At 41.5% G+C, this 138,463-nt stretch overlaps 2 protein-coding genes across 3 annotated transcripts; both read right to left on the bottom strand.

The window, feature by feature from the left end:
- Positions 1-72,062: 72,062 nt before the first annotated feature.
- CLIC5 (chloride intracellular channel 5) lies at positions 72,063-114,312 on the bottom strand. 2 transcript variants are annotated; one of them, XM_053460005.1, is made up of 6 exons: positions 113,767-114,312; positions 87,248-87,357; positions 85,441-85,566; positions 83,312-83,418; positions 73,726-73,907; positions 72,063-73,399 (listed from the first exon to the last, which is right to left on the bottom strand). In XM_053460005.1, exons 1-6 carry the CDS (start codon positions 114,199-114,201, stop codon positions 73,232-73,234), a joined length of 1,128 nt encoding a protein of 375 aa, XP_053315980.1. In that variant the 5' UTR covers positions 114,202-114,312; the 3' UTR covers positions 72,063-73,231. The 2 variants fall into 2 exon arrangements, with proteins under 2 accessions (XP_053315980.1, XP_053315981.1); XM_053460006.1 differs by lacking the exon at positions 113,767-114,312 and adding an exon at positions 100,980-101,430.
- Positions 114,313-121,288: 6,976 nt separating this feature from the next.
- LOC128483141 (aminopeptidase NAALADL1-like) lies at positions 121,289-133,816 on the bottom strand. The gene is made up of 19 exons (XM_053459203.1): positions 133,588-133,816; positions 130,462-130,634; positions 130,169-130,290; positions 129,426-129,545; positions 128,663-128,852; positions 128,417-128,510; positions 128,184-128,285; positions 127,049-127,134; positions 126,680-126,799; positions 126,173-126,258; positions 125,243-125,306; positions 124,558-124,625; positions 124,350-124,441; positions 123,700-123,790; positions 123,283-123,364; positions 123,013-123,186; positions 122,696-122,783; positions 122,244-122,336; positions 121,289-121,558 (listed from the first exon to the last, which is right to left on the bottom strand). The coding sequence occupies exons 1-19, from the start codon at positions 133,782-133,784 to the stop codon at positions 121,375-121,377; spliced, it is 2,226 nt and encodes a 741-aa protein (XP_053315178.1). The 5' UTR covers positions 133,785-133,816; the 3' UTR covers positions 121,289-121,374.
- Positions 133,817-138,463: the final 4,647 nt, after the last annotated feature.

Genomic DNA, 138,463 nt, shown 5'->3' with positions numbered 1-138,463 from the left:
TCATAGCTTTTATTAAATATGAAAAAATAGTGTACATGAATTAATATTTACTAGTAAAACTTTTTTTCCTATAGGGTAGTCTTATATTCAGGCTTTTTGTTTTTTCCTAAATTAATATTTTGATTTTGGGGGGTCGTCTTATAATCACAAGTTTGTGTTATCAGCGAGCAAATACGGTACTTATCCTACTTGTATAGTCTATAAACATTTTTCATTTTAGGAATAAAAACTACTATACGAAAAAAAAAGAAACCGCAAAAAGAAAAAGGATCCATGTATCACTAAACTTAAGCCGGTCCCAGATCCCCCTGCCTTCTTTTTTAGTTTTTTTTTTTTTGTCTATATCTCTACTAAAACCCACCTATGTTGAGCTAGAGTATTGCTCCTTCTCTACATTATTTGCTCAAGAATAATCTGCAAGTAAAATATGATCAATTGTTTTAATTGCATTAAGGACAGGCTGAGGCTTCATCATGGTAAATGGTGTGTGAGCTTAAGTATGTTAGAGTATGTGACTGTGTTTGACCATGTGTGTGAGTGTGTCGGGGTATGTTAGTGTGTGTGTGAGTGTGTCGGGGTATGTTAGTGTGTGTCAGGGTATGTTAGTGTGTGTGAGTGTGTCGGGGTATGTTAGTGTGTGTGAGTATCTGGGCATGTTAGTGTGTGTGAGTGTGTCGGGGTATGTTAGTGTGTGTGAGTATCTGGGCATGTTAGTGTGTGCGAGTATCTGGGTGTGTTAGTGTGTGTGAGTATCTGGGCATGTTAGTGTGTGCGAGTATCTGGGTGTGTTAGTGTGTGTGAGTATCTGGGTATGTCAGTTTATGTGTTAGTATAAATGTCTGTGTTGGAGTAAGTTTGTGTGAGTGTCTGGCTGTGTGTTGAGTATCTGGTTGTGCTAGCGTGAGTGTCTGGATTAGTGTGTTAGTATGCGTTTCTGTGTGTTAGTGTGAGTGCCTGGGTGTGTACGTTAGGGTTAATGTCCGGTTGTGTGTATTTTAGAGTGAGGGTCTGGATATGTTAGTGTGTGTGTATATGTTAATGTGTGTGTTATTGTCATTGCTCCTACAGATATCAGGCTCCGAATTTGCCCCTGCTACCACCCTCTCGGTAAAGTTAGCCTTCCTTACATTACATCTAAACCTCTGACACTCTAGTTTTAGATTATGACCTCAACAGTTGAGTATGAAGTTGCTCATCACTTTTGGTCCAGGTATGACTCCTAAATGCTGTCTTCAAGGAACATGCCTGATGTAAGCATCAATTGTTGCAGATGTAAGTCTAGGTTACCGTTCTCAGGACTCCTATAACTGGGTCACCTTTGTTTCCCGAAACACTGAGTACAATATGTCTCTATGTGTTTCATCATCGTGTGTTTTTATCGTATGTCTTGTTGACTCAGAGAAAGAGAATTTATTTTGTGGAAAATCGCATTTCTCAACTCTGTGGTTACCTACAGACAAAGATTCTTCCGGACTTCACAAATACCCAAGCTCCAGAAATGTTAATTATCTCCATAGATTTTTAGTGTCTAATACCAATAATCCGTCTTTCCACTTAATCCATTAATCGTATTCTCTAGATTGTTAGTCAAATAAACATTAAGAAATCCATCCTTAAATAAAATGCTTACCCGTCAGGTATTTATTTTGATGCTCAGTAATACTAATTATTACTTCTTACACCTGTACAATGAATGGTGTTTTGCGTCCTCTGTCTTTCAATGGATTTCTTAGTTTAACTCTTTATGGACAGATGTTTTTCTTTTATGATAGCATCTCCTCTATGTCTGTGTTCCACCACATATTTTATTTTCTGAACAGCTTTCTGAAAATGTTCAGCTTTCTCTGCAAACCGTAGCATCTGACGGCAGATGAGAACCAACCGGTCCATGTAGTCGGGTTTTTCTGATGTAATATGCCAATTGTCTGAGACCGATGTACGTCTTGAACCACAAATGTGTTGTAAAGGTCACTTGGACCTATTTTATCTTTGCCAATGGCAATTTTTTTTTAACTTAACACAAAGACAGTTTTCACGGTTTTACTCAGTAAAAATGGTACATAATGTATTAAAATAATAAACAAACAAACTAAATTCCTCTTTAAATTTGTCAAGCGCTGCGTAAACTGTTGGCGCTATATAAATAAAAGATAATAATAATAATTATAATAATAATCTTGATTTTTCAAACACATGCCTAGGATTTTCATATATCTGCGGCATTTACAAATAACAGTAGACATCAGGGGCAGATTAACATCTAACCGGCTCGTTGTTCAGCCTCCCGCTGTTGATCGTCCTAGAGGGCGATTTACCTCCCTGTTTTGTACCAGGCGGACTGCCGCCCCCCCTAGGCCTGCTGCCCTAGGCCTATGTCCCTGATGAACATAACATATGTAAACATTTATTTTATACCGCCCTGTATGACAGATACTAACTAACTCATGCTGCTTTACGGGAACTAACATTTACTTTGCATGTCAGTCCTTTTAGTTTTGCATGTGGCCCCTAGGTCCTAGGGAATAAAGCATAACAGACACATATACATATGTAGGTATATACTATATAATTATTCTCGTATTGTATTGGAGAGGGCCCCGCAAGATAATGTTGCCCCCAGGGCCCATCTGATCTCAATCTACTACTATAGGACTGTAGCTTTAACAATACCAACTCATTCCAACACCGCCTACAAATATATATATTTCTGAAAACCAGACCACCTAGAATATTTCGTGTTCTACCACTTTTCATGCCACCATTTCCCCATCATCTATACAAATGTGACATATTTTTTCTTATTTTTTAAGCATCTGATTAGGATTGGACATTTTTTTTTATATTTTTGGTTAGGGCACAAAAGGGTATTCCCAATTATTTTAAATTTATCAGTCTACTGGAAGTTACATAAGGCATTTGGAGACTTTTGCTATATTTATTATTATCGTTATTATTATTATTATTATTTGTGATGCACTTGGCGTCTTGTGCGTCACTAATGAAAGAGAGTTCAGCATGCCCTCTTTCTGATACTTTCTATTCTGTTCACGATCTGTTCAGCGGTCTCTCCGATCACATCCATGGAACTAACGGGGACCTTCTACGTTAACCATCGTGATTGTGGCAAGTATGAGTAAACTTGTCGCTCGTCTCAAAGAGTAGAAGAAGAGGAACAATGTCCCTTTAATAGTTAGCTGTAGTTTAAGATGTTTCCATCACTTTGTGTAAAGTGAATCTATTTTATTAACATTCCGCTCTCCGACATAACACATTAGTCACCTAAAAGAATTATAGAGGCTCTTTGAGTGCGGCCCACACACCGGGGCCCTCTGCTACATTAGGTTCCTTGTAAACAAATGATGGTCTTCGCTAAAGTTTACTTGAGAGGAGCGCTCCACCCGACCGGCACCTTTGTAGCGATGCGGTTACACATCATTGTCTATATGAGCATTCTTATCTAACCAGACAAACACCAACGTTTCCACCCAACCACTTTAATTCCTGCTTCCTTATTTATCAAACCGATTGAGGTGTAAGGATCCCAGAGTACGAGAGGTTTCCAACAGTGTGGCCTTCTTCTTATAGAATCTCAGGAATAAAATGGGGTCTCCAAGGGAATTTACCCCCCACAAACGATTCATACCAAGGGGAAATGTCATGGCACAAAATGGTGGTCTTTGTCATTGTTGGCACTGAATGGCGCCATTTAATGGACCTCAATATATATAAATAAGAAATAAATCCAACTATAGTAAAGAATGCTAAGTAATGGTGTGAAGCGTTACATGCATTGAAGCAAAATGTTATCTGAACCGATAAAACTAAGTCCAGAAGTAGCCTTCTTTATACATGCATTGGTCCAGATATTATATGATTTATTTTTACTTATATTGATTTTTGTATGTTTTCTTTTTCTTCTTTGGCCTCTGCAGTTTGTTACTAATGGATTGTACAGATTTTTTTTTAATCTGTTTTGTTAATCTCTTATATTTTAATGTTTACCTTTGAATTTGTTTGTTTTTTTGAGGATTATTTCTTATAATTCTTTTCCTTTTTTAATTTTTTTTTTTATTGGGGGTACTGTCACATTAATTTCCCAGATTATTCGTCCCAGTGCGAAATGCGCTGAGGTGAAGACGCGTGGTTACCATAGATGAAGCTATGAATATTTATTTTTCCTGGCTTTGCTTAAGCTAATTAACTACTAACTTCTCTATGTAACAAGTCACCCGGCTACTTAATTTTGACTACCCAGGTGCGAATCGCATAATAACTCTTGCATTTTAGTAAATAAAGGGGAGTTCATGTAAACAGGGGTGTGTGACCTGTGCGGCCGCACAGGGCGCCATGGCAACAAGGGGTGCCTGCCCGGGACTTTATTTAAATCCTCCATGTTAAATAAAGTTTTTTTTTTAACCCGATGCTTTAATTTAAGTCCCGGGCAGGGGCGCCGAGCGGTTGCTCGCGAAGTTTTCAGCAACCGCTTGGCACCGCAATATAATGTCATATTCCGGTGCTCAGCTCAGCTCTATATGCGATAACAGCACCGTTCATCCTTGCAGAATGCTGGATTTCTACAACAATTCTATTGCTAATTACAGTCCATTAAGTTAAAAACAAGTTTTATTTATCTGCGATATATATATATATATAGTCATACAGCCACGTATCCTGGCCTAGGATGGTGAGTCCCGGGGGCAGCAGTCCTCATGCTGCAAAACCATGGTGTTGAAGGCCCTCTTGGTCCTCAGTAGGTGGGCTACGGGCGAGACCTCTGATCTCTCCAACCGGCCCCTTTACACTATGTAGGTTGTGCTAGCTCAGGCTGCAGGTGCTTCACGCCTTTAAGGCACAGAGCCCCAGGAAGTGACATCATATCCCAGCGCGCCATAGCTGGGGGTGCTGCCCTGGGTCTGGCCTAGAGCTGGGTCAAAAGTAAGCAGATCCCTGCGTACATATTCACACACATAGACACGCTGATCCCCCAAACCCTTCTTCTACTCTTCTCTCAGTTTATCACTGATACTAAAACGGAATAAAGACTCCCTCGTTCTGTTAATCAGTTAATCAGATGTATTCTGGAGACAGCAAAGTATGCGCCGTTGCGATGAACATGGAGACGGTTGACCCCATCTGTCCTCGTAATTACAGATTGACCGTAAACATTTTAATGCTCCCAGTCGTACAGATCTTCCTCTGACTCACTTTGGATCTCTCTCACAAGAGTTATTTTTGGCTCCTTATTAAAATACTGCATGTTTGTGTTTTTTTTGAGTGTGTGTGTTGTTCTTTTTCCCAGATACATTGCAACACACTACAGACCTTAACATCTGCGTGTTTATTATTGTGTTTTGTAACATCACGAAGAGGCACAGCCATTACTTAAGAAAAAAATATATATATATCCACCAACCGTCGAACCCGACGCACTTGGGAAAGCCGACGTCTATTTATTAAAACCAATATAGACATTAAAAAAGATTCCAAACGTCAAATGTTTCGTGTAGCCACATTAGTCCCAAGCGTTGAGGTTGAGGGCATCATTTCTGAAAGCCCTTGGACCCTTGATGCTCGAGTATATCCATTCTGAAGGTGCGTAGATCCTTTAACGAACCTTCGCTTACGTCCGATAAAAATGTCAAATATTTATATAAAATATGGCCACATATTTAAGAATTCCCGTTGACCGATGCCATCTTCTGGGTGTCTTCACCACATGTCAGTTCCCAGTAGCTTCAAGTTGCCATTGGGATCATTGGGCACATCAGAATTTCTCCCTGAATTCTCTCTCTGAATTTCTCTGGCCAACGCAAATCAATGAATACCAAATATTACATGGAGACAGAAAGGAAGAATATTCAAGAAGCGCCAACCTCATCACCATTGGTGTAAACTGATCAGGGCTGGAACATCTAGCCAACGTTTAAATGTTTCTCACATTGTTTTCACTGCCTTGATTGTGACCAAAGAAAATTCTTCCAGTGTCTATTAACATTCCCAAGAATTTTCATCTAATATATTTCTAATAAACAAGAAAGGAGGCTGACTACTGACACCAGACGTCTCCTCCAATAGTCATTTTTGGATATAATGTTTCACTGAATCGACGATTGTTATTGCAGCTGAGAATATTGCGCTCGATGGCTGATTTCACGGAGAACATCAGACGTCGGTGTGCCCTATCAACCGGTATCTGCAGCACAAACGCCGAATACATTGCTCCGCGTATGGAAACCTGAGAAAATCAAAACAGCATGATGGCTTCACCACAAAGTGTGGAAAATGATGCCCATGCACGCTTCTTTTCCATTATGATGCATAGAACATATTAACTTAATGACAGCGATAGGTTCCGTAGCTTTTTGCCTTTCCGACCATGATGCACTAGCAGAGTCAAAATAAAGACTGTGGTGAGTCTTACAAAGACATGGGACTCATCCAACGGCGCCCGCATTGATGCATAATAAACACTTAAGCGGAGGAACAGGCAACGATGAAAATTTGGCATGTAATAAAATAAAAAACCAAAGTCCTCCGAGAATATTTTGCCTGAAGCGAGTCCATTTTGTCAGCGGTGGAGACGGTCTTTATGGAAATCACGAGCGTTGGGATTGGCCCTTTGGAGCCAAATAGTAGTAGTTGTAGAAGAGGGAAATGGAGATATATTTCATCTGCCGATACAGACAAAAAGGCTAATAATAACAGATATTTTTTCCCGGTCTTTAATAAAGACAGATAGAATGTCTTATGTTGGAGAAGTTTTGGGCTTGTGGTTTTCTTCAGTGGGGAGCTCGGCACGAGTCATGTCACCAACATGATAGAAGCAATTTGGAGTGAGTCAGATCTGACTTTGGTGAAGATGTTTTATATTAAAGTCTTCGGGACAGGGATCAGTTAACTCAGCAGTGATCTCTTTTACCCAGAGGCCTGTTATAATAATTGACCCCACAGGTAACATTTCCACTTCTGGATGTCTTTAGATTAGTAGAATTAATGGAGCCATTGTTCGGTACATGGTTGACCTGTAGGATGGAACCCACTCAACGGATTTTTGATTTTATGCATACCTCATGGCAGCCTCAGAAGAATCCCATACACCAAGGAGGCAAACCAAGTGGCATATTATTGCCAAGGCCAGCAGTTTCATGGTGGAAGCAGCTCTTTTGCTCTACATGGTGTTCAGTCTACATGGCGTGCCACTGTTCCATGGGCTTCATCTACACATCTACATATGACGTCATATGCCGGCCCTCAGCGTGAAGCGCCGGCACCCGAGACAAACGCCTCACGCTCCCAACACTGCACTCTGGGCAGCGCTGAGGCAGGCGGCGGCAGTGACGGCGGCCGCAGCAGCGGGGAGCAGAGGCATCCTGGATTTCTGTCAGTCAGGGGGCCCAAGAGTTGCCGAGCGGTCGTTTTCAGCAAGCGCTCGGCACCCCTTGGGCCCCCCTGACTGGCAGAACTCCAGGGCCCGGTCGCAGTAGCGACCCCTGCGACCCCGGTAGTTCCGCCACTGCCGAAAGGCGGTTCCATGACGAGAAAGAAAGAATAAATAAATACATAAATAAAAATAAATAAAATAAATAATAAAAAAAAAATAGGCACCCCCTAGATGGTGTCCTCTACCTGCTAACCTATGGAGGCTTCACTCAGACTCTGCACATATCAGACTATACTAACTACCATAATGTAACCAAACTCTTCCTCACCGTGTATTGAGTCACGCATGTGTTATAAGAAAGCAGCGGGATGCCCATTACTACTGGGTTGTTCTTCACCTCATAAAACGTCTATAAACAATAAACAGCACCACAGAGAGATACCACGGCGGCCATTCCTGTCGTATACGCATTTTCCCACCTAGTAAATTTACGTGTTCAACGCTCTGTATTTCAACAAAACCCCCCACCCACCCCCGGGCTGCCGTCCGAGTTCTAATCTCCTTTAATCGTAAATATATAATAATAAAAAAACGTTATTATGTTTATTTAACCTCTTATAGAGAAAAAGAGGAACAAGAATTCTAAGAGAGAGAAAAAAGTCTGAAACAGACCTTAAAAAAATGTTCTCCTTGAAAATGTGTTTATAAAAATTAGCCGATATCAACAAAGTTACATTTCTGTATTCTGAATCGGAGTGAATGCAGTGTTTGTAAAATAGATATACGGGCAGCGTCTGTTTAAATGATCATGAAATGGTTATGATTGAAGAGAGTATTTCCGGGTGATACTTCTTGTTTGGACAGAGATGTCGGTGCAGTAGATGGCACTGCTTGTCCATGGAGTTTGGTGGCTGGTTAATCGGAATACACGCGGAAAGGATAGAGAAGTGTAACGTTTGGCCCCAGGAGAGATCTTATGTTTTTATGTAGCCTGCTTGTTTCCTATCATGTTTCTGAAAGGGTCACTTCAGCCATCATATGTACTTTAATGCTTTGTGGTGCCTTTAAATCTTTGTGGCGTCCCCCGTTTCAGATGCATGGAAGGATTCTGCGGGATGCCCCCATATGAATTTGCCCCTCGTCTCCATGCCAGTTGTTGGGCTTCTTCTTGATATATTCACCAGTAGTCACCTTGGAGAAGGGTCCTAAAGAGACTTCCCCTGTGCGCATGACCAGAACACACTTTAATTAACTTCCATACGAGAGCTTTCCAGCCACTGGTTGGCCGCAGCTTTAGTGAACATGCGGTGAATTACTTATAAAAAAACCTTTCATTTACGTTCTTTGTTGAGGAGGCTACCTGGGGCACTGGAATGGCTTTAACATCGGTTTTATAGTATTTACTGTTACCAGCTCCTGCAGGAGACGGTGACTCAGGCCAAACTCACAATGTACGACTACACGCTTGCCGTTCCTCCTGGCAGCTCTCCTTCTGCATGCGCTCAGGTGTTCTGGGTTCCTTTGTGGATGAGCCCCTGATTGCAGATTTTACACAGATTGGTGCTGAGCTGATTGCCTGTTGTGGACAAATTTTGGAGTGCAGACACATTTGAGATAAAGGACTTTGTTTTGGAGAGTGTGGATAGAGATGTGCTTATAGGAGACTTTAATGGAACTTTGTTGCAAGAGCTTTAAGGAGAACAATAATTAATGTTACTTATACATCTGCTGTTTCTAAAAGCATTATTGGGGCTTTTAGGGCTGTAGAACCCTGCAATACCCTCATACCCAGCAAACATTCTAAGAACCGAGAAAAAGGGACATCAGGGGATAAAATAGGGACGGAGATATCGCCAAAGAGGAGGTATCGCTCTTAAAGAGGAATACTTAAGATGTATGGAGACAGATGATCTAGAACGTTGAGTTAAGGGTGATGGTATAAGCATGGAGATGGAATCTTGTACAATGCTTAGCCTTGGTGCCATTCTAATAGGGTTGTCTGGAAAGCTACATCATGCATGGATGACCTACGCTTCTCATAATGTCATCTCATCATGTAATATACATCAATGTTATGTCAATCAGCTCCAAGCTGTACAGAGAGAGCAGGCAGTGTGACTGATATGAAGAATTAACAGAGTGTAATTAGAAGCTGCTCATGTATATTTCAAGAAACAGTCCTTCTAACGTTAATGAGGTTGAGGGGGACATAAAAAAAATAACTGTGGATAGAAAAATTTACCTTAAATCTGTTTTATTTTCATTGGGGCTTATGCTCAAATTGTCCCCAAATCGTCCCCAAGAACTTTATCCAAGTTGATTCAGCACCATCACTCCAGTTGCCGTTAGACTTCCACAAGAGTGACTTCATCAATCCCAAGCGCCCAAGTGATTTCCATCTATGACATCATTCAATTCTTCTTCTTCTTACATATGATGCGTGTTCGAGAACCATTGCAACCTAATGGCTATAATACCAGTCAACCGGAGAGTTTTTATTTAACTTAAATGCTTGGGTTCCCAGAAAGAAGATCTTGATAATTGACCACAGAACATATAAATATTTACTAGCTGCAGAGACGACATACATGAAAAGTCGCCTGTTTATTTGTCAGCACAGACAATGGGAAGACTCCTGAGTCTTCTTTACAAGTCATTGAAAACATCATTAGAAGACAGATATATAAACTTACAAGTTAGACGAGGAATGTGCTGACCTCAGACTAAATCTTAATTGTTCCTGGAATCTGTAACATTCACAAGTGAAACAAAGCTCCCCGGAGCGAGTATACTGCAGATCCTATTACTTTTCATACTCATACCTCCCAAGTGTCCCTGTTTAGGCCGGCAGGTCCTACTTTGGGAACTTTCCTCCCCTGACGTCCCTCTTTTCTGTAGAATTTCAGAATGTTTGCTGGGTAAGAAGGTATCACAGTGTTACGGATAGAAACAGCAGGGAAACTGGTTTATTAAATTAAATGTTTTGCAGAAAATGTATTATTCTTATTATTTTATATACAATAGCCATCAATTGGTTGCAGGAAAACATCAAAGATCTTGGTAAAGCCCTAAACACGAGCCAAAAGACAACAATAAAATCAAAGTCCCCAGTTTAATTTTTTCCCCAACTTGCCAATTGAAACGCTATATTAATTACCGTATTTGCTCGATTATAAGACGAGGTTTTTTTCAGAGCAAATGCTCTGAAAAATACCCCTCGTCTTATAATCGAGGTCGTCTTCTAATCAGACTTCGATTAGGTTGCCTGGCTGCCCACCGGTGCTTTGGTCGCGAGCAGTGTCTCTTCTTCTAGCAGAACAGGAAGCTAGTAGAGTGTCACATAACTCTGCCCCCCCTCCTTCCTCTGGGGGCGGGGCCAGAGAAGTTGCTCGCACAGCCGGGCCCCTGCAGAAGTCTGCGAGTGGGAGATCTGCAGTTCAGGTAAGGGGGTGGGGGGTTTGAGCGTGTGTGTGTATGTGTGATTAATGGAATGAATGAGTATTTAAATGTTTGTGAATGAGTGTGTGTGTGATGGATGTGTAAGGTGGGTGGTGGTGGTAGCATGGCATAGGGAGGCTGTACCCACACTCCTATCATCCCCAGGTTCCAGCATGTACTGGCTGCCTTGGCTTGATAGGAGTGTGATTGCTGTTAGCAGTTATATATATATATATATATATATATATATATACCTCCAGAAATGCCTTTTAACCCCCTATATGCCACTCTGCCCCATGATATGCCTTTTAACCCCCTATATGCCACTCTGGCATATAGAGGGTTAAAAGGCACATCATGGGGCAGAGTGGCAAATAGGGGGTATAAGGCATTTCTGGGGGCAGAGTGGCAACCCTGGGGGCAGATGTGCATAACTGGGGGGGGCAGGTTGGCAAATAAAAGGAAATAAAAAAATATATATTTTTCTCAATCATAGCTTTTATTAGATATGAAAATTTTTTTACATGCATTAATATTTACTGGTAAAACTTTTTTTCCTATAGGGTCGTCTTATATTCAGGCTTTTTTGTTTTTTCCTAAATTAATATTTAGATTTTGGGGGGTCGTCTTATAATCTTATAATAATTTGCTCGTATTATAATCGAGCAAATACGGTAATATTATTATTGCTGGTTATTTGACCTAAGTTAATAAATATTTTTTTATTTTCATATGAAGTCCTGCGAGTTCTCCTATTTTCTTTATGGATATATATATATATATATATATATATATCCATAATATATATATATTTATATACAAATAACATTTATATATAAATATATAAATAACATTTAGCATTTTTTGGCCGTAGATGAATACTACAACAATTTGATTTTATACGTGCATTAAACGTGAGTGCCTAGTTATTATAATTTTTTTATTTATTTAGCACCAACATATTCCATAGTGCTGTACAACGAGATATCCAAAATCATATAAGATGTGTAGGCCGTACTCTTATAGTTACAGAGGATCCTCTCTTTCATGGATCTTTTGACACTTTGAAAGACCAATAAAAACAATATTTCTAGATAAAATCTAGAATAATTAAACCTCAGCGCTCATTCTTCAGGGAAAGCCTCCATGTGACGTCTCATTTATTTATATTTCATAACTAGATCCTCACACTTGTGACAGAAACCACCATTTCTTGTTTAAATAAATTCATGGAATTCTCTGGTACTTTTTAGAAATTTGCAGAAGCCCACGTGGTTAGAATGTAACAAGACGGACAGCATTATCCCCGGTTTATTTGAGAAATGTCAATTCAGGAGACTAATGCCGAGGACCAGGCTAAGCATGAAAAGTAAATACTTAGGCCCACGGCAAATAATTCTGGAATGTGCAGAAAATAAATAAAAAAGAACGTTACATTAAATATACGTTATTAATATATATTAATAAATGTGTGAAGCAAAACAGCAAGGCGTGTCTATGATTATTGAAGGGTGTAAAATGCATGATTATGTGTGCTATATAAATATATACCCCGCTGTTGGGTAATAATAGCCCATCGTGACTATAGCAGTTGCAGCTGTGACGGGGCCCGTGCTTCTAGAGGGCCCGGGCGACCCCTGCGACCCCTTGTTCCTGTCTTATCGTACCGGTTTAAAATTGTTTAGAAAGGTCCATTCAGACCTGGACCGCTCAGAAGGACTTGGTACTACTGGGGTACCTCGGGGACCAGTATTGGGACCTGTGCTTTTTAATACTTTTATTAGTAATATTACAGAAGGTCTTAACGGTAAGTTATGTCTTTTTGAAGATCTGCAAGAGGGTAGACATTCCGGGTGGAACAAGTCAAATGGCGAATGACTTGGAAGAATGGTGGAGAGTGTGGCAGCTGCAGTTTAGTATTAATAAATGTAAAATAATGCACTTGGGACATAAAAATCCCAAGGCAGAATGTAGCATTGGTGGCGCTGTGCTGTCAGTGACAACGGAAGAGAAGGATTTACGAGTAATTACTTAAAGGTAAGCGGACAATCCAATGAAGCATCTCAAAAAGTGTCACAGGATGCTGGGGTGTATGGCCGGTGGCATAAATAGCAGGAAGACGGAGGAGGTTCTGCCGCTTTACAGATCTCTGGTCAGACCTCACCTAGAGTATGGGGGACAGTTCTGGAGACCCCCATCTCCAGAAAGATATTGACACATTGGAGAGAGTTCAGAGGTGAGCTACAAAAATGATAAGTGGTTTGCAGGGCAGACACCTCAGAGGTGAGGTTAAAGGATCTTAATATGTCCGGCTTGGAGGAAAGAAGGGGGGGGGGTGCAACAGAAACATTAAAATAGTTAAGAAGATTTAACAAAGTAGAGGAGCAAAGTTCTACTTTACTCAAAGGGTAGTAGATAAAGGAAACAGTCACCCAGCATCAGTGGTAGAGGCTAATACAGTGAGGGAATTTAAACAAGCATGGGATAGACATAAAGGCAATGTTGGTCACCCAAGGGCCTAAAACAAAATATACTATGATCAAACCTTTTACCACCCAGCATGATCTGCAATTCACATCAAGACTCTACTGGATGGTGGTGTGTAGGGGTTGTAGGGGTGAGGTGGGGGACCTAATGATAGCGTTGTGTTCGAACTGATGGAGGGGCTGTTGGGAAATGTTCTGTGCAGGGGGGAGTTGGGGGCTGCAGAACATCCTTGTATGCAGGGGATTAACAGTATTAGCCACTGGGTGACGGTGATGGATAGTGTTGTGGGGGCTAAAAAAAAATAAAAGAAAGAAATAGACAGAAGAAAAAGAGAGAAGAAACAGAGAGAAGAAACCCAAAACGAGTGTGAGTGAGAGAGAAGGAAAGATAGAAGAAAGAGAAGAAAGAAAGAAAGAACAACAGAAAGAGAGGGGGAATGAAAGAAGGGAAAGAAGAAAGAGGGTAGAAGAAAGAGAAAAAGAGTGAAAAGTAATTTTAAGGATGGATAAAATACCAGTATATTTATTCTTGCATCTCATTAATGTAACTTTTTGAACTGGGTTGTGGTATTCTGTAATATTCTTCCTTTGTAATTATTAGCTGTTGTGTGCTGATAGAGGGCGCGCGCTCAGAGAACGGGAGGCATCTTCTCTCGCTGTTAGTCTGGATTAGGGTGACGCTCTGTGCAGAGCATTTTCTCCAGAAACCCATTTCAAGCCGCTTCTTGGATAGATCAAACCCTGAATGAAAACGAGCTGGAATGGGCCAGCCAGAAAGACGCTGCTGGGTTTATATTGGCTGCCGGTAAAGTGATGGATTAAGATCAAGGTCTCGTCAACTGCATTTACAGGGAAATCTCATCAACATGTAAATAACTCCTGAAATAACAACTTTTGTGTATATCAGATAAAATCTAATTCCTTTCATTTTGTCTCCCCCCAAAAAAGTCTTTATTGCGTTCCTTCTTGATTTAACACTTTGTATACCTGCACAGCATCAACGAAACGTATCATAGACCTCCCTGATGTACAATGCCTTAGTTTCATGTTTAAATTCCCTCACTGTATTAGGCTCTACCACTTCTGATGCGAGGCTGTTCCATTTATCTACTACTCTGTTTGTAAAGTAAAACTTCCTTACATCAATTCTACATGTATTTTCCCAAAACAAGATGACCCTTTTTAACGTGCCGGTGTGCAACACTATTTATTTCTCTGCTGCTCATTGTTAGGGGCTCATTCACTACACCCCAAATTAGGCACCAACATGAAAACTCTAGCGGTGACTAATGAATCCAGAAGAAACGGACAAAATGTTTGAAAACCAGACTAAGTTGGAATAGAAAAACTGTTTCTTAAAGGCACGCAGCGCTTTATATTGTACTTGGACGCCGACCACAGAGAGACCCTGGTGAATCATGCATTACTAATCATTAACTTGTCAAGTATAACGGCTATTCTGTTTCTATCCATAACAATCAGCTTTCACTGCAATGTTCCGGGGTAAAGGTTTTCCCTTTCTTCCTTAATTTGTGGTTTTGCTAATTAACCCACCGCTTAATCGCTCTGGATTTCCAAATGCCTGGTTTGAAGATCTCTGGCCTTCTGACCACCGGCTTGTCTACGGAAGGGCAATTAGTTTAACCTTTGGCTTGACCGATTATAATTCTTGTTCGTTGGCTACTCTTCCTGGCCTCTGGACTTTAGTCACCCCGGTACGTTAATAGCTCATCGTTGCATATATTATTATTATTATTATTTATTGTTTTATATAGCGCCATCAAATTCCGTAGCGCTGTACAATGGGAAAATATAAAACCCTTATTTGAGATACTTTTAAATCTCAAACAATGGCACCAGGTGATAATTCTAGAACTCCAAAAATAATTCATAATTTAATTCATTGACACTCAAAAAAACTAAAAAGGTTAACTGGCTGAAATTTTAACAAAATGAATATTTGTATATTTCTTTCCTATTCCAGAGGTCTTTGTACGAGGGCCGGGATATATGTTGTTTAAAGGACCCATAAGCGAAATCAGCATCCTATGGAATAAAGTAGGTCACAAAACTATTTTGCGATGTACGCCATGCGCTGTATTTCATAAGATTTTACGATTTACACCAGGCATCTCATGTTCCCCTCTTATTATATGTTGTTAAATATATATTTGACAAGCAACTTGATATATCGCATGTCTTGGCAGCCGTCAGTGGCGCATAATACATATATATATATATTTTTTAAATAAACATCTTTCATTCCTGTGTATTTGTACACATGCACACGCGTGCTGCTAAAATGCTTGGCAGAAAAAAATAAGAAAATGTGTGAGGTTTGCGGAAAATGACTATTTTGGTCATTTTTCGGGGGGTTTCTGGGACTAATGTTAGCATGGAGAGATCGTTATTTAGTGATGGCTGAGCGTGGGAGTTATAGAGCTACATGGGCGTCATTGTCCCGGGCTGAAACGGGTTGTCTATCCCCAGGCGGTTTATATTCTATGAAGTTAGTACAGTTTGCTTAGTCAGGTAGCTTTTTTTTATTTTTTTTCCAGTGCTTTTCTTGTGTACGGCCCATGTCAAAGCCTTTATAACAGTCAGCCACACTATCATATTTCATGGAAACCCCTATAAGAAAAGTCGCTCTACAGGCTTAAGCCCTTCTCAAATCCCTTCAAACATTTTACTGTACATACTGCATTTTTATCTTCTTTTTTTTTCCCCCCTCTTCTGGACACCGGCCAAGCATAATTCCTCTACGCTCCTTCTGGTTCTTAAGGAAAATACAATCCCTCATTTACCAATGGATCCCAGCCTTAGAATAAAGGCTTAATACCTTGACAGGCCTGGATATTATTTTGGGTCCTAAGTCTGATTTATGGCGGTAGCCAGCAAGCCAGGATGGTGAAATATTTGCTGCTGCTCAAAAAGGATCTAGAAAAATGAAGTGTGAAGTTCTGAAGAGACCAGGCAACAGTCCTCCAGTCACTAAACACTTCCAAGAATTTGGCAGGGGAACAGAGATGTGGTTTGAAACCAGGAGCCTCAAAGGAATATCGGAGGAGAACCGTACTGCGAGAAGCGACAAAATATTACTCGGGCTTTAAAGAAGCTGTTCAATCCTGCGAACCCCCACCAGAAAATGAACATGTTGCAGGATAATGAATATGGAATATGACTAAACGGTCCCAGCTGGATTAGGGCTTGACATTTAAACCAAGGTCGGAGGAACAGGTTGATCCAGCTTCGGCAAGGGGGTGAGGGGGGTTATGTTTCTTTCAACTTCTACGGAATCAACTTAAAAAAAAAAGAAAAAAAGCTCAGAAAGTCATTAATTTGTAGAACTCAATCACGGCACAGAACAGAATTTTAACTGATGATCAACTTGATGCCTAGGAACATTTTATGAGGATTCTCACATTTGAAAGGCAAACACAGATGGGTCGGTTTTCATGTAGCTGCTTGATTCCTCCAGCGTTCCAACTTTTAGGTATCTGTGAATACTTTGTAACCGTCGGCCGCTGTAAATCTGCTTTGCAGTGATGTAACTAAATTGTGTTACGGTGTAGAGAGAGAGCTTTCAGGTGTCCTTAGGTATCTCCTTCAGTTATGTCAAATTAAACAGAACCCCCCCCCCAAGAAGAGACCGGAGTAATCTTGAAAGGTTACCCTCTAATGCTGTCCCATAAGCCGGTAAAGGAATCTTATCGCAGGTCGGGACAGGAGGGATCTCACCTTTCTGCACATTGGATGACCAGCTGGTCCTTCCAACAGTCAGACCGACCAAAATAAGTTGGATTGTCTCTTCATGAAAAATTATAATGTAGGCAGAATGAAGGGAAAGCTTAAACAACAGGCGTAGATGGCTTCATCACTTATCTTTAAGGTATTACAGACGTCTCACAGAGTTCTAAGGGATATTAAAAGAATGCCTTACCATCCAACCTCTGCTCCTACAGGGCAGAAATTACATTCCAGGCACCTCCAAGCACAAAGACCTCGGATGATCCCATGTGTTCTGAAAAATAATAAAAAATAGAAAAGGCTTTTTAGGTAGGAAATTAGTAAAACCTGACAGAAAATGCATCATTCACCCATTCCTGCCGTGGATTTAGGCCGTGCGATCCCAAAGCTCAACTGCCCATCTTTAGAATACTTCAAAGAGAGCTTATTGACTTTACAGAAGACGGTTATTCTAGAACGCATCATTGACCATTGGTCTTGCACAAAGAAATGGAGGTAGGACATAATATTGTTTCGTTTCCTAAAATAAAATTACATTGATTTTATATATATATACTTTTGATTAAAAGTTTGGCTCACTTAGAAATGTTATAGAACATGAAATGGATTAGAAATCCAGCACAGACAGGGTTAATGTTGTAAATGACTATTGTTGCTGGAAAAGGCTGATTTTTTATGGAATCTCTTCATAGGCGTACAGAGGCCCTTTATCACTCCCATCACTCCTTTATCACTCCCATCATGAAAACAGCTGAGTGACCCCAAACATTTGAATGACAGTAAAGGGACTGTCCCTCTTTCAAACTCAATTAAAATTAAATGTAAATTAAAAACATAATCCTTCTTTTAAATGTTTCCCCATGTACATAGATCACTATCAATAGGCCACTAAATAAAAAATTCTTGCTAAAGCCCTTCCCTTAATTATGCCTGTTTTACAGACTACATATGGGTGGAGATTAAGGCAAACTGCTAACGATGGTTTTGGTGATTGCAAGCTGTTGGTGTAATGTGCAATGTGTGTGATGTAATAAGGTAGGAGGTCATAGTACATCGTTACTTAGGTGTTTCTGACATTTATTATAATTTTTTGATGTTTGGAAACAACCGATCTTGATACACTTGGCCAGGGCTCAGTCCATCCTTCAGCCCATCCAGTCTGGAGTCCCAATGGAAAAGTCACAAAGACTCTGGCTGCCCGATGAAGAGGAAGATGAAGAAGTATCCGGTCCGTTGAGCAGTGGCAGAGAGGCATTTTTACAACCTTATTGATTATGATGCTATATAATTAAAAAAATAATTATAATGCCACTAGCAAAATGAAAAAGGCTACAGAATGCCATCTTACCCCATGCTTATTTTAATTAGAGGAAACTGAAATAAATTCAACAATTACATCTAAAAACAATTATTGAAAATCCAATTTTGTGAATTTTTAAAACCATAATTTTCAGCCAGCAGAGTATTATTGGGAGAGAGTCTTAAAATCATAAATTATTACTTATTTTCTTTTCTGAATGTTGCAGGAAGCAGTAAAGGTCCAACAATGCCACATTTCGGAAGCACCGTGTCACCTTGCGTGCGTGTACATATTTCCCCCTCTATAACTAATACACTAACACACACACACACACTCTAACACCGTACAACTTCACATACACAGACCTCATCAATGTCAAATAAACTAAACTAGCTCTACCATTGGGGCTAATCGGGGACAGACAGATTCCACGTTCTCCGGTCCTACAGCCGCTTGTAAAAAATTAAGGGAACAATTTGGAAAACCGGTGAACATCTCATCGGATATCGCGGTTGCAAAAGAAAAAGAAAAACCAACATTATGGTTTTTAGATGCTGTGAAGTATAGAGAGAGACATACTGAGAAACAAGTTCATTTTGATTTCCTTTTATTAAAACATTGAATGCTAGAAAGTTGCAATCATCATTTGAAATCAGGACTGGAAAAAAGTTGTATTTTTGTAGTCTTGCCTCCGCAAGCAAAGAGGATTCCACAGAGATGGATCATCCTCCACGGCAGGAGTGCAGGGAAGTCCAGCTCAGAGACCGTAACATCTGCCGTCTCCAGGCTGAGGTGACATCATAGTGACCTCGCAGCCAAAAGGAATTCCCAGTCTGCACTAGACGTTATCTGGAATGTTACTTACAAATGTATAAAAATATAGAAAGTTATTTTTTGTCACATTGTTATATTGAGTGATAAGCGTGCACACAACCTGTATTTTGTAGCTTTTGGGGTGTGAAGCCGTTTGAGTCCAGCATTTGAGAAGTCAACAGGCAATGATCCAGCTGTCCATTCACCCTGTTTGCATGCAAAGACTTCCTGGTCATAATCTATTCATATCCCATGCATGTTTACATTCCCTTGTTGTATTAACCTCTATCACTTCTGCTGGAAGGTCGTTCCACTGATCTACCACCACTACCCTCTCAATAAGGAACAGGGAGAAGCCTTCTGGCTCCAACTCCACAGGTGATGTTAACCATCTCTATAAGACACCAGCACTGCAGGTCCGTCTGACTGCGAGAGACGCCTCTTATCTACAGGGCAATTCTTTGATGACTCCAGACCAAAGACTCATGTAATACACCGATGTGTTTTACTTCTACCAGTAAATCATCCTTAGCTACAGTTTCCATTAAACAATGGAGGAACATGTCCGTGAGGAAAGATGATGCCATGTAAGTTTACAACGCTGACACAATTTTGATAATGTTGGCTCTGTATGCCACCACAATGGATTTGAAATTAAACAACCGAAATGCAATCAAAGTGCAGACCTTCAGCTTTAATTTAAGAGGCTGAACAAAAAGATTGCAGAGATCACCTCTGTGTTATTTTTTACTCATAATGTTTCAAATTGTTGACTTGGCCGCCCCTAATGTTCCTGCCGTCTCTCTGATGGATTTTTTCTTTTTTTCCGGTTTCGCTTGTATTGAGAGCTTCTTTGACCCCATGTAGAGCTCACATCTACTCCAGACCTTTTTACCTGGAATATCCCACACCTGTCCATGAAACAGCTTCTGAGTCAATTGTCCGATTACTTTTGGTCCCTTGAAAAAGAGGGGGCTACAAATTAAAGATTCCTAAATCCTTTCATCCAATTTGCATGTGAATATCCTCAAATTATAGCTGATAGACTGCATTATTTAACTGTAACTTTAATTTATTTTCGTAAACAGCCCAAAATAACCAAACTTGTGCCAGTGTCCAAATACTTTCGGATCTAACTGTATGTGTGTGCATGGGGAGTGTATATGTGTGTATGAGCAGGAGTTTGTCAGGGTAGTATATGGGTGTGTGTGTGTGTATGGGCAGGTGTGTATAAGGGCATTGTATATGGACAGTGTATATGTGTATATGGGCAGGTGTTTGTAAGGGCAGTTTATTTGTATATACTGTAAGTGTACATCATGTATTTTTTTTTGGGGGGGGGGTAGGGGCCCCAGTGCATTGCTTTGCCCACGACCAACAATGCTTTGAAGAAGCCCCTGCCTTAGGAGCCGAAATTGTAGTAGTCTTCTTACAAATAAACAGGGGTAATCAGGAAGGTCCATCAGGAACTGACTGAGGATGAAAATCATCCCTGGTGCTTTAAGGCCAGCAGGCGGTAAAAGACATATGTGCTTCCGCCTGACACAAGTGACCACATCCACGCAAAAAAAGTAAGTCAGAGGCTCTTCCTGGGCAGGGAATAATCAGGAGGGGTGGAGAATTTATTAAGTCTCTCTTGGCCATTGGTTAATCGCAAAAGGGTGGGGCTATCATTATACCTCCCCCATTGCCTTATTTGGCAACAGGTGATCTATACACTTGCCTGGCCTGACCCTGTTATGTTGGCTGGCTACATTAACCATGTATTTGGATCAGCCGAGTTGTAATCCACATACATGTTAAATCACTCACTAACCTTTTAGTCATGCTTATTTAGCTTTCAGTGAAGTTTATACCTGGCTCATTGAATATGGAAAATAGGTGATGACATCACTAGTGTCTGCTCGTACAATTAGTAATTCTATAGGGCAGACCACCTCGCACTTTCACAAGAAGCGTTTGCCAAAGAATAATAAAAAGAAATTAAATCCGATGTAAAATAAACAGTCCCAGCGAATCTTCATTTAACGCTCCAAGTTCTCGTGAGGGCTATGACATACTTTCCATTTTATTCAGCTCCTCAGACTATGAATGGTAAAACTGGACCTTTCCAAAGCTGTGGTATGGAAAACTCTAGACACATATATTGCATTTTTTTTTGTGTGTGAGAATCATAATTATCTTTACTTATATTCAGAGTTGTTAATATTTGTTGTTAACACAGACGTGAACATAATGAACAAGCTGTACATGAAAAGTAGTTTTGGTGTCGCGTTCCATCTTTTATCCAGACTCAATAGTCATCGGCCAACGACATAAGTCTCTTTCTTGTGACTGATCCTACCAAACCGGGGCATCTGGCTACTATGGTATACTACTCTCTGTAAATATGGTGGACGTTCATCTCGCTCCCCTCCCCAATTGTAGGAACGAGAGAGAGGTTGTCCCCATGGTAGAAATACAAAGAAGAACCAGAAGCCGTTGTCGGAGACGGTAGGGAGACGTTGAGAGAGAGTGAGAAAGAAAAAAACCCAACGAAACTCAAAAAAAATTTTGGGTCTTTCTTCATTTTTATTTGTTTCTTGGGGTCCCTCCTCATTTTTGACATTTGCACGAATTGACAAAATTGGCAAATTCCCTTAAAAATTTAAGTATGTGTGAGTCCACATGCACAAGTTAGCATATAAAAATGTAACAATGTTTTGTGACTTTTGTTTCCCTTTAACAGCGAGAACATACGGCGTACGTCCTATGATCCACGCGCATTGCGCGTCTTCTCCCATGAATCTGTCAGCTGCACAGATTCTAATTCCACAGATTGTAACGTTGTAAAGAAGTGATTATCAAGTTCAGATGGGAAATAGATCACACAGACTAACCGGGGGGTGGCGGGATTGCAGAAAGTCCAGGCTGCCTCGGAAAAATGAAATTTAAATTTAAAAAAATGTGTTTTAATCACAGGAATAAAAAAAAAACATATCAGAAGCCAAGAAAAGGGCTTTATTTAAAGGAATCCATTGAACTTTGTCTCGTTGAGCGAGTCCTGAGATGGAAATGTAGCAGTAAATAATACGGAATGGATAACATGTGGTTCGCACGTCTAAACCGAGGTCCTGGTAACCGGAGGGTCTGTCATCTGAATCTATTTTACTAACTGTATATACCGTAGTAATATTTTATGCGGACTAATAAAGTTAATGCTACTTCACCGAGCTGCCTTTATGAGATAAACATGTTATGTCATATGTGAAATAGATATTCTGACAAACGAAAGCCACCAATGAAGGATTACATTTAAAAGCTCTGTATCCATTAAGTGGTTTCAGAAATCATAACACGGTGAGTTTCACGGATCGGCCAAGCGCGGGCGACTGTTTGGAAAGGTGCGGAATAAAATAGCTTTATGACGCCCTTTAGAAACGTAGAACCGTTAAGTATATTATACTCATTTAAAGCAAACGTTACTGTGTTGCTTTGACAATATGAAGGGTTTTTTTTATTTTTTGGGCAAATTAAAACCTGCGGCCGGTGGAAGATGACGTATCAGTCCTGCCTGGTTTCCATTGGTTGTGATCCAGTATTAAAGCGTAGCCATGGCTTAATTTTTTTTACATAGCTGTAACTTCATCAGAGTTTTAATAGCTTTGCTCTTTAACAGTTTTGTGAATCGCTAGCACACACTGGGTTTGCTCCTGAACCCTGCCCCGAGCACACTTAATGCTCATGCCTGGACACTTCACAGGGTTTGCCCCCCAACAGCACTCACTCTCCTCCTTCTTCTAGGGGGCAGGAGGGCCGAATGGGCAAGTTAAGTGGTTTATATACCTTTCAAGCTGTAGCAACATAGACCTCCGCTGCAGCTTCCATGTGCCATAAGGAAAAACATTAAAACAAAATGAATAAGATAATGTAATGTAGTAATTATAAGCTCCTTAGTATATCTTAGTAGATCAACCGGATCCTCAAGCACAGGCGTAAAGAAATAATTTTGTCAGCAAGCAGAGTATATAAAGATTTTTTTTAAAAAATAGGTTCCCTGGTATGAAGAAAGGAGACAGATAACTAACTAAGATCTTTTACATAAATGTTTCAGATAATGACTGCACAAACCTGACTTTTCATATAAGTAATACTTTTCTTTAGGTGATAATAATGTTTACTGGCTCTTTAAGGACTCTGTAACCTTTCCATTTAATTGATCCGGACCTTCTGTTTGTTTTTATAATGATTCATTTACTCCCGGGGATAGTTCTAGGATAGTAGCCTTTTTATTCCGATATTATCATTGTTTTAAATGCATAGTTTATATATATTAAGCCTATCTAATTTCTTACAGAAATGAGGTACAATGGAGAAAATGTAGTCATTTCAGCTAAATCCTCTGCCAATCCTAAATAAATAACACTCGCACACGGACATAGCTTCAACGCACCATTAGCTTAATCCCCATGTCTTCCAATGTTTTAATGTATCCAGTTTTCAAGGACACAGAATGAGTTGTCCTTCAACATTTACTCAACGATCTGAAAGTGTGATCATAAGCCAAAGGAGCGTAAAACGACCCAGCAGATAAAATAATCCCCCCCCCCCGCCGGTCTTAGGGGTGATGTCTGGAAAAATAAAGAATTTGGTAAAACAAGCTAGAAAGTGTATATATATAATAATGAATAGAACAGGATTTTAAATGATCATGAAAGTGAGGAATGGAATGATTGGCAAGGAGGGTTTTCTAGATGCAACAAGGGAACTGCTTCATCCCCGTGAGGTCTCTGGAGGAACAGCCGATCCTCACAACATCCATACCCGGACTCCATCTGGCTGGAAACATACTTACCAGGAAGCGGCATTATAAAAGTGTAACGTGTCCTAACTTGGCCTGGTCTAACTCACAGAGCTGTCACTCCAATGCGTAGGAGAATCCAGAGAGAGGTCACTTACTAAACAACCAGCATCCGGAAATCGGCTCTAAAACACAATGCTTACATTAATGATTTTATGTCGTTTGCCATTTTGTCGGGATTTACATTTTTACAGTAAAAATCTGTTCATTTTAAATATAAATGTAAATGTATTGTATATACAATATAAATATATATATATCTATATATATATATAATTGTGTGTGTATATATATATAATTGTGTGTGTGTATATATATATATATATATATATATATATATATAATTACTTTTATTCCAACATAGGTGATACACTATATCGTTCTCAATGACAAAAGGCCAGTCTTACCCCCACTCTGTAAATTAAACCCATGGATGTTCTGCTAATTTGTTCTGTATTTATCCTGGAATTTTGCTGTTGTCGAATGTAAATAGCTCCTGCGAGATTATATTAACATAAAATTAAATTAACATTATGCAAAATAGCAGATATTCACTGGCAAGAGATGACAAACACAATCAAATGTCAGGATCCCACATAAGGCTTGCTATACGCCAAAACATGATTTAAACCAGTAGTGTCAAGTTATATAAAAGCTTTAACAGGTTCACGCTATCCTTGCAGAAGTTGGCAGCGGGGAGAAACCACAGACTTTATCAGGGCAGATCTTTGTACCAACTGCCTTGGCACCTAAATCAGGGGGCACCATTGCACCAAATAGATCCTGGCTCCATGCTCAGATCGTAAAGCGGGGTCACAGCTTAGGTCTGGAGCCTATACCTATACCTATTACCTCTACCCAAACCCCTGAAATAAAGACAGACACCAATATGTGGGTAGGGCATTGGCCACAGCTTTAAACAACCAACACAAACATAAACAAAGCATAAACAACCAACACAAACATTAACCAACAACCCGTCAGCTGCAGGGACTAGCCCCACAGGCAGTTCAGACCCCAATTTACCAAGACTCCTAGTCCAATGGGTTCCATGAGCCTCCCCAAGCCCAGTTTGGGCACCTCTTCAGGTAACAGAACTTCCACGCTGGCCAACGGGGGAACTCTTCCGCTGCTGTGACTAAAAATAATGAGAAAACAAGAAAACAGCATCAACAACAAAATATACAATATATCTGGATGGAAGAAAACCTGTCCAGGGAGGATCCAAGTGTGAAAAAGGTAGAACCCTACCGGCACCCCCTTTATGAACCCTTAAAACCCTGAAACAATGTTGCCGGCACCAATCACTAAACTGCTGGCATCGTTTATCCCGGCCCAGGCCAGCAGTCATATTCCTTTCCTCATTGTTCAGGGGCCCTTTCTCATCAATAAAATTACTTTTCAATCTTGATGTGCACATAAGTGTCTTTCTGGTTTATAGTTTCTATCCCAATGGATATTTTGTCTATGGCAACAGCATAAACCCAGAATTTAAACCCCACAATTTTACTGGGGGTTTGGTTTGGCCGAGACTATTTTAGTATGAGTTTGGTGCTGAAGAGATAAAACCCCTGTCCCAAAACCAAAGGAGTAACATTTATAAGTAAATAAACAGATAAAGTAAAACACATTAGTCAGTAACAAAAGAATTCTTAAAATAGTTCGAAAAAAGATCTTCAATATTTTATGCTCTTTAACGACTTAATCTGCATTCTTATTTGTTTAAAACCAAAGATCTCAATAAGAATGTGGAACTGCTATATTTAAATAAAATTTTTATTAGTATTAGGCAATCTAGCTACCCTCATGCTAAGAGCTTGAAAGCAAAAAACTCTTGCTTTATTTTGCTGGCATTCAAACAAGGTCATTTGTTTTTGCATGAGAGCCATTCTAATAATCTGGATTTTGTTATATTATTACATACTACTTCCAGAACGTCATCACACTTTACTCTTTTTAATGTACATGTGAAGGTCTAGACCTATTTTGATTTAATACCATTTGCACTGCAATCTCTTATTCACTAAGAGGGCGCATTGTCAGCTGAGCTAGACTCGACTGGCCAGGCTTGACTCCCGTCGCATGCTCTCACATGCTAACACTGGCAAACCAACTCACTAATCAGACCAGACTCCCTAATCTGCAAGTTGTTTGTTTCCAGTGAGGACATGTGAGTTCAATGTGAACTTGCATGTCCTCATCTGTAAATTGCAAAATTCACCCCCCCTATATTAAATAAATTAATAAATAATGAATAAAAGCAATGAATGCATAATTTAAAAAGACAGGCAATTCCCCATCTTCTTCTACCACCTTATGTATAATGAGGGTAATTAAATAACCCTTGGGGGGGCATATACCCTTTGTACTTGTCCAACAAAAAAACCTGAATAATCCATCTTTGTCCAATGACATTTGCATAAAGACAGTGTTGCATCTCCCTTAGTGAACTGACCAGCCCATAGCAATAGGCTTCAGACCTTAATATCTAGGTTTCACAAGAGGTAATGGATAATTAAGGAGGTTCTTTTGGCCCGTGGTAGATCCCTTACCCTGTGCTTGGAAATGTATTTCTATGCGGAACTAAAAACCTCTAAAGAGCGACTTGCTCTCTCTGCCTTGTGTAGTCTGGCAGCTGGTCTGTCCAGAGGAGAGTGTGGCAGTGGCACGGAGGGCTGTGTCTAATCTTAGTGGGTTGCAGAATACATGTGGAGAAGCATAAGGAAGTTGGTGTATAAGAAATATAGTGAAAACAGAGGTCAAGCAGACAAAATGTGGAAGTGGTGAAGTGGACAGACAATGAGACTAGAAAAGAGTGGAAAGCCAAAGAGATAGCGTGCTTTTGGATATAGTTTAAAGTTCATCAATCAATATTTACTTAAGGAACATGGAAGAATGATGTGTATTTACTCATAGAAGTCTTAGAAGTTATAAAAGTCTTTGAAATGGGTTATATTCCTAACATCATCACCAATCCCTCTTAAGAAGTCAATGTAATCCTGATGAAGTTGCATTGGTGTTTCACTTCCACTGTATAGGAAGTACGGTAAGATTGGCTTTGTATGTACTGAACATGGGCTTTAATGGGTCAAGAAATGAGATTATTTGTTCTACTATAATTCACATTTTTTATTTCGGCTTTTCCCCATTCATATTTTGGCAATAGATGACATCATTACTTAGAAGGCTGCTTTGCTGAACTTTGAGGGAGGAAGAAATTCTCAGTGATACCAACATAGACCTCCAGAACCATCAATTTATGCAGAAAACAGTATATTCTTGCAAAAAGTGCCACCTTACTTCACAACATAATGTGAGGCTTAGTCTTAAGTGCACGTGAAATTTCACAAGTATTCACGTTCCAGTTATGTATGGATTTTAGCGCTTTGAGAGACGTTTATTCCTGAGGACAATCCACAAGTTACACATTTACAAGCAGACTGCATGTTCCTGCCAATTTATTTGGTATTTCCGGAAACAAGGACCAGCTGGAGTTAGCAGAGGAAACGTTGAGCAACGCCGACCAAAAAAACAAATAAAAAATGTTTTTCTTTAAAGGAAGGTAGTTTTACTTCAGTTTTATTGAATATCACATTAATGTGTATCTGTACACAGGCTGTGCCTCTACACGGACCATTTCGTTTTGGTTAATTGTCTATGACTAAAAAAGTTGAGCCAAGGCCCATCGGGGAATATTGAGCTTCAAGGTCAACAAACATGGCGGCGCAGCTGTTTTATCGTAACGTCCAACTAACTACACTGAGCACAAAATTCTTGAAAATAATTATTATAGCCTCAAAAATCTGTTAATAATCTACCTCTGTGTTTTGTCTTCCAGTTCTCTCAATAAAGCTACTTTATACCAACAGAGATTCACTTCCTAACTTTATCGATACAACTGAAACACGACCAAAGGGTCATAAGACCAACCCTATGCGGCCTTGTAGTATTATTGCATATATATATATATATATATATATATATATATCTTACAACATATGTATACGTTGTAATAATGTAGTAGATTCTCATAACCCCCATTTCTCAAAAAAATTTACATAGAAATCCCCAAAATTTCGGTTTTGGGATTAATAGCTGATAATGACGCATAAAGTTCTATAATTTGTAATATTTCAGATAATTCCAGTGTATCAAACGGTCATAATTCTTGTGAAAATAAAAATCTATTACGTATTATATTAAAAGTTGGGTCAATTTACGGTGAAAAAAACTGTCAGCTCATTATAATTAAACATTCTTCCTTTCTTACTAAAACATAAAAACTTAATCTCTGTCTCTGCCGCTGATTTACTGATGTTGATAAAACTAAGTTCTGTTGATGTTGAGATCACGATTTAAGGTCAGTGAAGGCAAAATATAGAGAAAATTTAGATCATCAGCCAGAAGCCGTTACAGTGGGCCGAATACAATTGAAGTGAAGGTTATTTCCAAGGTCATATTGAGAAATTCCAAGATTGTGAATCGTCGCATGAACTGGATTATCACAAAGACCCTTGGAAAGCACTCGTTTTATAGATTATGCTATTATTATTAGTAGTAGTAATAATAATAATATAATAGAAAGCAAGAATTACATTATATTTAAGAAACAGTATAAATGGCTTCCATCGCTCCGGTTTTATGCAATTAATAAATCAGTGTTCCTCAGCTACAGTCCCCTAACAGTCTCATTTACTATCTCAAGACGTGATCACAGGGGCTTTTTTTGACCGCTTCATTGGGTTTATGTGCTTCTGTGGACTAGAGTTCTCATCACCCTCAGCCAAAAGGATGATGAGGGTGATGGAAGTTGTAACCCTCAAAAGTGAGTATACCAGAAGTGCAAAAGATAACTCATAATTGTGCTTTTTTTTATATTTTTTATTTATTTTAGCATAATTATGGAATTTTGTACACAAACACATCTATCTGGATACATTTACTAAGGTGGCTTTAGGCTTTTGTCACTTTTCCATTTTGGGATATACCGTATGATATAAGGGGTTTCCCCGGTTAAAAAGGCGGCTTCACAAAAATAAGCGTCCCAATTGCCAGAATTCAAAGGGTTAATAAGGAGGGGTCATCTGAAGAGGACGTGAGATGTTGAGGGAGACTTGAGAACTCATCTCCAGACGCTATGGAGTGACTTGAAATGCCTGCCAAGGATATCTTTGGTTTTCCATCAAAAACAATATAAATAAATCAATCATTATTATTATTTTTTGCTGTAATGGCGGGGCTGTTTCTTTTAATTTAACTAAAAATCTGTTCTCTAAATGACCTTCTTAATTATCTGCAATTATTGTTTATAACACAGCTATTATATTCCTCTGACTCATAGCTTTTTTCCCCTAACCTGACTCATTATATAATTAACATTCGAACATGTTTAATATTTACCACAAAAATCTTTTCGGAGTGATTAGCGTTAACTAAAAAAAAAGTGCATTTGAGCCCCAGCTTAACTTATATTAAACCAAAAAATCTTGGCATAGGATAGAAAATACTTACTGGAAACGTAAACATTATTCATTCCGGCATTTCCCAACCGGCATGTCCTGAACTACCCCCAACAGCCCCGCGGTAACGGCGGTATCTCTTTAACAGGGGATCTCTTTAACGGACAGGTGCGTGGCACCTACACAAAACCGAGGTGACTATTGGGGAGCCCCCCGATAAATCCATTTAATGTCAGCGTCACTAAACCTAAAATCCAAGTCACTCCACCTCAACGGGTCTTTAATGCATTGAGGGTTTGAGGGATCCTCGATTTACCCTTCTGGTATGCAATGAGTTAATAAACCATGGCGTTTAATTCGTTGTTTAGCTGATTGCCTTATTTAAAGTTAATCGTCTGTGACTTGTGTCAGCCCTGCAAGACCTTGTTAACATCTTGTTAATTCTACTGTTGGCAGTTCCGGGGGCTACCTGGGGCTCTCTCTTTTCTGCGAGTGTGGCTTTAAAAGGGGGTGGGGCTACCTGTATGTGGAGGTGGGGCTAGCCGTTCATTGGCCACAGCTAGCGGCGCTTATTGGCCTGCTAGCCCCCAAGCAGCCTTAAGTAGACAGGGATTGGCTTGGCCAAAGAGGAACCTGACCCAGAATGTCTAGCAAAGCGGCAAGTTTAATGTTACAGGGCAGTCCTGCTGACATCGCGGGACACGGGGAAGTTTAAGAGGGAAATGGGAGGATAGTGGGGTGTGTCGGACATTTCCGGCGGTGACCCGCTTCTCCCCGAACCTCCCCACCGTGGGAACGACACGCCAAGTACTTTTGTGATGTCGTTGTCTTTGTTCTTCCTTTGGACGGGGTGACATGTTAATGCGAGGTTACGCCGCGACGTTCAGCTTCTGTTGCCTGACCCCGTAGACGGATGATAACACACGATCCTACGGCAAGACGTGACTTTTACTAGCATGGTGTTTACAAGCAGAGAGGGGCGCTGGGAAACCGCAGAGGTTTACGCGCTGCTGCTTACAAATCAATGTGCATGCGGAGAGATCTCTCATCGCAGTCACACTTTGTAAAAAGCAAAGATCCCAGATGCCTCCTCCCGGGGATCGAAGCCGAGATCGCAGAAAACACAGATATATTCCGGCTACCTACGCCCATCGCTGCAGGTACTATATTGGTTTGAATCGCCCATTAAGTTGGAGGGTCTTTTACTACTTTAGCAGGTTAATAAATTGTGATAACAAAGTACTTTGGGTTCTTTAAGGGGTAAAGTAAATAAATTGACTTATGGAGAAGCTGAAGCTCCAGAGCTGCTGCCTCCTCCACAGTCCTATGATTCTTGGCAGTGATTGGGTGCCTAATGGGAGAGCTTTCTGCGCACGTGCATGGGGTGTCATTAGAGACGTTTGCCTAGCCAGTGCTAGGGGCTTACTGGCCGTAGGTACATCACATGTATGGAGATGTATTTAGCTGAACACATCTCCTGCACGGCAGATAGTTTGGGGGGGGGGGCAGAATCTCCCTATGCATTTAATATCTAACCTAGTTTTTCTGATACAAAGACTCAAATCATAATCAGTCCTTGGTCTCGTCTTACATTCAGGAGCCGTATTCCTATCCCATGCATGTTTAAATCCCCTAGAGGTATTAACCTCTACCTCTTCTCCAGGGGGGCTGTTCTACTTATCTACCACCATTTCATAGGGGAAGAAGGCACAAATGTCTGAATAATAAATCTTGACATTACAAGCACTTTAGAGTAAACATATTAAAGCCTTTTATTTATTTATTTTTCATTTTATTAGACTAATGTTATTTAAATTGTAAGCAAATGTTTGGTCTGCCAGATAAAGTGGGTTTTAACAGAATAATCTAGTAATGTATTATATAATATTAATTTATTATATAACTGTATATAATGAATGTACGCAGCTTGTAACACTTTAATATTAATTTATTATATAACTGTATATAATGAATGTACGCAGCTTGTAACACTTTAATATTAATTTATTATATAACTGTATATAATGAATGTACGCAGCTTGTAACACTTTAATATTAATTTATTATATAACTGTATATATTGAATGTATACGGGTAATAATGCTTTGATATGAATTTATTATATAACTGTATATATTGAATGCACGCAGCTTGTAACACTTTAATATTAATTTATTATTTAACTGTATACATTGCATGTGTGCAGCTAGAAGCACTTTAATATTAATTTATTATATAACTGTATATATAGAATGTATGCAGCTAGTAACACTTTAATATTAAGTTATTATATAACTGTATATATTGAATGTATGCAGCTAGTAACACTTTAATATTAATTTATTATATAACTGTATATATTGAATGTATGCAGCTAGTAACACTTTAATATTAAGTTATTATATAACTGTATATATTGAATGTATGCAGCTAGTAACACTTTAATATTAATTTATTATATAACTGTATATATTGAATGTATACGGGTAATAATGCTTTGATATGAATTTATTTTATAACTGTATATATTGAATGTATACAGCTAATAATGCTTTGATATTCATTTATTATATAACTGCATGTATTGAATGTATGCAGCTAGTGATGCTGTAAGTGGTGAATCTTTTTCCCGCATACAGTCCCTGAAGGGGAGGAGCATTAACAGCAAAGGGTGGGAACAAGAGGGGATCGGCCTTCACATTAGGGGGCGGGATCAATGTTATAGGCACCAATAGGGGTGTAGAGGAAATGCCAGTGACCCTAGCCCCCCCTGCATCATATATATTTAAAGGGGCCACACATGCATTACTGTGCATATGATATCTGGAGTGTCCCTTTACAGTCCCGGAGAGCTGATTTTTGAAATCAGTTACTGTTACCAGGTCGCCTTACTGTGGTCAGTCACTGATTATTGCACGCTTCCCTGCTAAGGTCTGATGTCACCAATGGCCTACATTTACAACCCCCACCGTGTTACCCATACCCGAACATCCAGATCTGTCATCAAGGTGGAACAGAAAATGTTTTTGGATTTAGATTCCGATCACCTTGAGGGGCCCAATATATGTTTTTCAGCTTTTTAGTGGGGGGGGTTTCTGAGCAGGATTTTTTTAATGTAGTTTTTAGTGCGTTTGCTGCACTTTTTATTTTGTACCTGTGACAATAATGTAAACCAGCCCACAATCATCTTTTCTTTCTAGAATGTGTTGAGTCCAAACCAACACACGTTAGGTCATGCTCGTTATTTTAATAATTACAAGCAGCCGTCAATAGCCACATTACATCCATATCACATAAATCAGGCTGCAAATTTGGGTTAAAAAAAGTGTTTTGTGCACAGAGCACGCACCATCTAAAGGGAATGTCCCCAAAAGGTGCTGTACCTTCAGGCACACATGCTATTATACTTAAGCCAATGAACTGTGGAAACTGGTTTTTTTTTGTGGTTTTCCTTGATTTCTGTTAAAAACAAACCATAGGGAGTGGTGTGAAGAGTGTCGAAGGGCTACAACGTGGTTGAGTTTATGAAGGTAACCTCATAGTGAGATGGTAAATGAGATGCATACAAACGATGGCATGGCAGCTTTACCCAACTATGAGTCCTATCATCCATAGAATGGATCGAGATTTAGCTCTACAACAGCTGCAGAGAACGTTTATCAGTTGAGTTTTGAAGTAACAAGTCATGAGTGAAATATTATGGAAAAAGATATTATATATATACAGTATTTATATACACTCGCTGGACACTGTATTAGGTACACCTGTTCAATTGCTTGTTAACACAAATAGCTAATCAGCCAATCACATCACAGCAACTCAATGCATTTATGGATGTAGACGTGGTAAAGACAACTTGCTGAAGTTCAAACCGAGCATCAGAATGGGGAAGAAAGGGGATTTAAGTGACTTTGAACGCGGCATGGTGGTTGTTGGTGCCAGACGGACTGGTCTGAGTATTTCAGAAACTGCTGATCTACTGGGATTTTCACCCAAACCATCTCTAGGGTTTACAGAGAAAGGTCCTAAAAAGAGATAATATCCAGTGAGCGTTGGTGGTGCGACAGGAGTGGCACTTGGTGTGATAACATACCTATGTGATAACCTACGGCCATAAGGACATAAAAGTTGTCACAGTCCAGCAAACACATGCTCTCAACAAAAGGGATTTCAAACTTTGTCCAAGGTGGGCATGCCAGAATTTTAATGCTCTCGTAATCCATCTTTACATTTAGGTTGACATAAAGGTTCTTGGTAGGAATGTATATAAGGTGTGGTCGAGACCACATTGAAGAGTTTAGGGTCCTAGAACACTTACACAAAAAAGGCCCCCTCTTTTTTTTTATTTAATAAAAATAAAACCATGTAAAAAAATGATGTAAGATAAGACAGATTCCTCTACATCCCTTCATGATGTCACACCCTGTTCATATTAAGCTTTAACATCACATTAGGTCTCACCTAATCTAAAGCCTGGTTACTGCATACCGTGCTTCACTGGGACACAGGCACTGCGCATGTGCCGCCGATAAAGTGCCTGGGGTGACATTGGACCGGGCTGTTGGCAAGTGGACAAGACTCTCTCATTCATATCAGGACAACTGGCAGCCTGCGACTGAGCGCATGTAGCATGGAAGGAAATAAAGGGCAACGGAAGAAGAGCACATTCTGTGTTCTAAAGCACTCCCATTGGTGCAGATGGACACTGAGAGAGAGGTGCCCGCTCCTCACGGGGTTAATTATGTGACATACATAGCTGCTGTAGAGCGGCTCCTCTCTGCTGGTGTCCGACGGCCCCTCAGAGCCGTCAGGTTACTGCACATAAAGTGAGTGTACTGCAGGGTGGGGGCTCAGGGTCCTCTACCACTCTGGGGTCCTGGAGCGAGTGCTCCATGTACCTTTTGGGGAGTCCGAACCTGAGTGCGCCATATACGAAGACAGCACATTTCATGTTTTACGTCCAATCGACAACTAGAAATCGACCCTGAATTTCAACGCAATCCAAGTGTTAAAAAATGGGCAAAAAAATGATAATTACACTTTTTAGTAACAAAACTTTTATTTCTGCACATATTTAAAAATATTGACCATACCATGAGCATCTGACAGCTGCTTACACTATCTAAATCCAGATCACGGTTTCTTCTCCAATAAACACATTTACAACATTCAGCATAAATGTCTGTAGAGTATAACCAGCTGCCGCGGACTTTTTTTCTTGGTTACAAGTAAAACCTGCCCTTCCCCCCATCCAACTTGAAGCAGGTGTATCAGTCAAACGATTTTGAGCAAATCCAACATTATTTGCATGGTATTTCCAGAAATGTCATCAGTTCTGACAGATTTGCTAACCCTACTGTTAATTCAAAGTTCTGGAAAAAAGAGGGTGACATTCCAAGCTGAACTTCAGCTAAACTTTCTAAGTATATAAATATTTAATGTTTGTTTAATCTTTTTCCTCTCATTAACCGTAGCAGTCAGGAAATAAAGCATTAGTTATAAGCACCAGAAACTACGCAAATCGTCATAGACCGTTTAGCGCGCATGGATACTTTTTTCAAATAAAAAAAAAAATAACTGGATTTTTTTCTGACATGGGGATATTTTGTTATTATTATTTTGGTATATATTAGTATCTCTGTCTGTTAAAAGACAAGTTTATCTTTTGACACATAGCCATAATGAGTTGTGTTTCTGGAACACAGGGGCAGGGGTTCATTGGGATCCCATTAGCATAGTCATGACTCCAGGGGCGCGACCACATGGGACCAAGGCCTGTTCTTTGTGTGTGGAGGCCCCCATAATGCAGTGATCATAATCACGGGGAGACGCGTCTACCACAGACCGTTGCTTTGGCCTACCCCATGAACGCACAAAAGGAGCCGTGGTCAGCAGCAGTGGTCGAGGGAGCCGGGAAGGAGACCTTGGGTCCTTGTTACAGAAATTCCAGGCGCTTGACAATAGCTCAGAACTTCCCAGGTCATGCTACCCCGAGCTCTCCCTTATGGTGTAAAGTTGTACAGACACCCCAGCTTGTGGCGGGGTCAAAACAAAACTTAAAGGGTTCCCGCAAGCAGTCCATAAAGACACAGTAGGATGAGTTTGGGGTTGAAGAACTTAACCCACAGAGCCCTGACCTCAACCCCATTGAACACTTTAGGGATGACCTGGAATGGAATTGCAAGCTGGACCTCCTCATCCAACATCAGCGCCTGACCTCACAAATGCTCTACTGGATGAATGGGCAAAAATTCCCACAAAAACTCCCAAAAATCTTGTGTAAACTCTTCCCAGGAGAGGCTGTTTTCGCTGCAAAGAGGGGACAAACTTCATATTAATGTCCATGTATCTAGAATGTGATGTCATCAAACTCCCTGTTGGTGGTCAGGTGTCCCAATACTTTTGTCCATAGCGTACCACCGGGACTTAAGGTATCAAAAACTCCTGGCACTGAAGTGGTTAAAGGGACGTTTATGATGCTTATGATGGCTAAAGTGCTCCTTTAATGAACCATTCTTTTTATATCAATGCCAAATGACAGAATAATTTTAGATGGACAAGAACTTCTTTCACCATAGAGTCCATTGTTAGAACACAAGTTGGGAACTTTGTATGTGGTATACAGTAAATTTTGACAAATACACTGAAATAGGAAAGTTATGGAATTAAAAAGTTAAAAAAGACTTGAGCAGTGAGTAACTCCAGCACAGGACCTGGACAGGCTTCAATGAGAATACTGGACATCTGTGTATCGCTTGGAGAACATTACCTTGTACAAACACATGGTTCTTATCGGCATTATCAGACATTAATATTGGAAACATTTTACCCGCAGTCAACCTCAACTGCAAAGTATCATCATGTAACATCTAGAAACATCTGAGAACTGTTTGTTAAACATTGTTCTGTTTGCTACACGATGTGCAATCATTCACAAAGCTCGGATCCTCGGGAATCAGCGAGAGGACCAGGAGGTAGGATCCGTCATTCCAACAAGAAGGCTGAACAATAGCCTAAAACGGAATGATGGACACATTATATTTTTTTTCTAATCATTAAGCTTTAATATATATATATATATATATAAAATAATAAATAAAATATATATATATATATATATATATATATATATATATATATATAGAACATCTCTACATTATGGGTTTAGAGGGGGCTTTAGGGGTAACTGGATATTAGGAGGCTTTTTGTATAACTTACTAAATTTGATATCACTTTATTTTAAGTGATTGAATGAATTTGGTTCCACCAATCTAAAGTCCTAAACCTCCAATAATCAGTTTAATATTTATGACTGAAACATGAGCTTCCAGGAGAAAGGAAACTCTGCCCGACTTTTGTTACCACTCACAGCTATAACCGCACATGGAAATCGGTTGAATCTCCTTATTTTTAATGGCTGAACCCAATACACTGTAATTTAGCAGAAACAATTATCGATATATATTTTTGGAGATCTTCCTAAAACAAGATAGCTATGGTTAGTATGGTAAGGGTAACCCAGGTATTGTCACACTTGAAAGTGGCACCAAACCTTTATTTTTTTGACTCCCAAGAAAATGATTAAGTCAATCATGGACAATTGTTACCCTAGGGGTTTGATGGAAAAAACACCTTGTTTTTGCCTTCATCTTGATCAACGGCAAGGTGAACTTAATGGACCTTTGTCTTTTTTCAACCCAAATGACTATGTTACTATGTCTCCGACAGCCATGTCCACACAACACAATCAGATTCTCAATGTGGGGAGCTTTGAAACATGCCTCCTTTACTTAAAATATAACATTTCCCATGGTGCTCCTGATCACTGTTCCCCCAATTGGCTGCTCATTAAAATAAGAATGTTTTAAAATGTTAAATACTTATGTTTATCACCTTGTATGATTAGTGCAGAAGTCAGCAAAATTTGTGGATTTATGATAAGGGGTACATTTTCACCTAAATCATTTAGGATAACTCACTTGGGACATAAAAATACCAAGGCAGAATATAGCATTGGGGGATGCTGTTAGTGACAATGAAAGAGAGGGACTTAGGAGTAATTATTTCTGATGATTTAAAGGTAAGCAAAAAATTGTCTGAGAAGGCGTCGCGGGGTGCTGGGGTGTATGGTCGGTGGCATAAATAGCAGGAAGAGGGAGGAGGTTCTGACTCTTTACAGATCTCTGGTCAGACCTCACCTAGAGTATGGTGTACAGTTCTGGAGACCCCCATCTCCAGAAGGATATTGACATATTTAAGGGAGTTCAGAACAATGCTACAGCTATCCGGAATCTAGGAATAAAGTTATCCTGAATCTAAGATGAGATCAAGGACCGATTAAGGACCGAGTCAGGAAAAATGGGCTGAATGGGTCTGTCGTCAAAATCCATGTGCCTATGAATTTATGTTCAGGTAGGTTGACATCTGACACGCTTAATGATTTTACAGACCAGTAAAACAGTCACCAAAAATTCACCGTCTAATAATGTATGTATTTCTTAAGCTTACAAGAACACAATAAACAATAATAATAATAAAAAAAAATTCAGCCCAGCCAACGGGAAGAGTTGAAAGTGAGGTTTTCTCCAAAAAAAAAATGTTGTTTTTTTTTTATATAAAGAAAATCATTAATATGATAAATTAGCCTAAATAAATCCTCTTTCTACTGTTTCGGAGATCCACGATAACGTTATGCTTGGCTTTATCCGCCTCGCTGTTATTGTCGTTCTTCCGCATATTTATTCATATAATGCTTCTGTTTCCCCGAGCGGGGTCCAGTAACAAAGTTACAAGCAGGAGGAAACTCCTGTGGTTTGGCTGGTCCGTTCTAAGCCGTATACCCGCACATCTGGACAGGAGATCATGTGATACGCGGGGAAGCCAGGAACATATCCTGAGTACCATAATAAAAAATACATTCTAATAAATTAGAGTGGATTTAAATATTGCCTCGGCTGTTTTTTTTGGTATAAAATTCTGTTGTGACTTAAAATGTGTTGTAAGATTTGTGACCAGTAACTATACTTGCATTACATACGTTTTATTCCCCCCCCGTTTTATCTCAAGTTACGTTTTGACATTATATTGAAACATCACTCTTGTTGGATGTCAACCTTGAAAAAAATCGATTTCCATTAAATTTCTTCCCCCCCGTTGCTAGTTTCCATCCATTGTTAATCGGATTAATATCGTGAAATATGATGACGGCCGTATATATTGCTTCGTTTAATGCAGTAGATCACGGATATGGTCGGATAGCCAGCCCTAACCAGTCCTAAATACATATTAAAAACGGCAAAACATCTGCAACGTTAGGATAATTATTTCTCAAGAACCTGTATATACGATGTGTAGCCGTGGAACGTTACAGATGTTTTGGGAGGTACGATCGTCGTCCCCTTGTATCCTATTATTTAATATAATTAGATATGTAGCTTTAGTAAGTTCTTTTTTTATTAATTTGTCATTGGTTCTAGAATGCTTAGAACATATTCTAGAAAACTTGATTATTAAAAATAGATATATATGTTGCCCTGATAGACATACCTTGTGCACCTTCTCCGTTTTTGGGGGGTCACGGCGGTCGATGTCACGGCGGCACGCCCACTCCCTATTTTATTCTCCTCCTACCTTCATACAAATTTAAGGTGTTTGGGCTATCCCCGCCCACATACATGGCTAGCTCCTCCCCCTCACGTGGATAGCGCCATCCCTCTCGGAGCCACTCAACGATGAGGAAGGGCCCCTGGAGGTGAACTTTCTTTTTTTTTGTCTGATTTTCAACAATATTTAAAGGAGAATAGGAGGCAGGGCATTACCTGGAGACTCCCGGTCAAACCCGGAGTGTTCCTAGGTGAGATCCCTTTATATTCTACTTATTAGTAAGAACGGATTTATTGTTTGTTCTGTTTATTTTCTTTTATACCTAAGCATTGCTATTTCTCCCGGAGCCCCTATAATAAGAGCAAAACGACTCCGCTCCAGCGGTTTTATCTTCCAGACCCGTCCTGCACGTTGTTCCATTTCAATCTGCGGAACAACCTAGAAAATCCCAGAGATCAGTATCTCTTGTCAAGAAATAAATCAGGAAAGAAATGAAGACATCCGATTGGTAGCGGTTCCTGTCGTGCTCCGGGGAACAGAACTGTAACTTATTCACGGTGGAAATTTATTACCAAGGATTGAAGCGCTGCTGTAACCAGACCAGACTTTTGTGTATATTTTCCACCATTAGGAATATAACTCCTGGCTATGGAAATCTATCAGATTGTGACTCTGAGGGCCCATTCTATGGTGATATGTGCCTCTCACAGATATCAGCCTGATCTAACAAGAAACAAAATACTTAACCCCATGAGTACTGCATATAATACAGAAATATATACCGTATATAATATATAAGCTTCTCTGAGCAGGGCCCTCCTTACCTCTCGTTTCTGTAAATCAAATTGTTATGTTACATACTACTTGTTATGCCCTGTTTACCCATTGTACAGCGATACAGAATATGATGGCGCCATATAAAACAATAAATATTCATAATAAAAATATGAATAATAATAATGATAATATATATATATATATATGCAAACCCATTAGTCGGTAAAGAAAGGCTGTATTTAATGTGGGGCAAAAAGGGCAGCTTTCATGAACCCAGCTCTCTAGCTTCTGTCTTTCCCTCTCTCTCTGTATTCCCTCTCCTTTCTTTCATCTCTTTCATCTCTTTTTGTTTTCTATTTTCTTCTCTTTCTTCTCCTCTCACTTCTTTCTTTTTCCTCTTATCTCTCTCTTTCCTCCCTTATCCTCTGTCTTCCCCTTACAAAAAATTACTGCAGTTTTTTCTGAAGTAATACTGCTATTTTTTGGACATGAAAAAACTGCAATACTGCACTTTTACTGCAGTATTACTGCACATTTACTGCAGTTTTACTGCATTTGTACTTCACTGTACTGCAGTTTTACTGCACATTTACTGCACTTTTTTTTTTATATTGCAAACCTACAGTTGTAATTCAATGTACTGCAGCTTTATTGCATTTGTACTTCCGTACAAAAATAACTGCAGTACAACTGCAGTACAGTGAAGTACAAATGCAGTAAAACTGCAGTAAATGTGCAGTAATACTGCAGGTATAGTGCAGTATTGCAGTTTTTTCATGCCCAAAAAACTGCAGTATTACTTCAGAAAAACTGCAGTAATTTTTTCGTAAGGGTCCTTTCTCCTCTCTCTCATTCCTTCTCTCCCGTTTTATTTTTTATCTTTCCTTTCATTTCTCTCTTTGGTTCGTCTCTCTTTCGTCTATTTTTGTATTCTCCTTCTACATACAACACTCTCCAACAGACCGTCACCCTCTCACAACACTATCCAGCGGCGCTCCACACCTCCACACTATCCAAAGACCCCAACCCTAAGCCAGCGAATATTTAATGTGTTTGTGTGTTTAATGATCTTGCAGTGGACATTAAAAGCTATGTATTATTGTAAAATTAGACAGGGTGAAATACTTTGAACTAGATGTTAGGTTTTTTTGAGGGGCAATGGCAGCTGAGCTTTTACGATATATTGCTTTAAATAGGGTTGTGTTAGGGGAACTATGAAAGGAGAAGTTCTAGGGAATCATTGTAGACAATAAACTTTATACAATTATACAATATTCTCACTTATAAAGGAGGATATTGACTTGAGTATGGAAAATATAATTTAGCATTTGTATTATTCAATGATAATACCCCGTCCTGACTATAAAGCGCAGTTCCAAGCACCTGTTCGTGAAAGAAACATTATGGAACTTGTTTACACCAGAAAAAAGTCATAAAGGCAATAAGATAACATACAATACATAAAACCTCTCTCTAGAGACCTGTTCATGAGTAGGACTGTACATGGAACGCAAGTTCATCCACTGAGACTTGAGAATTTTCACCTAAAGCAGCACCTAAAAAAGTTGGGTTTTTTTACAGTAAAAAACAATAAAAGATGTGGAATTCACTACCCAAATATCAAATTTAATTGATGCCTTGAAATATTGGCTGGATTACTTGTTTTTTTTTTTATCAAAGAACAATATAGAGGGATACAACCTGTTATAATGTAATATGGTTATAGTTTATCAGGTTATCGAGAATAAGTGTTTCCCTCTATTAAAGGCACAATTCTAAATCACAAAAAAAACAATATGTGTTTTTTTGTCTTCTTCTGGATCAATATCTGCTTACTCCCGCCATGCAGCCTCCACTTTTACTGACTGCAACATTTCAATACAAAGTGAATGCCACATCATATCACATGGGTGTCCCTTTTTGGCCCATTGTTATGACCCCATACAATGGCGAGAAAAAATATTTGTTTTTTTGCCATACAAGCAAATAGAGTCAACCTCCCCGCAACAATAAGGCGAGCGGAACACTCCGGTGAGCACGTCTAATGATGAATGAGCGAAATAAACACTGAAGTCAATTCATATAACATGAACACTCATATATATACAGCAAGACAAATGACTGACTCCGTGGCAGTGACTAAAGACAACATTTTCGTTGGACGAGATCCTGAAAGTTCTAGGTGGAGACCCTCCTGCTAATCTTGGGAGAGAATCACGATGAAGGGGGGATTACAAAGGGAACTTTACAAAATAAACAATGTAGCCCTTCATTGCACAGACGCAACCATCTGGTCCACGTCAAGCCACCCCAAATTATTTATTATGATTGTCTGTGATTTGATTGTTGTAAAGTGCCAAGTGCCAGTGTAGCTCGATCCGGTGTCAGCTTCCTAAGCAATAGAGATGTTCTTTACAGTAACGAGTATAAAGTGGATTAGTCCCCCCCCCCGTGTATAAAATCTATTGTAAGTAATATAGAATGACAAACCTAACATGTCTATGGAAATCGTATTATTTGGCGGTAACGAGATGTATGGACAATGTACAATAAACTAAAAATCAATATTTTATTATTATTATTATTTTAATTAAGCTGGACCCTCTTGTCACTTTTCCGCATTGGTATTATGACCACCAGACTAATCTATTTCTAGCGAGGATGATCTCTTAAACAATTTTTGGAATTATGGGGGGCCGTACAGATAAATGTGGGCTTTGGGGAGCTTCTCAAAGACTTAAAGTTAACCTATTTTTTACTCTCAGGGTATTAACCCCTTAAGGACAATAGGGGTTATTACTCGTAGTATATTGTGGGACAATGGCTATTTTAACATTTTTCGGTGTTACTGTTTAGCTGTGATTTTCTTCTTTCTCATTTCATGCTCCCACACATATTATATATTGTTTTTTTCAGGACAAACAGGGCTTTCTTTAGATACCATTAATTTTATCATATCATCTAATTTACTATAAAAAAAATGATAAAATATGGGGATTTTTTGTTAAAAAATTACTTTTTCTCACTTTTTAAACAAAAAACTTTTACTCATCTGCAAAAACGAATGAAAAAACCTGCTAAATAGATTCTACTATTTGTCCTGAGTTTAGAAATACCCAATGTTTTTATGTTTTTTTGCTTTTTTCTGCACGTTATGGGGCAATAAGTACAGGTAGCGTTTTGCTATTTCAAAACCTTTTTTTCCAAATCTGGTAATTCTTCCCCCCATGTGCCATTTCGGGTATCTTTGAAGCCGGCCAATGCAATTTACCCCATCAAGTCATATATTTTTAAAAACTAGACACCCCAAGGTATTTCACATGCTGGTAATTTAACCCTTTCCATGCACTAATTTTACCACCAGCCTTTGTGAAACTTTATGGTAGTAAATTTTTTTGTATTTTTTTCACACACGTTGTACTTCAGGTATAAATTTATCGCTCCTGGTATATGTCCGTGTCAAACAACACCCCAATATGTGTTCAGTAACATCTCCTGAGCGCAGTGATACCCCACATGCATGTGTTTGTTGGGTTATTTGGGAGGTAAAAGGCCGCCTTTGTGAGGTGTGTATTTTTTGGCCATTCAGACATCTGATCCTACTGCCCCCATGTCCCATATTTGGGACACCTTTGAACCCGGCCAATTCAATTTACCCCATCCACTCATGCATTTTTTAATACGAGACACCCTATGGGCATTTGTAATGCCAATATTTTAACTCTTTCCATGCTGGAATTTTTGTAAAGATAAAGAATTTTAGGACTTGCTTATTATTTTTATTTTTTTTTTTGGTGACAGTGGGGATTTTTATATGTTACCATATTATTTTTATTTTTTTAAACATTTTTTAAATTTTTTTTTTTAAAATTTTTTTAAAATTTTTTTTATTTTTTTTTACTAATCACTCATTAGTGAGCTGGGCTCCATTGACCTTGCATGGTTGGATGCAGTACCTGCATTCAACCTGCAGGAGGAGCTCGAGAGTTCACAAGAGGGTCTGGATAGACCCTCTGAACTCAGATCTATTGTTAATGCCATCCTGTGAATGACGGCAACGTCATTTACAGGATGGCACTTGTGGTTGCTCTTCGGAGCAATCACAAGGCGATCGGGGGTTGGGGGCTAGTGTTGCTGATATGCCTCGATATCGAGGCATGTCAGTAACACCATTTATGCTTAGGAAGCGATTCCGATCGCTTCCTAAGCTGTTTTAGCCGGGCGCCGCCGCGATCTTTCATGATCGGTGCGGCGGCGGCCATTTTTCTTCCGGGGAGGGCTGCCGAGGGCTGCCCTCCCCGGATCCACGGTCAGCCTCACTTGGGAGGCTTCCGTGGATGCTGCAAAGCCGCCGATCGCGGCGAAAACGCCGCGATCGCGGCGATGCAGCTATTTAACGGCAGCCCGTACATGTACGGGCATTGTCGTTAACCCCTTGCACGGCAACCCCGTACATGTACGTGGATTGTCGTTAAGGGGTTAAGTTTAAAAATACGTGACTATTACATGTTAGAGAAGACTAGATGTGCGACGAGAGCTGTCAGAACCAACTTAACAGAAAAAATCAAATAACATTAATATTTTAGAGCTTCTTGATCCAAGGAGAAATCCCATTGCCTCTTGGAGTCTTGGAGGAATTTTTTCCCCTGATGGCAGAATTGGAAGTAGCTTAATTAGGGTTTTTTGCCTTCTTTTGGATCAAGAATAGGAAGGTTAGGTAGAAGGGTTGAACTTGATGGACTTTTTGCAACCTTATGAACTATGTAACATTGTCCCATCCTGATGTTATCTTCTCTTCTCCTGCCACAACCTTTACAAAGGCAGCAAGAACCAATAAACTATCACTGAAGAGGGAAAGTAACCTAACAAAAGATAAATGTAACTGTAATAATTCCGGAATAATTATTACGATCCTGAGACCATGGAGTTAAGAAGGTTTCGCCTAACATATACACATAAGATGCATCTCCAATACATACTATTGTCTAATGTTTTTATTAAGTGTGCCGAAGTTACTCGGGATATTTCAAAATGTATTTTTTTGAAGGGTCAAAGGGCCCTGACCCCCTTGTATTCCATCCTTATTTAGTGTATAGGGGGAGACATTTGAATGCTGAGTTTATGACATGCCTCCAGATAAATGTTTTATTTTTGGGGTTTTTTTCCATTTATTTCTTTGGAGCTTGCCTAATAAAAGTAACAAAACTACTATAAAGGGGATAATCACCGTTTGTAATTCACCGTTCTTTATCTGATAAACTGTCTCCCCGCAAAAACATGACTAACTTCCATGTGATGTTTGACTTGTCTGGACCTGGTTTCGGAGTTGATTGCCATCTGTTTATCCATCAAAACACCCTTTTTAGAAATAAGTGAGACAATTATCCCTGTACTAGATTTTACCTTTTTTAATTTGTCATCACCGCTTCATTTTTTATTCCAGCTCAGTCCAATAAAATAAAGTATTTGCTTTCATCTAGACGAGATGCCTTCGTTTGATGGTATATTATCCAGCTAAGCCTTCATTTACCCCTAACATAAAGTTACTAAACTACCAACGAATAAAGCAAAGGGCAAAATACATAGTCAGCGACCAAAGACTCTAAGAGGTGAAGTTCTGTTCCTCGATAGAGCACAGGGTGAGAGAACAAACTGATATCTGTATCTCAACTACGCGTAGTTAACCGGCATTGCATTTACATCTCCATCGAAGAATGTTGCTCGTTGCTCGTAGGCTGATTGGGGCTAAAATAAACCCCTTATATATCTCTCACACATCCACCCATGACAGCTTAATCCTAATCGTAAGTGAAATAACCTCAAAGCTCCCGCTGCCATCTTCTATGACCTCAAACTCAACTTGGCATGATGCTCATGTGAGAATCACAGTAGGAACAAGTCAGAAAATGGTTAAATTGGCTAGAGGACATCACTCTTAATACTTTGGGTGCCAAAGGTCAGGCCACATTTCTCCTCTTGGGGGAATGGGCCGATTTTAATAGTTTTGCTATAGTTACATATATCTTTTTCTAAAGAGCGAGTTCCTAGAGACATAGTTTAAGGTAAACTGTGTATCCGATCACGTTGTATAGTGGTAAAAGATACAACGCCTTTGAAAAAAACATAAACGTTCCCGAATATTTCCCCATAAATTAAAAGCCCCTGCCTGTGGGAAACAATAGAATGTCTCAGTCTTCATAACCCAAAGGGACTCCGCGACTCATAAAAGTCTATAGAGGAGAAGACTTCATTACATAACCCAGACTTTACTAGCATTGCCAAAAGGAATCAGCTCAGTTTGGTGGTTGAACACAAAAAATCCTCCAAAGCATGACAACGGCCCGGAACGACGAAGTGTAATGTAACAAAATCACACACAACTCACTTTAGCTTAACTACATTCCTACACACTGTACCGCATCGCCGCTCAAATAATATTTATTTCCCTTTTTTTAACCACCATTAATTACATTTTAATTTACTAAAATATGTTTTTCCCCATTTGTCTATTTATTATTATTATTATTGTTATTATTTCCCCCATTGTCTATTTATTATTATTATTATTATTATTTCCCCCATTTGTCTATTTATTATTATTATTATTATTACTCCCATTTTCTATTTATTATTATTATTATTTCCCCCATTTGTCTATTTATTATTATTATTATTATTATTATTTCTCCCATTTTCTATTTATTATTATTATTTCCCCCATTGTCTATTTATTATTATTATTATTATTTCTCCCATTTGTCTATTTATTATTATTATTATTTCCCCCATTTGTTTATTTATTATTATTATTTCCCCCATTGTCTATTTATTATTATTATTATTATTTCCCCCATTTGTCTATTTATTATTATTATTATTATTTCCCCCATTGTCTATTTATTATTATTATTATTTCCCCCATTTGTCTATTTATTATTATTTCCCCCATTGTCTATTTATTATTATTATTATTATTTCCCCCATTTGTCTATTTATTATTATTATTATTATTTCCCCCATTTGTCTATTTATTATTATGAAATTTAATCAATGATTAGAAAATGTCAATGCAAAATCTCGCGTTTATCAAGTTTTTTTTAAAATGAAATTCTTTCAAACATAAATAAGTCATTAAATAAATAAATACATTCTTTTTTAGGTATTGAAAAATGCATCCTGCCTTGAGCGACTCCATACATTAAGCCTTTTTTTTTCTCTCTATTGTTTCTTTGGCAAGGTTTGTTCCGAAGTCCCTGCTTTACATTAAAGCACATGTGGATTTAGTTTAGTGTTATCATGAAAACGAAATTACTACTTTAGAAACGTTGAGTTATTTTGGAAGTGAAAACTACAGGTCAAAGCCCACCAGAATTCCAAACCTGCTTCGGTAATGTCTTTACAGCGGATTGCGGCTGCCAAACAGACAATTGTCCTTTAGGGCTGATTTATTTCGGTCCCCTTGTACGTCTGTCGATGAGCGAACGTATGCGTTCATGGAAAATCCTTAAATGTATTTGGGCAGGATTCCACCCGCCGGATTATATCCTTGGATGGCTCTAGGATGCACCGAACGAGAAATGTCCCAGACGCTGCATCTTCAAATAGACTGTAATATAATCCAGGACAGACCTGAATGCAAGATGTTCGTATCGGTTTATCTTCCCTGTTAAACCCCATTTTGGTGAAATAATAAACAGATGATAATGGCTCTTTGTAAGACGGCCAGTAGACTTTTTCATCAAAAGTTAAATCGTATCCACCGACCGGTATCCATACAGGTTTATACAGGCTTTTGCATACCTGGGAACTTTTGAGCTCTGGCTACCCAGAGCCTACCCTTTGCGGGACGTGGCCAGTGGGTGGTCCCACTGATGTCGCGGGACCCCCCCATGGGCAGGGAGTGGGGCATGTCAGGACCCCGCTCCCACGACCCGGAAGATGTCCGACAATCAGAACCAGAGAAACACAGAGAGTTCCCAAGTAGGGTTATTTGGCTGGCGCCCGATAAACCCGAATGCTTGCCGATACTGCCACCGCAGCAGCGCATTGGGTCCTGCACACTTGCTGCATGAAAAAAATCGAACATAGCTAACCAGCAGCCACATTTATGTCATTTAGCAGCCACTAGCCTTAAAGTGCCAGGGCCGCTTATTCATACCACCTCAGGCCCTGGGATTGCAAACTTAAGGGGTATTAATAAATTCATTAACTGCCTAATGAAGGGCAAATATTTAGGCGCTATTCTATTACTATTTGCCTTTTTCTTTGGAGGGGCTACATTAAACATTAGACTTTTTAAGGAAGAAACCCCCCCACCTTACTTAAAGTTACCTTACAAATGAATTAAAATATATAATATATAATATATAATAATATATATTATATAATATATAATAAAATCCCTAATGTGAGAAATCTTTTAAAAATCTTCACAACTCTGGGTTCATAGACAACATGATTACTCCTAATATGCTGTGATGGTTCATCATCCCATAAATAGTTAATAAACGGGAGCGCAGAACTGGAGCCCCGACGCCCTACGTGGGAGAGCTTCTTCTTTAACAGGAACCGCTCTATATGTTCTCATTGAACACCGTTCCATGGGCATCCAAGGCCGCCCCAGTAACCGATGGATTCGCAGATCATAAACACTAACAGTTTGTATCAATAGGTGGCTTTACTGACAATAAGTGAGCCGTTGGCATAGCAACAAATCTTATTCTGGATGGAAATTGGCAGCCGCTTTCATAACTTATTGTGTAACGTGTTCAGAAAGGGGGATTTAATAAATTAAAACCACAGTGACTCACGACTGATGAGAGTGAATATGATTCAGTGGTTTCCCAAAACACGGATTTGGACATATTTATTATATAAGTGTCCCATGGTATATTTCCTCGTACATAATATTCTAGACGAATGCATTGGGTAAAAAAAAAAAAGTCTAATTCATTCACATTCCTTTTCCTTTGTTTTGAGGTTGACAGCAGATAAGACCCATTTCAGCCCATTTCGGGAGCCATATGCAATTCCCTCACTGTATTAACCCCTGACACTTCTGCTGGGAGGCTGTTCCGCTTATCTACCACTCTCTCAGTAAATAGTTAGTTCCATTAATATGTGGCATTAGATAAGAGCCATACGTAGACCCTAGCAAACGCGCCCCGAAAAGATTTATTCCAGACAACAAAAACAGTGATTTCTTAAAATGGAAAAAGAAATCAGAGACAGAATTAAACGCTAACTTGTATTATTAATATATTGCGACATAGGAAATTTATTGGCTCTGCGTGTGATTATTAATAGAATGTCAGCATAAATTACAGAAATGCTATCCATTAAGTGGTGGAAAATAACGTAACAGGGGTAGTTCATATTTTTATAAAAACAATGTTAAAAAGAATTTTAATTAAATGAACATTCCCCCGTCCAATAACTCGAGTCTCATACAAACTTTTGTTTTTTTTAATCCCGTGTTCTAGTAATTCTAGTATTCTCTTCTAAACCGCCCAGTCCTAGGTCTAGGCCAGTAGATGTGGTGGGGGCAGTAGTGCTTTACTAGGGGTTGATTGCCCTATTGGCCAACTGGCTTGTGCCACATGTCTTAATGGGGCGGTTGAGGAGATCAAAGATCTCCATTGAGATGGAGCCAGTAACATTTCCAAGGTCTGTGCAGACCTCCGATTACTACGGAATCAGCCGTGATGATGAACGATGTTGGCAGGGCCAACGCTCCATATCATTCTGACGAAACCATGCCCCATTTGAATGGGTGTGGAATATTAGCCCCACCCATGCTCCACCTTATCCTGCCTATGCTCCACCCATTGGGCGAGGCTAGTATTTTTCCCCCTTGGTAAAATTCCTTGCAGTCACCATGGCAAGTAATGGAATATTCCTGCCGATTGCTCCACTTTAATCAACGCTCAGATTCCATCCCTGCGCAATGCTGACCCCTGGTGGCTCCCGACTTCACTCTGTAGGTCATGTGACCCTCCCTTAAGTTCCCATCTGCCGGCAGCTTATAGAAAGGAACATATGGGTCTCTATACACACAACATCCAGCTCTATATATGTCTTTGATGGGAATTCTACTCCTCCATTTAAATTATGGGGCTAGAACTTTACATTTAAGCGTTGTTTTACCTTAAAATGTGCAATCTAGAGTACGGGCAAACATCTGCTTGTCCCTGAATGGAATTCAGGTACTCTACGTGATGCCAAGAGGTTTTAGTAAAGGGCTTTGCCAGAGTAATACAACTTAATTTACTACTCTACATATATAGTTAAACAAATACGTGTAATTTAAAGCTTCTGGACAGAAACCATTATATGGATTTCCTGGCTCTGGCACCGAGAGATTTTCCTTGATGCAAATTATCTATCCACATGTCCTCATTGTAATTCATTCCTTGCTCTGTAGCTCATAGGAAATAAGGTTATAAAATTTTGATTAATTCAAGTTTTGGGCTGGAGTGCTATTATTTTAACAAAGTTTGCGAAAGGACATGTGAGTATCATATCCATACCGCAATCATATAACCATCCCTGGAAGGAAGCACATTGCTTAGAAATGTAACTCAGCTGCATCGGATGAACCCAAGTCCTCTTCTACTGAGACCCGGTTACTCCTTTTATATTCAAGAGTAGGCATAGATCTACTAAGGGCAGCGAGAGAGAGAGAGAAGGTTCCGCAGCTTCCCAGATCTCTGGTCAGACTTCACGTAGAGTAGTGGGTACAGTTCTGGAGACCCCCATCATAACTTAACTTAGTCAAGGTCATAAATTAACTAGAAGGTCAAAGGTTTAGATGTAAAATAAGTAAGTTTTACTTTACTGAGAGAGTGGTAGATAGGTGGAACAATTTCCCAGGAAAAGTGGTAGAGGATAACACATGCATGGGATAGACATAAGGTTCCGGAATCTAAGGTGAGACCAACAACTGATTAAGTTCTTTACAGCAGGATAAAAAAAGTAAATGGGCCAAATGTGTCTGATCTGCCGGCACCTTCTATGTTTCTTAGCTTTTCCAGTGAGTTTCTAATGCAAGAAGAGATTCACTGGCCCCGTATAATACATAATATTCAATTTGTGAGGTGACTTTGAACACTTTGAAGTCAAAAGACTTTGAAGTATGCCTTATACCAGGGGTGGCCTACCTGCAGCCCTCCAGCTGCTGCAGGACTACATCGCCCATGCTCCTCAGTTAGCCCCTTAGCTGAAAGAGCATTGTGGGAGATGTAGTCCTGCAGCAGCTGGAGAGCCGCAGGTTGGACGCCCCTGCCTTATACCAAATGAGATGGGGGAAACAATTACAAGTTTGACCCAGAGTCTCTGGCTGACGTCTGGCTTCCCCGGGTCTCTGGGTCAGTTTCATCTTTCTCTGGGAATGGGAGCAACTTTTGGCCACATCCACTCCCTGACCATATCTTAACTATTTCACAACAACTTCCATTCCCATTCTAGGGTTAGTGCTGCCCCCCCCCCGACCTATATATATAGGGAGAGGTATTATCATCCCATGTTCCCACAAACTGCATTGTTATTCCTCCCTATTGTGTTAACTCTCCACAATCATTAAGTTACTGATTGTTGGGGATTGGTTCAGACGGGTAATGCAAGTATCTCGGAGGATAACGGACAGACCTTAAAGGCAACAGATAACTGTGAGACATAACTCAGCTTCCAGAAGATGAACGTTAAAACTGAGTATCCCCCAAACTTGTTCTGATACAAAGGCACAAGCTGGGAACTAATAGCGATGCTGATCGCTGTGACGGTGACAGGTGAGGTCCCCTTTAAAAAAACAGAAGAAAAGCAGAATGTTTGTCCTTAAGGGCATAACAAATTATTCAATTCCTAAGCTGTTCCTCCTCGCTATGGCTGAGAAAAGGCATGTGAAAGTTAAATAATTGGTTTAGCCTGATCCCCTGTGGCTATGCTCTACCTTGTGAAAAGACTCTTGTAAGCTTATTGTAAACATAATTATCCTGAGTAAGGTTTTCATTAATCTTAACCAAAACCACAGACTGACAAAGATCAGACTATCTCCGTGTAACCCGCACCTGCCTGCACTTGCTACAAACCCGGCGTGTGTTTTCGTCTGAGCCTCCGTCACCGTCCTGTCCTGCCGTCTGCGTGATATAAAGGCAATTGGCCATCACCCCGCCATCACACCCTCTTTAATGCATATCATAGTGTGCGGCCCCTTTAAATTTACATGGGGTCCCTTTTGAGATCCTACATAATGGACTTATTACTGCTAGTTAAAGGAGCACTTTCCTGCCTCTGATTGGCTGCTTCGGGTGTCCCGTAAGGTCAGACCATGGAGAAAACTTTTCGCTGCAGCTCTGGAGCTGCAGCTTCTCCTAAAGGAAAGTATTTTTTTGTTTTTGTAGGTAGGAAGAATGCATTTTTAAAGTATCTGCAAAGTACTTAAATATGCCTTTTGTGTTGAATATCCTACATAGGACATTGAAGTGCCCCCTTTAACTACATTTCTATATTCAGAGCACTGAATTCCTGGAAATATCAGGAAAACTGATAAGACTGTTCCCTTAAAGGGACACTTTAATGTCCAAGGGACCCCCCCTGAACAATAAATGCATATAAAAGAACTTGTGAGTACTTTCATACGCATTTATTCAACCTACAAATATAGAAAGCTCCTTTTTCCAGTTACCTAATGGAGAAGCTGCAGCTCCAAAGATACAGCAAAATGCTTCCTTCGCGGTTTAGCGTTTTATCCACATTGAAGTCACTCGTTAAACGCGCCAACAAATAGCTCGGGGGTGAGGAAAGGTGGACACCCCAAAAATGTAAAGGCACCTGTCAGCTATGATATGCATTAAAATGACTGGAGGGTCCCTTTAAGCAACCGACGCTTCTTCTGCTCCAATGTAATGAACCCTGGAAAGTAAGAAATGATTACATTTTCGGGAATACGTTGCTCTCAGTGGCCATTTGGGTCCCGAATGAAAATGTATCTCCGTCTGAAGAATGTATCGCTGATTGCAGTCTATGCAGCTCGCAGGAATGCTGTGTATAACCCGGGGGTTGCTACCTGGTTGCTAAGAGAACGTACGTATTTCCTGATGAATGTATATTTATGAAAATGTCAACATAAATTATGACTGATTGCAATTCATGGTATGCAGCGCGTTCTTTTTTTCTATAGCACTAAATTAAAAAAAATAAAATAAGGAAGGTGTAAAGTCTGTTAATCCATAGAGCACTGAAATAAATATTAAAATATATATGTTCCAAAGGTTATTTACACTTATTGATTGTAGTTAAGATGCTCTGATATATACCGTTATACAGAGAACCAAAAATGTTTAAAAAAATACTTAAAAGAAAAAAAAATCAATATTTTTCCTTTTTTTAATTTTCTTTCTATTTTATTCTTATTTTTTTTTATCCCACTGACTTAAGGTTAGAAAGTCTAGAATAGAAAACATTCTTCAGTAACATTGCTCCTTCCTCAATTTGGACGATTATTTACAGAGCTCTTATGACTGATCAATAAGCGACAGCAAACGGTGGAGAACTGTACGTTGGGCCAAAAAAAAGGACAAATTCAAACCCAGATTTTTGGGGAAATCGAAACATCTGGACTGTATGACACGCTGGCTGTTTGCTTATTGTTTAAATATCAATCAATATAATGTGATGTAAAGTCTCCTGCTTTCTCATTATTCACGGCTTCATCATCATCATTATTATTATCTTTTATTCATTAAGCGCCAACAAAGTCCGCAGCGCTGTACGGTTTTAATGGGGCGCCGTTAACACACATAACAAATATACGTTAATACATAGAGACACATCAGGTGTGAACCCGGCCCGTAAGCTTGCAATCTAGCCTCATATTACTTTTATACATAATTGTGAGAGGTTTTGAGAGCCCTGCTTATGAGCTTACAATCTAAGGGAGATATATCATTGACCTTTTTGTTTCAGTAGTAAAAAGAATGTACTTCTTTTCATGCAGGGCCGGATCGGCCATCTGGCAAACCAGGCAAATGCCCAGTGGCCAGGTACTTGCCTTTAGCACCACTATTGGGGCAGTTCAGGTGCTTCAATGGGCTCCAGTCGGAGGCCGACACGTACGTACATCATTTAGTAGACATTGACTTTAAAGAAGTCCATCCAGAACTGCCCTGAGACACCGGGGTCTCTTTATGACTCGGAATGGAATGAGTAGGAGCATAAGAATGAGCTAAAAGAATGAGAAAAAGGCCCAAAGACACAAACGTAAATACCCTTTTAGATGATAAAAACCTTAAATTACAGGGAATATGGTAATATATATTGTCTATTTATCTACCTCTACTCCCATGGGCAGATACGGGCTACTTTATTCCTAAAACCCCTCAATTACCTGTTATCCCCATCTCTCCTGGGCACTTTACAACTGCAAAGAATATCCTTCTTCATTTAAGATTATAATATAACTGTGCTTCCTCTTATCATAAATGGTCTCCTATTATCTATAGGGTGAAGTTATCCTTCAACGTCCTCATATGAAGCTTGAATGTCTATGAATGTTCTTTAGGATTTCTCACGTCTTGACAACAAGGAAGTCAAACATCTTGAGCCATCGGTCACCAAACAGATTTATGTAGACAGGTTTAGGACGTATGGGGTCTGATATGCTCAATAATTTTATATTTATGTATAAATGTGATATTAATACTAATTCTTCTCCTTCTGGAGCTCGTTATATTGACTCCTACCTTGGAAAGATCCCATCTGTCTTGGACAGGGAAGAAAAAATGTTTAACGTCAGTTTGGGTTGTGCAGGGCCTTGAGGGTTCATCAACATACTACAACTGATATTAATTATTATTGTGTAGATATCGTTGGCTGAGACCATTTCCTCGCTCGCTTCACATAGAAATGTTAAAATACGTAAGCAGTTCTCCAGCTATCTGCCTGCCAGGAGTAATATGGAATGGAAGCTTCAAATCATTCCGTAGAATGGAAGCTTCGATATCACGGATTAACTTTATTACCGAAAAAACGCAACATCAAGATTAAATACCAAAGGAAAATGTTAATTTTACTGGAAGCCTCCTTAGCGCAGATGAAAAACATCAAACGTCAGAGAGAGAGGGAGAGACGGAGAATTTCATTTGATAAAGTACTGAAAAACACTGGCCTTTTAATAGAACACTGGAAGAAATCACACTCTCCAATAAAGGAACTCTTATAAGTACGCAACAAGACGCCAGGATGTGTGATTATATAGGATAATTACACGGCTCCAGAGAGATGACCTTTAAGCACGCTGGAGTAAAATGCAATTATTCACCCGTAATTACACATCTCTGAAGTGTTGCACTTCTAACGTGTCAAGGAGCCAGGATAACTCCTGTTTGAAAAGGAAATTGATACACACCCATGAAAATACTCACGCTATACAATACTTGCCTTAAGGTTATGCCCCCCAAAAATAAAAATACCGGTCACTGGTATGGAATAAGGCTGGATTGTCACACTCACGCCATGGCCTTCAAAAGCCCAAACAGACCAGGACTTCTTCTTGAAGGCACGGACTTGCTTTTGGGCGCAGCGGGGAAATGCACGGTGGATCGGTGGCAGATAAGGCCATGAGGACCTCCCAGGAGGCCGAGGTAATACTTGGGCATGCAGGCAGCTGCATGTTAATGATTTATTGGCAGCTGGCCTTAAAGTGGCAGGGATGATATAGATGGCTCACTCAAAGTAGGTACCAATAGTAGTAGGCACCATTAATAGTAGTGTGGGAAGGCAAGACACCTTGCTCATCATGTTAGAAAGGAGCTGAGAGATGAGACCAGCTTAAGTCAGTGGGCCCTAATACGCAGGGGACCACATCGGCCACACACATACTTTTTACATATGGCTAACACGGAACATGTTGCCCTACCGTATGTGGGATGTATAAGCTCAAGAAATGGAGCCAATTAGTTGGTTATACACCCCATACACTGCCTTTTACCTGTGCTAGTCGGCCATATGTGAAAATGATGTATGTCCTGGAAAATATGGCCGACGCGGTCACCTTACCTCATAGACGTCCTTTGAATATATAAGGCTTGTATCTCCATGGGCTTGAGTGTGGGCTCCATGTCCCAAACCAAGCAGGTATGTTTTAACCCTGGCTTGACTTGCACCATGTTGCATGTAACTTGGCCATATGTAGACCCACGGACTAAAAGTCTCATCATTCAGAACTAGCCGGTTTAAAGCAGACACCTGTTACCTGTTACTATTGCTCTCTCATCACCACCATCTGATGGGTGCCATCTTTAAACGACTGGATCTATAGCAAAAGGACTAGGGACTGCGGGAACAGAAACCTGCTGAGGGTAATGGGAGTTTTTATCCAGGAAGCTTTCCGAGGGTTATGGGAGCTAGCCCAGCCACAGCTAGAAAACTACTGGCTGCCTAACGCTTTTATGGATTGCTAAAGCTGCTACATTACTACGTTCTTTCAGTGCACAAAGAAAAGGCTTATAAAACAGGGACGATGGCGGCTTACGTACAATAATTTATATTAGGCACGTCTTTCCGTTGAGTTCAGAAGTGTAGTTGTTGTTTCCACGTCAACTCTGCACAAAGACGCGTGTAAAACTTCATCAAAATTCCCCAAAAATACAATCCATGTGAACAGGGAGGGGATTGTATTTTTTGACAGCTTTCCGATCCCCTTTGGAAAGAGGCGAGGGCCGCGAGTGCCCAATCTGATTAAATAGTCAAATTCCAAATTGAGAAAACATGTTCGAATAAAACAAGCTGTGAAAAGTTGCCCCTCACAAGAACTCTATTAATTGACCCCCAGGAGGCCAACAACCAAGAAACTAATAGAATATAGCCCCGGGGGCTTTGTCTCCCAGAGTGATGGGCAACCTTATCCCTTCCACTAACAGGACCTCTGGGAGCCATTCCCACAGCCTATAAAAATATTCATGGTCCCCGCATTAATAAGGTTTCCTTTAAACACTGCCTTCGCTATAACGACTTCAGATCCGACAGTCTTCGGAGACGGGGAACCTGTTTTCCTAACAAGTGGTGAAGTCACGCCGTCTCTCCTCGCCCCAGGCACCAGAATTTAGATTGAACACTTGGAGGGTCATGCGTGTTAAACTTTGCTTGTATGTTGCACCACCTCGCGTGGGGTTGCATAGCTCGGTGTTGCGCTTTCCATTATTATTTGTGCTGTAAAACGCTTGGTGAAATTAACCCTTTGTGTCCCGTAAACAAGAAATAGCACCTGCAATGGTGTGACATCTGTATTTAAGAAATAATTGTAATTGAACTGAAAGATAATGAAGTCCCTTCCTCCATAGACATTTAAGAGACGGAGAGTCCGGACGGGTGATAAGACTGAGCCATTCTATTATTTAATACGATAATGAGTCAGGGTGATCACCTAGGAGATTACACAGTAATAAAAGGGCAAGAAGGGTTGCTGGAGAGTTGAATGTCTTAACTTCAGTGCACTTTATGGGTGGTCTGTCTCAGTGAGCTTCTTCTACAATAAGGGCTGAGCTGGCCCTGTATAATGTATAATTAAATCAGGGAGACAAAGCATTCAATTTGCCAGCAAGCTACTGCAATAGTACTGCACAGGAATCAGATTGCGCAACCTGCCACTAATATAATAATAATAATAATAACTACAATAATATAGGCAATATTTCAATGTTAGCTGATATATGATCTGACTGTTTACTTCCATGGACAGCCTCGATTAATTAGTCCCAGAAGCAATGCGTAAATATATTACTACATCCCCAAAACGGAATTATTTTTCATTATTACATAATTTGGCTCCCATCCGTTGGTATTGCTTCCAAGCGCTGAAACAGTTTAACCTTCTTCTTCCTTAAGTCTTATTTATATCAGAATAAGTTTCCATTTTTAGTATTAAAAAAAAAAATGCAAAACTGGAATAATTATTGTTTTTGGTAACAAGATATTTCCAGTAACAAAATACATCTAAAAATAAATGTTTGCTACGTAGAGAGAGCCGTTAAAGATTTTTTATTTAATTAAAATCACATTTTAGCTCAATATGATATAGCAAAGTGGATTTATTTGAGCTGATAAATGGCCCTCTGGGGCAATTCTTTTTGGCCTGCCAACGTTGTCATTGAATAATTCCTAGCCATGTGCTAGGTTACCCCACCTCTCAAACTTGCACAATCCCACCTTGACTCTCAGAGGCTATTAATATAGAGGATAGTGCTTCCTACCACTTCTGCTGGAAGGTTATTTCTCATGCCAACCCCCCTCTCAATGAAGTAACATTTTGATTATAACTTGCTGCCCAAAGCCAGGTCCAGATGTAATCCCCAGTCCATCCCTTCTCCTTTTTACAGAATTCCTGCCATTTCAAATCATTTTTTCCCTCCCACGTAAGGACTTTCAGGGGGTGCATTTGCTCTCTACATTTCTCTGGACCGATTAAAATGTTTTATAAGTTCACCAATAAATAAAGTAGAATTCTCCTAACATACAGCCCAGACATGTGAACCTGTATAAATGGTGAAATAATTTCCTACCTAACTTTGCAACATTGTGACAAGTTCAACAATAAAATGATTTCAAGTGGTTTTTAATTCTGCTGGCATCAATGCATTTAAAAATAAAAAAAATCTACTTTTTACAGTTTTTTTTTTTGAGGTCCAGGGATCTCTCTCGGATGATGATAATTGAATGATTATGATATTGTGGTGACATCATTAAATGTGTTTATTTATATATTTTTTTTCCCCTTTTTTTATATTGTTTTACTATTTAAAATACTTTTTACATTTTATAATATTTTTTTGAAGATGGAGGAGCACTATTTCTGCCTCCCACTGCTTCAGGAGAGTCTGGATAGACCCTCTAGGAAACTTTTTACATTTAATGTTATTTCCAGCGGTGTCAAGGAGTGGCACTGCTGGCAGAGAACGCCCAAACTCCGGTATTCTGATCTAATCGAATCAGTAAGCAGGAAGCTAGCAATGCTAGTGAGTCTATTGACAGCCTGATCTCCTGTGTACCAGTGGGGGGAAGCCGGTCACCTAGGTCTTGTTTCTGAGGACGTAATAGTATGTCCTATGTCACGTAGGGGTAAATAACACTTGGTAGCTACTTAATTTAATCTGTCAAAAAGGGTTAAAATACTTCTGTTAAAGTATATTTATAATCCTCTGTGCATGTATTGAGTGTTAGTTTTAGTTAAGACTTGTCTACAAATTTCTAAATGTACGGTAGTTTTTCGATCAAAACCAAAATGTATCACTTTAAATGTGCTTGTTGTCCACAGAATACAGACGCCACCGAGTCGCTTATGTGCAGATGTTGCCATTACCGTTAATTGTACCAGTGCTTTCCAATAGTCGTCTAATTTCTACAGTTGAGACTTAACTTTAGACATGTCATTGAACAACAAACCACACGTTATTTACTTTCCTTAAGATCAGTTACGGTTCAGATCTGGCCACGGGTCTCCACTTCTGTTTGGAATCCTCTTGTAGACGTGCGACCGTGGATTTGTTAAGTGTTAATGCCACTTACCATACAACCTAATGTCCTGCTTGTGCTCCCATCTGCTTTGTTGCATTGCCTACCGACCTAATTCGGAAGCCATGCTTAATAATGATCCGTTCCTTTTCATCTGTAGCTGTCTTTACAGAACCCTTAAACTTCAGAGCACCTCAAAGGGACTTCAGTATCATTTAGCTTCTTAGGAGTTACTTTGTACTCTCTCCCTGACCTACACATCCTAGAGACGGACTCCTGTCCACCCCACTCTAGCTTTATGAATTACAGCCCTCGAGAACCTCCACGAGGCTATGACAACAGCTGTAAAGTCGGAACTTCCCACCCCAAAAATAACATTACAAGGAGGCTCCTTGAAAGAAGGCCAAATGATCGTAACCTAAAATTCCCATAGAAGCGCTGCTTAGCTAAACAAAACTGTGTAAGTGCGTCTCAAGAGCAGAGGTTCCTGTCCTTCCAAATGTTTAGACTGACGTTCTCTTACACTCTGTAAAACCAATATCGTTCCGTGCGATTCATTTTCATCCTATAAGCAATGTTTGTTCTTTGTTAGAGCGATACTATTTACTACAAATAACTCATTTTGTCATTAATATACACAAATTGCATTCATTTATATTCAGCTTTCAGTTCTCCTACCACCTAGCGAAAAAGGTCTCTACTCAAATGTAATGGTAGCTTTTGGATGATCATTTGAAAAAAAATAAAAAAAAGTTTGGCAATAAATGTAGTTTTTTTCCTAAAATATTTCCACTACTGTATCTAGAATTTAAAGGATACATGGTAAATCACAGACGTAGACTATCTTGTAGAAGTGGCCTTCTGTATGTGTTAGGAGGATAACCCGCTGGAGACAACGGGGCTTATTCACTTACGTGGAAGTCTGTATGTTTGCAGTAAATTTGTGGTTTCAAGGTTGTTGTCTAGCATGCCAGGACCACAGGGTGGGGTGGCCAGAAACTGGACTTTTTTGCTAAGATGGGTGATTGGCTTCCCAAGTGCGCTGCATGTCATAGAAGAGAACTCAGAGATCTGGGACGGAAAACTGTCCCACTTATACGAGGGTGCTCTGTGGAGATTTCTATAGTAGATTTTTCCATCCAACATAATAAAAACCCCTTAAATTTGTCACTGATGACAAAGGGACAGCTCCGGTGAAAAAGGTACATTAACCCTGTACTATGGAGAGAGACGACTTTCTGAAAATCTTGTTTGGTCAACTGTCCTGTGACAGCTTAGCTCATAATAAATGATAAATAAATAGTTGAAGGGTTCCTCCATGTTTCTTTCTGTTTGGTTCCAATCTGGTGTCCTGGTTCATTTTAGGTATGAACTTCATGAAACATTCTGAGCTCCTAGGAGAGAAGGACAGAGGGATTTGTGGTCCAAAAGAGGGACTGACCCTACAAACAGACCCTACAACTAAAGGGACCTTGACACAATAGGCTAAATTATTCCACGATGAACGAGGCATTTTCTAGAAACATTAGAAAATCAGACTCCAAGTCTTCGTTTAATGGTAAGAACAGACCAAGATAATGTAAAAGTCATCACCCCGGTTCAAACCCTCCATTCCCCTTGATCAATATATGAATAATAATGTTTTCTTTTTGTATTAATAGAAAGAATGAAACCAAATTCATTTTATCCAGACAAATCATGTAAAATCTGAAACAAAAAGGAGCAAATTGGTAGTCTAGGCAGATATCCAAGTACAGGTCCTGAACTCCTTCAAGAATACGCTAGAGTCTTGCCAAATCGTTTATTTCTTTAATGGAACCGGAATATTTGACACATTACAGAGCAATATATTATGGTCTGCTGGAAATTAATGAGTTAAAAACACATTTTTGGATGCAATTATTTACATGTTGTGGTTATGCTTTGAAATCCCTTACATTATAGAAAATATTTTAGAGTAGCACTATTCACTCTTCACAACGTGCTGACATTCAAAGGACTTAAAATGGTTGTTTCACGGCTGGGGATTTGAGTTAAGATCCAAGAGTCTGGATTTGAGAATCCGGATCATCACGTCGGACACCCGAGTGTTCTAGAACATAGCTAACAGAGACGACAAACACCTCCACTCCACACCTACGTCAACGGGGCAAATATATGTACATGGCTCAACATTTTTTGCGTTTACTCATATGGACATAAACCTTGTCATACTGTGTTTAGATTTTCTGAAATAAATTATTTCTCCGACTTGATATAATTGGCTGCGGAGGAGCACCACAGAAAATGCCCCCCCCCATAGCCTAGGTTATTATCGAGAACCCCCCAAACACCTCTGTTGGGGGGTATAGCAAGTGGCAGGGCCATGATGGAGTTCTGTTTCAGCTCCTTGACTTCACTATACACTATGACATTCCAACCAAAGTGAGCTTCTGCTACAGAAAGAATTTGGCAGGCCCTGTATAATGTATAGCTGAATAATTTTTTGAGATTTCCTTAAAGTCTCCTGACCCACTGAATTACACATTATACAGGCTCAGCCTTTCTTGCTGGAGAAACCTGCCCGTGTTGGCCCTTCATAATAAATAGTGACTTGAGGGAGCTGAAACCAAAACTCTCCTGCAAACTCACTAACAACTGCCCCTTTAGTGAATAACCCCCTTCATGTTATACAGGACCAGCCCAGCCATTTTGAATTAAAAAAAAAGGCGCACTGGGATGGGTCCTTCATGAGGTGGACCCATGTCATTGGTTGTGAGTGAGTGAACCTTAATGTGTGGAAGAAGTAGAGTCTCCCTCAAGTCGTACTCCACTCATTGCGACATGTCCATGACCCCCTCACAGGCAAACCCGGGAGTTTAGTGAGCAGTGCCTTCAAATCTCTCCCGCTTTACAATTTGATTTGTATATACGGCGAGACAATGCAGACTGGAAGTAATGTAAAACATAACAGCACAAAGTCAAATTAAAAGAGACGTTGAATAAATAAGCTGCCTCTAACTATTAGAGCGCACTCGGATCCTACATGACTGCATCTCGCACGTAGCGAAATCTGGATTCACCAAAGGAAAGCGGCCAGTTGAGGTTCTGCGGCTACATGTTATATCTCAAATCAGGCCTACGGTCTGAAGACGTTTCCGTAAATTGGATAATGCTCGTCGGCGGACGGGTGAGAATACCGGCAAAGTGTTTGCTTTGAATGCAAATGTTGGGTTGGAATGTTTACATTGTTAAAAACACAATCGGAAAGCCAAGATTTCAAGGACAATTCTAAGCAATATCCAAGTCAAGAATCTGTCTTACTTTCAAGCTCCTTTGGGCTCCAGCGGAGCCAACAGGTCTGGCAGAGACACGTATTTAATTCACGTCAAAACAAAATCGGTAACAATTTTAACGGTAAATGAACACTTATTTTGCACAGCATTACCCGAGAGCGCTCGCTGGAAACTGAAGTAAGTAATTGAACGATTAAACGTGAATAATCATATAACATAAGTCATGTACGCTAAAAAAAGGTATGTTTAACTAAAGTAAGTAGGCACTTAAAACGAAATTTGAGGCCACGTTAAAAAAAGGCTTAATTACTTCTCGTCGGTTTTGACATTCATCTTCCTGAGCGAAGATTTTGCATTCATCTGATTTACATGACTAAAATGTTTACATTTTGCTACAAGTGGTAGCAGCCATCTTGAATATCGGGCCTACCCTGCAACAGGAAGCCTCTAACAAACAGTTGCTACGCAGTTAACGGGAAAGACCGCATAGTCCTTCGTGTTTATCCGTTTTGTAAAGAGCCATTAAACTTTGAAAACAACTGTTTTTTAAAAGTTTTGTTTGGTGCCGAGTAATGTTCTCTCACTGCCTCTGCGAAGAAGAACACCTGTTTCGACTTTCAATCGGTAAACATAGAAGCATAGAATGTGACGGGAGATCAGACCCATTCTCTCCCCGTCTAGTCTGTCCGTTATTCCTGCTGTAAAGACTCAGACATTAATCAGTCGTTGGTCTCGTCTTAGATTCAGGAGCCCTATGTGGGAAGATACCCACAATGCTATTGGATGATAGGACTGGTAGTCTTCAAAGGACTCCATGACACAGTATGGGGTATCAAAGGAGCCAAACGCCTATCCTATGCATGCTTAAATTCTCTTACTGTTTTAACCTCTACCAGTTCTGCTGGGAGGCTGTCCCACTTATCAGGAGGAAACTAGGATCCCCTCTATGTCGAAATTGGGTCACTCGTTGACTGTTGTTGTATTAAAGCAGAAAGTACTAGTTATCCTGATAAAGCAGCGTGAAACTTCCACCGTCCAGGCTGCTTTCTCAAAATTCTGAGCGTGTTGTAAAAATATAACTGTTTTCTTTGGTATTTTTTTTTAAACTAAATAAAAAAAAGAAAAATAATAAAATAAATAAAAAATACCCAGAAGACGTCGCTGTTGGTTCTCCACGTCAGAGAACAATACTAAACCTAAAAAAAAAAAAAAGGCCCAAATAAAAAGCATGTGTTGGAAAGCGATAGCGTTTATCGAGAGCCTGTGAACCGGAAAAGATGCTGTTTATCTCGAAAGACAAACAGTGTTTTCCTACATTTTGATCAGAAACGCTATGGAGCGATGGAAGCTGTCCGCTCTCATTTGACGTGGCCGCTCTGCGATGGAGACGGCGCAGAACCCGAAACGTTAAAAAAAATCCAGAGTATCGGTATCCATGTTAATTTGACGGTAAACAGTACTAATTTCATTTCGCAGCTGTTTATGGATACGTCGATAGAATACGGAACACGGAACAGTAGCCAGTAGATTGGGGTCTTAGAGAGCTCGCCAAACGTTGCATATGTTCTTAATCCAGGACCTTCTTAAACTATTCACATCACGAATTAACATAAGCACACTGAAACGAGACCAAAACAAAAGATTGCCTTATTTCGTGTGTTTTTTACTCACCCGCGACCTAACAAGCGAGTCTGCTGTGGCAAATGTTTGGAAAACTCTCATATTCTTGTGTTTTTGGAAAAGGTGTGCATCAAGCAGGCATATCATTTGAGTCAAGACTCATTAAAGTATCGACATCTTGCCAGAGAGACGCTTGCCAACCTGGCCCTCGTCGGGCTTTCTTCTCGTGCCAGCTCGTTTCTCCGTTCACAAGTAGCCCTTTATGGAAATGATTGAGTTATCGCAATATTTACATTCGTGTTAAATATTAATTTCACTGGCACTCTGACAAATTATTGTAGCCTCTTCAGCCATGTTCGTTCTATATAATTTAGCGTCTATTTGGGTACGTCCGTCTAAAATAACAGGTTTCCTTTGGGCTGAATGTGAACTTGGATTGTAGAATATAAATTTTTTTACTGCAGTTTCCACTTACACTTTTTTAACTTGAAATCTGATTTTTAACCCTCCTGTAGGCCAGCAGAATTTAGAATTGTCCTCGTCATCGATTTAGGATTCTTCAGGCGCTCAGTGGGGTAGAAGCTGGGTGCACTAAAGGTAAAGGTTCCACACGTAAAGTACGAGGAAAGGAGAGGTGATGGAGATGGAAATGGAAAGAGAAAGAGAGGTTGGAGAGTGTTACAGTGGCTGAGTGTGTGTGTGAACATGTGTGTGTAAGGGTATGGTGTTAGCACGTGTGTGCGTGCAATATGCTCTTAAGCGGGTGTGTATGTCAGCATATGATGGGGTGAGCCTAGGGTTAGTGGCCCCTGGGAGATGGAGAGTGTGTGTGTATGTGAGTGTATGGTATTACATTGAGTGTGTGTGTTAGAGTATGGTGTTAGAGCAACTTTGCGTGTTAGTGTGTGTTATTTATGGGGAGGAAGTGCTGAAGATATACTGCACCAAGATGTCGCTAACCGCAGGTTCATCCCGTCACTATGTAGGGCTGAGAACTACATCCATTTTTTTAAAAAAATCTTCCGAAATTACATGCCTCTCAAGTGCGCTTGTTTATAAGGGACAGGCTCTCGTTTGTGACCTAAACCCCATTATTCCTCCCCTGATGCCCCACTTTTCTAGGAGCTCAGAATATTTGCTGGGAATGAGGGTATCGCAGCGTTCTACAGTCCCAAAAGCCCCGATATTGTGTATAGAAACAGCAGGTATTGCATTTATACGCTGAATCATATAAAAAATACATTCTTCTTCATACGCATGCGACTCCGCAATCTAAGACGAGACCAACGACTGGTTAAGGCTTTACAGCAGGAAAAACGAGTGGCTAGACGGGGGCCGAACGGGCCTGATCTGACACATTTTCTCTCCAATGCCGTACTCGAGTGATGCCTCTATCCCCACAAGTGCCCCTGTTTGCCTGTCTGTCTTTCTATATCTGATACGCTCTGTCTTTTCTGTCTGCCTGTCATTCTGTCTTGTTTTTTTAATGTTTGAATGATCGGACGGTTATGTACTTACATTTTTTCACACTCGTTTCCCTTCTGATATATGCGTTTTTCTTAAACAGAACGTTGCCTGTGCATTTTATAGAAAATATGGAAGTCATTTGTTCCGATGCCAAGGTCCAAGTCTGGTGAAAACAAGGAATGCATTTTGGGTGATTAAACGCGAGTGTGGGCAGTTGGCCGTGTTTACTCTGCGTCTCCCGTACGATGACGGCTGACAGTTGTTATGGTTTTACAACTATATAAAAACAATAGTTTAGAAAAATGTGTCTCGGGATCTGCGAGACATATGAAAGGCGCGGCTGATGAACACGGCACGGTATAATACACATTCACAATGCTGCACCAGGTTCTCGGGCCGAATAAATCGAATTATGTATCATTTATTACATACCTCCTAACTTCCTGGATTTAACAGGACAGTCCTGATTTCCCAACACTGGGCAGCTGATACACTGGTCTTGTGGCCAGTGGGGGGGTCATAGGCCAGTGAGATTAAAGTGAAATATTCTGGGCGATTATTGGAGTTTAGGAAAATGTACGCTATGAGCCCACGTGCGTTGCTATTATGATGATGTATGGGCTACGGGTTAGTTATCCCTATCGCTCCCAGGAGAATTGAAGTAAAGCCGTTGCTGTCCATGGTGCTATTAATTACTCCGACGATCCGCTATGGAGGTTTCTAATGCGGAGGGTTCCAGAACTGATCGAACCGGCAGCGGATATATTCAGGATAATGCATAGTGTTGTTTACTAATACACAAAATTAAATTATTAATTACATGTTAATTGGGGGTTATTCGAAAACTCTGGCAGGGTTGTGGGGTTTGGAAACACTTGCTTTAAAATGACACAGTAACATAGTAATAAATAGTAACATAGTAATGTAGTCATACATAGTAACGTAGTAATACATAGTAACATAGTAACGTAGTAATACATAGTAACATAGTAATGTAGTAATACATAGTAACATAGTAATGTAGTAATACATAGTAACATAGTAACGTAGTAATACATAGTAACGTAGTAATACATAGTAACATAGTAATGTAGTCATACATAGTAACGTAGTAATACATAGTAACATAGTAATGTAGTCATACATAGTAACGTAGTAATACATAGTAACATAGTAATGTAGTCATACATAGTATTACATAGCCCAGGTGCCGCCAAATGACATAAGTGGGGCCGGCGGCCACGTACGACAGGCTGCACGTTGTGTTTTTGTGCCCGGTGTGCCAGATGGCCTACGGGCTAATTGTTTATAAGCGATGGTCCAGTATTTATCTGTCCCAAGCCACAGTGTGAAATTTTCTCAATTATATCGTTTTTAAGATGGTTTCCAGTGACTACGCAAACATTTCCTTTTTTTTTTCGCGACCGTCGTTTGCATTTTTTTTTACCTGTCACAAACAATTTCCTCCGGCTCTTCACAAAAAGGCCGTGGCGTTGAGCTTAACTGAGAGTGATGGGTCTGTCAAAAGCTAGGACGCTCGGCCGACAAGTCTTTGGGAGCAGTCTCACAATACGGAATAAACCATCACCGTAACAAGGGAAAAGAGAGAGAAATACAATGAAAAGAACGGCGCCAGATTTTCACAGTGAATTTTCTCTCTGCCAACACATAAGAAAAATAAGATAGAATTTTACTCTTATAGCCGAACACAACATTCCGCAAGCCAAGTGGATTCTGATGAACCCCCTACAAGCGTTTGGAAGGGGAAAATTCTAATCTGAATGGGACACAGCCATTATATTTATTAAAGCACATAAGATGTCTGGAGAGTCTCTTTAATGGGCTATTTTTATCTTTAATTTCTCAGGTTTTGGTTAAAGATACTAGACCGGGGTACCAATAAGTCTCTCCTTAGTAGGCGAGTTAAATGGCTCAGCAAACTAACTGGCTTGGGAACCCCAGTTCTGCAGAATGGATGCACCATCCGCGTCCAAAGCTCCTACCTGCTCAAAGACTCCTTTACTCCGACTCATTTCCGTAGCGTTCAGTCATACCTTTGCCTCAGCGATTGGCGTGAGAAATGCCGCACAAGACTCCATTCACATAACTAAAAAGTAACCATTTAATAGGGAAAGCCGAAAAGGTGAGTGAGAAATGTATGTTTCTGTTATTATGGTTGTGGGTTGGAATTTCTTTTGAGATTCCATGAACTTAAAGTAGCCTCCTCTCCTCTTCTACCTCCTCCTTCTAATGTAATGTATGATGTAATATAATGTATTAACACACTAGCTTTAGGTTAATGTCCCCCTTGTCATCCTCGACAGCAGCAGACCCTTGGCTGGAAGGTCGGTTGGCCATGTTCCTGTTCAGTCTTTGAGTTTGTGTTCTCTGGTCTCATAGTCTACCTCTCTAATGCACGTTCCCGTCTCCAACTACTTACTTGGTGTCTTTCGGGCACCCGTTTACCCATCAACCTAGCTCAGAATGTCCTCCTTCACAGGTGGCTTCCCAATAGTGGAACTTCTTCTCCCATGGTGTTCGTGGGGACATCACACGGGTTGTGGCTCCACATTGCCAAAGGCAACAATATGGCTACCTCTTCTGCATGTTCTACTGGCAATCTGTCCTGTTCTTCTCAGATGCTTTCACCCACCATTTTTTTCATTAGTTTTTTTTGCCCTTTCACAGAATTGAGTTGTATCTTAATATTTCTCCACTTTAAGAATACTGCTTGGTTGAAGAGGCTGGTATTTTTTCTTTGTAATTCACCAATTGGCCTCCTTTCTTTCCATGGTCGGTTTTGTTTAGCCCAACTTACCTGTCCCATGAAAGACTTGGAATAGCATATACATAACACGTCTCTTTCGGCAAGTATCCCTTGGGTTATTAAGTTAATAAACTCAAGCTGCGTACGTTCGAGATTCCCTGTAACATATTGTATGTTTTATATTCTCTTGTAACCTTTTTTTTCTGGATTTGGTGTCTCACACCCCATGCGTCACTTTAACAAGTGAAGCGTTCCATTTTCAGCTGGTATTCTGGACTTTGCACCTACCCAGAATAAAAATGGTAGGCGCGTTTTGGGAAATCATAGTCTGTCAAGAAGAATTTTGGAGTCTATACATAAACAGAAGTTTTTCTGTATCCTTCTCACAGCCACCTTTTCTTCATCAAGACGTCTCTCGCTCTCCGCTCTCTCTCTCTCTCTGCAGACTTTACATACAAATGGTGTTGATATAATCCCGGTATGGAACATGAACCATATGGGAGCAGCGTTCCCACCAAGAATTTTAATAACCAGTGCGCGTTGCTGACAGGTTAATAACGTGACAAAGTTCAGTTAATACAGTGTCCCTGGCACATCGGCCCAACGCGGAGCTTTCAAACTACGCAGGGATCGAGCGAAAAAAACCTTAGACAGATGACTGTTACTTTAGCTCCACGGCCAAGTTTAGCGATAAGGCCACATGCCGCCATTAAGATGTTAAATTATGTGGCACGACCATGAAAAGCTCTTAGGGAGAACATCAGTCTTTATTATTATTGTACGGAACCATTTTTTATACCCCTTTAGACTACATTCCGATTTATTTTTTTCATTCAGTATTAAGTCGCACGGATCCACATCAGCATTAATGAGAAATCAGACGGGGAAAAGGGATAAGTCCGCAGGTTCGATCCTGGCCTCGGGACGGTCATCTTAATACTATATTAGATCTATAAACTTTTTTAGATTTTTCCTCTTAAATTTACCTTTGCAACTTTTCTTTACATTTTCAGATTTTTTATATTGAAGCTACACAATCTTTTTATTTCAAAGGAGGGGAAGTGTTAGAAAAACAGGCCAAAATCTAAAACACGTATTGGATAGGCATACGGCTCCTGAATATAAGACGAGACCAATGACTGATTAAGGTCTGATTCTTTGCAGCAGGGGAAACGGGCGACTAGATGGAGAGAATGGGTCTGATCTTCCGGGAAATTCTATGTTTCTATGTTTTTATGTATTTAGCCTTTTTTTTTTTTTTAAACACTTTGTTTTAAGCACATGCCTGTGTGCTGCCAGATCGGGGCATTTAGGGGCATTAACTTCCTGACCCTCTTGAAAACCTTGCAAATAGAGCACGATCATTTTTTATCAACATAAATGTATTTTATTTTGCTTTTGTGTAATTTACTGTAATTAAAATATTCAGCCATCAGAACTGTAAAGTAGGCTTCATCTGTATATAATAACAAATTATTATTAGTAGTAGTATTATTAATGAATGGTAAAACAATATTTAGCTGTAAAAACTATTTCTAGTATCAGCCTGTTTAAAAATGCTAATTATTTTAGTGGTGTAAAAAAAAAATAATAATAAAAAATAAATAAATAAATAAATATATATATATATATATATATATATATATATAAATAATTTGCTATCAAAAATTATTTACAATTTTAGTTGTGTAAATATATATAAATATATATAAATATATATATAAAAAAATATATATATATATAAAATTTGCTATCAATAATTATTTACAATGTTAGTTGTGTAAATATATATAAATATATATTTAATTTGCTATCAATAATTATTTACAATGTTAGTTGTGTAAAGATATATAAATATATATATAATTTGCTATCAATAATTATTTACAATTTTTGTTTGCCCCCTAGAGGCAGCATTGTGGTACTACATCCTTGCTAAACTCATTGTTACCTTGCGATAGTTCACTCAAATACTTCTTTCTTTGCATAGTCCTTTTCTTTCGCAGTTATTAATCTTTGTAATAATCTAAACTTCTACTTCAGGTGAATTTATATGATGTCAAGCTAATATGTGATTAAGCGTCTAGCACTATGTACGCTGGTAACAATTATAAACCAATAGTTTAGATTGTGGACGTCAATGAAAGTACGTGGAAAAAAGGCATTGGATTCACGGGTGTGCTAAATCTTCGTGTGTCTGTGCCGTACCTCAGCGCTGGCACAGACAATGAATTCCACATGTAGGTGGCTTAATATGAATAAGCTTATTCTCTCTCCCCACAGTAACAAAATGTAAACCAAGAGCAAGAACAGGACTTGAACGGGAGCCAAGTGAGCAGGGCCAAGAGGCTACATATGGAACCAGAAAATCACAGAGCCACGAAGGATGTTAGTGATTTAAACGCATGTACAGCAAAGTCCAAACGCTGAAAAGAATTCAGAGATGGAAAGGTAACTAATGGGTGTGCTCTAAAATGTTTTTTTTCTTGAAGCGATCAATGAGCCAAATTTCTGTCTCATCCGTTTTCACGAGTCCTGTTCAGATCTCAGCATAATTCCCTTTTTTCTTAAATATATATACGGTATATATATATACGGTATATATTGGTGATATATAGTATATATATATATATATATATATATATATATATACATATAAAACATATATATATATATATATATATAATACATATATATGCGAGTACGAGAACGATTGTGTCCATTACATATTGGCCTGATCTATTATAATTATTCCATACCCCTAAGACTTTTTTGCATTATTTCACATCCCCATACATTTATATGTCATTTTATTTGGAAGAATTGAAATTGTCTTTAATTTTAAAAGACTGCATTTAAAAAGACTGATAATGCTCCAGGTTAATAATAATTTGTTCTATATAGCCTTTGCTCATGGATGGATTGTTCATGGTAGTGAATGTTAATTCTTTGTCTCATTACATAAACACTTTTTCATATGTAAGGTTGTTTTCCGAAAACACGCAGAACTTACTCAATGAATTGTGAGTTTGCTCTATCATTCCAGATGGTGCATAAAATATACACTAATATACACTGCCAATTAGAAACCTTAACTTAAAAAATAGTTAAAAATGAAAATGAAATTTGGGGCTTGTTGGTGGAGTATGGGCTAGGTGGAAAGTGAGCACGGCCAGGGAAGCAGGGCTTGAGCTGGAGACTCAGGGTCAAACCTGAAGAGGTCCCAACGTGTGATGACCCAAAAGATGGAGAAGACCATTGTTCACAAATTGCATGCATGTTTTTTCCTGGTTAATGTCACTGCGTGTCAGTGCTTCACTGTGTATGGATCAAAACCATTGGTTTTATTGTTTCTACGCATATCATTTTGATGAATGACAAGCAGCGGTATCATGGAAAAGTTTATACCTCCAAATTTATGGGAATCCAGATGCATTATGGTGGCTTTTCTACATAGAGGAATACTTTCTTTAATTTTTTTTTATTATTATTATTAATATTTTTATTTCATTTTTTAACAATACACCATCTTTAAAAAAATATACCTGTTTCAGAATACTAAATAAATAATAAAACCATACCAGAATTATGTCAAATTAATTTATTTCATATTTATACATTACAATATATCGCAAATGGCGGATTAACTAGGACCTACAGAGAGCTTCTGAAACTCGGTCCCGAAAGGGCCACAATCCTGTTGGAGTATTTGTGTTTTTAGCGTTGACATAGAATATTAAACGTCTGTCTAAATTCCAGTTTCCAATTTTATTCCTGATTTGTTATTTCCTTGAAATATTCCTAAACCCTTTCTCAAATGGTACGTGAATTAGTAGAGCTTAATTAAAAAAAATTAATAGAGAGTGGTGAAAGCTATTATTGATTATTGACCACCTTATGGGGTATCCAGTCCTGACCCGAAGTCAGCCGCCCTTCCATAACAAAGGATTCTGGGCAAAATTTGGAAAGTGGTTTTATTGCCATACCAACCGATGGAATGGTTCGGTGAGCAAGAACATTCCACTGGTTGCTATGGTGATAAGGCCAACAGAAATACCTTTTTTTATATATAATCAAACAGTAGCTCTCGTGGACTGTGGCCATCAAGATCCATGGTCTAACACAAGCCCCTTAAGAGTTAATACTTATCATTGCGTCTCGAGATCTCCCAACATTTTCATCAATAATACACAAACACTGAAGGCTCCGATATGAATCTATGAATATTATACTAATATTTACTATATAGCATCACTGAAATAAATGTAATAATGTGTATCGTACAAGTTTCTGCAAAATAATACATTCTTCTGTATGTAAATCACCAATATAACAGTCGGCTTATAAAAAAAATACTTTATAGACGATCGTGTATGGTCTTAAGAAGCTATGATTCTAGTTTAGAAATTATGCGTACGGTTTGTGAATATCATTATGCTCATCTTTCATGGAACTCATGCCAAGTCCTATCAATATTTCCTTTAAAGCAATCACTAAGCGGTTTGCTGGCAGCAAAAATATTGGTAAGTCACCCCGCTGGCCGGTCTGGAAGATAAAACGGGTTGCCGACCTGCCGTTTGTTCGATATGGATGGATTACAAGTCCCACGATTCATGATTGTGGGAGTTGTAGTTCATCGTGGACTGCTGCTGGTTCTAGTTCTATGCTGACGCTGGGTTAGAAGGCATCGCAAGGCTCCGCGGAGAGCAGTCCGTGAATTAATAAACACTTTATCACGTGGCAATAAGACGCTGTTTAAGACTTGGAGAGCCTCTTGGCCACGTCGGCGTACGCCAGCTCTGTCTCTTTGTCCGCGGCGCAGGTGTTGGTAAACTCATCCCTCGCATAGGCATTTTTTAGGTATCTCCAGACTCCGGTCATGTCTGCTGGGATTTCATAGTTCCGGTACTTTTTTGCAACAATCTATAGGAGACAATAAAAAAAAAAAATCAACCTTTTAATAATAAAATTATTTTTTGCCATTAAAATATGTTTTTGTAGATCTTTCTACTACTCTTACTCGTCCGAGTCGTTGCATACAAAGCCTAAACAAAATTAGCCGTAGTATAAAACTGAGAAACTTTTACTTAAGGTTATGATTAAGAGATCATTCTAGGCCACTGTTCCCTTGCAGTTCCCCATACGGCCACTAGGACGTCTCGATTAATGTAATGGACCTTTTCTAAGTAACCACCGGTGAAGGTCTATATGTTCACAGCCTAACCAAGCTATTGAGCCCAAGAAGTTACCTTCACCACGTGAAGTTTGGGCAGAAGGTTGCAGTCCGCCAAGGTGAGTTCATCTCCGTCTAAAAACCTCCGCCTGGAGGTCTTCTCTCCTTCCCGGCTGTTGGCATCAATCTCCTCTGTTAGTGGTGCGTTCAGGTAATCATCCAGCTTCTTCAGAGCCTTCGTCAAACCCTTCTGCAGAGCTGGGGAGGCAAGCAGGCGATATAAGGACTACAGTGCTTGCCAAACAGGATCATTGTCTGAATGAACCATTTTCCATCCTATCCTTGAACCATTTTCAATGAAAAGCATGACACAGAAGCTTATCTTATTATTATTAATACTTTCCAATTAACAACGTAAGTGCTATGTTTACAGAACGTTTCATTTACAGTCCCCCCCCCCCGAAAGATGTCGATTAAGGAGACAGTGATTGAAGTCGATAATTACGCGGCGCGGACAATGCAAGCACTGTGAATTCACACGTGCGAACGCAGGAGCTGCAATTATCTATAATTGGGTATAACGCGGGATTTTGAGAGTTAGACACATTTTTCACGTCTCCTGGCGTTATTCTTGCAATCACCTGCATGCTGATGTTTAGACGTAATTATAAGTAATTGCTACGTATGAGAAATATGAAAGCAGATACCCCAGAAAACAAACACAATGCTGCCGCGAGACTCCACAAAGCAAATAAAGAAAATATATATATATATATATTATTTCATTTTTATTTGGCTCCGTAAGGATCAGATGAATAAAATGTAAAGGGGTTAGAATTTAAACACTAATAGAAAAATTGGAAAAAGAAAAAATAAGTTTCACATAAATAAACTAACAGGCCTTTCTATATTTAACTACTAAATGTCATTGATATACTATACATATCAAAAGAATTGTCGGAATAATCACTCTGCTCTTAAAAAGATAATATATGTGTGTACGCTAATCTTGAAAAAAGGGTAATTATGGTAAAAAAGGGAAATAAAAGGCTGCAGTCATTACTGTTGACATGAAGGGGTTAATGTTGGTAAGTGTGCAATAGCGCAGGGTTAAAAACCCTTTGAGAAAACACAGATGAAGTCAGGATTTAAAGGGATAGGCCTTGGCTTAATCCGATTTAACCTCAGACTACCTAACATAGCGTGACTTCTTTTATAGAAGTAGAATAGGTGAATAAGAATATTAAATATATTTTGTAGACGTCCAGCAGATCTGTCACTTTGAGGAGCTGTCTGCCGAAACCGACCAAGTTTACTTCGTTCTACGTCAGGCTCACATGTGCTACCCGTTAGCTGCTGGCCTCGTAAGTCTCAACGGCAAACCGACAAGGTCAAAGGCGAGGGAAAGACACAAGCCTTCCTAACGCTCCAACAATCTGACCCCATTGTTCTGTGTAACAGTTTCTCTTTCAGATTGTTCCTCAAACCTCGGAATGTTAGAGTCACGTTTGGTTAGCCGCCTGACAGTAACGTTTTAAAAAAAAGAGAAAACAGGCCATTGTGGTGTGTGTGCTATAGAAGTGTTCCATGAGTATTCCAGTGCTTGGTAACAAACAATTGAAAGCAAATATTTTATTTATTATGGGCAAAATTTGGCTAAACATACTCCTGAGGAACAGCTACATCTTGGTCCTCTTGGACCACCGGTGATAGAGGCCATGGTGGAAAAGTAAAAGCCTAGGATTCTAAGCTTGGGCTGGTCCCTCAAAGCTCTCTTTCTCCTGTTCCTCATAGGAGGTAAAACTGGGTGGCTTCAAGATAAAGGGGTACGGATAGCTTAACATTGAGGCCAAAACCTCCATAGAAGGGACATGGAATTGCTGGATACCCATACTGTACTTTCTTACATCTCCGTTCCCTGTAGGCTTAGTGGACAATCCCAGAAACATAAGTGAGAACCAGGAGGACCCGACAGAAAAGAAACCACAACCACCTGGATGACTCAACTGAAAAATATCGCCATGACATGTTGAAACGTAACTGTAATTATCCAAAACTTGATAATTTGCCGTTGATAATAGGGCCTTTTAGAGAGCCATAAAGCCGAGATGGATAAATCTAGTTCTTTGAAATCTAGTCCTCGCTCTTCTGCGCATGGAAGCTTTCTATTATCTTCCCCTCCTATTTGTATTCTTTGAAGGGTCTACTGTGACTGCACCCCCCACCCAGAGCAGCCGAGAACACAAACTCCACTTAAACATAAACGTGTGGAAGAACGTATAATCACAGTGATATATATAGAGAGAGAAAATTATAGGTGGCGTGTGTAATAAACCTATGATACATGGGAAGTGTATATGACACGAGCGGTGATTAATCCCATATGCCTGTTCCTCCAGGTTTACGGAATCCAGAAGACACGAGGCTTGGATTCCAGATTACACGCAGGGTTTTCGCTCTCCCGGCGGCTCGCTGGCTGTCGGTGCAGGTGTCACGAGCTCTCGCTGCAGGTTCACATCTGGACGACACATTCAATGGGGATTCTTGCATTGCAGGCATCCCAAATCTTTCTCCATGTATTTACCGCCAGGACGGTACGGCTCGGCCCTTGGCAGGCGGTCAGCCTTACGTGGCTTGTTCCAGCTACAGTGCTGAGTTGCTGACACCGTTCCTATGATTTTGCAGGCGTCAGGGGTTCATTCTCCTCCGATGCCCTCGCCTTCTGTTTATAGCGTCTGCCTTACTAATAGAACATACGCCCTTCATGTCACCCAACTCTAAACAGTTCCTTCTAGCTGAGGAATTCTAGTATAACCAAAGTTCCATTAGCAGTTCTCCAGCGCTGACGGACAGTGCTGAGATCAGCAGAAGAACAAATGTTGGGTCAAACATTATGTGAACTATTCTGAGTGATGTCGCCCGAACATAGAATGACAAGCCGTCCAAATTTTTTTATCGGTCTATTTTAAGAAATTTTATTTTTCAGTCTTGCCTTAGAATATATTTTTTTCCAGAATTTTTTATTTTTTAAAGCACTTGTTTGACCGACTTTTACGCGATAAATGCGGTAGCCGTGACCTTAAAAAATCTTTCATTAAAAAAAATAATAATAATATAGAACATGGATGTTTTTAAGAGTCGTCACTTTTGGAATCAAGAAACAAAATTTTGAGAGGCCCATAAACGTGTAAATTATCATTATTTTTATTTTATTTTATTTTTAAATTTGCCCAGATTAATTAGAAAATCCAACAAAATAATTATTTTAAATATATATTTCTATAAAGATAATAATAATTTAAATAATATTATTTAATATTTTTAAAAAATATATGTATAATTTACATATTTATGGGCCTCTCCGCGTGGCATAAAAGATTTTTGATTGCATCTCCCTTGTAGCTGCCGTGAAAAACAAGCGAATGCAGGCTTCTTCGCAATCCTTAAAGAAGGTCCCCTGAGGTCACCGGCGTTTTTTTGTTTTTCCACATGTGCTGATCGCCAGATTAGGGTACCAAACGTGAACTCCTTAGCTGGGAATGGGATTAGCTGTCTGAGCTATATAAACATTGACAAAACGCCTATCAGAATGTAACTTTTTAGCCAAAAAAAAAAAAAAGGTGGATGTTTGCACGATGCCGTCTTTCCTGCGCCAGGAAGACGTACCCAATGGAGAGAAGGAATTATTCTGATTTTATTGACACCGAGCCAGGCGAGCGCCAACATTGATCCATTCATGTCTGCCATGATAATATGTGACAGCTGCCGAGCCTAACCAGCACTCACGAGCAATCAAGGATGAGTGCTGACCGGTAACAGACACAGAATGCCACCATTTCACTGCCGGGCTGCACTAGGCTGGCAACCAGATCTTTTTAATAAACAATTTAGTTCTTTTTAGTGGCAGCCTGGCAAGGGTTGTGTTTGAAGCACATTGGTCTTTGCAAGCCGTATGGAGATTCATGTGTGTTCCTTAGCATGCACTTACTCAGGGACTGTGACGACGCAGTGGCCCCGGCACTTTAATCTGCCACTATTTTATGCAGTGGCCACTGGAGTGACAGGTCAGGTGAGATTGTGGTGCTGTTGGCCAGTGGCCCTGCTGACATTTGCCCGGAGTGCCAGACGTTCAGTCCGGACCTGACCTTCCTGCACATATGAAACCTATGTCAGGCCTAAACAGCAGAGTCCTACCAGTCTACCATGTGGGAAGCAGTCTAGTTTTACTCAGATCTTTACTGGATCCAGAGGAGCATTGAGGTTGGGATGCAAGGTGCCACATAGGTGGAAGGACTGGTTAGGGGGTGTAGAGTTCAAACTATGGGGTGAACTGAAGAGGAGAGTCCATCAGTGTCCACCACCTTCTGTTTGGAGGAATGGTCTCAGGTCCCTCGCCATGTATTCTCCAACCTCATCGTGCATTGTAGGAGACGACTCTACCATCTTGGCGAAGAGCAGTGATATCAGACGCCCCTTGCGTGGAACCATGGATTTCAGATAAGGCTACAATTTGTGGCCAATGCCTGGCTTGTGATTTCTGTCCGGCCTCACGTGAGCCGCCACAGACGTGAAGTGGAATATTGGCCCAAAATAAGATGGGCGATTTGCAGATTACAGGTTGCGAGGGAAGGGACTGGAGTGCCCCACGGGATCGTGCGTGGGTTAATATTCGTGTTGAAGTCCAAGGCAAGTAAAATTAAAGATTTAAAGTAAGAGCGGAGATTTAAGTATGTAATATTCACATAATAATGACCTATTTGGGCCCGTTGGTGGCACCCCCCCCCCCTTTAAAGAATGTAACTTTGTCATATATAGTGTTTCGATATACAGACTGGGGGTCATGCGCTTTGACAACAATAATCCATGAAACGTTGTATTTCTTTTAATAGCCGACGCGGTGTGAACACCATTCCCGCGGCCGGTCTCGGGCAGATCGTGAATGACTGAGAGAAATGACTAGCGTTCTGAATAAGTGAGACATGAAGCCGGTTGCCCCCCGGCTGTTCTGTGTCATTCTGCCTCATCTGCTTTGTATTTTATTACAACGAAGGGAAAGATTGCTCAGTGATAACAGAATCTTTGCAGATTATCAAATTACTGAGCTGGAAATACCCCTGTCCGATACATACCGCGGGGTAAAGGGCAGGTAATAGGGGCAACTAAAGGTAAAAGGTAATAAAATCAAGCATGCTGTCAAATACGTAAACCACTTCCGGACAAAGGGCATCCTGAAGACAGCGCCCGTCCGTGACGGCATAGAGCCTTCTCTGTTAAAGACTTACGTATCACGTGATCGCCCGTGACAGCCAATCACAGCAATTTGTTCACATGACAAACCTAAGTCTGATCCTCTCCCTGCCTCAAACAGATGAGGAAGGCGAGAGACAAACTGTTAAAATGTTGCAAAGTTGAAACAGAAAATTCTAACTTAGTAAAATGTTCCAAAATTAACCCTTCGATTCTGCCGATGGGTGGTCATTTATCGCTGTATGGTATAGATGGTGTATAGATTGTCTAGTTTAGTGTGTGGTCTTTATTTCAACTTGACATCTGGGCACTTGGGTGTGCGGTTAGTGAGACTTGTAAAAAGTGAGTAGAATTGGGGTGGTTTTAGAAGGCCTGATATTATTATTAATCGCAGGACAGTCTCACTGATTCAGCTCCATGGAAAGCAATCCAGCCCTGTTAGGATTATATCACACTATATGGCCGTATGTACATATACAATTTATATATATATATCTATATATATATATATATATATATATATATATAATAAAAAATACATAATATATATATATATATATATAAATAATAAAAATACATTACGTATATATGTATATATAATAAATAAAAAAAAATATATATATACGTAATGTAATTTAAAAAATATATATAAAATACATTTAAATAGTGTAAAAAAAATACGTTTAGTAGATTTGTGGGCTTAGTAAGTGGGTAGTGCATTTGGTGAAAATCAGTAGGCTTAATGAGAAAAAATTTAAGAAAATTGAAAATTAAAAAAATCCTGAAAAATATTATTGTCATTTTATAGCAGTAGGAATAAGCTAAAATTGGTTGGGATGTGATATATATAAATCATAATAGAGCTTTGTACCCAAAGTGGTTTGAACACCTTTATCCATCTAGCTTCCCCAAAACATAAAAAACCACTATATTTGGGGCTACACTGCATACTGAAGTATATTTTTTTCAGTAGTTTCTTGTGCAAGAAATCCAGAGCAACTTTAAAAGTTAAGAATCGAGCATATATATTTTTTCTTCCCTCAAGCATTGGCAATGTTGGATGTAATGTAAGGATGTTTAACTTTACCGTGAGGGTGGTAGGTTAGTGGAACAGCCTCCCAGTAGAAGTGGTAGAGCACATTGGGGAAATGTAAACATGCATTGGAAACGCATCTGGCTCCTGAATCTAAGACGAGACCAACGACTGAATAAGCGACTAGATGCACCTCATAGTGAATAGGCTGCTTAAAAATGACAAAAGGACTCTTATGAAATACCTTTTCAGACACACTTTTGTAGGGCGATGTTGTTTTCTTTTCCCACTGTTGAAGTTACGGTGCGGCCATACGAAATGTGAAAACTTTACATTTTGAAAAATCATTTTTTTCTGTTATTTCCAAAATACATGGAAATCCTGCGCATTTGAAGTGGTTTCCAAATCAACTAAATAAATACATTTTTAGTTTTTTTTTTCCCGCTGCTTTAGTTTTCTTCCATTTGCTATATTTTATTCATATTAAGTGGAGGCCAGCTATGGACCTTCTTTGCAGCGGGTCTTAAGTAAGAAATATATATATATATATATATATATATCATGCGGATAGTAAACCGATTAGATATTCTAGTTTTGCCACCTTTTGCAGTAGATCTTAACCCCTTAATGACAAAGCCTGTACATGTACGGACTCAAAATGCATTGTTTTCAATGGGTTTAGGGACCGCCCATTGTCCTTAAGGGGTTAAATTCCCTTTAAACTGAATACTCCTTACTTGTCAATCTTGAAAGATGGAAGGGTTGCTTTCCATGCAAACGTGGTACTCTGCTGCCCTCTAGTGCAGTAACAAAATAGTGCAGTCACTGCAAAGCTATGTCTAGTGGGGTCAATGCAAATTGTTCGACGCTCACTATCCCCTTATATCAAGTTACCAAGGGTTAATTGACAAAAAAAGGAAATCTACAGGTCCGACAAGGTGGCCGGCCCTGCGTAAGACTTTAAAGAAATCAGTAAGGAGTTAAGTACCCAGGTGTGGTAATAGTCATCATTATTACAGAGGTGCAGATCAGTATGTTTTTGCTTTATTTAATTCCTGTGATATAATGCTATTTTGAGACATCTGGCGTTCTGGATTTATTTTGCAAGGGACCCCCTGCGCTGGTCTGATTTTATTTTGGGCCACTATTTTATAAGCGCTGCATAAATTGTTATCGCTATATAAATAAAAGATAATAATAATAATAATGTGTTCCCGATTGCACACTTCACCTCTCTAAATTTGACACTTTTGTAAGAAAATGCAGTATCAGAAAGTTAAGTGCCCAAAAATAATTCCGTAATCATTCCGTAAAATTTTGCTTCATTCATATTTCTTGCAGGGAACCCTTAATTGTCATGTGACACACACAGGCACTTACAACTTGTTGCCATATACACCGAAAATGTTTCTTGCGTTGTATTTTGGAGATTAAACCTTTAGAAGAAAGTATAACATGGCAGATCTGCGAGGGTCTATTGGCTTAACCTATTAAGGAGTACAATTAATGTTTTGTCTGAGCAAACAGCACCACTCAGCTTTTAATGCGTTTTACTTGCAATTCCGCACTTAGCCACCAGGCGGCATTCAGCTGATGAATGAGTGTTTGCTTTGCTTCTTTTAAGTTTCCCTGTCTGTAAATGTTATTTGGACAGGACTGGATGGTGAATATTGAGTGTGTTGTCTCGCGTATGTATTTTGGGCTTGAGTTGCCACCCAGGGCTGAATGTTGTCAGCTTTTCCCTGCAGGCAGCATTAATAAGGCACAGTTTGGTCCGGCTTTGTCAGAGCAGAAGACATTTGCCGGCTAACACGGACAGCCTGTTACGATCAGATCCCGTGTTAATAGAAGTGACTTAAAGAAATAAACACATCATTTTTCCTCTTTAAGCCAAACCGTCTGCATCCTGACGATCTGGAACCAATTCTTGCTTTCTGATATTGGACACCCCCAGATGTCATTTTCATCAATTATGACTCTTAAAGATACGTTTCCAAATGTATCTGTGGGATTTATGCTACGAAACAAGCTTCTGTGGTGCATAGAAGGTGCGACCTTCGGGATAAATGGATATTCTTTCCCTTTAATTATATTATTTAATTATTTAAGTATGGATGTGTGGATGTATACTGGTGCATCGTGATGGAGGAGATGCAGAAGATATCCCATTCTCCCTATCTAGTCTCAACCCTTAATCGGTCGTTGGTCTCGTCTAAGATTCAATTTCCTTCTATCTATGGCAGGGGTGTCCAACCTGCGGCCCTCCAGCTGCTGCAGGACTACATCTCCCATACTCCTCAGCCAGCCCCTTAGCTGAAAGAGCATTATGGGAGATGTAGTCCTGCAGCAGTTGGAGGGCTGCAGATTGGACACCCCTGATCTATGCATTCGTTGCATACTATGAGCTCAGATTCATATAGGTTAGGGTCTCATCAATGTCATTTTATAGTGTTATACGGGTTTAATTCATGCGATTAACGTATCTTGCACAACATTCGGCTGTCAGGGGCCGCCTTTTTATATATAAATGTCCTATTATGCATAAATGTTGCAAAACTTTGTACAAAACCAGATAAGAAACAAAGTTTCACAATGAAGTCACAGCATATTCTTTTGTCATATTGTGTGATCTATCCATATGCACCCAAGTGGGGAAAAAGAGAGAGAGAAGAGGAAAGTATGGCAGATAGAAGTGAGAAGGTAAGTGTGCGTGCGTGCGTGCGTGTGTCATGTCAGTATGTCAGCATGAAAGATGTTATTTGTAAAATATATAGGTTTAAATGAAGAACTTTTTAACACTTTTTTATAACTTCACTAGGCATTCTTCTTCGGTAATTCTCTGAGAAAGAATGGGGCAGGCGTAGGAAGTAGAGGTGGGAAAATGGGTAAAAAGTTAAATTTTCCATAAGCGTCACATTTCCACCCACTTCCACGGACATTGTTACTCCCACGAGAGTTACTGTGGAACAGGGCTGGACTGGGAATGACGAGGGAGCCCCGGCACCTTAATGGCGGAGCCCACAGTTTATTATTATTATACTTTTTTTATAATTTACATTATTTACACCTAATGACGTCGGCTAGCTGGATACGCATGACCGCACTATACATTTTCGGGATAGAGGTAGAGCTTGGTGGGACAGCGGGATTGGGGAACACAATCCCGCTGTCCTGGTTTTCATTGTGTGCGCATGCGCTGACACTCTACTTCCCAGGCTCCGCCCCCTTCAGCATCCTGATTCGCCGGGGATACAAGTTGGGAGGTAGGGTAAAGGATATGTAAATGAATTAACTATGTAACTAAGTGAAGAAGGTAGCTGAATATGAATGTGTGGGGAGAAATCATGTGACCCTGGGAGGGGGACAGGGATTGGTCGCTTACCTGCATTGTCCTGTTGCTTGGTATTTTTGATATATGCTGAAAATTTGGAAAAGATGTCAATGCCGGCCGCGTTGGACTCTCGATGCTTCGCTGCGAGCTTGGGATATCTGCAAAAAACATCATTAAACTGGGCTTAAAACAAGAAAAAAGGCGCTGCCACATAATTGGTGTAAACAGGACTTTTATATCTGCGCATGAACAGCGATTATCACAGATAATCGTGAAAAATAACAACTGAAACTAAAAGGTGATCTGTATTTTTCTACTAATTTACGAACCATACTTTGTACTCTCCGGTACGTTAAAAGGGAACGTTTACCAATTTGATAATATCAGATAAAAAATGTGTTTTCAAAAATATTCTGCTGCTTTTTTAAAAAACAGTTCTAGTTTTTGCCCTAAATTATAATGTTTTCAGGCAGCTGCATATCAGCCATTTGTATTTAGTTCTCGCTCTGTTATCTGAGCCCCAATCTACTAGACAAACCCCCCGACTCCTTATCATACTGCCTGTGGGGAACAATAGAATGACTCTCTGACTAATGAAAGTCTATAGAGAGACGGACTTCATTAGCATTGCCATAAAGCATTACCTCAGTGTGGTGTTTGGGGCGGGAAAATCACCCCCAATATCACATGACTGACAACAATGGCGGCCTCCAGGTTTGCATATGAAGGGCGTTTATTGGAGAAAAATGAGATAGACTAGGTCAATGACGACCGACATTACTGTATACAGGGCTGGGGGTTATATTACTGTATACAGCGCTGGGGGATATATTACTGTATACAGCACTGGGGGTTATATTACTGTATACAGTGCTGGGGGATATATTACTGTATACAGCGCTGGGGGGTTATATTACTGTATACAGCGCTGGGGTTATATTACTGTATACAGTGCTGGGGGTTATATTACTGTATACAGGGCTGGGGGTTATATTACTGTATACAGGGCTGGGGGTTATATTACTGTATACAGCGCTGGGGGATATATTACTGTATACAGCGCTGTGGGGTTATATTACTGTATACAGCGCTGGGGTTATATTACTGTATACAGCGCTGGGGGTTATATTACTGTATACAGTGCTGGGGGATATATTACTGTATACAGCGCTGGGGGGTTATATTACTGTATACAGCGCTGGGGTTATATTACTGTATACAGTGCTGGGGGTTATATTACTGTATACAGGGCTGGGGGTTATATTACTGTATACAGCGCTGGGGGTTATATTACTGTATACAGCGCAGGGGGTTATATTACTGTATACAGCGCTGGGGGTTATATTATTGTATACAGCGCTGGGGGGGTTATTACTGTATACAGTGCTGGGGGTTATATTACTGTATACAGCGCTGGGGGGGTTATTACTGTATACAGCGCAGGGGGTTATATTACTGTATACAGCGCTGGGGGTTATATTATTGTATACAGCGCTGGGGGGTTATATTACTGTATACAGTGCTGGGGGTTATATTACTGTATACAGCGCTGGGGGGGTTATTACTGTATACAGCGCAGGGTGTTATATTACTGTATACAGCGCTGGGGGTTATATTATTGTATATGGCGCTGGGGGTTATTACTGTATACAGCGCTGGGGGTAATTACTGTATTTAGGAGGGGTGGGTGGCATAGAACGCGGGTGACATCTGGTAGAAGATGATGGAGCGTGGGGTCTTGGGTATGCCGCTGAAAAGTTACATTCTCTGGATTAGTATAGTTCTGGGATATTCAGGACAGTTCTCGTGGGACATAATCTGGCAAATTTAGGGTTTAGTCAATTAAATTAAACAGCAATTAATAGTCTCCAGTAGAACTTGTGAAAAATGTGAAGGGAGGACCACTCACAGAAACCCATTACTGAGGGCCGGATTCCTCATCACTGGGTAACTGCCTAGTTTTGTACCGAGTTTCGGAGTCAATAGTTTTGTACTCGGTGGGGGGGGGGGCTAGGAAAAATATAACAATTAACAGTGAATTCCAAAGTTCTGTCACCCCTTCATTTCATTTTATCAAAAGTGGAACATTCTACTTATTGTAGAAAACCCAGGAGAAACATAGTATTTTTTTACAAAATGTAGCACATAGTGCAGAGTTTCTCCAGTAAGCAGGTAATTACCTTGGTGGGGCCAACGTCTCCTCCAGAAACTCTTCGATTTTGTTCACGTCGGTCTTCACCTCCCCGTTGTAGGTCAGGAACGGTGGATGAGTCCCAGGGGCTAAGTTGTGCAAGTCAGCTGGTTTTCTGTAAAGTGAGGTAAATGCCCCGTAATGGGGCAGGGAAGGAGGATTACTGATTAATATCAACTTCAGGGGTTTTTTCTTTTAATGTTTGATTTTTTCTAGCAGCGTAGTCTGGATTAGTATTTCTCAAGCTCTTCTAGTGAGGAGAGCGGTCCCAACAGCCTTTTTCCATGACCTTGTAGCGTTTCGGGATGAGATGTGAGTATGCTGTCATGAAGACCACGGGCCTTGGCGGCATTTTTTGAATGTTGGGGGAGGGGTTAACGGTGGGGCTATTTAAGGGATTGGCGCCACTGGGGTAAGCACCATTTTCTGTCACTTACCATTCCTGTTTGTCCCACCCTCCCTCCCTTCTTTTATTGTCTTGTTTGTCTTGGATTGTTTGTTCTGTCACAGTCGTGCGTATGCTTACCAGGTATTCTAAGGGGTTAATGCTGATAGGAGAGCATTGGTGGTGGGAGGTTTTCCTGGCAGGTGGAGCTGGGAACCTCAGGTTTTGGGTTGGGCATCTCGGTATGTCCTTCCCTGTGTGTTACCTGGATAACCTGGTAAGCTTGGGGTGGTTTTGCATTTAAATGGTTAATGTTTAACTATGTTAATTTATGTTATTTATGGTTCAGTGTTTTGGGCATTGTCCTGTTAACGCAACCTATTTTGGTTTTAGGTCTGCGTGGCAATGTCCTGCATTTAAATAAAATCGGCTGTGGCCTTTTCTACCCAAATTCATGTTGTCGTGTTTTTATTGGGTGGTGGGGTTATGTGTGCTTTAATGGATGCCTAGCACGGAAGTCGAGGCTACTACAGTCATGGGCTGCGCATGCATGTAGGTTATCTCAGAACCAGAACAAGCAGCAAGGGCTTCATGAACGAGCCTGAGTCGAGGAGATTGTCATCTCGGCTTAAACTGGTTTTAGTCCCGTTAGCAGTAGGTCAAGGATTGTCTGGATTGGTGGCCAAGCGGTTTAAAAGATGTTAAAACCACAACTCTCCTACCAACTCTCCGTTTAGTGAATAGACTCCATAGAGTATTGGCCCTGCCGTTTGACCCATGCTTCTTCTAGGCCAAGGGTGTCCAACCTGCGTCCCTCCAGCTGCAGGACTACATCTCCCATACTCCTCTGCCAGGCCCTTAGCTGAAATAGCATTATGGGAGATGTAGTCCTGCAGCAGCTGGAGGGACGCAGGTTGGACGCCCCTGTTCTAGGCTGTAAGCTTGTAAGCTGTAGAGATGGACAAGCCACCCAACAAGTGGGAAAAGCCAAGCTGGCTAGGTTTCTACCTGTCTCAGTTCTCCACCCAACTTATATGATCATCCAAAGAAGTCCCCATGCAACACATCATCAAGAACACACGCGAGGAGCCTACGATGGAAACGTGGTCTTTTGGTTTGAGCCAATCATAGCTCACCCAATGAGAAGGGCCCCCTTTCTCAGTAAACGTAATTATATCACACCCCATGCAATATGTAAAGCACTGTCCTCTATTAATAAAAATTCTAGTGCAATCTAACCTAATCTGGAGCGTGTAGCGAGAAAGTTTCATTGGTTTCCATGACGACCGATTTACGTCTAGAACGTTGCCCCGCGGCTCATTAAAAATATAGACCCGTGTCCCGGTGTGGTTTAGCATGTGCCACGTTACATAAGGTCTGCATATGTTTTAAACATCCGTGTGATTCATACCTTTTCAGGTCAACCGTGGTTACGTTAAAGACAACTCCCTTCAGCCAAAGGATCATGAAAAGCCGCTGAGAAAAGGGGCAATTTCCTATACTCTCCCCATCGCTGCCAGCCTGCAAAAGAGGGGGGGCATAAAATACACAGCATGCCAATTAATGTTAATAATGATAATAATCATTTATCTCTATGTCTTAAATTACCATGATTTGAGAAACAGTTTCTGATTAAAAATGATAAAAGATCATGATTTATCAAGGATATCTAGCTTCCCATTGGTCAGCAGTGACTGTGCCGTTAATGATTGGCTCATATACATTCTACAAAATAAATTTATAGAAGGTAAAATAAAACATATTTCTGTAGATATCTATCTTCTCTCTTACAGGCATTACAGATAATAAATAAATAAATAAGGCCGCAACACACAATGAGAAAAGGAGAAAACTCCTTGCATCTCCTGCTCACCATTGTGCATGCGCAGTACATGGGTCCAACATGCCTCCTAACTTCTACCCCTGGAGAATCGGGATGCTGTCACTCAAACCAGTAGTGCTACTGGGCACGTGCACAATTCTCTTGGGCGGTCAGTCCCTGCCGGTGTCTCTGATCAGCCAACACAGATTGTGTACCTTTAAGACACACAGCCACGGGATATGACATCATATCACAGCGCCCTGTAGCAAAGATGGCGGACGCCGTGGGGTCGGCTGGGCTCGCCACCCTAGGTCAGGTCTAGGGCAGAGATTGTGTCAAAATAATACATATTTCTATTTCTCCAAATAACCTAATCCGCAACAATGCTTCCGGTATAAGGCATGATGTAATAAGAGTGTGTGTGCGGCAGACAGCGGCGCGCATGTTTGCGCAGGCTTAGGATCTCTTTGCGAATACACAGCGTGTCGATGGCCGTCAGAAGTTGAAAGTTAACCTTGCACTGAAACACAAGCTCACGCTAAATTATTCATTGAAATTCCACTACTCAGACTCGCTCCGTCAGGAGGCACTCGCCGTAGCGACCGTCATATTACGAGGGCGGTGAGGAGAATCAGCATGCGGCAAATGACATGACGGAGCGCGAGCTCTTCAGACAAGCAGGTGTCTGGAAATAGAACCCAGCCGTGAATATTGAATGATTGCACACCTTGGGCGAGAGAGAAATATATCGTCATAGCTGGGAACTTCCTGGATCTGACCTGACTGTGTGAGGGGCGGGATTAACCAGACATAGGGGAGGGACTAACTGCTGTGCCCAAGGCCTAGGGGTGTAACAATCCTGTGACCGTCCCTTTAAAAGCCGCTAGCTGTCATACTAGAGGGCGGAGCTGTTAGCCATAAATCCTGGTAGGAATGTGCCGGCATCAGCTAGTAATGTCTGTTCAGTATCGATGACGGGGGTAACCCGCGGGAGCAACCAGCGTTACCCCCATGTTAATACCCCCTTGTTATTGCCAATGAACAGCAATTTAATCGCCGTGTTATGAACTTTAATTAGCAACTGCCTGCCAATATCTTGAAATCAAAGCTCAGGGGGAGACGAGGTTTGATAGATTGGGCCGTTTAAAAAAAAAAAAAGTATTTTAGATTTTTTTATTGTTGTTTTATTTATTTTTATGAATGTTAAAGACATTTGTGAATGCTTTCTTAAAAGGATGCTGCAGCATCCCAGGAAAACACCCTAAGCAAGCATTGCATATGAAAGTAAGTAATTTTATACGCATTGATAAAAGTTGAAAAAAATAATAATAAAAAAATATGCTTGCCTTAGGGAGAAGCTGCAGCTACACAGCTTACCCCCCCCTCTATGGTCTGATGATTCTAGCCACTGGCTGGCTGTTTAAAGCAACCAATCAGCTGCAGCAAAGAGTTCCCGCTGAAATCGCAGCCCATGGGGGTCTCAATACGCACCCGTCCAAATAGCTGGTGGGTGGGGGAGGGGACACGTGCATACGGAGGGGGGGCATTTGGAAGAGGGACACTATGGACATTTAAAGGGACCGCTCATCATTAAAGTGTCCCTTTAAATACACTTCCTATTCTGTGTGTGAAAAGTGACACTATTGTTAAAGCTGCTGTTCCACTTACACAAAACATGACGGATTCAGCAGGGGTTGGGGGGAAAGAGTAAAGATGGATGTGAACGTGTGGGTCTCTGTAGCGTTAACCCTAAAAAAGCCTGTCCGGCTTTAATCATCAACTTCTCCCTCGCTGCTACACCTGTAGAAAGCTGCAGCGCCATACACTCGCCTAGAGTATTAATAGAACTTCTTAACTAGCCTCAGCGGTCTCCTTCATTTTTGACACAGGCTATTTTTAGAATGTTCTGGACGGACAATGATCCTTCTTTAGCACAACCGTAAAAAATAAATAAAAAATCAACCACATAACTCATAAAAACAAAAGGCTGTCCGCAGACAAATAAGGGACTATAATTTCCTCCCCTGATATTCAATCTGCTCTGTCCGAATTAAGCTTTCCATTCATCCAGTAACGCAAAACGAAAGCAGTAACACAATACGCCGGCCGGCAGACAAAGGGGACCTGGAGTCCAGAATATGCCCGGCCGACAATGGGACTCACGCGCCCGTGGCTTTGCAACGTTGGCTTTTATCTGCCCCAATTGTTTGAGGACAATGCCCAGGTACTGCGTGAAAAAAAAAAAATAACTCTATTAAAAAATAACGTTCACGCCGATGCACAGGCACGTGAAACGGAGCTTTATGAGGTTTCAAAGATCATTTACACCGAATTACTGCAGCAAAAGGGGAGACGTCCTGACAACGTTTCTTTCGGGGCAACTTCTGCAAGAATACGTTATGTCTCAAAGAATCAGCAGCTTTCATAAAATACACTATACACATATATATATTATATATATATATAATATACATAATATATATATATATATATATATAATATATATTATATATATAATATAATATATATAATATATATTATATATATATATAATATATATTATATATATTATATCATAATAACTATATATAATATATATTATATATATTATATATATATATATATATATATGTTACTTGACTTTTATGTCCCAGAGAGAACATATAGTAGAATGCATATTAAAGTACTTTGTGAGTAACCCTAACCCTCTGTGAGTACTTGTAATAATATAAATATAAAAATATTTAAAATAATAATAATAATAGTAATAATAATAATAATAATATAAAGTAATAGAATAATAATATTTAAAAAAATATATATAATAAAATGAAGCACTGACTTGAGGTGTAAAATTCAGCGCTGCAGCTTTCTTCTTCCTCCCTCCTCTGCGGTTCGATCATTCTTGCTATTGATTGGCTGCTTGAGCAGCCAATGAGTGGTAGGAAAGTGCTCCCATTGAAATTAATAGAAGCGCAAGCGCTTGCTGCACAAGGGGGTAGAATAGACCCCCGCCTACAGTGATCGCTGTGCCAGCACCGGCGGTATTTATATATTGTGTAGGCATGTCATGCACGCACAATAACTGCTGGGTGGGGGAAGGGGCAAATGTATACAGGAGGAGTCGTGTGATATTTCCCAACACCACACAGAGCTGATGCTTTATGGCAATGCAAATGAAGTCCATTCCTCCGTAGCCCTTCATTAGCCAGAGAGTCCGGCTGAGTGATTTAGACTGAGCCGATCTATTTTTACCACAGGCAGTGTGATAAGAAGTCGGGGGGTTTGTCTAGTAGATTGAGGTCAGATAACAGAGCGAGAACTCCTGAAAACATTATATTATGGGGGGGGACTAGAACGATTTTTAAAAAAAAGAAAACAGCTCAATATTTTTGAACATTTATTTTTAAGCAGATCAAAGATAGGAGAAATTCCCCTTTTATCAGTAATAAATTGTGTGGTCTGAATTATTAACACAATCTACATAAATAATTCTTTACTATATTTGTACAAAACACAAATTAGATGATAATTCTGGAGACATAAATGATAGATCAGCTGATTCGCTTCACATTGTATTTTTTGGCCAGTATTTTAGTCTCACGGATCTATTACGATCTAAGAAGATCTTACACCAAACCACACCGGTGGCGATCTAAATAAATAGCCTCATTTTTATAAACTTTATCAAAAAGGGACCAAATCCCTTGGCGGTAGCTCGTTATAAACAGCCATTGCCGGAAGTATTCATTAGATTTACCCAAAATGTAACATTTCGCTCCCACAACAGTTTTTATGACAAGTAACACAGAACCTTTTTAGCATCATAAAAGTCATGTAGCATGTTTATTGTTTATACCGTATAGTGCCACCATATTCTGTGGCGCTGTACAATGGTAAACAGGTGATAACGAGCGCATAGCATAGCGCATAACATAAACAATAGGAATTGATAGGTGGAGAGGGCCCTACTCAACAGAGCTTGCAATCTAGAAATAGCGCCGCCATATTCTACAGCGCTGTACAATGGGTAAACAGGACAAATGGTGAACCAAAGAACACAAAGTAAGACGGATCCTGGGGGGGGGGGATGGTAACAGAAGCACGCTTACAATGTTTTCCCGAATCTAATAAAGCAGACTCCCTCTCGCAGAACGGGTCGGGGTTTTGTTTTACTTGCTGGGTTTTACGTTCCTGCAGCATTCTAATCCTTTTAGCGGGAAATTATTGACGTAAAAGCACCGCTCTCCAGCACATATTTTCCTAAGGCTGGCCATTTTTACACAAAGCCATATAAATTAAGATATCATTTCCGACCTAACGTGAAAGCGATCTATTCACTAAATCCCGTAGAATTAGGGCAGCTGGAGTCCTGTATTCGTTTTTTTTTCATCATGTTCTCACAGCTCTGGCAGGGTCAAACAAGTTGAGCCCGACGGGGTATAACTGCATGGCGGGAAGGACCATGTTTGGGGTAAACTCCCCCTTTACCAAAGATACAAGTAACGCATAGGAATTTTCACATGGAAGGTTTCATTGGGCTGGATTTTGTATCTTTTCAATAACTTTTTAAATTTATCTTATTTTTTAATAATTTTATACCGCCGATGGGCCCCCATACATACTCGCTACCCATGTGCTTTTATCGCTGAGGGCATATTGGCAATTAAAAAATATGAACGTTGGCCTGGACAGACGGCAGGACATAGGTCAGACTGATCCCATCCACCCGATGTTGATATTTAGCATCTTTATCTCACTCCGACACCCAGAGATTTGCATATTACTGAGCAGGGAATGCTTTTAAATGGAAAAACTGGAAAACATTTATTAGAAAATGCTAAAAAAGTCACATCGGGACATTCAGCTGATTTGTTTGACAAATACAAGTACAAGTCATACAACATATATATATTTATACACACACACGCTAACTACCATTCAAAAGTTTAGGGTCGCTTGTTTGTTTTCATCATAGCTGTAACATAATTGCAAAAAGGGTTTTCTAACCATCAGTTAGCCTTTTAAACTTAAACTTGGATCAGCGAACACAACGGGCCATTGGAACCCAGGAGTGATGGGAGTGATAAAGGAGTGATGGGAGTGATAAAGACTATATATATATATATATATATATATATACAGCAAATAAAGTTGATGTACTCAGCGGGTCTTGTTTTTATAAAATTTATTGACTTGGTGAAGGTCCAACCTTTCGGCTCTCAATGAGCCTTATATATATATATATATATATATATATATATATAATTTGCTTGCAGAGGGGTGCAAGAGAAAGTGCTGTATTGGGGGAAAATGGTAAACTCATGCATTTACCAATATAAGGTTTTATAATCTAGAGGAACCAGCTGTTCCTACACAAGGTCGGCCATAACATGTTAAAGATACCAGGCCAAGAATTGTACGTAGCGAGGAACGTATCGCGTTCGAGAGGTTGGATTCGGCGTTTCTTATCAGCCGGTAACGTCTGCGCAGTATCTTATCTGGAAGCGGCTCCCTCCCCGGGAATCGCATCTCCAGCACAAAACACATAAACGATTGCAAAGCAAATCCTGCTTTAGGAGTGAGCCTGTCACTCATCATCTGTATTCATTGGGGGGGGGGGATTGCCAGACCCCAGAATAACGTATAACTTAAAACATAAAGAATAGCAGGTAGGGGATCCTGGCACTGATGACACCTGTCTAGGTACGAGGCAGGTCTAGGGACGACGCTTTACAGATTTTTTTAACAACTTTGTTACCTATAGATGTATAGGTAACCGAGTAAGGTATTCATAAGAAGAAGAATTTATTTTATTTATGTGATTTAATCATTATGCACATTTTCTGCTGTCTCTACATTATCGTGACTCCTAGGGCCGCAGAACTCATACACTCATAACCATCAGGGGAGCAAATTGGGATAGAGGGATTTTAGCAAAAACAAGAAGGACTGCCCATCATAAACAAGGACACTTTGCAGGTGAGAAGACAGAACCACCTTTGGGTCCACAAAAGGGTAATAGGACAATAAGACTCGTTACTTTGAAGGGTTAAATCTGGACGATTGAACCAGACGACACTCATACCCTTACTATAGCAATGGATAGAATTGTCATTGATCTGTCAGTAACAAGCAGCTGCTGAGATGTTGTGTTGGTGTCTCGCCGGGCCATAAAGGGACACTTATTTATCATGCAAATAATAATAAAATCTATCGCACTCAGACTTTGACACAGAGATACAAAAGATGTGAATGGAGGACAGATCGTGCGTGGAGTATTGATATGGAAAGCCGCTGGAACATTAAGAAATGGCAGGTCAGGTAGGGTAAACGGGGCTGAATTGATGTGATGTGTAACGTCTGTACAGTTAATTCCAAAAGAAACACACCACTGATTGAGAAGCGAGTGAGAGAGATAGAGAGAAAGAAAAGAAGAGAGAGAAAGAGAAAAAAAGAGAGTGACATTATGTCTTGATAAAGGCTTATATAGCCGAAACCTTGGGGATCTCCATTTGGTGTTATTTTGTATATTCTATGCATTTTGCACTTTGATATTATTGCGTTAGTTTTAAAAATATACATTTTTCATAAGAGAGAGAGAATTCTAAAAAAACACTACAGCTTTTAACACTGACAATGACTCCTTTAGTTTTTATTTTCTCAGCCCTTATATTTTATTAAGATATATTGAATGCATCGTATGCGTTTGGGGGTAAATGATATCAACGTAACACGTAACAAGTTTTTCTTTTCTGAGCAGCACCCTCGCGCTGCGGTCCTTAAAGCTGAGTGCGGGGATATGATGTCATAACCGGCCACTCCACAGCTCTGGGCGGAAGTAAGCTGTGGAGGATGTGCTGACTCAGCATGGTCTTCCATAGCGTTAATAGGCAAGTTGGGGAGATCAGAAACCAAAAGCACAATTGGGCCCCTGTTAAGTGGCGGAGGAGCTGCTGCCACCTGGAACAGGCACCCAAAACCTAGTCCTACTTGGCCTAGGCCAGAATACGCCACAGGGTGCTCTATCACCATTAAAATCTGCCAGTTTAAGCCAAGAACTCTGAGATTGGGTTAAAAACATTGAGCCGAACCATGTATCATCACAAGTCTGTTACTAACAACATCATAACAGAAGGGCGGACGTGGCAACAAAGTGATTTCAAGTGTTGCAATTGAATACATTGTACAGAACACTTGTATACCTCCCAAGTATCTAGAACTTTGGGAATTGCCCTGCATAGCTGCCCCACTCTCTCAGTTTTGCCAGTATGGGGGATTTATCAGTGGAGGAGATCCTGTGATCCTGTGATCTCCCCCGAACGGCCCAGGGACTTGTAGGTCTGTGCTGCTGCAGAACAGATGTCCATCGTCGCTCCCATGGTGCCACCTTCCAACAATCTCCAGCAGGTCCCGCTCCTGACCATGCCCGCCCCTGAGCCTAGCCATGCCGCTCCAAGCCTCTTGCCACACACACTCCAACACAAGTGCTGAAAAGGTCGCTGAGTACGTCTTTGTCCCCCGTATGACTTGTCCTTCTACATCTGTAAAGCCTAGGTAACCCGTGACTTGTAATACAGCAATATCTTCAGACCGAGCACCCTGAGTATTCACCTCTCACATTCACCTTCAGCTGAAGCCTCCATCAGCCCACGCGCTGACATTGTTAACAGTCCCTATTTTTAGGATGACAGACGATACTGGTGACATTTTGGTCACAAGGTCTGCGTCTCAAGCTCTGCCCTAACGATTTAGCACCTTAAATGTTCCCAAGGCCCCTGCCCCTGCATTTCTGCTGTCATCACATAACTGACGGACAACTTTACCGCTCTACAAATAGAAAATGAAAGGATAGGTAGGGAACGGCGGCTGGGCAAAGAAAGATGACCAATGGATGTTTTGTTGCAGCTTTGAGTCACCCGCGCCTCATAGGATCTAACTTCCAAAAATGGATCATCCATAAATAGACATTAAGTTACCCCCAAACAATGTGTCTCCTGAGTAGATGACCCGCACATTGTTGTATTCACTATCCCCTGCTGTAACAGCCTCCAGAACCTGCTGGTGTTCTATGATGTTGTTATTATTCTTCTAAGTTGGTAATTCTCCAGCCCCAACGATATGCAGTTGACTGCTTTGTTATAATTCTAAAATGTTTAAATAAAGACCTAAAGAAAGCATGTCAGGCGGCACAGCCCTGCCTTTCACAACGAGTGCATTAAAAATAACCAGGTGCCAATCCCAGACAGGTTCAGGGATCAAGGTCCACAGAACGTCAACCATGAATGCAAATGATAAAAGTGAATACTGATGGAGAATTAATATCATCCTAAAGAGCACCGTACCGAAGGAAGCATTCGTTATTAGTCTAATGAGTACACAGGGCGGTATTCTCTTCTGTTTCATGCTTTCCTGGTCCCGCGTTCTATGATGGAACCCCATGAATGAGCTGAGCACCAAACAGCTACTTCAGCTGCTTATCTTGTAGCACTACCCATGGAGAAGCAAGATGCCCTCAAGCTTTTCAGATAGATCTATCACGTGTCAATACCCAAGCTAACGGTGGATGAGATGGTAATTTGGGGCCAAGGCAGGACCCTATGTCTGGCCTCGCCGGACGGGACTTTCCTCCTTGATAGACGCCATACTTTTATAGGAGATGAAGATGGAGAAAGCATGGATTCTGGCTTGGCCTCAACTCCAGTTCCTCCACACTTGATGAACCAGTCCAAGCCAAGTGTTGGGATCTTACATTCTAGGTTCCTGCCAACGTCTGATATACTCTTCTAGTGGCTTCCCATTTCCACCCTTTCTACGGAACCATCGTACAATGACTCAGATTGAAAATTAACCTCTCAAGTTCCAGTTCACTTTTTCTAAATCCCGCAGGGGGGTTTCCTTTACTCTGCTACGCAAAAGAGTTCATTTTTTGGTTCCAAATGATAACAGGCTGTGGATGGGGGTATCGTAGACAACACAGGCATTGGGGCGGCGAGCGGTCCCTATGCGTTCTTACCTAGGGCCAGGGTTCAGGATTGTGAAAAGTGGGGGCTTGTTATAAAACAAGATGAAATAATGGGAATATTCATTTAATATTCCTTAAAGGGACCGGCAGATGAAGACTATGCTTGAGTAGCTTGCACAGCCCTATAGCACATGAAGGGTTAAGCATGTGATCACTAGCTGTCATGGCGGACCTGGAATGACTCCAGCTGGCATGGTGTTTATGGTGCAGAAGCGCTGTTTACACCCTGGGATCTTTCTGGAGCAAAGCAATGTGTGTTGAGAGATATGGGCTGTCAGTGTGTTTCCCTATCTCCTTGGTCACAGGCAGCACTGACACCGGTGAAGAAGAGGGTGGAAGCAGACTAACTCAGCCCTGGAATCCAGCGCTAGAGGAAATACTTTGTTGCTTTGTTTTCACGCCGCATGCTTTGCCTATTGTGATGGCCCTTTACAGATTAGCGCGGAAATGATTCATTACTATGTATGCCAAAGGATCGATTTAGGTCTCTGTATTGGTCTGTCTGGTGGTCCGGGGTGATTTATCACCAGAATTTAATCTCTTTGACACCTTGACCTCAAATTCGGGATATTTACATCGCGTCAACCCACATTCTCTATAACATCAGGGTATAAAAACTAGCTGGACACTTCTAAATGAGCTGACGCGGAATCTTCAAATATTAAAGCCCATCACGAACATTCCATTGACCCGCTAATGTTGACAACCAAATAGTTCTAATAATGGTCCTTATACAAAGTACGACGTTACAGAAGGTAATTCAGAAGATCTGAATACCAAGAAGTGCCAACATGGGTGCCAAGTGTCCAAGTCTTTGCAGGACAGTCCAGATTTTTGGACACTGTCCCATGAAGCTGCCCCACTCTCTCGCTTTTTCGGGCATTGGGTATCATGAGCCTGTTGGAGAGGTCCTCTAATCTCCCCTGGCCAGCCCAGAGAGCAATAATAATTACTTTAGGACCCAGCTTTGTTTTTAGTTTGGACAATTTGGAAAACTGCGAATACTGAAATGCTTTCTATGAGGAAAAAAGTCAAGATGCCCGTGAAGGGCAAAGTTCTGGATTTGTTTTCATGTACACTCCCCAACATTTCCGGCGTCCAAATCGAGACACCAGCGTTGGGGGATGTGACTAGGGGCAGAGATCGGGTAGGACTGGATGAGGGAGCCGACGGGGCCAGAGACTTGCCAACTTTGCTTACAGAGCCGCCCCGTGGCACTCAGAGCTTCGCAAGGTGGCCACGCGGGAGCTGCGATAGAAGACCATAACTGCCCAGACCTCTGTGGGTTTAATGGCAGCCTTGGACGATCAGGGAGGTCAGAGGATCTCCCCAACCAAACCATGATCCCCAGAGTAGGGCAGCTACCCGGCACACCTGAGCAGGCGTATGTGCCATCAAAATGAAATGAGAAGGACCATGTGGCTCTGCCGGTGTTTCTGGGTGAACGAGGAGACTGGGGGGCTGTTACATTAATCGTTAAGAAACATTCCTGTCCCAAAAAGCCCCATGCCGATTGGGTGAAGGCCGTGTTCATTTACCCGCGTTATATCCTGTACCGCTCCATTCCCGGCCGCGTGCGCCGGTAACCAGGAGCTCTCTGCGTCACATCTCTTCCAAGCCCGATAACCTCGTCTGAAGCCACGAGTCTCACCTCTTGCTCTGATGTTCTTTGAAGCTAGAAAATTGCTTTCAGGGGGGAAAAAAATGCAGCACTAAAATTCACAAATAAAGCTGAATTCTTTATAGAAACTCAAGTTCTATTAAAGTAATTTGAGGAAATGTACCGCCGTTTTTAAGCGGAATTTAACCCCTGTTATACTTGTAGGTTTAAAGGGACATTCCAGCCGTTATATAAAGAATGGGAAGATTCGGCAAAATCCCCCCCCCCATTGTATGCATTTGCCCCTTTCCGTCACCAGGCCGGAGAGGCGTTCGGCCACCAATTGGCTCCAGGTCTGGCCCTGCAAATATTGTGGGGGCCTGGCGACACCCCCACTGCACAAGCGGGAAACATGCTCCCATTGAGCCCAATCGGGATGTTTTGGTGGCTTTTTTCCATGGAGAGCTTCCTTATAATCAGAATCCGAGCGATAGAATACCCCACCAAAAAAAGATCATTCCATGCTCTCAAAATTCCAAAGGCCACTTAAAAATGCGTTGGGGTTCTCCAAAAACGCATTTAAAGCTGCAGTCCCAGCTCTACATGCTACATGCAGCATTACAAACATCATTCCTAAATCCTTCCCGGGAATAGTTTTTTTTAATCACTTTAAATTTTATCTCATTTGCAATTTACGCTGGGAACACTCAATTGTCATGTGACGTCAGAGCATGAAAAGACCTTCAGGAGAAAGAATAAAATAAGAGATCTGCTAAGTTGCTTAACATACAGGAGAGTGCAGTGAGTGTTTCGTCTAAGTGGAACAGCACCTTTAACGGCTTTAAAGCGCTCGGAAGAACGATCTTACATAGAAACGGAATATTGGCAAAACAATGTACGGACGCACATAGCTGAGTATCAAAACAGCAGACACACCTAATGAACGCCTTAAAGTGAAACCATCCAAACGGTATTTCATCCCGTCCTGTAAACACAGCTGTGCGGCAGGTTCATGCGCGACCTACCCCAATTCCCCTTCCGATAAATAAAGAATTATCTCTCCGTATATATCCACGAAGCCCCCCAACACCCCCCCAACAGGCAGTCCTGTGTTCAAATAAAAAAATTTGAAAAAGGACTTACCCGATGGAGAAGCTGCAGCCTTGCATGTGCAGTTTCCCTCCTCCTGTGATTTGTATCAAGCAGTGGCAGGAAAGAGCTCCCAATGGGAACACGTTCTGCACATGCGCGCCGGGGGGTCTGAATAGACCCTCTCCCACAGTGCTGGAACTGACTGGTGGTGAGTATCTTATGTTCTTCCAAGAGAAAATAGCTTGTGGGGGGGGGCAGGGAGAGGGGCAAATGCATATTACTATTTATTGTTTTATATAGCGCCATCAAATTCCGTAGCGCTGTACAATGGGGGGGGATTCTGCAGAAGCAAGAGAGACACCATATCAATTTAAAGGGACCGCTCAGTTATCATATGGATTAAAGGGCTTATATAGGCTGGAGTGTCCCTTTAATAAACATATTAACCCTTCTAGAGCTGGAATGCTTTGCAAACTAGCATTTCTAATTAATAATAATAATAATATATTATTAATAATAAAATTATTATTATTATTGTTATTATTATCATTATTATTACCAGTATTTTTATCATCATTATTATTATGATCATCATTATTATTATTATTATTAATAATAATAATAAAAATAATGATAATAATAATAATAAAAATAATAATAATAATGATGATAATAATAATAAAAATAATAATAATAATGATGATGATAATAATAATAATGATAATAATAATAATAATAATAATAATGATGATGATAATAATAATAATATTATTTCAGTGCCTTTGGATGAGCAGCTAGCATTTTATTGGGTGTCAAAGCCCCATATCTTGGAATTCAAGTTTTAACTGTTTCAGCACCATATGTGACCGTTTTAGGCATTGCGAGCGTACCTTTAAGGGGATTTAACCCTTTCAGTACCGGAAAACCTCCATTGCTTTCAACCCACAGAAACATTTATACGCCGTTCCGGTTTGTTTGATTTGTAACACAGTCTTCCAACTGCGGACTTTTACACGACGAAGTCAAAGCGCTTTCTGTGCCACCCCGGCCGGTCCATCGGCCTGATTACTAAGCGCTGCCAGATCCTGATCCAACGAGGGGACGATGGGCGCAAAGGCTTAACATCCCGCTTGTGGCATCATCACACGTGTACATTACCAGCCTTTACGCATACATAGAATTCTTAGATTCAGGATGGCTTCGCGCATGTTTAAATTCCCCCACTGAATTAACCTCTACCACTTCTGCTGGGAGGCTGCTCCATTTGCTAGTTCAATATGGGCACTTTGGATGTGACGACGAATGTTCCGTAACATTGTTCTGGGAGTAAGTGTGGGCGACGTTACCCTATAAACATCTTTTTTTCTTATTGAATCCCTTAATTTAAATAACCGACTACATACAAACGGAGTCACAGAATATTTATCATTAGAACCTAATCAGGCGACCGGCTGCTGTTGTAATACAACTCCTATCAACTTCAGCCTGCCTCGGAGTGATGGGAGTTACACCGACACCATGCAACGAAGGTGTTAACCCCTCCGTGTTCGGATTTTCCATGATACTGACCGGGTTGTTACCCATCTCTGGGGTAAAACACCTACCTTCACAAACAGCTCGATGTCGGGGTCCTTCTCTTCCCCGTTGGTTGGAACGGAGTCCGTCATCGTCTTCTTCCTTTTCAGGAATCCGCTCTCCTCTTAGTTGTTTACCGTGAATTGCAATAAACCAACAGTTCCGATCCTCCGGTCCCTGCAAAGACTAATCCTCACAGCACGTGTGCCTCGTACCCACGCATGGAGTTGTTTATTGCGGGCACATCCTCTTTCTGAGCAGAATTCTTTTTCCTCCCCGGTTATTTATCTATATATATATATATATATATATGTGTGTGTGACAAAGAAGAAGTTAACCCTTTCAGCTCCAGGGAATTCCTCCGATGCTGGAAGCGGCTCGATGGAGCAACAAGTCCTGCTGCTTGTGTTGGTTACAAGATCGTCATCTGTCAGAGATCCTGCTCGGTGCGACAGACCGAAATAGCCCCGAGGCAAACACGAGGGGTGTGATTAAGTGACAAGGGACGGGCCTTTTGTACCTTACATGTCTGTGTGACAGCGCGGCCCTCCCCGCACCGAGCGGACTGGAGAGATGACACCGGGCTGTTATTTGGACGCGGGAACACTAATAGCTCTTTGCGGAACGACGAGCTACGCTTCCGCGCGTTAAGGGGTTAGACGGGTTTAGGAGGGACGTTTATTTCAGAGGAGGCAGAAAGAGAGGAAAGCGGCTAGAACGAGAGGGTCGTAGATGTAACCTAAGAGAGTTTCATTTCTCTGAGAGGGTGGTAGATACGGGGAACAGCCTCCCAGCGGAAGTGGTAGAGGGTAATACAGCAAGGGAATTTAAACACGCATGGGATAGGCGTGTAAATCTAAGATGAGAAACGACTGATGAAGGTGAAACGGGCGACTAGACGGGGAGAACGGGTCCGATCTGCCGTCACATTCTGTGTTTCTGGGTATAATTCTATTGATAATTGTTGCCCAACATTTCAATAGAGAGTCCCGAGGTTTAGCCTGTATCATATTATTGTTCTAGAAAATATGCATGCCTCCCAACTGTCCCGCTTCATGCGTGACAGTCCCGATTTTGCCACCCTGTCCTGCTGAATTCTACCTCAGTCCAGCTTGTCAGGGCAGAAACCGAGCTCGGCGGGGCAATAACAGTGCAGGAACACGCGATGTCTGCGCCTAGTGTAATTACAGGGTTTCATGCATGAAAAAAATGCACGGCTTTCAATAATTGGTACAGCCTGCAAAAAATATGTATTTTTGCACAAAAAAAAAAAAATTTTACATAAATATTTCACAAAACAGATGTCTGTAATGTGAAAACTCGCAATAAACTCAATATATTAAGTAAATTTAAATATTATGCTATTTTTTCAATGATCGATGAAGCAAACGTCACACCGTGGCTCGGGATGACCAAAAAACCTAATAAATCGGACGGATTTCAGCCATAATTCTCTGGTTCCACAAGGCCGTTCAGGTAATTGTATTTTTGTGTTGCTTTAGACGCCGTAAGAGTAGACGGGGTCCTGTTTAGTGTGTCGGGTCTATGTTTAAACCTGATTTCCCTGTTATGGTGTAAAGAGCTCACACTTCATGGTTTGCTTGCGGTGTAAAGAAGGGCTTAGTATTCACAGACAGACGTTACGGCATTCTCAACGTACAGCGCTCACATATTTACAGTCATGATGTAGGGAAGATGGCTGGGATGTGTATGTGTGTGTGTGTAAGCATGAATGTGTAAGCGTTTGTGTGTAAGCATGAATGTGTAAGTGTTTGTGTGTTAGCATGTATGTGTATGTGTAAGCGTTTGTGTGTAGGCATGAATGTGTGTTTGTGTGTGTTAGCATGGTTGTGTGTGTAAGTGTTTGTGTGTAGGCATGAATGTGTAAGTGTTTGTGTGTTAGCATAGATGTGTATGTGTAAGCGTTTGTGTGTAAGCATGAATGTGTAAGTGTTTGTGTGTTAGCATGGATGTGTATGTGTAAGCGTTTGTATGTAAGCATGAATGTGTGTGTTAGCATAGATGTGTGTGTAAGCGTTTGTGTGTAGGCATGAATGTGTAAGTGTTTGTGTGTTAGCATGGATGTGCTATTGTGTGTGGTAGCGTAAATGTGTAAGGGTGTGAGTTTGAATGCTTCTGTGTAAGTGGTATGAGAGGGAGTTTGTGTTGGCATGCGTGTGCGTTAGTGAGTATGAGTAAGAGTATGTTAGTGTAAGTATTTGTAAGCATGTTTATGTGTGTTAGCGTGAGTGTGTATGTATGTACATATGTATGCCAGTGCTTGTGTTGGAGAGACAAGATGCCGATTGGTCCACTTGGCTTTACTTGATCCCCCCGGGCCAGAAGGTGCCGCCCCCCCTTGATTCTGGGCTGTATTGGATGTCCCTGGACTCCTGTGTGGTTTCCCCAGACCCCAACCCCGAGCACATCTCAGTGCTTATATACTAGGAAAAGCAAACCTATCCATTAGGGGGGGCATTATACAGCGTGGCATCAATTTGTGTGCAGACATTTGTTCTGAGGGTTATTTGTTACTGCACTTTAATCACAGCATACACTTTAGAAGATCACCAGACAGAAGACACAGAAGACCTAATCTTGTAGGGGTTAAAAAAGCCCTTTAGGAGATGCTGCAGCTCCAGAGTTGAAATGAATGGAAACACTTTCTGCATAGACACATGGGGCAGTCTTATTAGACCTCCTGGGGGTCCCGCATGAAAAAAAGCTAAGAATCCCCCCAACCTTTAAGGAGAAGCTTCAGCTCCAGATCTGAAATGAACGGTCGCACTTTCTGCACATACACAGGGTGAAAACAGGGTGATTGGTGATTCAAACAGTGTTAGGGCCACAGTGGGGCCAAGTCCCCAGTCTTTGTCTTCGTCTTCTGGGGCTGTACTCCCCCAAAGGGACATGCAGCCCTTTCCTTCCCACTCAGGCATAAACCTTGGGTGGGCCAGATCTTCTAGGGTCTCCCCCAGATCTTCTAGGGTCTTCACATCCATACAATGAAGTCTTCAAGGGAGAGTGGGGGCCAGAAGGCACAATCCACCCCCCCCACACCAAAACTGGTCAGAATCTTCGGTGACTTAGTTCCACTGTGACTTTAGGCCACCCAATGGTGCTTAACTCACTACCGAAACCCAAAGTCACATGTCCCACCGTGCACCACTCAAAGTGCCCCAGCGGATCCATGCCAGGGGCCACTATAACAGCCTCGGGCTCTCTGACGCATGTCCTACCCTTGAGGCCAGAGGACCAAGCTTCCCCTCTTCTCTTAGCCAAAAGGCGGAGAAGGGAGTCCCAAATGAGCCAGGTAAGCTGCAGCTCCAGGGCTTAAGCATATGTATTTAAGTATCCTTTTAATGTTACCTTTTCTTCGCTGGCAGTTAATCCCATCACATTACGGGTTTATATTATAATACACTGTTACAGAACTGGTTACATGACTCAGAAAGAAATCACATATCTTGGTAAGCCGAGGTGTTCTCACAGTACCGATAACTTGCGGAGGTTCCAATGTCAACAGCAAACTGCGAGTAAATTCTTACGGAATGGTTCCAGGGCTAAACTCCTTTACCAAACAATAGCAGAACAAAGAGAACGGACGGCCGCCAAACGCTGAGCAGCTCTGATGAGCAACAAAGAACCTTCCATTGTTACCACAACAAAGGAAGATATGAATTCTTCACCGGCGGTCCCGGCTGCGGCGGAGTCCAACCCGGTGAACTCATGTGTTTGTCAAGGGGGTCGGACCCAAGGCGTAACTTAGTATCCGTCCATAACATGACACGTTTATGGAGATCTGTCACAGCATTGCCATGCGTAGGGATGGTCGTGGACGGCTGCCATATAAATTCCTCGGCTACATAAAAATATTCCAGGCCGTTCCGTCCTGAGAATACCGTTCTCTGCTCGCACCTGGGCGTCGCGTTTACTCAACGGGGGAGATTGACACTTCGAGCCCTACGCTTCATCGTGCTTTATGGAGGGCCGCACCCAATGGGATTCTGGCCGAGCTGCCCCTGCATAATGAATAGTTAATGCGGGGGGCATTTCTCACTGATTTAGGTATAGGTTATGCAGGGTCGGGGCTGCCCATGTCCAACCAAGCAAATGTCCCAGATTTGGAGACATTGAAGACCAACAGAGGTTTGTGCTTTTGTAGTCCAAACCTCTGAAGCTAAGAACCACAAGGTGGCTCTTCATGGATGGTCCCACCTGCGTCCTCGCCGACCCTCCCAGTGTGAGCCACGGACCCCCCGCCTCACCAAGCAGAGTTGCCTCAGAGAAGATACCTTCTTGAGCACAGGTGTGTCTTTTGTACGTAGCTCGACAGGTCTTTCTACATATAGTTCACCTACAAAGTTCATAGTTTTGCCAGACCCTTTGATAGTAGGGACTGTAAGAAGCGCCGTGGGAACTGTTGTATAAATAATAATTTCGATCATCGTGGAAAACTCAGTAAATCCACCAGATGTCGATTTCTTTTCTACAAGTTTTTGAGGCAGTTGGATACACAATGAATACATAATACATACGTGTCATTTCTTCTGTTTGTCCAAATTTTGGCAACAGTGACATAATATGGGACGCCCAAAACAGCGCGTGAGCCAACCTTCCACTAGAGGGCAGCGCTTCCTTTCTTACTGAGCAGATGCTATGTAGATTGGGGTTAATATCTCATTTTTTGGTATTTTTAATATCCAGATCTCTTCCGAGCCAAACTAATACCTCTTTTTCCCCATTCCCATGACTCCTCAGACCCCTTTCTGTTCCCCCAATCACTGTCTGTTAAATAATTTTTAACTCTCCAAATATTTTCTATGATCAAAATTTTTTTTATTTATTAAAAGGTTTTTTTTAGCTCAAACCCTACCCTGACCAGTTAGGACCTGTCGAAAGGCATTCTATTTCCAGACACCGGGCACCTAAAGCGACCTTCATAAATCATTTGGTCAATGAAGCTTCCTTACATGCTCAAGGCATACCTCCCAACTGTCTCGTTTCCCAGGGGACAGTCCCGATTTTTAGGCACTGTCCCACTTTTGCGGGCAGACGAGGTCGTTGGCCAGTTTGGGGGATCAGAGGGTCTCTCCTGACCAGAACACATTGATATCTGTGCTTTTGCTATCACCGCTCTCACAGGGCTTCCTTGCGGCGTACTAACATCATTATCCCGCCCCAATGCGTTGGTAAGCGGTCCAACCCCGGGCCCCGTCACTAGCATGTCCCACCTGCCTCTAACCGTGCCCTCCAATGAAGGTAGCCCGCTTTGGGCACCTGGAACGGAGGATATGGGGTTAATGAGTTTTATAGCTTGTTTGCAACATTGTGTCATTATTTATTACGCTAGGATCCATTTATCAAACCCGCTATAAACCTTCCAGTGTCAACGTAATTATTTATAGCGGCTTCCGAAAAGGAGAAGAGTCACTTCCTCGGTCATTTAAAGGGGGAACCATCGCTTTCGCAGCTAAATCCCTTTATTAAACCTACCTGTAGCTTTTTGTCATTAAATATAACCATTTTTTTCATAAAAATATATTTACGAAAAAAATGAATATAATCATTTTTGGAAATATAAAAAAAAAACTTTATTCTGTATAAACCGAATGAGGTAGATCACGGATGATTCCCATTCGAGATCCTCTTCCACCTGGGGATATTTTTTTTTCCTCCAGGAAGCCCGTGTTACCCCCTCGGGGGGTTACGGGAAGGTAACACATTGTTCCGATTTCATCAGGACTTCTGTTGTTTTGGCAAAATAAAAAACGTTATTAACTCTCCGCTCCGCCAAACTTCGCAATGCGGCAGGAAAGAGCAGGAACGCCGTCTGCTTCCTCTCGTCCGCACGCTGACACCATTTATATAGTGTCTATTTCCAGCCGGGGGAAGCGTGAGCCAATCAGAGCCCGGCCCTGCTGGGGACTTTGGCCCCCGGCGGAGTAATAATCCATGGATCAGGTTACTGCTTAACTATGTTGGCGTCAGAAGGTCAGTCGTAACTAGGAAAAGCTCAGTTGCGGGCTGCACAGATATGCCGCGGCGTTTAAAGTGTTAAAGTAGAGCTGTCACTCAGTGTAGGGACAGTTTAATGTCACATGCAGCCTCGCGAGATAACGCTCTTCGGAAACGTTTTAATATCCGTTCTGTTATAAAAAAAACGGCAATGTGTCTCGTTAGGAGAAGCTGCAGCTCCGCAGCGCAGTTGATTGGCTGCTTACGGGGGTCTCATCAAACCCCACTGGAACTTTTGCGTGAGCCAGCGCTAACTCTAACTGGCGGTAGGCAGCAGGGGATGCATCCCTCCCGATAGTCCTGTGTTTCACAGGATAGTCCCAATTTTCAGGCACTGTTCCTCGGTCCTGGGTAGCTGCCCCCCTGTCCTGTTTTTGGGGGGCAGTAGGGATCATGCCGGCGTAGTGGAGGATAGAGCTTCACTTAGAGACTTATTGATTGGGGGGGCAGATGGATTTGGGGGTGTAATTGGAAAATCAAGCCTCCTTATCACTCTTTATCGACGTTTAGATTAGAGTCCTCTAAGACACCCTGCATTTTCTGGTACGCAAGTAGTTAAAGGTACAGAGCCTAACCCATTCATATAAAACAATGGAGAGGACTCGGTATTCTGTATTAAATAATCACCTGCAAACATTGTGGTTAAAACGCAACGTGTTTACTAGGGAGATTTCCACACACAATCTGACAACAGATCGGCCCCCGTCGGCCCCCATCTAGTCGCCCGTTACTCCTGCTGGAAAGATCAGACCTTATTCAGTCATTGGTCTCATCTTAGATTCAGGAGCCGTATGCCTATCCCATGCATGTTTAATACCCTCACTGTATTACCCTCTACCACTTCTGCTGGGAGGCTGTTCCACTTATCCACCACCCTTTCAGTAAAGTAAAACTTCCTTTAGTCTAATCCTCTGACTCTCTAGTGTTAGATTATTAGCTCTTGTTGTAACATTTCTCCTCTTTTGAAATAAACGTCCCTCCTGCACACTTTGTTAAACCCCTTTAAGTATTTAAATGTTTCCATCACTCCCCCCTCTGGCTCTTCCCTCCTCCGAGCCGCACGTATCGAGACTTCTTACTCTGCACTGATCATTTTTATTTGGAGGTCAGCTATGACTCTTAACACCAAGGAAAAAAACCTCGGCCATAATGATGATGAGGGTGATGGGAGTGGTAAGCCCCCAAAAGCAAAAAGGTGGTCAAACTTCTGGAAATATGTATATTCTATTTATTATTTCTCTCTAGCATTATTATGTCATTTAACCCCTTCTTGTGCGTGTAAATCCTGCAATATACTAAGTGTCATCACTTAGGTGGGTTTCACACGCACACTACATATATGTACAGCTACATATAAACATGATAAACGAGAAAGTTACTTAATTTTAGTTATTTCCCTATTTAGGATATGTGGGTAAATAATTAATTTTGTATTTTTTCCCATTATATCATATTGTTGCAGTTTTATAGATTTCTCATCCATGATGTGGATCATATTTGGATATATTTACTATATTTTCGTCCCGGCGGAGTTTAAACTCCCATCACTCTCAGCAACCGCTTGTCTAGGCTGAGAATATCAGTAATAAAGCGCTGAAATAGTATGTATGTGCCATAGACTATAGTGGATATCAATCAATAGATCAAAGGAGGGAAGCGCTTTGTTTTTTTTTAATGCGATTCACATAGAAAACACGAGCTTGGACACGAAAGGCAGGGGACTCGGTTACTATGGAAAGAGAGTGTCTTCGGATTGTGATTTGGCAATCAAGCTGGAGCAGCCAGGGCTGCGCAAGTCCAATTTCCCCCTGATGACTCTGAGGACACAAGCTTCATCTTAGGTGCAATGGAGAAAGAGCCTCTTACCTGCCTAATGATTGCGCGTTTCCATGGTAACTTGTCTGTCGTGACCGCTCCGTCTTTCAAGAGCGTCTCAAAGAGCCATTTTCAGGATGTCGATGGGCCGTGTGTTAATACAGAATTCATCGGATGGCATTAGAGTGCACACGGGAAATCTGGATTCATTTCTAGCTCCTTTCAGAATCTGATATGAAGAATTTGTCACCTGCTGTTTTTGTTTGTTTGTTTGTCTAGAATACGGTGCATCCTATTCTATAGACAGTATTTCCACCGTCTATTCCACCAAAAGTACACTTGCCATGATTAGATGAAACTAATGAAAGTTTAACTTTACTTAGAGAGTGGTAGGTAAGTGGAACAGCCTCTCAGCAGAAGTGGTAGAAGCTAATACAGTGAGGGTATTAAACATGCATGGGACAGGTGTATGGCTCCTGGATCTAAGATGAGACTGATTGAGGTTTGAGTCGTTACAGCAGGGAAAACGTCTTCTGGTTTTTCCTCTAGTCCTGTGTGTTTAGTTTTTACTTCCAGTGCACTCCCGCTAAAGGGCGGGGCTTCTGGACACACTGGCCCCTCTGATTGGAAGAACGGGGGAGAGGCTGTCTCTGCGACTCCGCTGCTTTGCGGAACTACCCTAAGACGCTCCTCTATCTGCACCTCACTTTCTCTGCAAATCTGTCGGCAATATTGGGGCTTTTTAGGGCACTTCTGCAAAAGGGCGGAGTCGGGGGAGTGGGTTTGTCTGGAAGCTCCGCCCTTTTTACAGAATTGCGTCCGGAGTCACGCTTGAACACACAAGATAAGTGGAAGACAGCGGATAAGGTAAGGAGACAAAAAGAGAGAGTAGGAGAGAGTGTGAGAGACAATTCGGGATCTATTATCCAACATGTAGGGGCAAGGCTACCTCCAGATAGCCTTTAATGGGTGGAGAGTGGGCAGAGAGTGGGTGGGGAGTGGATGTGACCAAATGCCGCTCTTGTGCCTGGGGGTAGAAACTGACCTGAGACAGGAGACTCCAGGTGAAATTTAATTGGTTGATGCCAGAGGAGGCCCTTGCAGGCGACCAATAAAGTGGCTCGCACAGCCCTTTAACTCCTGACAGCGGAACCATGGTCTCCCCGCTCCAACAGTTAAAGGTCCGTACGAGGGACTCTATTGGTCCTTCGTAAGGACATTTTAAAGGTCTGTACGAGCAACTCTATTGGTCGCCAGAAGGGGGCTCGTCTGCCATCAACCAATGAAATGCAGGTGCACTTCATTGGTTGATGGCAGATGAGGCCCCTGCCGGCGACCAATAGAGTTGCTCGTACAGACCTTTAAAATCCTGGGGCCAAACCTGCTGCATAGTGCGTACCGCGTTAACCCCATATTAACCCTTTCTACAAAAATGGAGGGAAAAAAATGAACACGAAGAATGTACACAAATATTCGCCCGAACTGAACACAGGAACAGGCGAATATTTGTGGAATAAGAATATGTGACCCCCCCCCCCCCCCGCGAAGACGAACACGAAGAGTTGGCCCAAGTCTAGTCTTTATTGACTTTGCTTTGTGCACAAAAGCACAGTCTGGAACAGGAAGGTGCCAACCCTTCCCGCAGCTCTCCTTACAGTCCCTACAGTTAAAGGATCTGACAAAACTAGAACTGACAAACTAAGACAAACCGATACATTAGGTAAAGAGAGCTTACAATCTAGAGGGGGTGGGGTGTAGAGAGTGGCAGAGATTTGTACGCGTCTCTGAAGAAGTGCGTTTTGAGGTTTTCCTGAACACTGAAATAATCACAATTTCTTGCTGTTTTCAAATTCCACAGAAGTTTTCATGTGATCATTAAGTTATTACCGCTGTGTGGGTGGGAAGACTTTGCCTCTCCAATTATAAATTATCTACAGGTCATGAGTCATGCAGCGGATAAGTATGCGGATCGCCCTTGCTGTTAGGTGGTTAATTAACTTGTAAACCATATTAAAAAAAAACAAACAATAAATATTTAATCTTGCGTGAAATCGGTTATAGAAACCAAGCATTAACAATTCTTAAGGTGAAATTTCGATTTAAGGAGCCGTCAACCCATTCTTAAAAAATACATGTTTCCTCCGTGTGAAAAATTCTCTGCTAGGTTCCTTCCTGCTGCTTGCAGCCTAGTTTGTCTAGCAGACATTCGGCTTTTGCCACAGACAAGGAGCTGTTGGCTTCTGTGTTGTTTCCAGTTGCATATCTAGTATATCTAGGAACCTCCAGGGTTGGCTACCCGGAGCTCCACCTCTTCTGTTATAGTGGGTGGGGCTAGCTATGCAGGGGCAGGGCTAGCCCTAGTTAGCCTTTAAAGGATCAGAGAGTGGATGGAAGCTTGGCAGCGAGCGGGCATGACCAAAGCTGTCTGCTTGCCAAGAGATTGCAGATCTCCTCTTTACATAAGGTGAAACATGGCAAGTTCCCATTTATGGGGGGAAATACTTGATCGCTGCTGCTACTGACCACTGCGAAAACTTTTTTGGCGCGACTGCCCTTTTAAATAAATATTTAAATCAATGGGCACTAGGAATATGGCTGCTCCCTATAGGTGCAAACAGTTGCTCCTTAGAGATGTTGTTCCACTTTCGATTGTTTGCTCTACGGGATAAATCACGCAAAAACACCACCTATATGTAAGAAACTATTTAAGTTGCTATACTTATAACCTACCATTTAAATAAAGTCTAAGATGTCCCATCCCACCATGAAAACGATTCATTCCAAGGCTTTATTCATAATTTTGAACGATAACGTCTATGACCTAGGTCTGTATGAGGCGTAACACGCAACGTGAGCATGTTAAGGCTTGTTTGAGTTACACCATCCATGGGTTCCTGTCCATTGTTTACAGGACCTGGGATAATGCATGTTTATTTATCATTAATTTGTGCCAAGAAATATATACACAGCGCTTCCAAGGTAGCGGAATATTCTTTTATTGTATAGGTTTGAGAATTCTTTCTTCTGAATAATTCATGAACCTTTGTTGGTTAATTTCTGGGCTGTATTCACTACATTGGGAGTTTGTGGGTGAGATGAAGATTTCCACTCCTCCTGTAAGGACTCAGCTGGTCCTGTATAATGTATAGTTAAATAAGATGAAGGTTTTTCATCTCGACTATGCTTCATTCAGGGTCTGCTCAACTGTTTCAGCAGAAGAAGCTCACCGAAGATCAAGACCCCCTCCTAGAGCAGATAAAATCCCCCCACGCAAGAATTCTCAGGGGCTCCCCTTGCATGCGGTGGGGCAGCAGTAGTAGTGCACGCATGGACACATTAATGGAGCCAGGTTGAGTGCCAGCCCCCCAGAATAATGTGCATAGCATAACACTAAAAGATGGCGCTTTCCTGGGTACCAACCCCTCATGGTTCAGGCACACCAGGCAGTTGCCCAGGACACCTGGTTCCGGTGCAGGACTGGCTTGTGCCATGTGGCACCGGCCCATCATGCATTTGCCAGATGCCAACTCAGGCATGCCTGGTACTAAGACCTTCCCTACCGGGCATAGCCATTCATAACGCATGGAAGTCAGGGGATCAGGCCCGGACTGGCCCTTTGGCCCAGCGACAGCTAACGGGGCCCCGTACTGACCGGCGTAACAAAACACATCACTACAGCCGATGATACCGAGGAAACCTGTATAAATGTATAATGTATAGTACGATGTGGAAGAGAAAATTATTACCAAACATAACGGTGTCTTTTACTCTAATAAAACTTGCATTTTTCTCAGACGACTTTGCTATTATCTGAGATTAATACTTTTTGGGGTTAAAAACGAAGCTTCAGGGAATGGGGCGATATTTTAGATTTTTTTTTTAGGAAAACGCGGGTTGTGTCTCCCGGAATGTTCTACAAAAAAAAATACAGAGCTGCCCCCCTCTTTTCTCCCTCATGCCACATTGATGTACTTTAGGCACGAGTCTAGTGTGGCCGCCTCCATTTTAAATTGCCCTTCTGGGGTAAAGACCCAGGGCTTAAACCTATTCTGTCAGCTACAAACTACTGTATTTTCAAGTTAGGAAAATTGAGGCTTCAGAAAGAACATCCCATTGGTTGCTATGGTGACAACGCCACTTTGCACCAGAGCTTGGGCTTATCCACAAATCCAGTGATATTTGTATGGAATTGTGATATGGTTGTAATGGAGATATCTCGCACCGGGGGGACCAAATGAAAACAGGTTTGATGGTAATTGAGTTTTTTGTTGACAAAAAAGTACTTTTTGTACCAATAACACGGCTTGTGTGAAGAGCAATTCTGATGCTAAGAAATAAAAACAGATGTAGTCACCATAGCAACCAACAGGATATTCCTGCTAATTTCACTAGAATTGCTTCTTTTTACACAATATTCCTAGTCAGTAACGCGTTTCACTTTAGAGTATCTGCCTTGATATACCCCGCGCCTCGCCTGTCCCAGGCTCCCTCTAGATTGTAAGCTCCTCTGTCGCTTTGAGTTTAGCCTTCTCTAATTTATATAATGATATTTGTAATCCCGCCCCCAAATGCACATCCATCACCCGGTGCTAGTACTGCAAGTACTGAATATCAAGCGATCGTATGGGTCAAACCACAGCCTTGTATTATTATAACACCAGGGAGTTGCCCCCCCCTGAGTCTCAGAGGTTTTTGCCCCAATCTCAGGGTGAAGGGGCAGATTTTCAGGGTCACGCAGTCCGGAGCTGACTCTTCCTCATTTGGCACTGCTGTGATAATTTATACTCCCAATTGGTGCTTTCGCTCCCAGTGTATTATGGTTGATATCCCTGCTTGAATGCAGGTGACTCCATTAAGTGTACCTTGAAAGTCAAGGTTTGCATAGGACGAGTCATCATTACAGCTATATATTCGAGCTATGTGCATTAAGAATGCCTCCCCAGCCCACATATATATCATATATCATATCTACAATAGCCATACCTTGACGTAGAGAGCTATTTCGGGGTCTTCAGCTCCATTGTCGTCAGCGTGAATATTTCGATTGTTGTTGAGTTGTCCGGTGGGGTCCAGCTGGCGAGTGTGAAGCCCCTGAGGAGGGACGTACTCCCGGGGAGAGGTAGGAGAGGTCGGGGATGAAGAATAGTTGATATAAGTTGGAGAGAACGGAGACTTGGAGGTGTACGGGGACGTTGGCGTGGTGGACGCGGTGGAAGATAAGGACATGCTGCTCCTCAGCTGTCTCTCCTTTAATTCTAAGTGCAGTTGAGGTCTCAGGCTCTCCCAGTTTGCCTTGACTCCGTATCCTTCGGGGCTCAGATCCATGCTGTCCGGACTGCTGGGGGCAGAGTAGACCCTCTCCTCATTAAGCCACCCTTGAGGCATTGAGGTCTCATACAGATGCTCAACCTCTTGCATGGTCAGCTGCGTCTGTGGACCACTGTAGGTTAACGAGTCCGGGTGATCAGCCAAGGCGTTTTGGGATGCAGCTGTCACGTCTTCGACTCAGAGGTCTCTGAGGTGCAAGGTACAGAACCGCTGTGACAAGCTCAGGTTAGAAAACGTCACTGGCGATCTCAAAAAGTATCAAAGATCTATCAAGGGTTCCGTAGGCATGTATCTGGAGATAGCATCAGGTAAATATTTACCAGGGGCTGCTGTCCGTAGAGCAGCCGGGCTCGGTATGCACAAGGTGCAGCGAACGCAGCCTTCAGACTATGCCCAGAGGAGGAGCCGGCCGAGCACTGCCTAACAGCACAAACATAACACAGCCCCGCATGCGTGTGCCCCGCACACTGCGTGTTCCCAGTCAAGGTCCGTGCCACTGGTAGACATGTGAAAGTTTGCGTAGGTATCATTCGGAAAGGGCAGCCGCCATATGCAAAGCGAAAGACACCCCGGGATATGCCATACCTGTCCCTCCTATTGCTCTAAACCAGGGCAGTCCATCCTGCGGCCCTCCAGCTGTAGTCCTGTAGCAGCTGGAGGGCTCTAAACTATACCTGTATAGGAGAAAGATACGTTAAAAAGATAAAGATTAAAAAACAAAAAAATTACATTCCAAAGTTGTCTGAATTAAGCCCCTTTGAGACCACCCAAACAGGCGTAGATGTGTTTGTGTATAATAATGGAGTAAAAAAAAACTTAAACAAGTTTGGTCCTGATGGGCATCCCTAACGTGCCTTTTAAAGCGTACTCTACTTTCGATGACCCCTGTTCTTGATTGGCATTCATGACATTTTGTTTTATGTATTATACATTTTGGGGTACTCGCAGGTAGATATATTTTCCAGATAAAATCAAATCTGGAAGTGTGTAGAAAATTCCAGATACCCGCATCTATCGGCCTATTTACTTGAGTATTTCGAGTATTCCATGAAATATGAGTAACCACGGGACGCCCAGATAACATTATTCTCCTCACAGTTAGGAGTTCATAGTACAAACTAACATCCCCGGCCGCTCGGCAGGGCTCGGCTTCTAAAGTACCCATAGAACAGGGCCGGCCGTAGGGTACCTAGCGTACTAATGTTTAATATTACCCCTTGTGCATAGAAGAGGCGATATCTCTCTAGTAGGGTGAGAATACAAGAGAAGAAAAACTATGTAAAGCTTAATATGGTCTGGATACGACAAAGAATAGTAAATAAAAAGGAGACCCAAAAAGCCCAGTAACAAAGTAACCGTACTGAGTAAAGACAAGTGGAAATACAATCCAGCTCCCGGTATGTATATCCCAGAACACGACCCCGCACCGACACAACAAGTCCTTCCGTCCACTAAGTGGTCTTCCCAGGAGGGTCCCCTCATGGACCCAAATGTGACATTAGCCATTTGAAGGGTTAAAGCAGAAGGGGTAGTCATATTACGAAGCTCTTTCAGCCCTGAGAGTGCGTAGCACAGATGTTCTTGAGTTGATGTAAACCATAAGCATTACATAATGAAGTATATTTCTCTCCTCTCTAGTATATGCACCCCGGTACATTTTTGTATTATTATTACATCACATTATAGGCTTCCATGGGTAGCGTAGAAAAGAACCTAGGGGTTAAACCTGGTCATTTTTAAGCTTAAAGGTAAAGCATTAGCCCCTCTTTGGGTCCCAAATCCTCTGACGTCCCTCTTTCCTCCCCTGATGATCCTCTTTCCTCCCCTGATGATCCTCTTTCCTCCCCTGATGATCCTCTTTCCTCCCCGATGCTCCTCTTTTCTAGGATCTCAGAATGCTTGCTGGGTATGAGGGGATCGCAGGGTTCTACAGCCCTAAAAGCCCCGATAATGTCTATTGAAACAGCAGAAAATGGTTTATATTTCAAATTGTTTAACCCTTTCCATGCTGGGGCCAGAGCAAATTTTTTCATCGTGGGAGCCCAGGCCAGGCCTTAGTAAAGTAATCCAATAGATGTGGTCGTACATGTACGCAGCTCACACAATATAGTGCAGGATGGGCACGCATAGGAAGGGGTTAAAGTCTGTAGTCGTGTTAAAGATACAAATTCTGGGTAGAAAATAGATATTCCTGCAAGTATGTTAACATATTGCACCTCTTTGAAGGCTATGACTCCCATCACCCCAGTCATTATTCAACCCAATACCTGATTACCACTGAAACCCTAAGGGTTAAAAACAATGCATTATTCTTCATCTATATGGTTGCATAAATAGCCAATCAATAGGTCACAAAGTCACCTAAACTTCTCAGTAAAGCCCCGCCCCCCGGGTATATTTTGTATATTTTGCTTACGCTGCCAATATTTTTAACAAAGTTATGGAAATACCAGCTAATTTCAATAATATAATAATATAATAATGTTATTTCTGTTTAGTTACAATGCATTAGAAATAAATTATTCCAAATATTGTGTATACGTTCTGGCCCTTTGCACGCAACTGTAATCTATATATTTTCTTTCTACGGGGAAATCACTACCAAAATTATTTGTTCCTAGTTTGCTCCTCTAATGTTGTAAAATAAATGGTCAGGGAGAACCGAATTTAAATGAGAGTGATGTGAGTGGCAGAATATCTTTACATCGGACATTTAATGTACCATTTAAAGGGACAATTACCCCTATCGCTAGCGAAAACACCAGGAAGCACAATTGTTACATTCCTTATTTAATCTTTATTTTCAAGGCTCTAGGACATTTCTGTGAGATAATCCGTAATACTAATAACCGATCTCCATGCTCCATATATAAACACGTTGGTCTCGTCTTAGATTCAGGAGCCGTATGTCTATCCCATGTATGCTTAAATTGCCTCACTGTATTAACCTCTACCACTTCTGCTGGGAGGCTGTTCCACTGTTCTACCACCCTTTCAGTAAGGTAAAGCTTCCCTATATTTCATCTAAAAAATAGAATTGTAGTGGCACACCTATAGAAAGTAATATAAGAATAATATGAATGGGTGCACAAAGCTCCCACCTGTGCCCAACAGGATCCGGATCTCTCTTGAGAAATGCCTATAGGCCGAAATGTTGGGGGTCTCAGATTTTTTGTCACTCTGATTTTTGCTCTTTTTGATCAGGCAAGTGCATTATATGTTTTTTTATTTACATTCTGTATTAAAAGCTTTGCTTTTTATAGTATTTTTTGCTTGTTGAGCGTTTGAGTCCTGCTCCTGTACATCATTTTACATTCCATCTAAGCCTCTGACCCTCACTTTATATCATTACCTCCTCCTTTGCAATAAACTTCCCTTCTGAGCTTTGTAAAATCCCTTTAAGTATTTAAACTCTCTCATCACATCTGCTCTCTCTTCACTCCTATCCTATCTCCTAAACCCAATGTCTGGGGAAGTGCAGCCGTAGCACATGATCATGTACTCAGCACTTGTATGAACAGCCTAGACTGCAATAATTGTAGAGCGTCTCCATCTGTAGAATGCGCTCTTAGACCTTGATAGGGACGTGTCCGTTAAGGTCCCACCGGGATGGGAACGTGTGCTGGCGTGGTGGTCCTGAGCTCATGGACTAAACCGGTGCCCAGGCAGCATTTGGTGACTGTGATGGGCAATAATGTATTTTTCCCAGGGTCTTGTCTGGTCGATGGCCAAGTTCATTTGGAAGTAACTGTTAAAGGACTTCCATGATTACTAAATCTGACTTAAACATGCATGATGTCATAGTGACATCACACACAAGGCAAACAGCACTCAACCAATGCTCAGTGACAGCCCAGTCTGGGTTGATTTGGTACAAAGTTGGGCTAGAGTTGGGCCAAGAAACAAACTAGCGGAATATTCCTCCAAATGACAGTTGAAAAGGTTATATTAATGTGTATCTAATGCTCCATGTTGCGCATGTTCCTGTTTGCGCATGCACGTCTCTTATCCGCCTGCGCATGCACTCCATGTGGCAAAAAAAAAAAGATGGAAAATAAATTTTTGTTACTGAAAAAGATAAAAAGAAACAAGCAAGCTCCTTCCCTTGGAAACAAGAGAACATGGAAGATCTATGGCGTGTTTTGGTTGGTTAGAAAATACCACTCGCCCCGCGGGGTAATTCTAGTTACGTTATCTCGCGATGGACTTTGACTTTGAAATGACATTAAGATGTTCATCATCATCATTATTATAGTTCGGTGTCATGATTATAGAGGCTACACCCAAATACCGTGAACTTTGGTATTTATAGTCCACCATAAAATAAATCGTTTATTAAAGCGGAATCACACATAAGGTATGGAGCGCACGGCGCGTTCCGGATCCATATTGTTAATAGATAGCGTATTAAGGCTTTGATCTTTGCCTTTGCTCGTTAACTATGTCACTAACGCGGCTAATGAGTGAATAGGTCTATCAATATTTTTCTTGAAGACGAGTTGAGGTTTTAACTGTTTAAGTGCTTAACCCCAGTGCAAGGCAGGGAATCGGAAACAGAGATAGACTACAGATCAGCGCGCTTCTCTCTTTCGTCCACTAGGTGGCGCCCTGAGCACGCACAGCCAGGTGGATCACTCTCTCTGGGGTTATTTAATAAAGTGTAAGGTGCTGTCGATGGAGATAAATTATAATCTCATTGATTGAAGTGTATTATGAAGAACGACGCAGGAGAAGCTCGCCCAACACCGACATTAGATAGTAAAAAAAAAATTCACCTAACCATAACGCACGATTTAGTGAATAAACTCCCTCTTCCTCTCTCCTGGCCTCAATATTTCTTTTTTATTATAATTTTGTCTGTCTCTTTTGCTATCTTTGTTGTTTATATCACAGTCAGGGAAATATTCCTGCATTGGATTTTTCAGGATAAGACCATTTTTTAACCTTTGCACCAGAATTTACTTTTTTTTTATTCGTCCATTTCTATGGATTATCTCTGGTGTTGTCAGTTGGTGGATTCTCTCCAACTCGCCCTCTTCCCTCTCTATCCAATCCTTCACTGGAAGACAGATAGGATCGGGAATCCCAGGAATCCCCCGAACGATGATTTACTTTGAGATCACTTTAATATACATTAATCTGCAGATAAATAAAATACTTACCAGCGGCACAAAGCCCCCTCTATGGCCGAACACACATATCCTACATGGCATTCAGCTAAGGAAAGGGGCAAATGTATAAGGGGGTATTCTTCAGAATCTTCCAATGCATTTGCAAGAGGGAGCCCATAAAGGACCACCCAGTTATTGTAAATGGAGCATAGAATTAGACAGCTGATAAGAACTGTTCAGCACCCAAATTAATAGTGAGCTGTGTTTAATTATGGCAACTTATTAAATCTCACGCCTCTGAAGCGGCTTCTTTCAAAGCTCAATTTAGCATCACTTTGAAGTTTTCATTTTGGCGTCCAGTACACAAACACACTTCAATTAGCAATATTTCAATTAAATAAATTGCATATAAAACAAATTTGCTTAATAAACACAATATTTGATCTCTTTTAAGCATTGAAATCTTTTTTGGGGCCAACATGGAAAAGTTACACTTTCAGGATCTCAGAGGTCCGCTTTATTTGTTAAAGGCGTACCAGAGATGCCGACCAGGGAGGTGGAGGGTCCTGGGGGGCTGCCCTAGGTTGCCCCCAAAGGTACGGCTGTACACACTTCATGTCAAACAAGCAAAACAGACACAGAAGGGTTGGGACAGTGACACTTCATGAGTGACTGTCCTGTGAAACCCAGGACACTTGGGAGGTATGTTGTAGCCCTTGCGTGTTCATTGCGTGGTTTATTTTCTGAGTTTCTCCTAGATTGCCTGCTTGCTGTTTCTGCTGAGTTTGCCGAGAATTTTTATCTTCTGGAAATGATTTGCCGGGAGTGCACCATGCGGGTCAAACTCCAAAGCCTTTCCATCACACTAATAGTTCTAGGTTTTCCCCCAAATACTTAGCATAAAAGGAATCACCTGTAAATGATTGGTAACACTGCTGGAGTCACGAGGGGCTTAATGGGGAGCTTCTTCACCTCTCTGGGCCAGTCAGGGGAGATCAGAGGATTTCCCTAACCAGCCCATGACAATGGGACAATGGGACAGGGTCACAGTGCATGAAAATCCGAGTTTTCCTCGGGACTGTTGGGAGGTATGCTATGAGGGCAGCTACTGAAGTTTTGAAGAAAAGCGAGGGGCAAAAACCACTGGATGACGACATATTTTGTGCTCCAGTTCCATTGTGGCACTTCCAGTGACCTTATTATAAATCCACGTTCCATGTCTGCTCCTGATATATATCGCCATCTAGTGGCCCAACCTAGGAAGGGTGCAGAATCTCCGAAACTGGTTTCCAGGACACTAAATTCAAGTATTGATATTTTATTGACCAAACCCAGTTCCTGGCTGCTTCCTGACCCACCTGCAATTAACCTCTCCCTTTGCTGGTCCCGAGAAGCTTTAAATCACCTGTGAATAATCCTCATCGCTTTTTTCTGACCGGCTTTTAGGAACCCGCATCATGTTAAATTCTTTATGACAACATCAGCCTTTTTGTTACTTTTCACACTGAGTTTTGGGTTAATGGTACTTTTTAGATAGAGACCGTGATGACTTGTGTGTCAGATCCCATGTTTTCTCTGCTATTTGTAGTTGAATTGCAGTTTGGCGGTTCTGATATGCAAACTTCAGGTTCCATCCTACACTTTGACCCTAACAGAGCATCAGGATGACCCCTTTAAGATGACGCTCATTACCCCCTTTAGTCCTGAACGACTGCAGTGGTCGTGTCTAAAGTTTATTAAGTGTACTGAAGAGGGAAGAAACTTTGACCCAGCATGATAACAATGAAAATATACTCCCAGATCTATCATCTTGTATAGTTTGTGTACTAAATGTAACACAGTACGCACAGTTTGTCTGGAGGTCCTCGGGGACTGGATCTTCTGTGAGTACAGTATTTATGCTGGCAGACCAGAGACCCCCAGTTAAAAGGTCCTGTTACTAGTGAAATGGGAAAACAGATGGGGGAGATGGGTAGGAACAGGTTAAAACGATAGGGTAATCCCAATGCATGCTTCTTTGGTGTGTCTGTATTACACACCATTCCCATAAAAATGAAGGTCAAGAACGTCTGAACAATTATTTAATAATTATTAAAATCTTTCTTGTTTTCTGCATGGAGGAACAACGGGTCACCAGTTGGAGGAGAATACTCTAGACGTTAGCGGCCGCCTCTAAGGTGGATGCCGCATTCTCCACGGCCTGGATTGCGATCGTTAGGTGCCGGTGGACGTTTCCCCAGTCTTCTGTCGCGTTCCTGGTGACGGCATTTTGGTAGGCATCTGCCAGGCCTGGGAAGGTGACCACGCTGGAGCTACGCGATGCCCAGATAACATGGCTTTTAAGATGAAAAAAATAAAATAAAAATGAATTAATGGTGATGGACACATTACCCACATGAGCGAATTCAACACGTATTCCTAACACGGTGGTATTGGTGTAGATGTAATGGAAGGAAGAGAACCATTTATTTCTAAGAACGAGAGGTGAAATGGCGAGGAAGGAAGGAATGAAAGAATTTATAATAGGAGGTGGAGGGCGACACAAATACTGAAGATACAGAAGTTGTCCATTTTAATTAAAATGTGGGTTATTTAGGATGATGTGTATATAAGGTAAGTTCTTTAAGAGGTCCGGTCTTTTCTGATTGTTTGGCCAGGGTTTGGAAAGTGATGTCCTTCCAACGAGATGGTAGGAACTGGGAAGAGAAGCACTTGGCTTCTCAATGTCAAGCAGGAGCAGCTAAAGCCCTTTGAGAGGAATGCATCTACTGCAAATGAGAGGATACGGTTACAGACCAAGAGAGCTTAATCTTCTTAAATGTTTCATAAAGCCAACATATTAAAGTCTTTTAAACATGTATATTAATATGGTACACCCAGATATCCGTCTCCACACTGGGCCATGGCTGTGGGCCTACATCCAGAGATGACATTATATAGGAAAAGCATTAGGGGGAGAATATATTAAACATATTCAGCGTCATTTATTTGAAAACACCAGCGAACCCAGAGCTGATCTACCTGTAATATAATTTATCAGGGAAGGCCATGTGGTTAACAAACGCTCGTTCCAAGAGCATGAGCTGGTCATTTATCATCCGGATTTGAAGCGGCCTGAAATAAAAGAGAACGTTTCTTAACTGAAGTGCGGACTGGAACAGCGGGAAATAAGAGCAGGACTCTTTTCTCATGTTGTACCAATGTCTTGTCAATTTTAGCATTAGTGTTAATTAATGTAAAAAATAACAACAATATAACACTGGTAAAGACCAAATCCACTTAAAAGTTCTGTTTTTGTAGTCCTGGTTAGAATGTTTTTGCGTGATTGTTTTAACAAATAGCCGTGGGTGTTCTATTACTATATTATACATAGGATATATAATAATAATGATAATTATTATAATAAAAAAGTGTTAAAAGTAGCATTTTTCATTCGACTCGTATGCTTGTTCACGCAGTCGAGGTCCACTCACATCTTATCGGCATCTTTTAGGTTTCTAATGGTTTCTTCCAAAGTCTCGGAAGCCACCTTGTACCTGTTTATAGCCACTTTCAGTGGTTCTGAAAGACAGAATAAGAGAATAAGAGAGTGCCATGGAACTTGCTATTTGTGAATCGTAGAGATCATGTAACCAGCTAACGTGAGCTCAGGACCTTTAAATGCCAGTCCAGCTCCGGCTGCATCAAGGCTATATTGGTCTAACGAGCATAGTAACATAGTGTTGAGGTTTAGGGAATAACTAATTCTTTTATGAATATCTGGTTACGTTTCCCCCCCCCCCCCCGGTACCTAGAGAGATTTTGTGATGGCTGAGAACGGCCTGAAAGTTGTCCTCTGCTTTCTTGTAATAATCTTCCAGGAGCTCCACATAGTCTTTCGCTCCCAGAGGGAGGATAAGGCTGTCGGATAACCGAAGGAGGACGTTGCCCGCCGTGCGCGCTACCATCTGGTGACTGGTGAAGCCTATGGAACAGTGACAGGTATTAGAAAGAAGAGGGACCCCGGACAGAGGCTGACAAAGGTCTTTATGTGGCTGTTTGCTCTGCACTGCGAAGTTACCTGGATCGATATACCTGGACGCATAGTCAAAGGTGTCAAATGCCGTGTGGTAAGCAGGGTATATCCTGGCTGAGGTTACTCTCTGTTGGTGCAAAACATGGGAAATAAGGTTAGGGTCCGGTTATTTGGGAATTTGAGCTGGGTCAGCGCTGGACACTCTTGTAGAGCCAGACCTCCAGCCCGGTATGAAGCTAATGTTGTCCTGCTCAGCTAGAATAATCCTTATCTTTACTCACTTCGGAAATCCAGAAATGCCACCGGATACCTGGCCCTCCTGAGTTGCCTTTGGTCTCCAGGTGGTGGAAGGGGTCTTTTGTATTGCCCACTCCTCCAATATCCCAGGTGCTGCTAAGTCTGCCTACCCAACTTGGACCCAATGGGAAAGTCTACTTAGTATAAAAGATTTAATTGAATTACCCTGTCGTAAGTATAGGCAATGTCCATGCAGGTTATCCCCAGGTAATGAAGAAAGGGGGCATAGTCACTGCCCGATCCCAAGGACCCCAACCTAGGAGAAAAACACAGAAACAATGCAGATTGTGACATTTTTCTACCAGCTTTAACCCTTCTTCTTGTTTTATCTTCATGCCTACGCCATTCGTGTTTAAATTCCCTCTCTCTATTCCTCCCGCAAACATTAAAAAAGATGCGTTACCCCAACGAGTCTTAATGGCCGCGCAGTGACGGCTAACAGACACGGTATAATGACGTCATGAAAAAACATAAACCTTTTCAGAAGTTTTTTTTCCCGATTTTATGGCAATAACGTTTTTTTTCTAAAAGATAACAATAATATATATTCTGGAAAAAATAATAAATCAGTTCAAAATGTATTAAATGGAGAACAGCAAATGTTCCCCTCAAAGGTAATATGATAAGCAGTGATTGGGACGTATGGTAAATGAAACTGCCTTTTTTTGCCCCATTTTTCATTGCAATTTGTTTTCATGGACATTTTGGGAGATTCTTTGGGCATTTGGCCGGCGCTGTGTATCTGGGTGGAGGTTTTGTAAATGGGATTCTGCCTGGTGGCACAGGACTATAAGGCGCGTGGCAATGCCCCTTACTGGGGTATGATCCCGTATCGAGGGCTGCTTCGGTTGTAGTGATTCTTCCAGTTCTCGTAGACGGAGAGCGAGGCGTCCTGGGATGTTTGGACCTGTGAATACAACACGTAGGTCAGAGCCGCTTTGCTTTGATGGACTGCCGCGTCATATGATGAATATTGTGTTCCTCGAGCTGTTGATGATAATTTTTTTCTCTACTGTAAAATACCTGTTTGGATGCAGAAAAGATGACGCTCTGGGCAGGGGGGGTTCCTTGGGCTCTAAGTGAAGCGTTGGCTAAAGCGAGACAGAAGAAAATATAAGTCATTTATGTATCATTTTCAGCAAAGGTGAGACTCAAGTGACAAGAGGGAAGGTAAGAGAGCCTTGTGACCTATGATGTTATATGAAAAGTGCTTGTCCCCTGGCAGCCACATGTCTGATAGGACCAGTGGTATATTTTGGCTATGCGCTGCCCTAGACCTGCCCCAGGGCTGTACCCCCTCCACCCCCACCACCACTTACCCCCATGGCCACTGTCCTGTATGCGGAGTGATGGAATATGATGTCATATGTCGTTTGCTATGGCACAGTCCTCTGCTTATAAGGGAGATCTATGATCCCCCAACCTGCCCATGGAGCAGTGGCTCGCCGGGGAGGCTGATTACTCAATGGGGCAATATGGCACTGGTTACGTGGCAAAAGAACTGCTGTCCCCCTCTGACATTGCCACCGTAAGCCTAGGCCACCATACATCACTGAATAGGGCAGTTGTGATGTCACTCATGACACACATACATGTATGATCTATGACATGTGCAATTAAAAAAGGTATTCCACCTAGAAACACCTGAGAATCTGCACACGTCATTATATTATTTATTCTTATCTCTCAAAGATAATGTATACCTCACCAAAAACTGAGATGTCCACATTAATGTAGGCCGCTGTTCTGTCTCTCAACTTGCTGTAATATTCCTAAATCAGATTAAAAATACAGATATTAACATAAATGATACAGATTATTATATATTATAGGGATTTATTGTGATGGAGTGTGTGACGGAACTGTCCATCATTGGGGCCCCTGGAGAGGACTGAAAGCAAGCCTGCTACCCGCAGATTATGGACCCTGTCTCCCTGCCCTGGCGAGTGGGACTGTTGTCCTCGTCTGGGACCCAAACTGCCCAGTCTCTAAGTGCACCCCAGGACTGGTTAGTGGGACAGGTGCCTTTTGCCAGCCCCCTGCATCCACAACTCCAGGAGCGACGGAGCTGTGCTCCCCGACTGAACTGGATGCAGGTTGGGGTCTGGCCCCAGTTCAGTCTTCTTTTTAAAAGGGGAGATATGTGACAGAATGAGCTGTCATACAGGGGCCCAAGGTACTCAGAGATGGCTCCAGCCTGGCTGCCAAACAGGCAGGAACTCCATTGTTTAATTAATCCCATCAATAGGATTGCTGACTGGGGATTAAAGGTTGGGTTGAATACATGTATCTGTTAATTTATGTTAATGAAGTTCTGTGGCTATATCAGTTTTACTACATATATGTAGTTTTACTACTATATGTTTTACTACAATAAACTGTTCATTCCTGCTGTACTCAGTTCAAGGTAGTTGTGTCTACTTATTGGGTACACATAGCAGGGTTCCAAGGTGCGCATGCTGACCGGTGCTGGAAGTGATTCCGGGGACATCAGGAGGATACATGTGGGTGATCTCTGGGAGTTACTACAGCTCTCTTGTGAACCCGTTACATTTATTAATAATAAATATTGCTACAACCGGAGTAGAAATTTTAGTTAATGCCCCAGTGGTTGCCATACTAAACACCATTCCATTACCTCTGCAAATTCTGTTGACCCGATGAGACCAAATTCTTCTGCTCCCCAGCTTCCGAAAATGATGGACCTCCGAGGACGCCACTTACCTACAAAAGCATTACAGATGAAACGTGTGATAGGATTCACAGATTTCTTACAAGACATCCCTGTATAATCATCATCAAGGTGGGTTCTGCTTTGGTGGTGGTGTTCCCATGGACGGCCTCTGTGGTAGGTACGCGGCACGGACCCCCGGCTAAATGTCTTCAAGAAGGTCCCCTGTATCAGGAGTGCTTCATGATCCAAGGACGGCCCCCCCCCCCCCCCCGGAACAAAAACTGGATCACGATTTTTAAAACACCCTTTGGGTAACCAAAGTCAAGTCTTGATACTCCAAAAGGTATATTTGTCATTCTAGAAGCGAGTTTGAATATGCGATGGCAGAACATAAACTAGATGGTAGGAGACTGCTTGAAATGGCACATCGTCTCGGCTGGATGAAGCGAGGGTGAATTTGGGGAGAATTACCTTGTTTTAAGTTTTTTCCAAGGACCCTGGTTATCTCCAGCATTACTGCTGTCCCACTGCTTGGATCGATCGCTCCGTGTACCCAGCTGTCTCGGTGGTTCCCGTACATAACGTACCTATCTGCGTACACAGATGACGTGTTAATGAAAAAGGTAGGCAGCGCATGCTGCGTGAAAGGACAGACAAGGATGCTAAATTAAATTAAAATTAAATTTGTTTTGCTTTTAATTATTTAAAGACATAACGATGGCGTCAGTGTTTAGAGGAGGAATTATGGTATATTCCCAAAAAAATCATCTGCCCCCCTTTTTGACCACGTTCCGAAATGTGTTCTTGGTGTTGAAATAAGTTTTTTTTTTCTGCCCTCACCTGGTTCTATGGATCCTCTGATTATTCCCATCACATTGGCTGAAGATTTTATCACTCTTTTATTATAAACGTTGACCTGGACGTCGCTGCAACAGAGGTTGTAACATTGTTAGGTTACGATGAAATGCAAGTTCGTATTAAAATGTATTAATACAAAGGTAAATTTGTAGAAAAAAAATGAAATAAAAAATATCAAATAATATAAAATATTACCTATAAAATATCTGATCACAATATCGGGTATATTGTGATCAGATATTTTATAGGTAATATTTTATATTATTTGATTTTTTTTTTTTTTCATTTTTTTTTTTTTTACAAATGTACCGGGCTGTGCTGTAATTGGGTAGTAAGAAAAAAAAAAAAGAAAAAAACATAGGCTCCTTATTGTACCCCCTCTTTAGACCGACAGCCCAGCTGTAGGATTTAGATCAAATGAAAAGGGGACTTGTTATCAGTGCAGCAGATTTACAAAGCCTGACCCCCATACCTGCACGTGTTCCTTATTGCATACAGTATGTCGGAGAGATCGACTGATCAACATGGATTAACTGGTTTATTATGTTATTGGCTGGATCTACTCACACACCATACACTAACACGCACACTCACTCTAATACCATACACTTACATAAACACCCTGTTACTCCCCCAGGGGCCACTAGCTTTAGCCTGACCCCTGATACTATATGATGATACACACAATCATGCTCATGCACAATCAACACCACACTCTAACACACAGTAACACAATTCTCACACACTTATACATATACACACTCTCTCTTAAACCTCACCCTCTTCATCTCTCCTTCTCTTTCCCCTTCTCTCCCTCTCACCACTCCTCCTCTTCTCCTTTTTTTCTTTCACCACTTTTTCTCTTCTCTACCCCTTCACCTTGCCCTTCTCATCCCTGCATTTGATGCCATTGGCAATATAAATATTGATGCAATCAGTGGCGAGTTCTGATCTCCAAGAACTAGTTTCACAAATAGCAGAGGGTCACAGGTAGGCGAGTAGAAAGAAATCATAAGGTTACTATTTTTGAGTTATGGAAATACAGGATACATGAGTATGGTGGGAGTTCCCCTTTGAAGTCAAGTTTTTGTGGTTTGACGCTGTGGTCATAGCTTACCTATTAGTGAAGTTAGTGTCTCCCCTAAAGCCAGGACCGGTGTGATAGACGCACCCCAGTGAGCCCTGCCAGCTACCTGGAGCAGGAGTTCCGGCAAGCGCACTGCGGGGACACAAAAGGACAATTACAGCAAGTTCTATTGTATCAACAGAATGTTTGCCAGAAGGATCATCTTGATGTAATGTTCTGTAAACTTTATATATATCATGGAAATGTCCACATAAATTATTCACCATATAAGCTTTTTGGCGTCCTCAAATCCTATTGGCTGAGCCGGTATAGGCGAAAGGCCTTTGATTTGGGATTCTGGAATTCTGTAAGTAAAATCTGCAAAGAAAATGAAGAATTAGTTAATTAAAAAAATCGGGCAGGAGCAGTTTCAGCATGGATAAGACTGGATGACAATAAACAATAAAGAATAAAGCTGATGTTCGAGGGAAACAAGGGGGTTATGAGAGAAGGAACAGACTGGCACCTACTTTTAGCAGGATAATACGGCGTCAGCTGATCTCCAAAATTCTCCTTGAATGAACCCCGTTCTACACCCGAGGAGGGCATATACCAGGAATTGGGGTACGTTTCAGTGGGGTCGCTCTTCCCATCGTTAATATCTTTGGGGTCGGTGTAAATTATTACCCCTGTCACTCCGAATTTGTCAGCATTAATGGCCTGGATAGTATAAAATGTGTCAAGATTATTTGTTCAAGGAAATGAAAACACTTTTTAAGTCCTAGAAGCCCGAGGCATTTCTGCTTTATTCCATTATGTGGAAGGTGCTTCAAGAGCGCCTCTTTCTCTTCTGGGGCTGCATGGCCTACGAGGGGATATGCACCCCTTCCCTTCCTTCCTTGACCAAAGCCAAGGGGATGCCGGATCTTTTAGGACCCCCAAATAGAGGACCCACTGAAGTCTTCACTGAGAGGTAGCAGCCAAAAGGCATTGCCCACTCATTCACCCCACCACAAAGACCACCACCAAAAAGCACTGTGGCCTTTCCAGTGAAAAACAAAAAAGTAATCATAACCTAAAAAACCGACATTGTATATTACGGTATTTGTCCTGTCTTCCCAACCAAGCCCCCATATTGACCAATCGGGCAATCCAGTTGGCTATGCTAAAAACCCATAATTGCTAATTAGCCGCTTACTGGGAATTACGTACATTGCAAATGGGGCTCCTCAGATTGTTATGTTCTCATATTTGCACATTAAAGAGATTTAAAAAGCAGGCATGCGCTCTCACCTTGGTTACTCTGCCTATCCCACCGTATCGTACGATGGCTATGGTACCATTCAGGTTGGTCCTGTTAGCCAAGTACTCAAAGTCACTTATCCGGCCTTCATTTGCATAAACCAATTTGCCCTACGAGATAAACACAGGGTGGGTGACATGAACGGGTGGCATGGGGTGGCACTCCATGAAGGTTATGAGGGAGAACAATGGGGGAGAGGGAGAGAAAGCGTTATGGGGACCCTGCTCCTGTGTGTACGCGTGGCGAGGAGTGGAAGAAAGATGATGCAAATGTGAGTGGCTAAATGAGTGAAGTCAGGGAAGGAGAGAGAGAATTAAAACATCAGCAGGATACATCTTGGCAACAAAGAGGTTTATTCACTAAAGTGTTTGCAGTACGGGTGCCATTTTGTTTCATCTACTCAATTTTGCATTAATATTGGCCAACACAATGAGCTTCTTCGGCAAAAAAAAAAGAACTTGTTTGGTCCTCTATAATAATACATGGTTAAAACAAAACTAATTGTTAAAACTACACACTATTTAGGTCCATCTGGGGTTGTCGAGAGTGCCAGATGGTCCATGCCCTATGATTTTTTTTCTTCAATTAATTCAATAAAAACATCCTTTCTCTTATGTCATTGCTACTTTTTTTCCCCAACCTCTACATCCCTGTATTTAAAAAGTCACAGGGGAACTTCTTATCTTAGTCTTCTTAATTTTTAAAGAGTTAATTGTTAAATTTTGAGATTTACCATGACAGTTCCATTAGGAGCAAATGCAACAAATGGTTGTAAGATGTCAGGGTCCTTTTGGTCATCGGTGAGAGCCGATTCCGCACGTTGGGAGGTAAACAGAGCATTACCATCTGGATTCACTAAATGAACAAAAGAGATGGAGGTGAGACAATAACATTAGGAAAGAGTTGGGGAGACTTTAGAAAAGGCGGAGGTCATGGTCAGAGCGCCCAAAACACAAAGTTGAAGGTGACATCTACTCACGCTCTATCTAGGCGTGATACCTACAGGTTGCCCACAATAACACTTACACACTTTGACACTGTTAGGATTCTGGCTATCGGGAAATGACAGGAAGACGTCATATCTTTCTTCTTTAGCATAATCCAAACCAAACTCAGAATTGTTCCACCGAGACAGGATCAGTGCTACCAGCTCCTCGTCAGCCTGGCTCGTTGCCACATGAGGCTTCTTGGAGAGGACTCTGAAGAGAGTGAGAGACAAGTCAAGGTTACCATGAAAAAACATATTGTTTCCTGGAGAAATATAGATGATGCATGCTATCCAATTTAATCTATTGATTATCAAAGTGAGTACGTCAGGTAGAAGCATGTAGAGCTGTTGAATTAAAACTCTCCCTACTTGGGACTGGGAAAGATACGCGACTCTAATCACTTATGCCAAAAGACATACCGTATTGGCTCGAATATAGGCCGCACTTTTTTCCCCCACTTTAAGTCTTTAAAGTGGGGGTGCGGCCTATATTCGGGGTCTAGCACCCGACGCCCAGGACATGCAGTCCCGGGCGCCGGGCAGGCAGCGGGGTTAGGATACAGATCCCCCGCAGCGGTGCAGGGGACCTGAATCCTACTCCCCGATATGCTCAGACAGCCTCCCCTGCCAGCACTTCCCACGGGGGGGGGGTGCCGGCACGGGAGGTTGTCTAAGCGATGCGTTTTACCTCTGCCCCCCCCCCCTGGACTTACCGGAGCAGACTCCCGGGTGTCTTGCGTGGCCGGCGGGGGACATCTACGCAATACGCGTATACAACTTCCGGAAGTTGTATTGCGTAGATGTCCCCCGCCGGCCCCGCAAGACACCCGGGAGTCTGCTCCGGTAAGTCGGGGGGGGGGGCAGAGGAGGACAGTGGCAGCATATCTCGGAGGGGGGAGGAGGAGGAGGACAGTGGTAGCATATCTCGGGGAGGGAGCACAGTGGTAGCATATCTCGGGGGGGGACAGTGGCAGCATATCTCGGGGAGGGAGGACAGTGGCAGCATATCTCGGGGAGGGAGGACAGTGGTAGCATATCTCGGGGGGGGACAGTGGCAGCATATCTCGGGGAGGGAGGACAGTGGCAGCATATCTCGGGGAGGGAGGACAGTGGTAGCATATCTCGGGGGGGGACAGTGGCAGCATATCTCGGGGAGGGAGGACAGTGGCAGCATATCTCGGGGAGGGAGGACAGTGGTAGCATATCTCGGGGGGGGACAGTGGCAGCATATCTCGGGGAGGGAGGACAGTGGCAGCATATCTCGGGGGGGGGACAGTGGCAGCATATCTCGGGGAGGGAGGACAGTGGCAGCATATCTCGGGGAGGGAGGACAGTGGCAGCATATCTCGGGGGGGGACAGTGGCAGCATATCTCGGGGAGGGAGGACAGTGGCAGCATATCTCGGGGAGGGAGGACAGTGGCAGCATATCTCGGGGGGGGGGCAGTGGCAGCATATCTCGGGGGGGGGACAGTGGTAGCATATCTCGGGGAGGGAGGACAGTGGCAGCATATCTCGGGGAGGGAGGACAGTGGCAGCATATCTCGGGGGGGGGACAGCGGAAGCATATCTCGGGGAGGGAGGACAGTGGCAGCATATCTCGGGGAGGGAGGACAGTGGCAGCATATCTCGGGGGGGGGACAGTGGCAGCATATCTCGGGGAGGGAGGACAGTGGCAGCATATCTCGGGGAGGGAGGACAGTGGCAGCATATCTCGGGGGGGGACAGTGGCAGCATATCTCGGAGAGGGAGGACAGTGGCAGCATATCTCGGGGGGGGGACAGTGGCAGCATATCTCGGGGGGGGACAGTGGAAGCATATCTCGGGGGGGGAGGAGGACAGTGGTAGCATATCTCGGGGGGGGAGGAGGACAGTGGTAGCATATCTCGGAGAGGGAGGACAGTGGCAGCATATCTCGGGGAGGAAGGACAGTGGCAGCATATCGGGGGGGGACAGAGTGGCAGAATGGTTTTTTTTGGTGCTTTTTTAAAGAAAAAACTTTTTCTTTCAAAAAGCACCAAACTTTTAGGGTGCGGCCTATATACGGGGGCGGCCTATATCCGAGCCAATACGGTAAGTTTGGCCACTGGCTGGATATGCACAGTCCCCTATGTTTATATAATCTCGTAGTGTAGCGGCTGCTCATTACGGGACCCGATCTGCCAATTGAATGGCAATGGTAGGTATGGGGTGCATGCCAGCGGGCCACTGAGCATTTGCCCCATATAGCTGGTCCAAGCTTGTCATGAAACACCATATCTTAAAGGTGATTAGGTTTGTAAACAATGTATTATTTGCCCTTTTGACTGCTGTGTGCACTTTGTCAAATATAATGTTACACAAGTGTAATAAATCAGCAGAACAGAGATAAAAGTCACTTTGAAAGAACAAAAAAAAAGGATAAAATTGCTATCAGTCATCAATCACGGGATGGATGAAAGAAATTGAGATTTTGTCTACTACTAATTTAAAATAGATGAGCTCTCTAGGTGTAAAGAATACTGCAGATAATACTGCAAATAAAATAATGTGCATCTTAGGTGAATTAATATAAATAAAAAAATACTATTATTTATTATAAATTTAAAATTGGAAAGAATTACCAGGGAAGAAGAAACAAATAGTAACTACTGTGATTTAATACCAGAAATTGGGTTATGTATAAAACAAGTGATTGTAATTGTACCATTCCTTTAGGTTGCTATGGTGATAAGATTACTATTCAAACATTGCACTAGAATGGCTTTCTTTGATAAATAACCCCAAAACGTGCAGTTATATTCGAAAAAGACAAAATATGTGCAACACTTTGTAACAATAATAATGTTGAAGGGACACTTCAACCATCATATGCACTTTAAAGCTTATGATAGCTAAATAGTCCCTTTAAACTTTGGGTTTGCCCCCCTTTGTAATCAATGGGACCACTTCCAACCGTTGATTGTCTCCTTCAAGTAACCAATCAGAGACAAGAAAAGAGAAATGTCTGACCACTGAGGAGGAGGGCAGCTGCAGCAGCAAAGCTGCGACTTCTAGCACTTTTAACATTCCCTCTTCTGGAACGGGGATGTCAGTGACATTAAACTGCCCTTTTAAATTAATTATATTAATGATATAATGGGTGAGATGTGTGCTGGGTATTCTAGACATCTATCCATCATCCTACCTCAGTTTTTCTTCGATCTGCCGATTGTCCACCTCATTCATGAATTCCCGGATAAACTCTTCATCAAGGTCCTTAGATAGATCATCTACCCAGCTTGGTTTAGTATTGTTCGTAATGCCAAAGTGACCAATCAATAGGCCCACCGCTAATAAAACTGCACCTCCCAGAGTAAAGCCTCCAATCTTTAACCAGTTCATTTTGCCCCAGATGTTTCCGAACCTCTAAATACACAGCGGAAATTTTTTTTTGCTCTCGTCCTAACATTTATACTAACACCCCCCCCCATCACGTGATAATCCCTGTGACTGATCACTAGTGAGATAATAAATCTTCATTTTCGTAATCTAGCGACCAGGATGTCTGTTTTGTTAATAATTAGCGCAATGAATCCGCTTGCCTGAAAGCTACCCTCTTCTCCTGTAGGATCAGAAGAACGCACTTTGTACATTGACGCGGTTTAATGAATAAAGAATAAACCAACCCAAGCAGGGTTTATTAGGGGCGCTATTCATTTTTATTGTGGGTTCAAAGAGTCGCTGGTTAGTTAATAAAGTTAAAAGTTATGAGTTCCTTAGCAGCAGAGTCAGGTCCATCAAGGGTAGGGTGCGGGGACCCAGGGGCCCCATCGATGACATCACATAACCATATCTGGGAACTCTCTGGGAGAAGCGCCGGTTCTCCGGGTCGATACCTGAATGCTCCGGGTCGCAGGAGCGGGGTCCTGAAACGCCCCACTCCCCGCCCATTTCCACTTTAAATGGGGGGGGGACATCAGCAGAAACGCCCACTGGCGTCAGCTGGTAGTCCCGGCCGCGTCCCGCAAGGGCTGTTGGTTGATGTTAAGATGTATTATGAAGGGCCAACAACAAGAGAGCTTGACTGGTCACCTGATTCATGGATGCATTTCGTAGCTTAGTCCTTCTTGCAAAGCCAGACCCATACCAAGCTACAGCGCAACTGAAACTGCAGCTCGGGCAACTAGTTTCGTCCTACAGCTCTTTAATATGTAGCTCTCTCTTTTTTAAGGGGCCAAAAGTAATTGGACAATTGACTCAAAAGCTGTTTCGTGGACAGGTGTAGGATATTCCAGGTAAAAGGTCTGGAGTTGATTTGAGGTGTGGCATTCGCATTTGGAGGCTGTTGCTTTGAACCCACAACATGCGGTCAAAGAAGCTCTCAATGCAAGTGAAACAGGAGAAAAAATCCATCAGAGAGACAGCAGGAACATTAGGAGCGACCAAATCAACCGTTACCTTCTGAGAAAAAAGAATGAAGCGATGATCTCTGCAACACAAAAAGGCCTGGACGTCGACGGAAGACAACAGTGGTGGATGATCGTAGGATCCTGTAAAGAAAAATCCCTTCCCAACATCCAGCCAAGTGAAGAACCTTCTCCGGGAGGTAGGAATATCATTATCCAATCCACCATAAAGAGAAAACTTCACACGAGCAAACAGAGAGAGCTCACCACAAGGTGCAAACCTTTCTCAAGCCTCAAGACTAGAAAGGCCAGATTAGACTTTGCCAGGAAACATCTAAAATAGCCAGCCCAGTTCTGGAACAGCATTCTTTGGACAGAAGAAACTAAGATCAACCTGGACCAGAATGATGGAAAAAAAAGTATGGCGATGGCTTGGAACGGCTCATGATCTGAAGCAAACCACATCATCTGTAAAACACGGTGGAGGCCGTGTGATGGCGTGCGCATGCATGGCTTCCAATGGCCCTGGGTCACCAGTGTTGTTCATTTCAAATCCATTGTAGTGGGGTACAGAGCCCAAATTGTGTCTATGACCAAATATTTCTGGACCTACCTGTGTATGTATATATATATAATTACACACACTACCTTTCACTACTCTGCAAGAGGTGAAAGGAGGTTGCATTGGGACGGCAGTTTGAAGATCAGCAAACGTTAATCGCCTCCATGTATTAATAGATGTCCTGAACTTACATGGCATCATCTTTCCTCACGGGCATGTTCCTCCATTGTTTAATGGAAACTGTAGCTAAGGATGATTTACTGGTAGAAGTAAAACACGTCGGTGTATAACATGCTGTACGGGGTTCCTTCCGTCTTCCTCGTTGATTTGGGATAAGGAAAGGTTTAAGGGGAATTGGTTGAATAGCGTATATCACATACATTATACAGGAACGGGGGATGTATGGATTCACCTCCCAGGTGCTGTTCAGAGCCTTGAGACCTCCGGTGTCTTCTCCTGGGATGTAAAATGATGTATAGTGACTGATAATAAGACCTCTTTCTCTGGAGTCTTGTGTATCTGTTTAATTGTTTAGTGATTTTGGTTATTTTGTTACAGTGGAATGAAGTCCAAGAAGTCCTCTGCCTAGTAGAAGGGAACCCTGGGGAGGGATAACAACAGATCTGCTAGGAATGGCCAGCGATGTGCAGTGTCTTTAAATACATTTATTGGAAGGGCTGATTTAGTGTCTTGGGTCTGGAATTGCCCTGTAGATAAGAGGCGTCTCTCGCAGTCAGACGGACCTGCAGTGCTGGTGTCTTATAGAGATGGTTAACATCACCTGTGGAGTTGGGGCCAGGAGGCTTCTCCCTGTTCCTTTCCTTATTGAGAGGGTAGAGGTGGTAGATCAGTGCAACGACCTTCCAGCAGAAGTGGTAGAGGTTAATACAACAAGGGAATGGAAACATACATGGGATATGAACAGACTATGATTAGGAACCAAGTCTTCACATCAGGAAGAAGTGGCAGAGCAGAGGGGCCGAATGGTTCTTATCTGCCGTAAAATTTTACATTTCGTGGGACCAATGCCTGCGATATTAAATGCATAGTTCGGGGTTATTATAATTGGTGTTATAAGTTGCTTATCTTCATTGCAGGGCAGAGCACTTGTCCAGTATTGTTTGTTAAATTGTGGGGGGGGGGGTTTAACCTGACAAAGCAGATTGTATATCTGAACCCTGGTTGTAAAAGGCAATAAACCAGTTAAATATAATTATATAAAAGGAAAGCGGAAGGGGCAATGGACCATCAATATTAATTAACTTTGTGAGTGCTGGGGGCCAGGCGCATACCTCGGATCTTCCCATGATTTTTTTGTATTTAAGTTTATTATACAAAACTGATTATGATAAAACAGACATCAACAGACAGGTCCGTAAAGTACCGAATGGTAGGACAGGTACTTTCTCTCGATAGAGTCCTTGAGATCCGGCTCCAGGGCTCTGAACAAGGCCTGTGCAAACGGGCACTGCCAGAACAAGTGAAGGGAAGTCTCCTCCTCCACAATGCACTGTGGGCAGTGTCTATATCTGCACAGCCCCCCGGCATGCATAAATGTCCTTAGGGGGAGGCCTCCCTGAATGGCCATCCATGCAATGTCTTTATGCCTGTTGGTTAGCCTGCTCGACGACACGTTAGCCCAGACAGTCTTGGCTGTGGAGCCGGGGAGCCCTGGGATGTTCTCGATAGTGTCTTTGGCTCCGATGAGCTTGTGGATCACACGGGGTAACCACAAGTCTGGTTTAACTCCCTCCAGTTGGTGCTCCCTTACAAATTTGCCCACGTCCGAGTAGAACCAGGGCATGGTCCAATTGTAAGGGACGGAGCTGTCCCACTTTTCGGATCTTCCCATGATGGGGTACTTGCAGCTCCCCCATTTGAATTTGCCCCTTTTCCCCAACCTCTAGCTATTTTACATGCAGGGGGTGTCTTTTGCCCCCTGAGTGCATGTGAGAAGAACTCTCCTATTTATATGAATGGAAGCGCTTTCCTGCCACTTCAAGCAGCCAATCGGCGGCAAGAGTCATCGGATCACAGCGGAGAAGGGCAGCTGCAGCTTCTCCCTAATGCTGCCCCTGCTGTTCTATACACAGAGGTTAGCAAGAATTATTGTTTTATTCACTAACGTATTAAAGTGAAAAACATGTCGATTTTATTTTATTTTTATCTGGATATACTAAAAAAATACTAAACAAAACTTTACGAAAAAAGCTCATTTGACTATAGGGCATATTAATGGATCGGGAGGGTTTTGCATTGGCAGAGAGATATCGCAGACAGACTGCACTCTATTTTACTTTATTTTTATTATTTTTCCAGAAAACGGAAAAAAAAAAATAATGACAATGACCGATCTTAAAAATATGTCCCGGTGTTCAGTACTGCATGTAAAATAAGAAGATTCTATAGTTTTCTCATTGATAGATTGTATCCATTAAGGCCACACATCGACACTCAGATTGCAGAGGGGTGCAGAGAAGAGTTAAAGGAATAAGCCCCCTTCTATTCGCGTGATCTGTCCATGTCCCACGATCCGTGTATCATCCGAGCCGACACGGGATGTCACAATAACATATGTTTACCCTAGCAGAGAAACAGGCCCAACTGCGTGTTAATGAAGCTTCTGCTAACGAAGGAGCTTATTATTGTCTTTAATTACCTCATATAATGAATGTTTCCAACATTAAAGGAACAGTCATATTATTTTTTTTGCCATGGCTGCTCCATTTGGCTAAACCAGATAGTTTAAACCAGAATGGCGAGGATGGGAATTGGTTGGTGTGACCCGGAGGCCCGGCACGTGCCCCGGAGACTCCAGGTAAAACCCGGAATGATGTGCTAAACGCCCTGTCCGGAACGGAGCGTACGGAGAAAGCGGATTTACTATACAGACATTGTTCATTCTCTCTGGACCAAACTCCCGCCACTTTCCACCTCCAACATGCTGTTTAACCAACAGGCTGCAGAGGGCGCTATATCCCTAGGAGCTGATATTATTCGCGGAGACCACATCAGCCGTTCCTTTCTAGGAAACGCGCATCTCACAGTAGATTGAGGGCAAAACAAGATCCATTAACCCTTAGAGTCCCAGAAGAATTCTAATAAGTATGGTG

Source organism: Spea bombifrons, chromosome 3 (assembly GCF_027358695.1).
Source record: "Spea bombifrons isolate aSpeBom1 chromosome 3, aSpeBom1.2.pri, whole genome shotgun sequence".
Classification (NCBI taxonomy): Eukaryota; Metazoa; Chordata; class Amphibia; order Anura; family Pelobatidae; genus Spea; species Spea bombifrons.
Note: the sequence above shows the minus strand (reverse complement) of the source record. Positions and strands in the feature narration are given on the sequence as shown.

What these genes read in the sequence shown, in the direction of transcription:
- CLIC5 (XM_053460005.1), bottom strand. Translation starts at nt 114,201, where the DNA reads ATGCAAGAGGTTGAGCATCTGTATGAGACCTCAATGCCTCAAGGGTGG. An exon ending in GAGACGTTGGCCCCACCAAG is followed by an intron (nt 83,419 to 85,440) that starts GTAATTACCTGC and finishes TGTTTTTTGCAG; the next exon opens with ATATCCCAAGCTCGCAGCGA. An exon ending in CCAAACTTCACGTGGTGAAG is followed by an intron (nt 73,400 to 73,725) that starts GTAACTTCTTGG and finishes TGTCTCCTATAG; the next exon opens with ATTGTTGCAAAAAAGTACCG.
- LOC128483141 (XM_053459203.1), bottom strand. Translation starts at nt 133,784, where the DNA reads ATGAACTGGTTAAAGATTGGAGGCTTTACTCTGGGAGGTGCAGTTTTA. An exon ending in CAGAGGATCCATAGAACCAG is followed by an intron (nt 126,800 to 127,048) that starts GTGAGGGCAGAA and finishes CTGTGTACGCAG; the next exon opens with ATAGGTACGTTATGTACGGG. An exon ending in TGTGGACATCTCAGTTTTTG is followed by an intron (nt 124,626 to 125,242) that starts GTGAGGTATACA and finishes GTCTCGCTTTAG; the next exon opens with CCAACGCTTCACTTAGAGCC.